The 144179-nt window shown below is 47.6% G+C and overlaps 1 protein-coding gene and 1 long non-coding RNA gene across 2 annotated transcripts in view; one reads left to right on the forward strand and one right to left on the reverse strand.

Annotated features, from left to right (window-relative positions):
* Positions 1-1740: 1740 nt before the first annotated feature.
* Positions 1741-107413, reverse strand: LOC310697671 (NALCN channel auxiliary factor 2-like). Its single transcript, XM_083484358.1, has 3 exons — positions 106320-107413; positions 10251-10422; positions 1741-7551 (listed from the first exon to the last, which is right to left on the reverse strand). The coding sequence occupies exons 1-3, from the start codon at positions 106980-106982 to the stop codon at positions 6944-6946; spliced, it is 1443 nt and encodes a 480-aa protein (XP_083340484.1). The 5' UTR covers positions 106983-107413; the 3' UTR covers positions 1741-6943.
* A 21529-nt stretch (positions 107414-128942) lies between these two features.
* LOC310697745 overlaps positions 128943-144179 on the forward strand; it is a 22026-nt gene continuing 6789 nt past the window's right edge. Inside the window, exons 1-3 of the long non-coding RNA XR_014521187.1 lie at positions 128943-128984; positions 133029-137595; positions 142687-143201. This is a non-coding gene — a long non-coding RNA (uncharacterized lncRNA). The remainder of the gene's footprint in view (positions 128985-133028; positions 137596-142686; positions 143202-144179) is intronic.

The raw sequence follows: 144179 nt of genomic DNA on the forward strand, positions 1-144179 counted from the left end.
CGGAGAAACCCAGGGGCGCCATCTCTTGTTAGGTAACTGTTCCCCTTCGCGCACCCAAGTCTCCGTCACACAAGCCAGGTTGACCCCCTGCGAGGTACAGAAGTCTTGCAGGGTGGCGGTTTTGTTGCCTACAGACCTGGCATTGCACAGCACCAGTGACAGAGGTGAGTAATCCTTGCTCATCCTACCCTCGTCCCTCGGGATGGGGCGCAGATTGGAAGGGGTACGAGCATATCCGTATCTTGATCCCCTTCGCCTATGACATCTGCCCCCACCGCCATACCTCCCTCACCCCTCCACGGTAGCAATCCCAAGCCTCATACTAGCCTCCATTGATGGCAATTTATGTTATTCTTTCCCAGTCTAGTTGTTCTGCTTATAGTACCAGCAACTCGATAACTCTAATTAGTTGAGTAGAACAGACCAACTAAACATCAGCTACAGAACATCAGATGACAGAAATGATAAAGATCAGGTGAGGGTGGGCGCATGTCTGTATACAAAGTCAGCCAAGACCCCACCATGAGGCATGCTGGGGCCTTACTGTGCAAACTCAGCCCCACCTCTGCTCCAGTAGAGCAACTGATTGCCAAGTGCCCAGCTTTTGGAGAAATGCAGTGCGGTACACCTGGCTCAGCCCGCTGGGTTGAGGAGTGGCTTGGATGGTTTCCCTGCCTAGGTTGTCTTTAGAATCACAGAATTGTAGGGTTGGAAGGGACCTCGAGGGTCATTCACTATTGCGTCCCAACCCACCAGTTGAAGATCAGCCTTATAGGAAATTGGAAATTAATTGCCTTTGTCCTCTGATGGATCTATGGTAGCGGAAATGGAATCTGTGAAGCTGAAATATTGCACTGGAAGGAAAAGTTATAATCAATTCTTAACATTTTATTTATGTACTGTGTTAAACAAGGACCAGAGAAAATCCCTGATCCAAATACAATGGAACTGAAAGCATTACAGGTACAGAGACTATTGAAAACACAGAGTAATATAATAGTTTCAATACAACTGAATTATAGCATCGTTTTGTTTGGTTCCCCCCCCCTTCCCAATCTCTCCTTTCCTCACCTCCCCACCCCACCCTGCCAACTCCCAAACCATTTTTGGAAAATAAATGTAATAAGAACTAGTGCAAAAAAGTTCTAAAGGTGAAGCACAGTGTGTCAAGTGGCATAAGAAAACCAACGCCTGCTTCCAAAGACACAAGCTACTTTATTATGACAGTGAGCTCATCTGCAATCTCCTTCAACCCATATTTGGATTGTATCGTGTATCGATTGATTCTTCTTGGGTCTGACTTTTCTTGTTCTTCCATGGCTGCACCTTGTGGAAATCCGATCCAACATGCCATACTGGATCTTATCATCCATGCAGAAAACCTGGAGTGCAATTTTGCTTAAGGGCTCATCCACACTTTTCCTCAACCAGTATTTTTATTGTATTGCATCCTGATAAATTCCCTTGGGTCCAAGAACTTTTCTCATTGTTCTGTGGCTGTACTTTGTGAAAATCCAATTGGCACATGGTACGATCAAAACTGGCACACGATATAATCAAAACATGGGGTGAGCAAAAGTGTGAAGAAGCTCAGAGAGAGAAGGAACTGAAACAGAAATGAGGCAGTGGGAGCAGAAAGGTTTTTAAAAGTTGACTTCAGCAACAAGACTTTTAGCTTTTAAACCTCAACACCATGTATTGTAGTAGTAGTAGTAATAGTAATAATAATAATAATAATAATAATAATAATAATAATAATAATAATAATAGTTGTTATTATTATTATTGACTTTTTTCACAGCAGGTCTGGTCTTGGTGTCCACAAGCACTTGGGAAGGGTTCAGCAACCAGGCCTGGGTCTCCAAATCACAGCATCCCCACTGCCAGTGCTATTTTTCTAGAAAAAGAAATGCCAGAACTCACCATGAACGCCTCCCTTGTTCTCTTCTAATGGCAATGGTGCCCATCCGAGAGGTGCCGGAACTCAATTCCATTGAGTTCTGGCTGGAAAAAGCCCTGCCCACCTCCACAAGCTCCCTGACCTCACTGGATCTCACTTGGTGGAGCCACAAAAAGAGGCAGGCAGTTTTTCAATATGCTGGGGGCACCTGTCTACCACAAAGGTCCTCAAAGTGTGTTCAAATTAATCATTAAAAAAATAAAAAAAATAAAACCAGCATTGTAAAACAACATTTAACATGAATCCACTCAACATTTTAAAGACTAAATTAGAGTACTGCCAGCGCTGTTGGGGTGGTAGTGCGGTGTTTTTGGATTGAAGGGTACTGGAGTAAAGCCAGCCTGGACTTGGGGGCATGGCCTCATCCTTCTTGGAAGGCAAAATCATTCTGGCTTTGCGTTTCCAAGCATCAAATGAACAGGCACAACTTCTGGAGGCCAAAACAGATGGGGGTTTAAAGGTGTTTTGGTATTGAATAAGCAGGTTCAATAGAAAGTTGGGTTTCATAGAATTATAGGGTTGAAAGGGACTCCAAGGGCCATCGAGTCTAAACCTGTGGATTTTTTTAAAAAAAATATATACTGTCCTCCATCGGAAAATCACAGGGCAGTTTACAGTATAAAAACAGAAAAAGACATAAGTCATAACAAACAAAACAATAAATCACTCCAGTTAAAAGGCCATGGATTGTTTTAATTAGCCAAAGGCCTGGAAGGAATGTTTTCACTTGACACCTAAAGATATGTAATGAAGGCACCAGGAGAACCTCCCTGGGGAGAGCATTCCACAAATGCAATGCAGGAATCATAGTTAAAGCAGCCAAAAGATGGCCAATTGCACCCCTAACCTCACAGCTTGGTGTAAAAGACAAAAAATATCTCCAAAATATTTATGGGGAGAAATCTTTTTTGCACTGTGCCTGAGCCTTGGGATATGATATCCCTGCCATCTTCATGAGACTATGAGGCAGGCACAGGTGGGTGGAGGTGCTTGATATCCTCCCCAGGAGGACCTCAAACTCTGGGAGCTACCACAGAGGATTTCCTCTCATCTCACAGAACTTCAGTTCTTGGATCTTCTTTTGGGGAAGCCTGTGGCAAACTGGCCTAAAGTGTAGTGGGGCATCCTGTAGGCACCAGCAGTTCTTAAAGTCCACACTCTTCCTTCTATTGCTTACTGATGCCCCTTTAGGGGAGCGGTAATGAAAAACCTACTTTTGCATCCAGAGAGCCCCAGGGGTCTAACCTCAGCATCTCAGATCAGACATAGGACCAAGCTATCTGAAGGACTCTATCCTCCCATATGAGCCTGCCCGGGCTCTGAGATTAGGTTGCCATATTTCAGAAGGTGAAAATCTGGACACGTAAGTTGTGGAGCTGTTTTTTGGGATGTATGGCAACCCTAGTCTGAAATCCCTCCTGTCTACTTAAGGCTGCCACCATTCAGCCTGGAACCAAACCTCTGCCTCTTGGGCCTTCTCGGCTGCTAAGCATGAAGGGCCGGGCTGTTGACAGGACGCCCTGCGAGAGGTGAACCACTGGGGATGGCTGATTTCTGCCTGGAAAGTGCTTCTGACTGTGGTATTCCGGATATGTCCAGGAAATTCCGGACATATGACAACCCTATCTGAGATCTTCTGGGGAGGCTGTTCCCTCTACTCCAGCATCCTCAAAGGCTTGCTTGGTGGGGACGTGGGACAGGGTGGTGGCTGCTCCCAGACAACATTAGAACTCCCTTCCCAAAGAAACCAGATTGGCTCCCCTCTTTACTGTCCTTCTGTCAGCATGTAAAGACTGATATATTCCAACAGGCATTTGGGGACGGACTGGTTTTTTTGGGGTTTTTTAAGGAAAGGGCTTTCAATACTACTGTGCTGTTTTTATCTGTATTTTAATAGATTTGTGGTGTTTTAAATAGTGTTTTAATTTTATTCAAGTTGAACTACTTTTTAACAATTATCTTTTATATGTTTTTAGCTTAATTTTATCTGTGTGATTTTGATCTGTGTAAGACACCTTGAGTCCCAACCTGAGAAAAAGGTGAGGTATAGATAAATAAACCAACAAACAAATAATAATCAGGGCGGGGGAAAGCTTTATTTCTCTTGGGTCCCTGGAAACTTTCTGCCCATCAGCATGGTCAATTCTGGGCTGGATGGACAGAGAGGCTCATCGTGTCTCTACAAGACCACAATGATCACCTTCCTCCTCCTGGGGCTGAGGGATTATCTGTGAGTCAGACGAGTTCCTTAAAAGAAACATGAACTGTGTACATGTGGAAAGGATCCAGGTGTCTTAGTAGACTGCAAAGTTAACGTGAGGCAACAGTGTGATGCAGCAGCAAAAAAGCCTAATGCAATCCTAGGCTGCATCAACAGATGTCTAGTGTTCAGATCAATGGAAGTAATAGTCCTGCACTATTCTGTCTTGGTGAGACCACACCTAGAGTACTGTGTCCAGTTCTGGGTGTCATAATTTAAGGCTATTGACAAGCTGGAACGTGTGCCGAGGAGAGAGACCAAGATGATGAGGGGTCTGGAAACCAAGCCTTATGAGGAACAGTTGAGGGAGTTTGGGATGTTTAGAATGGAGAAGAGGAGGCTGAGAGGTGATATGGTAGCCATCTTCAAATATCTGAAGGGGTGTCCTATGGAAGTTGGAGCAAGCTTGTCTTCTGCTGCTCCAGAGGAGAGGACCCGACTCAATGGATTCAAATTGCAAGAAAGGAGATATTAGGAAAAGGTTTCTCATAGTAAGAGCTGTTCAGCAGTGGAATGGACTCCCTTGGAAGGTGTTGGACTCTCATTTATTGCAGGTTTTTAAACAGAGACCAGTTGTCTGTCAATGATTATTGAGCTGTGATTCCTGCATTGCAGGGGGTCAGACCTTGGGAGTCACTTCCAACTCTACAGTTCTATGATTTCTAAGATTCATCTGTGTCTCCCAGCAACACTCAGGTGATATACATAAAAGAGGGCCTTTGGAATATCCCCAGTGGGCTAGGGAGAAAATTTGGACGGCTATGCAATCTTATAAACTGACATGGGCAAGGAAAGGAAACTGTTTAGGGCAGTGGTTTTCAACCAGTGTGCCATGGCACTATGGGGTGCCTTGAATGATGGTCAGGGGTGCTGTGGGCAACACTGGCCTCCATCTCTCTTTCCTTCCTTCCCTTCTCTGATGCCCTCTCGCATCTCTGCCTCCCAAAGTCTTTCGCAGCTATTTGCTGCAACAGCTCTGGCTACAAGCTCCGCAGGCAAATGGTGCCTTTGGGGCTGGCCAGGGGGTGCTGGGTGCCAGGAGCTGAGGTGGCCTCAGAGTAAGCAAGCAAGCAGGTGAGGAAGCCCAGCCAGCCAGTTTGCCAGCACTTGTTGTTGGGAATGAACAGACAAGTGGGAGGCCAGGCAGGCAGGTGCTGCACTGGCCTTCCTTGTGCTTGATGTGTGCAAGATCTGCCTGGGAGCTTAGTGTCCAGTGCTGAAGGGGAGCCTTTTCACCATGCAGGCCTGGCAGTGCCCACTGCTGTCACTGCTGCCTCTCAAGGTAAGGTGCTTGTCTCACATTCACTTTTGCCAGTCTCCACTAGGCCACTAAGACTGGGGGCATCCTCTTCCCAGGCCCCTGTGGGGCAGTGCGAGTAGGAATCTCTCTTTGGGGCAGAGGGGGCAGCTCAGAGACCAGGGCAGTGGCAGCAGCAGCCTGGAGGACTCCCAAGGAGACGGGGGAGGAGAGGAGGCTGAGGGAACATCCCACAGGTGAGGGTGTTTCAAAAAGGGTGAGAGGCTGCCAGTTCTGCAGGCAAGGGGTGACATAGATGGGCTCCTGAGCCCCACAGGGGTGCCACAGAAAGTATGCAGTTGGTCAAGGGAGTCGTGAACTCAGAGAGGTTGAAAACCTCTGGTTTAGGGGACCAGTGCTAATAAAAATATATTTTAAAAATGGGGAAATTCAAATAACAAGGAGAAACTCCAGGTTCAGAAAGGTAAGTGCGTCTCTTTCTGGACTGAACAAGACCAGACACTAAAGGTCCCGTCCCCCCCAGCTGCAGCTCTGCCAATGAAACTCTTCATTTGAAGCTGAATTATGAGGAAATTCCCAATTATGGCCAAAGCAATTCAAAATACTGGAGTGTTAACCAGGGACAGGACCTCAGGGTGGGGCAGGGAAGAGGGAGGAGCAGGAGTGGACCTGCTGTTCGTGGCATGTCCCAGAGGACAAGGATGATGAAGGTGTGTCCTCAGCTTAAGCCCTTCAAGGAGCAAGAGAATACAACTTGCAAAATCATAAATTGTAGAGTTGGAAAGGACCCAAAGGGTCATGTAGCCCAACACTCTGCAATGCTGAAGGACCAACCAACGACAGATGTTCAACCAAGAGCACACAAAGGCTGCTCAGGAGTTAGTGACTGATGGAGGAGCCTTGAACTTGGGTGGGTGGGCGGCGGAAGGAGGTCATCACACCATCATGATTATAGTTTTGGGCTGGGCTGAGAAGATGATAGGGGGGGCGGGGAATCCGTAACAGATCTCTGTCAAGCCATTTCTGTTGCCTCTAGTGCAAGTAACTTGGTATGGGGAAGAGACCCCTGTGGCCCTATAAACGAGGCACATGGGGGGGGGGGAGAAGAAGCAGCCCTCAATGGAGCTGGGGTGTTTGTGTTTGTCTTTCCTCAGAAGACAGTTCTCTTAGAGCTACTCCTGTGGGCTTTCCCTCTGCCTCTGAGCTGTTTTGAGGCCAAAGGCCATCAGGCCGAGGCCTGCTGCTAACCGAACCATTTTCTCAAGAGGCCCGGCTTGAGGTCTGCTGCCAACTGAAGCCTTCACCAGAGCCTTAGAGCCTAAGGCCTGCTGGTGACTGAACCATTTTTAACTGAAGCCTGATGCTGATTTAAACTTTTTCTTCAGAGACCCAGCCTGAAGCATGCTGTTGAATGATTCCTTCCCCAGAAGCTGTTCCCACAGCCTCACATGCTTCAGAGACTCTCTCATCGCAAAGCAGTCCCTGTGATGAGGTGCTCTGGGGGGTGGGAGGGGGGTCTGCATGGGGGTGGGTCTGTGTGCATCACCCCCAATCCTGTGTCACCTCCTGCCACTGGAGGAAGAGCATTTATGCACCCAGCCCCTTTCCCCCCACTTGTGAAAAAGAGCTGGCAGTTGCCTTTTCCCTGCATTGCAAATGAGGGTCCCCCGTCCCTTGTGAGGGTCTCGTCCATGGCAGGGAGGGCCCCCAGGCTCAGCCCCGTGCTGCTTGGCACGCTTGAGAAGGACACCATGGTGTGGAGGAGCATTATAACCAGGACGCAGAACCGGATCTTGCCGCTGCTGAGGTGGGAGCCCGCAGACACAGGCAGCAGGGATGGATGGTGCTGGTGCTGGTACTGGGTGTGGTGGTAGTAAAGGTTGTAGTGCTGCTGCCGCTGCTGGTGAACGTGGTGGTGGTGATGGGGGATGTTACGGAGTTGGTCATGGAATGACTCTGACTCGATGGATTTGGCTGATGTATTGTAGCTGTCGTCTGGGTGGTGGTTGCATGAGTCCCACAGCATGTCGCAGCACTTGGCTTCCTGTTCAGGCAGATTGCTCTCCAGCAACCCTGGCAAAAGGACAACAAGAAAGGAGGAGGGGGGGGAGAGAAGTGGTGTCAGATCTGCTAAGTGCTACCTTCAGGAGAGTTCACTGATGTACATGAAACCAGGGTAGAATTAGTGGAATCCGCTAATGGGCAGGAAAAAGGAAGAAGGAAGCAACCAGAGGGAATGATTGGTGGCTTCTGTTGTTTCTATACTAATGCACAGAGCATGGGAAATCAACAAGATGAACTTGCACTCTTAATCAAAATTGTAGAGTTGGAAGGTCCTCTGGATCATTTAGTCAAACCCCCTACAATGAACAAATCACAGCTAAGAAATCCCTGAAAGGTGGTCATTCAACTTTTGTTGAAAAACCTCCAAGGAACGAGAGTCCACCTCTGTGATCAAATCCCAGAGAGCAGATGACTTATTTTGGACCAACCTGGCACTAGCTACCAGCAGCAGCAGCAGCAGCAGCGCCCAGGGTTGGCTGACGTGGTTTCCTCACATTCTGAAAATCAAGAGACAGACCAGAAAAGGGTTGGCATGTACCAGAACACTAGGAGGTGCTGGATACACACAAATAGCTTCCCCATCCCTTCTAAGGGCATGCTGTTATGGGGCAGAGGACCTTCAACTAGGCAGGCCTAGTTGAACCTACTGAACTGAATCATGGACACCGAGGCAAATAACTGGTCTCCATTATTTATACAGTTTTTGGAGTTTGCCACTGGTCTATTTGTGGGCCTTAAATGTTATTGGGAGAAGGAGATAAATGTTCAAATAGAGAAATCTGAAAGGAAATCACTGTGGTCATATAAGCCATATAAATTGATTCCATCATATGTGAGAGAACATTCCCTCAAAGATCTGCATAGATGGCATAACACACCTATGAAGATGTCCCATATTACATCAGTCAGCACATGACTGCTGGTGGGACTGTGGGTTTCAAGGGACATTCCTCCATCTTTGGTGGAAATGTCCTCGCATTTCATTAATTCTGATCCCAAATATATCAAGGAATACCTAAAATAAGTAAATAACCTGTTCAGGCTTCCCCACAACTATAATTATTGAATATGTGGATGAACAACACGAAAACCTGTCACTCCAGAGCTTTTGACACTGTTGTTAGCTGCAGCTAGAATAATAGAAACAGAGAACTGTAAAGTTCTAAGGGACTCCAAGGGTCATCTAGTCCGACTCCTTACACTGCTAGGATTTCAAGAGCCCAGCAATGGAAACCTTTAAAAATCTGCATTTGGCTGTATCATAGAATCATAGAGTTGGAAGGGATCCAAGGGTCTTCTAGTCCAACCCCCAGGAAACTCAGCTAAAGTATTCATGACAGATGGCCATCCAACCTCTGCTTAAAAACCTCCAAGGAAGGAGAGTCCACAACCTCTCGAGGGAGACTGTTCCACTGTCAAACAGCCGGGTCTTAGAAATCAGAGCTTCCTTTCCTAAGTGCTCACAGACCAACTGCTGAAGTATTTGTTCTATGAACTTTCCCGGATGTCTTGATTTATATTGCTGTGTCTCACCATTTCTTCCTCTTACAATTTACAGTATTTATTGTTTGATTCCTCTGGATATGAGACAATTTAATTCCCTGCTATAGCACTTTTGGGTTGTTAATTATGTTAATAAAACATTTTGGGTTGTCTCTTGGGCAGGGACGTAGGAGGGGGGGCGCACCAGGTGCCATCATGGAGGGGGGTGACAAATGATCAAGGAACAATTACTGCCCTACTAGGGCAGTTCATAAAATAACTTTTTTTGGAAAATGCCTGCTCCGAAGGTCTTATCTTACTACACTAGGGATTATATAGCTAATTTATAAAATGTCATGCATATCAGTTAATATCTTGACCCTCCTCCACGAAAATAGCTGTTTACTTGGCCGTTTTCCTATGTCGTGAAGCCTGAAATTTCAATTCAGTGGAGCAGGGTCAAGATATTATCTGATATGCATGAAATTTCAGATATAGCTATATAATCCCTAGTTTAGTAAAATAAGACCTTTGGAGCAGAATTTTTTTTTTAAAGTTTTTTATGAACCACCCTACTGCCCTACCCTCCGCTGGGCTTCCCGGGTCATGGAAAGTCAGCCTATGTGAAGAAAATGAGACTAGGCCCAGTAGATTAGGCCTTGCCTTACCTTTGCCTCACTCCCTGCATGCAGCCAATTTTTCTTGATTTTACTGCTGTGGTGTTTTTTTGTTTTTTGTTTTGGTAAACCACTTTGCAGGTTTTTAAAAATAGATTTTATTAAATAAATAAACAATAAATATAAATAAAACAACACAAGCCAAAACACAATCCATCCTGTAGATTTAAGTATCTGCCCATAGTTGCCTACTTGTTATCTGAGGCCCAGAATCCACATTCCTTTGTAAGAAAATATGAAATAATGTAAAACCATTTTTGCAGGCAAAAAAAAAATAAATCAATGGGGGGGGGGTGACAAGAAATTTTCCGCACCGGGTACCACCTGACCTTCCTACGCCTCTGCTTTTGGGGTACATCCCCTATCTTTGTAAGTGGTAAGAGCTGTTCGACAATAAAACATACCACCTCAGAAGGTGGTAGACTCTCCATCATTGGAGGTTTTTAAACAGACTTTGGATGGATGCTTTAGTTGAGATTCCTGCATTGCAGTGGGTTGGACTAGATGACCCTTGGGTGTCTCTTCCAACTCTACAATTCTAAGCCTTACCTGTGCAGATGAAGCCAGGCAGTCCTCCATAGATCAGTTCGTCGTTGTCAGGCAAGACGAAGGGACACCTTGTTTGTACCTCCAGGCAGTATTGCTTGCATGGGATCCGGTGCTGGCACTGCAGCTGGGTCACATTGAAGTACTCAGAGCACAGCCAAGCCTTGTAGACAGCCTGCAAGAAGGGAGGAGGAAGGAGAGGGTGTCAGGTAACAGGGATCCATGTGAACTCAACAGGGAACAGACTTGCATGCTGTCAAGGTAGGAATAGAGAGAAATGCTGTACAACAGTGATTTTCAACTGGTGAGCAGTGGCTCCTTGGAGAGTCTTGAAGGATTGTCAGGAGAGCCGCGGGCAGCCCTGGCCTCCCCTCCTCTCTCCTGCTTGCCCAGCGAGCAGCTCAGAAGAGTAAGCAAGCTGGCAGGCAGGTGGTGTGAGTGGTGCTACTTCCCTGGGCCAAGTACTGCCTGTTTCTCAACAATAAGTGTGCCGCTGCCTGCTCCCTCTCCTTTCCCTTCACTTCCTTCTCCTCCCTCCCTTCTACCAGCAGACAGTAGAAGCCACAGCAGCCATGAACCCGCCACTAACCCACATGACTCCCCCCTGAAGAGCCATTATGCAACATCAAGCTTTTTGTCTTTTTCAATGGCGCCCTGGAAGCACCAGTCCTGTTGCATCTGCCTATTGAACCAATGCCCCCTTTCCTCTGCCACATTGCAGACACCCTCCTCCACCGCCCCTGCTATTTCTTTTTTGCACTTGTTTCCTCACTTAGCTCTCCCTGGCCATCCACACTAACAGGGGCCCTTCCCTGTTTTCCTCAGGGTCTCTCTGGCACTAGGGTGCCTGGGAACCAGTGGTCAACTCTGGGGCTGCTTTTCCTTGCCTGTTGAACCACCTGGGCTCCCCTCCTTAGTTCCCTACAGCTTTGCAAAGACTAAATTGGGGGGTGCAGCTATAATTTTGTTTTTTCAGCATTCCTGAGACTGTATTCCCACTGTTGTTTTTTGTTGTAAGCACTTTAGGCTTTACATCCACACCCACGCCTACCCACCTCCACTTTTCTTTTTCCACATCTCAGGATCCATTTCATTTCCCATCCTCATAGTACGGTGGTTTTCAACCAATGTGCTACAGCACCCTGGGGCACTTTGAATGATTTTGGGGGAAGCCATGGGCAGCACTGGCCTCTGACCCTCCTTCGCCTCTCCCTCCTCCTAATAGATTAGACTGTGTAGATTAGATTAATAGAAGAGGCCACATGTGATGGAAGAGAGGGCTGCATCACCTCCAAAGCATGCCTGACAGGAAATGTAGTTCCTGAGTCCAGCCTCTGCCTCAGAGGGAACAGCACTGCCCACAAACAGGCTGAAGGCAAGCCACAGAAAGAATGCCGTTGGTCAAGGGAGTCGTGGACTCAGAAAGGTTAAAAACCTCTGTTGTATGGAATAAATAAAAAGCCAACACCCCTGGAATTTGATTTGGCATAAACCTAAGAAGAGCCTGCTGAATCAGGCTGATTGCCCATCTAGTCCAGCATCCTGTTCTCACAGTGGTCAACCAGATACCTATTAGGAGAAGCTCACAAGCAGGACCTGATCACAAGAGCACTCTCCCTTTCTGCTGTTTCCAGCAACTGGTATTCAGAAGCATTTCTGCCTGCAACCATGGAGGCAGAGCACAGCCACCATGGCTAGCAGCCTCAACAAACAATTCCTCAACAAACAGGGTCCCAATAAAAAAAAATTCTCTAAGTTTCTGTTCTGTTGGTACCTTGGATTGGTCTAGATGACCTTTGGGGTCCCTTCCAACTCTACAATTCTATGATTTTAACACTGTTAACATCTTCGCTGGAGATACAGAACAGCCAGTGGTGCTGGGATGTGGCATATATTCTGGATGTGTCCCCAAATTAGAAAATTCTGGGAAGGTATAGCAATGGAAATTGAAGGAATAACTGACTATAGTTTATCCAAGGATCCTCTAATTTTACTATTAGAATATGTTAAAGAAACTGTACTAATAGAGGACAGCGAATTAATGCAACACCTCTTAACTGCTACCAAAGTTATTATTTGTCAAAATCAGACTGGGGTGGAATGAGAACACCATCCAGGAATGGATAACTAAAATTTGGAATGCCCATGGGATTACTGTGCTTGATTGGCCAGCAAACTCACCTGACCTGAACCCCATAGAGAATCTGTGGGGCATTGCCAAGAGAAAGATGAGAGACATGAGACTGAGCAATGCAGAAGAGCTGAAGGCTGCTATTGAAGCATCCTGGTCTTCCATAACACCTCAGCAGTGCCACAGGCTGATAGCATCCACGCCACGCCACATTGAGGCAGTAATTGATGCAAAAGGGGCCCAAACCAAGCACTGAGTACATATGCATGCGCCTACTTCTCAGAGGTCCAATATGGCTCTATTTGCAGTCCTTGTTTTGCTGATTTCATTTAATATTCTAATTTTCTGAGATTGTTAATTTGGGGTTTTCATCACAATTATAACAATTATAACAAATATAACAATTATAACAAATAAAGGCTTGACATATCTCGCTTTGCATGTCATGAGTCTATCTCATATATTAGTTTCACCTTTTAAGTTGAATTACTGGAATAAATGAACTTTTCCACGATATTCTAATTTATCGAGTTTCACCTGTACTGTACTGCACATGATTAAGCTTGCATATATGGTGAGAACCAGAGAGGACAGACAGCAAGGTAATAATAATAATAATAATAATAATAATAATAATAATTTCTTATTTATACCCCGCCCATCTGGCTGGGTTTCCCCAGCCACTCTGGGCGGCTTCCAAAAGAATATTAAAATACTGTGATACATCAAACATTAAAAGCTTCCCTAAACAGGGCTGCCTTCAGATGTCTTCTAAAAGCCTGGTAGTTGTTGTTCTCTTTGACATCTGGTGGGAGAGCGTTCCACAGGGAGGGCGCCACTACCGACAAGGCCCTCTGCCTGGTTCCCTGTAACTTGGCTTCTCGCAGTGAGGGAACCGCCAGAAGGCCCTCGGTGTTGGACCTCAGTGTCCGGATAGAACAATGGGGGTGGAGACGCTCCTTCAGGTATACTGGACCGAGGCCGTTTAGGGCTTTAAAGGTCAGCACCAACACCAATTACTGAAGCGGGTAATGCCTTCATCAATAATTTGACTCTTGTTATAACGTACTGGAGTAATAAGGCACAGCACTGATTACTGCATTGCAAGGGATTGGACTAGATGACCCTTCGTGTCCCTTCCAATTCTAAATCTTATTATTCTATTTCATATACGGTAAATCAACAAACAAATGTACTAAAGATTAATCCTAACGCCAGAGTGGATTTGATTTAAGGCATTTTTTTACAGAAAGACTCATTTTTGCCAGTACCATCTTAATATTTACAGCAAGATGAAGATATCATTTTTGGAATAATAAATTTCCAGAGTCATTTTTACAGTTAAATAAAAAAGGACTGATTTGGTTCTACTCTTAAAAATACATAGACAGATAATTATGAAATTATAGTAAGGTTTAATAAGTTAACTGTTTCTATTTGGACAACTTTTCTGCTGTACAGTGGACGCTCAGGTTGCAAACGTGATCTGTGCAGGATGCACGTTCGCAACCCGCAGCGGCGCATCTGCGCACATGCGGGTTGCGATTTGGCCCTTCTGCAGATGCGTGACTGCTGAAACCCAGAAGTAACCCTTTCCGGTACTTCCGGGTTTCGGCGGGTCCGTAACCCGAAAAAACGCAACCTGAAGCGTCTGTAACCCGAGGTATGACTGTACTTGATTGGAAGGAGAAAAAGAATAATTTCCTTAATCACAATTTAAACCATTTATTTCACTAAAACAATACCATATTGTCAGGGAACTGCCATCGGAAGGAAGGGAGGTGGAAGGGCTCACACAGGTTGGGAGAGACTCAGCAGCTGAAGAGGGAACCAGCAGGGGGAGAGGAGGTGAGCCGAGGGGAAGTGAGCAGGAGGGATGGCTCAGAGACACTTCCAGCGAAAACAGTGGGGAGGTTTCAGGACCTCCTGTAGGGACACCCACTCCTCGCCGGAAACTGTCACGCAGAGAGTCCAGAAGACGTGTTTCCGTTAAGGAGCTTTTATGTTGGAAGAGATTCCGAAAGCAACCACTGTCGGAATCTGCCAGCGACTGACGGAGCCATGCTTAAGGGGCTCCGTTACAGACAGAGGTTTGCGAACTTGACCAAACTCTGAGGGACTTGGATTTTACGCACAAGCAGCTCATCATCCCATCACAGCATTCCAACAGTCCCTGTAAGCAGCTTGTGCAGGAGAAGGCATCATGAGCAACCCAGCCGGAACCGGAGAAGCAGGAGCTGGAGCGGGTCCAAGCCTGGAAGAAAGGTACCGGGCGTTGGAGGTCCAGCTAGCGCTGCAGACGGCGAGGCTCGAGGAGAGGAGGGCTCAAGATGCAGAGAAGGGGAAAACCACCCCGCTCGCCAGAAAGGTGCCAGGATTGGTGCAGAAGTTTGGGGGGGAGCCCAAGGACTATCATGCCTTTAGGACGGAGATGCAATATGCCCTTAATCTGCAGTTTGATGACTTTCCTGATGAGGAATCGCGGGTGGCATTTGTGATTGGGCATCTCGAAAAGGGGGCGAAAGACTGGGTGAGGCCCCTGATGGCAACGAATAATGACATCCTGAAGGACACGAGGAAGTTTTTTCGTGCCATGGACCTGATGTTTTCCAGCGATATTGAGCAGGGAGTGGTACGCAGACAGTTAATGGCGTGTAAACAGGGGAGCCGATCTGTTCGTGAGTACTGGACTGAGTTTACCATGTTGATCCATAAATTGGGGTGGGACCTATCGGCGGAACCCATTCAAATGCTCTTTGAAGAAGGGCTTTCTTCGGCGGTAAAGGATGAACTCTCCCGGGCGCCCAGGGCGGAGTCTATGGACCAGCTGACCAAATCAGCGCTGACCATAGGAGCGCGCCAAGAGGCGAGAGCCTTGGAGAGGCGGGAAGGGAAGGGGGAACGTTGGAGGGAGCTTCGCATTCCAGAGATTCCAGAGCCACAGTTCCCGCCGGGAGAGCCGATGGAAATTGGAACAGCGCGCGCGCGCGCAGTTTCAAAGCCCAGTGAAGAGCGGAAGAAGGAGGGGAAGGGCGCCAAGAAATGTTATCTCTGCCAACAGCCAGGTCACTTTGCCAGAGTCTGCCCCCAAAGAAAGGAATGGCAAGGAATGGCGGGAGCTGTTGGGGAGAGGGAGGAAAAGGTCCAGGAGCAAGTAAAAGCCAACGCCTGGCTGCCACCGTCGGGGCACAGCAGCCAGGCCAAAGAGCAGTGAAAGTGCCCACGCCGGAACCTCCTAAACCCGCCCTAGCGATAGAGGTGTTACTAGAGCTGCCAAATGGACACCCACTAAAGATAAAGGCACTATTGGACTCAGGCAGCTCCTGCAATTTCATGAGTAAGGAGTTTGCTCCTGAACACCAGATACAGACTATCCCTTTAAGTAACCCTTTGCAGGTGACCACGATCGATGGAAGGGAGCTGCTGGGAGGAGAAGTCAGCCAGCAGACCGTCCCAATGATAATGAGGGTAGCAAGACACACTGAGCTAATAGCGTTTAATGTGGCTACCTTGGGAGGAGCTCCCATTATTTTGGGGATGAGCTGGCTAGCGTTACATGATCCGCTAGTGGGCTGGCATCAGAGAGTGGTCTCCTTTGGGTCAGCACATTGTCTGGAACACTGCAAAGAGGGGGAGGCTCAAGGAGGGGCCAGAGCCACTCTAGCAGGGACGGAAGTAACGGAGAAGGGGAAGGTGCCCCGACAATACGCCGACCTGAGCAACGTCTTCAGCGAGAGGGAAGCAGACAAACTACCCCCGCATAGACCCTTTGACTGTCGAATCAATTTGCTCCCTGGGGCACAGCTCCCTGTAGGCAAGCTGTACGCCATGTCAGACAGAGAGATGCAGGAGCTAAGGGAGTTCATTGACAAGAACCTGAAGAGAGGGTTCATCAGAGAGTCCAGGGCGGTGGGTGGCAGCCCAGTGTTTTTTGTGGATAAAAAAAACACGGACAAACCTAGGCTTGTAGTGGACTTCCGGGCCTTAAATGCAGTGTCAGAACCAGTGACTTTCCCTATGCCCAGAATTGATGACATTTTGACAAGGGTCAGGAAGGGAAAGATTTTTACCAAACTGGACCTGAGGGGGGCGTACAACCTGATACGAATAAGGAAGGGGGATGAATGGAAAACCACCATGTTCACCCCTTTAGGGGCATTTGAATATTTAGTTATGCCCTTCGGCCTACAAGCAGGCTCCGCGTGCTTTCAATCGTTTATGAACCACGTCCTGGGGCCTTTGCTTTACAAGAATTGTGTGGCCTTCTTAGATGACGTGTTGGTATATTCAGAGAATGAGGAGCAGCATGTGAAAGACGTCAGGGAAGTGTTGGGCAGACTGCAAGCCAATCAGCTGTGGGTGAAGCTAGAGAAGTGTCAGTTTCATACCAAGGAGTTGGAATTCCTGGGGTACCGCTTGTCGGACAAGGGATTGGCTATGGATCCTGGCAAGGTCCAAGCGGTACTGGAATGGAAAACACCGAAAACAAAGAAGGATGTGCAAAGATTTCTTGGATTTGGAAACTTCTATCGGAAGTTCATCAGAAATTTTGCCCACTTGACGGCTCCCATTACGGACTGTCTCAGCAGTAAGAGGAAATTCGTTTGGACGGCGGAGGCGGAGCGAGCTTTTGAGGAACTGAAAAGGGCGTTTGCTTCGGAAGAACAGCTCCTGCATGTGGATTTACAAAAACCGATGCGAGTGGAGACGGACGCATCAGACCGGGCGGTGGGGGCGGTGCTTCTGCAGCCTGGGAAGGAGAAGTCGGACTGGAGACCGTGTGTCTTTTTCTCGCGAAAGCTGAACAAATCTGAGAGGAACTACACGGTGTATGACCGAGAACTACTAGCCACTCATGAAGCGTTCAGGAGATGGAGGCATTTATTAATTGGGGCACAACATAAGGTGCAAGTGTGCACTGACCACAAGAACCTAGAGTATTGGAGAACGGCACGAGTGCTCAACCAACGGCAAGTGAGATGGGCCCAGGAGTTCTCCAAATTCCACTTTGAAATTTGTTATGTGCCAGGTCCAGAAAACGTTAGGGCGGACGCTCTCTCACGCAAACCTGAATATTTGGAAGGGGAGGGGGCACCCGAAGAGAGACATGTCATCCCAGAGGACTGCTGGGTGTGTGGGGCGGCATTGGTGGGGCAAAGAGAACTGGTAGAGGAAACAGAGAATGATGAATACGCCCAGAATAAGCTCAGAGGTCTTAGGAGTGAGGGGGAGGAACCAGGGGGTTTCGAGGCAAGAAACGGAGCATTGTATTACAAAGGGGCACTGTATATACCCGAAGGAGAGTTAAGGGGGAGGGTACTCAAGCAGTTGCACGACAGCCCCACGGCGGGGCATTTTGGACAACACAAAACCATGTGGTTGGTCACCAGGGAATTTTGGTGGCCTAAGGTGAGGGAAGATGTACGGGAGTATGTAAGAGGGTGTGAGCAATGCCAGCGAGCCAAAGGGGAGAGGCGGGCGCTGGCGGGGCTATTAGAACCCTTACCAACACCAGAGCGACCTTGGGAGGCAGTGTCGATAGATTTTATGACTGATCTGCCGAAGTCCAAGGGGAAAACAGCCATCATGGTCGTGGTAGACCTACTAACAAAGATGTGCCACTTTGTAGCCTGCTCGCATGCAGTCAGGGCGGAAGAGACAGCGAAATTATTTGTGGAACACATTTTTAGGTTGCATGGGGTCCCATTGAGGGTGGTCTCAGACAGAGGAAAACAATTTACTTCCAGGTTCTGGAGGAAGCTCATGAGCTTACTGCACGTAGAAGTCAAATTTTCGACTGCCCGGCACCCTGAAACCAACGGGCAGGCGGAAAGAGCAAACGGTATCCTCCAGCAATACCTGAGGTGTTATGTCAATGACAGAGAGAATGACTGGGTAGAGAAGTTGGCGCTGGCGGAATTTGCCTACAACAATGCAGAGAATGTGTCCACAGGGATGAGCCCCTTCTTGGCTAACTATGGGTGTCATCCCAGGGCATTCCCAGGGGGAGGAGGGGAGAGATGGAGCGTCCCGGCAGCCGAGCATTTTGTAGAAGAAATGGAAGCAATACATCGTCAGCTCCAACTCAACTTAGAAAGGGCCAAGGAAGAATACAAGAGGCAGGCCGACAAGAACCGAAGGGAAGGTGAAACCATAAGGGTGGGAGATCAGGTGTGGCTGTCAACCCAAGGGTTGCCGTTCAAAGGGGGTTGTAAGAAATTAAGACCCAGGAGATTGGGTCCCTTTGAGGTCATTCAACAAGTCAACCCAGTGGCTTTCAGGCTCCGGTTACCCAACCACATGAAACTGCACCCAGTATTTCACAGGTTGTTACTGTCACCGTATGAGGGGGGACGAGAAGGGATGTCCACACGGGGACCGGTCATAGAAGAAAGGGAATGCAGCAGCCATGTGGCAGAAATCCTTGACGCCAGGTGGAAGGGGGATCAGGTGGAGTATTTGGTAGCGTGGGAAGGAGAACCGGAGTCAGAAAACACTTGGGTAATGGCAGAAGATATCAATGACGAGGTATTGGTAGAAACGTTCCATCAAAGGTTCCCAAGGAAACCTCAGCCTGTGGAGAGGTTCCGGAGGGAATACTTTGGGACCACCGATGAGGAGGAGGAGTTGGAAGGATTCCCGGACTCGGAAGGGGAAGGGGAAATGGACTCTGAGGAGGAGGAGTACTTCGAGACCAGGAACCGCAACAGGTGGAGAGAAATGTTCGAGACGTCGGAAGATGAAGGAAGTTCTTTCCGGGGTTTTGCCTCCTCACCGCCCATAGAGGAGGGGGCGGGAGGGGGTGAAGGGGGCCCTGGAGGGGAGGTGGATGTCAGGGAACTGCCATCGGAAGGAAGGGAGGTGGAAGGGCTCACACAGGTTGGGAGAGACTCAGCAGCTGAAGAGGGAACCAGTAGGGGGAGAGGAGGTGAGCCGAGGGGAAGTGAGCAGGAGGGATGGCTCAGAGACACTTCCAGCGAAAACAGTGGGGAGGTTTCAGGACCTCCTGTAGGGACACCCACTCCTCGCCGGAAACTGTCACGCAGAGAGTCCAGAAGACGTGTTTCCGTTAAGGAGCTTTTATGTTGGAAGAGATTCCGAAAGCAACCACTGTCGGAATCTGCCAGCGACTGACGGAGCCATGCTTAAGGGGCTCCGTTACAGACAGAGGTTTGCGAACTTGACCAAACTCTGAGGGACTTGGATTTTACGCACAAGCAGCTCATCATCCCATCACACATATGTATCCATGTTTGTTAACTGATGTGTTTAAACATTTTTTTTAATTAAAAAAAACAGACTAAGTTTTAGCACACATGAAAAACTTAAAACAAATCCTTATTTCCTGATGAATAGCCTTTGGACTATGGGAGTTAGAGTTCTGGCAGCTAGACATGAGGCAAGTTGGAGTCCGACCAGCTGGGCATGATAGGAGTTGTAGTCCTTTCAGTTAGGCATGATGGGGTTTGTGATCGTATCAGCTAGGTATGAGAGGTGGTATAGTCTGGCTGCCTAGGCATGATGGAAGTTGGAGTCCTTCCGGATAGACATGCTTGGATTTGAGATCCTATCAGCACAGAATGATGGGAAGTGTAGTGCGGGCAGAGAGTCCTGATGGGAGTTGCAGTCCTTCCTACCAGAATGATGGGAGTTGGAGCCCTGCTGGCTATGCAGGATGGGAGTTCTGCTTCCGGCCAGGCACGCTGGGAGTTGTAGCATGGCGTCTGATTCAACGGCCCACTTTCCATTGCAGAGCCAGGTGCTCATCTCTGCCAAGCTAATCGCCAACATGCTCTTGGTGGCTGGCGCCAACCACATCATCACTATGGACCTGCACGCCTCTCAGATCCAGGTGAGACCCCCAGGGCTCATTTAGTCCAGCCCGCATGGCCACGTGTGGACTTTCTAAATATTTGACTATTCAACACTTATGTTAATGGTGTACTTTTCCATTTTAATAATAATAATTGGTGTTGTTAAATATTTGAGCATTACGTGACACAAATGGTGGTAGTAATAGCAACAACAACAATGCCGTATCGGCCTGAATATAAGCCTCACTTTTCCCCCAAATTCTGACCATGAAAAGTTAAAGAGCGACTTAAATTTGCGACCTTACAAAAACTGGCTTTTACGATATCTCTGTTGAAACAGGCATACAGTAAAACGGAACGGGTGTGAGTGCCTACAGAATTTTAAGTGAGCGGCTTATATTCGGGTATTATTTTTTTTATTTTTCCCCCTTGAATTTTAAAGGTGTGGCTTATATTCAGGTGCAACTTATATTTGGGCCAAGTGGACTATGTTATTACGGGGCTGTCTGTTGCTGTGCTTTTTATGATGTTTTCAACTGCTTTCATCAGATACCTAATAATACTATAAAAAAATTCCTTCCAGTAGCACCTTAGAGACCAACTAAGTTTGTTATTGGTATGAGCCTTCGTGTGCATGCACACTTCTTCAGATATACTACCGTATTGGCCTGAAAATAAGCTGCACTTTAACTTTTCACGGTCGGAATTTGGGAAAAAAGTGAGGCTTGTATTTGGGCCAATATGGTATTATTACGTTGACTATGTTATTATGGGGCTGTCTGTTGGTCTGCTTTTTTTGACGTTTTTCAACTGCTTTTATCAGATGCCTAATAATAATAATAATAGGGAACTGCCCAGAGTGGCTGGGGAAACCCAGCCAGATGGATGGGGTATAAATAAATTATTATTATGATTATTATTATTATTCCTGGCCCAGGGCTTCTTTGACATCCCCGTCGACAACTGCTGCTGCTGCGACTGCTTTGAATGTTTAGGAAGACGTCTCCCTCCTGCAAGCCAATTCCATCGGGCCTAGGGGGCAGGGCACACACGTACTCTGAGCAGCTCTCTGCAGCAAGTGGCGAAAATGTTTTTAAGTGTTTTAAAAGCGTTAATTTGTTGCACCTCAAATGGTGGCTTTTTATTATTTATTTTATTTTATTATTTTATTTCTGTTTGGGGTGGGACAAATGTTTAGTTGGGGTGGGGATTAGTTTAATTTTAGCATAATTGTTTCTTGCTTTGTTTTTACTTTTACTTGCTTTGTTAGGTTATTGTATAGTTTGTATTTTGCTTTTTAAGGGGAAAGGGTCAGGGCTGCCTGGGAGGGGGCCTCAGCCAACAGAATGGCTGGGGCAGGTTCCACAGGGGCAGAAGCACCAGGACACCCAATCTCACTGATCACGGGCAGGAGGAGGAGTTATGCTAAGACCAGACCATGTCATTACCGAGGCGGCAGGCTTAGTCATTGTTTGAGGACTATCCCTGCCTCCAGGTCCGGTCCTGACCGGAAGGATACTAGAATCAGCAAGGGATATCCACATAGCCTGAAGGTGCTGCTGTGCAATGCCAGGTCAATGATTCATAAGACCACTGCCATCCATGACTTGATCATGGATGGAGGATTGGACCTGGCTTGTGTAACAGAGACTTGGTTGGGTGAATCAGCAAGGGAAACCCACATGACCTGAAAGTGTTGCTGTGCAATGCCAGGTCAATGATGAATAAGACCACTGCCATCCACGACCTGACTGTGAATGGAGGACTTGACTTGGCATGTGTGACAGAGACCTGGTTGGATGAAGCAGATGGGCCTGTCCTTGCCGCTGCATGTCCACCAGGTTTCTCTTACGTACAGCAACCCAGGTCATGTGGGCGGGGAGGGGGGCTGCAGTGATTTCTAGGAAGTCATTAGTTTGCACCAGGTGTCCCGTTGGGAAGACCCAGTTTTCTGAGTGAATGTTCTGGAAGTTGGGCAATAAGGGCAGCACAGGATTCCTTTTGGTGTACCAATGTCATGAATGAGCCAGCCTAGCCACCTTTCAGAGAGGGAAGTAGGAAGGAAGAGAAAGGTGAGTAAGAGAAGATTGACAGCCTGTCTTCTCAGGAAGAAATTGGAGGGGATCCAATGAGCCCACAGAGTCACCGCTGGGGGAGTGTGAATGATAGGATGTGGAAGCAGAAACGTAAGGGTCAGAAGTTCCATTTAAATTGGGGGAAAGGGAGGGACTCGGCAGAAGAGTCATCATAATTCATGAGGGCAGCAGCTGTGTTAATGCCGTCCTGCGTTATCTGTGTACTTGGTCAATAAATCAACCTTTCTACTGAACTACGCTCCCTGTGTGGTTGAGCTGGAGGCTGGATTCCTGACAACCGACCTCCCCACTGCACCAAGGATTCCCTGCCTGAGCTGCTTCAGGTTGTGGCGGATATGCTCCTGGAGACACCTAGTTTGGTTGTCCTGGGGGATTTTAACATCCATGCCGACACGACCTTACAAGGGGCTGCTCGGGACTTCATGGAAAGCATGGCCTCCATGGGGCTGTCCCTGAATAAGTTTGGCCCAACTCATAATCATGGACATGCCTTAGACCTGGTGTTCACCGCTATGGATGCTGGTGATCTGACACTAAGTAAAAGTGAAACAAAAGAAGTGCCATGGTCAGATGGTGCAACTGGATTTCTCTGCGACCCTTCCCCTCTGCAGGGAGGTGGGACCAATTCGGATGGTCCGACCCTGCCACTTAATGGATCCAACTGGTTTCCAGAGAGTAGTAGGGGATGTTTTATCCCATGTTGGTGGCCTTTCAGCTGATTCTCTGGTGTTGTGTTGGAATGTGGAGTTAACCAGGGCTATTGACTGTCTGGCTCCGAAGTGCCCTCTCTGATTGCATGGAGCCCGGACATCCCCGTGGTTTTTCCTGGAGCTGTTGGCAATGAAACAATTGTTGAGATGGCTAGAGCACCGGTGGTGGAAAACTCATTCTGAATCGAACTGGACATGGGTAGGGGCTCAACGTCGAGCCTACCAAGTGGCGATGGCGAAGAGGACCTTTTTCACCGCCTCTATTGAATCTGCAGAAAACAGCACCATAACACTCTTTCAGGTGGTTCGCAATCTACTGGAACCACCTTCGTCACCGGGGCATGGTAGGGACCCCAAGTTCTCCTGCAATGGTTTTGCAAAGTTTTTTGCAGATAAAGTCGCTCAGATTCAGAAGGAGGGAGACTCCACCATGGGAGCAGAGCTGGGGCGGGAGAGTGTGGGAGTCCTGTCTAATCATGTTATATGGGATTAATTCCAATCTGTTACCTCCAAGAATGTGGACAGGCTGCTTGGACGAGTGAAACCAATCACCTGTCTCCTTGACATTATCCTGGCTAATAAAAGCAAGCCGGAAAGGGCTGGGCGATGGGCTCTGCGGGGTGGTGAATGCGTCCCTCTGGTCGATGATCTCCAGCGGGCTACGGACAAAGGTGAGACCTGTTTCCTAGTTCTGCTGGATCTCTCAGCGGCCTTTGATACCACTGACCATAAGATCCTTCTGGACCACCTAGAGAGGCTGGGAGCTGGGGGCACTGTTATACAGTGCTTCCACTCCTTTCTCCTGGGCCGTGTCCAGAAAGTGGTGTTAGGGGATGAGGATTTAGACCCCTGGGCTCTCACTTGTGGGGTACCTCAAGGTTCCGTCCTCTCCCCATGCTTCTACATGAAGCCACTGGGAGATATCATCAGAGGGTTTGGGCTGGGTGTTCATCAATATGTGGATGATACTCAGATCTACCTTGTTCTTTAATCGGAACCAGTGAGGGCAGTGAAGGTCCTGTGTGAGTGTCTGGAGGTGGTTGGAGGATGGATGGCGGGTAACGGATTGAGGTTGAATCCTGACAAGACAGAAGTACTGTTCTTGCGGGACAGGGGGTGGGCTGTTGTGGAGGACTCCCTGGTCCTGAATGGGGTAACTGTGCCCCTGAAGGACCAGGTGTGCAGGATGGGAGTGATTTTGGACTCACAGCTGTCCATGGAGGTGCAAGTCAATTCTGTGTCCAGGGCAGCTGTCTACCAGCTCCATCTGGTATGCAGGCTGAGACCCTACCTGCCTGCTGACTGTCTCGCCAGAGTGGTGCATGCTCTAGTTATCTCCCGTTTGGACTACTGCAATGTGCTCTACATGGGGCTACCTTTGAAGGTGACTTGGAAACTGCAATTAATCCAGAATGCAGCAGCTAGTCTGGGGACTGGGAGTGGCCACCGGCACCATTTAACACAGGTCCTGAGAGACCTGCATTGGCTCCCAGTACATTTCCAACCAAGCACAATTCAAAGTGTTGGTGCTGACCTTTAAAGTCGTAAATGGCCTTGGCCCAGTATACCTGAAGGAGCGTCTCCACCCCCACTGTTCAGCCCGAACACTGAGATCCAGCGCCAAGGGCCTTCTGGCGGTTTCCTCACTGCGAGAAGCAAAGCTACAGGGAACCAGACAGAGGGCCTTCTCGGTAGTGGCACCTGCCCTGTGGAATGCCTTCCCATCAGATGTCTAGGAAATAAGCAACTATCGGACCAAGCAGGCTTTCTCCCAGGAAGACATCTATCTGATAATGTGAGAAACATAATTAATATTTTAGAAAAATTACAAGTGAATATAAACACTAAGGCAGTTTTAATCTTTGTGGACGCGGAGAAAGCCTTTGACAACATTTCTTGGATTTTTATGGAAAAAAAACTTACAGGGTATGGGGGTAGGCCAAGGCTTTGAAAATGGTATAAGTGCAATATATTCTGAACAAAAGGCTAAATTGATTGTAAATAATGTGGTGACGGAGGAAGTTAAGATAGAAAAAGGGACACGACAAGGTTGCCCAATCTCCCCATTGCTTTTTATATCGGTCCTGGAGGTTTTGCTGAATATGATAAGAAGGGACCAGTTGGTTAAAGGTATACAGGTCGGAGCCAAACAGTACAAATTGAGAGCATTTGCAGATGACTTAGTATTGACGTTACAGGAGCCAGAATCTAGTACTAAAAGAGTTTTAGAACTGATTCAAGAATTTGGTCAGGTTGCAGGGTTTAAACTGAATAAGTCAAAAACCAAGGTTTTAGAGAAAAATTTAACACCAATTGAGAGAGAGAGAGGTTTCAGAATGAGACAGGTTTAACAGTGGTTAAGAAAGTCAAATACTTGGGTGTCAGGGGTACAGGGACAGAGGCACAGGGAAGGCAGGAAATGGAGAGCGATGGAGAGGAATCCCAGGACAGCGAGGAAGAGGATAGCAATGACGCAAGGGATTCCATGAGTCTCTCCAGCGAATCAGAGGATTTCCAGAAGGGGGCGCCTGTGGTAAGGGCAAGGGGAGCCCCAGGGGGAAAGTGTCAGGAGCGGGGGGCCAGCAGGGGACCCCAAAGCGGCAGCTGGGAATCAGGGCCAGCCTCCCCACCAGAGCGCAGCGAAGGAGGGGGAGGTTCCAGTGTGTCAGAGGGAGCAGCTCCGGCGACAGAGAAAGGGGAGGGATCAGAGCAAGCCGTTCATCCGGAAGGGGAGGAGGGCAGTGAGGGCAGTAGCATAACTGTCACCCAAGCCAGTGGTGCAGCTCACTGCAACTCTCCAGCTACCTAATGGACGCACCCTGGAAGTCCCCATTACAATTGACAGTGGGAGCAACGCAGACTTCGTGGGGGTGCAGTTCATCAAGCAGCATCGCATAGAGCTTCTACCAGCCACGTTGCCCTTAAACGTCGTCACAGTGGATGGCAGGAAGCTGCTGGGTGGGCAGGTGGTACAACAAACGCCACCCATGGTGATGCAGATTGGGGATCACCGAGAAGTCATCAGTTTCAACGTCACCCGCCTGTCAGACACGCCTATAGTGTTAGGCATGAGTTGGCTGGATAGGCACAGCCCGGCCATGGCGTGGTACCAGCGGCAGCTCACCTTTTGCTCGTCCTACTGCGCGCAGCATTGCATCCAGATCGGTCAGGAGGAGGAGGGCCAAGAGGAGGGGCAGCAGCTACGTCTCAGCATGGCGCAAGCAGTACCCCTCAAGTACAAGGGGTTTTTGGAGGTCTTCTGCGAAAAGGAGGCTGACCAGTTGCCACCCCACCGGCCCTACGATTGCGCAATTGACCTCTTGCCAGGGACAACGCTACCGACTGCGAAGCTGTATTCCATGTCCGAGGATGAGATGCAGGAGCTCAGGGAGTTCATAGATCACAACCTGCAGCGGGGATTCATCCGGGAATCAAAGGCTGTAGGGGGCAGTCCTGTGTTTTTCGTGAAGAAGGACACACCCCAAAAAAGGCTGATCGTAGACTATAGGTTCATAAATTCGAAGAAAAAGCCCACGGCCTTTCCCATGCCCAAGATTGACGACCTGCTCGCGACGGTGAGGAAGGGGAGGATCTTCCGGTGAGGAAGTTGGATCTCCGCGGAGCATACAATCTCATACGCATGCGAGAGGGTGATGAGTGGAAGACGGCCATGTTCACGCCGTTGGGCACCTATGAATACAGAGTTATGCCGTTTGGTCTCCAAAATGGCTCCCACATTTTCCAAGCTTTTATGCACCACGTGCTAGCGGGACTCCTCTACAAGAAGTGCGTATGCTTCCTCGACGACATTCTGATCTTCTCGGAATCGCAGCAGGCTCACGAGAGTGACGTTAAGGAAGTCCTGCAGAGGCTACGGGAGCACAGGCTCTACGCCAAGCTGGAGAAGTGCCAATTCGACGTGACGGAGGTGGATTTTCTGGGCTATAGGCTGTCCGACAAGGGACTAGCCATGGACAGCGCCAAGGTCCGCGCGGTGTTGGACTGGAAGAGCCCGCGAAATCGGAAGGAGGTCCAGAGGTTCGTCGGCTTCGCCAACTTTTACCGCAAGTTCATCAGGGGTTTCGCCAAGGAGACGGCAGCTATCAAGGACACTCTCAGTTCCAAAAAGAAGAAGTTCACCTGGACAGACCAGGCGGAGCAGTCCTTCAGGAGGCTTAAGAGTCTCTTCGCGTCCGAAGAACAGCTGCTACACGTGAATCCCGGCAGGCCCATGAGGGTTGAGACTGACGCATCTGACAGAGCGGTGGGGGCCGTCCTCTTACAGGAAGACCCGCAGGGGAACTGGAGGCCCTGCGCTTTCTACTCCCGGAAGCTCAGCAAGTCGGAACAGAACTACACCATCTGGGACAGGGAGTTGCTGGCCATCCACGCAGCTTTCAAGGCGTGGAGGCACTTCCTCATCGGAGCCAAGCACACCGTGCAGGTCCGCACGGACCACAAGAACCTAGAGTACTGGCGCACGGCGAAGCTACAGAGCCAGAGGCACATACGCTGGGCAGAGTTCTTTGCGGATTTCGATTTCAGTATAGAGTACATCCCAGGCGACAACAATGTCATAGCAGATGCGCTCTCCAGGAAACCGCAGTATCTCGAGGAAGCGGCACCTGTGGCAGCCAAGCACATTTTCGCACCGCAGGCGTGGGCGTGCGCTTCAGCCGCCGTGGACCTGGAGGCGGTGTGTCGCGCGCTGCAGACGGATCCGTTCGCACAGTCCAAGATGGAAGAGGTGCAGAGAGGCACAGCGAAGGCCGACGAGTTCCAGATACGCGACGGCCTGCTAACCCGTAAAGGTGCTCTCTACGTTCCGGGAGACGATCTCCGCGCGAAGGTTCTGCAGCAGTTGCACGACGCACCCAGCGCTGGCCACTTCGGCAAGGAAAAGACGGCGGAATTAGTAGCCAGAGACTTTTGGTGGCCCCAGATGCGAGGGGAGGTCGCGGATTACGTCGCCAGGTGTGACACTTGCCAAAGGTCCCAGCCAGTGCACCAGAAGCCAGCGGGACTGCTGGAACCGTTGGAGACGCCACTACAACCGTGGGAGAGGGTGGCGCTGGACTTTGTTACTGATCTGCCCAGTTCGCGAGGCAAGACGGCGGTGCTTGTGGTTGTAGACCTGTTCACCAAGATGGCGCATTTCATTCCTTGCGCGAAGGTGGCGACAGCGGAGCAGACCGCCAAACTGTTCATAGACCACGTGTTCAGGGTGCACGGCTTGCCGCGGTCCATCCTGTCCGACCGCGGTCGCCAGTTCGTTTCCAGTTTCTGGCAGAAGCTCCTGGGTATCCTGAACGTCAAGATCAACTTAGCGTCGGCGAGACACCCGCAGACCAACGGCCAAGCGGAGAGGGTCAACGCTATCATGCAGCAGTACCTGCGATGTTACGCCAATCAACAGCCTGCGACTTGGGTGGACTACTTGCCGATGGCCGAGTTTGCCTACAACAACGCGAAGCACGCGTCCACGGGGGTGACGCCGTTCTTCGCCAACAATGGGCGGCATCCCAGAACCTTTCCGGGAGTGGAGACGACGGCGCAGGGAGAGACGCAGGGAGCTGAGCATTTGGCGGCAGAATTGCAGGAGGTCCACGAGGAGCTCCGACGGCACTTAGAGCTAGCTAAACACGCCTACAAGGTGCAGGCAGACAGGCACAGGAGGGCAGGAGAAGACATACAGGTGGGGGACTGGGTATGGTTAGCAGCCCAGGCGATGCCTGCTAAGTCATTAGCTAAGAAGAAGCTAGGCCACAAACAGCTGGGGCCATACCAAGTTGAGGCCAGGATCAACCCCGTAGCTTATCGGTTGACCCTCCCAGAAGGTTCCCGAATGCACCCGGTCTTTCATAGGTCGGTGCTTACGCCCTACAAAGCCCCACACAGGTTTCAGGAGCCAGGGACGGCACCGGACCCACGCAGGGAGTCCCCGGGGGGGGGGGGAGTCACAGAAGGCCGAGACACTCAACGAGGTCACGGAAATTCTGGACTCGAGATGGGGGGAGGAGGGAGTAGAATACCTCCTCGCCAGAGAGGGTACCCCGGTCAGTGCCAATAGTTGGGTGCCGGACTATGCTCTGGAGGAACCCCTTCTTAAGGACGAGTTCCATGCACTCTTCCCACACAGGCCCATGCCAGCGGAATTTTTCGACGACTGGCTTTTTACGCCCACACTTTCAGGCAGCACCTTCCGGGGGTTCTCCTCAGCAGAGGAGACCACGCCAGAATCGAGTCCTCCAAGGGGATCGTGCTCGGGGGTGGACACGGATCGCTCTTACTGGTGGGACGACCAACTAGAGGAGGAGTGGCGCAGGAGATTGCTGAGAGGGCCCTGGCAAACAGCATCGTCCGAAGAAACAGGGGGAGGACAGGACATGGACGTGTTGGGAGAGGACCTTGGTTTCGAGCACACATACAATGAACTGGAAGCAGAGGAGATTGACGTCGACGAACTGTATCCAAGATCTACCCCGGCAACTGAGGAGCTTCCGGAACCTGCACCCGAGCAGCGGGAGGGGGGAAGGGGGGGCTTCGAGGGGGGGATGGATGTCAGGGAGGAGGGCAGTGAGGGCAGTAGCATAACTGTCAAAAGGAAGGTCAGAGGTTGGGTGCGCGCGCCAAGTTCAAATGAGGAGGCGCGCGGAAGAACAGGGAGCCCGGAAGAGGAGCCAGGTCCCAAAGCCCGCAGGAGGGGGGAGGAGCAGTCTGGAGATTCCGCTTCAGGAGAATCCAGGAGGGGAGGAACCCCGGCGGGCAGAAAGACCCTGCGGAAAAGGAAAGAGAGAAAAAGGTGGAGCAGCGTTAGCTTATTAAACTGGTGTAGGGGAGGGACCGATTCAGAGGGGACTTCTAACGCCTAAGGCTAAGAGACGCGGGGCTGCACGCCTCGGTTGTGGAACCAATAATGAACTGCAATAAACATCCTTGTATATAAGAAGAGCTTGGCGTTGGTCTTTTGTGAGCTGAGACCTGAGGCAGCCCTGACATTGGGGATTAACATGACAGCAAAAAATGGAAATTTATTTAAAGACAACTATGAAAAATGCTGGGTTGAAGTGAAAAAAGATTTAGAAATTTGGTCAAATTTGAAGCTTTCACTGCTAGGCCGTATTGCTGCGATAAAAATGAATGTATTGCCTAGAATGTTGTTTTTGTTTCAAACACTGCAAATTGTGGACAAAATGTGGACAAAATGGACTGTTTCAAGAAGTGGCAGAGAGATATTTCTAGATTTGTCTGGCAGGGCAAGAAGCCTAGAATAAAATTTAAAATACTAACAGATGCAAAGGAAAGAGGTGGATTTGCCCTGCCAGACTTGAAACTTTACCATGAATCAGCAGCTTTTTGCTGGTTGAAAGAATGGCTGCTTCTTGAAAACGCAGACATTTTGGATTTAGAAGGTTTTAACAACGTATTTGGATGGCATGCATATTTGTGGTGTGATAAGGTCAAAGCGCATAAAGCATTTAAAAATCATATTGTCAGGAAAGCATTGTTTAATGTTTGGATAAGATACAAGGACTTATTGGAAAATAAAACCCCAAAGTGGCTGTCACCGATCGAAGCGAAAGCTCTGAAAAAGCTCAATATGGAGGTCAAGTGGTCAAAATATTGGGAAATTTTGGAACAAGATGGAGATAGATTGAAATTGCAGAGTTTTGAAAAACTAAAAAACAAAGTGTGTGATTGGCTTCATTATTATCAGATAATGGAGGCATACAATTTGGATAAGAAAATCGGCTTCCAGGTGGAAAAATCAAAATTAGAAACAGAATTGTTAGAACCCCAAACTAAGACTTTGTCAAAGATGTATAACTTGCTGTTGAAATGGAATACTCAGGATGAAACGGTGAAATCTGCGATGATTAAATGGGCACAAGACGTTGGACATAACATAATGATGGCTGACTGGGAACAGTTATGGACCACAGGTATGAAGTTTACGGCATGCAATGCCTTAAGAGAGAATATTATGAAAATGATATACAGGTGGTACATAACCCCAGTCAAGCTTGCAAAAATCTACCATTTGCCCGATAACAAATGTTGGAAATGTAAAGAAACTGAAGGTACATTCTTTCACCTTTGGTGGACGTGCCCAAGGATTAAGGCTTTCTGGGAGATGATATATAATGAATTGAAAAAGGTATTTAAATATACCTTCTTGAAGAAACCAGAGGCCTTTCTCCTGGGCATAGTCGGCCAATCGGCCAATCGGTTAAAGAAGGACAGAACTTTCTTTATGTATGCTACAACAGCAGCAAGAATACTTATTGCAAAGTATTGGAAGACCCAAGACTTACCCACTCTGGAAGAATGGCAGATGAAAATGATGGACTACATGGAATTGGTGGAAATGACTGGCAGAATCCGAGACCAGGGAGAAGAGTTGGTGGAAGAAGTTTGGAAGAAATTTAAAGACTATTTACAGAAATATTGCAAAATTAATGAATGTTAGAATGATGTTTGATTGAAGTTAAGTGGTTTCTAGCTGTAATGGTATAAAATATGGAAAAATTGGATTTTTAATAGGTAAAAATTTAATGCTACAATATATTAAGATTAAAGATCAGGATAATAAGGAGGGAAAGGAATTGCTGAACTAATAAATTGAACTGGAATACAAAAAAGGGAGGTATGAGGAGGTCCGGGAAACAAGTAAATGAAAGATAAGTGACGAAAAGATGGAATTATTTTTAACTGTTTTTTATTTTTTATTTTTTATTTTTCATTATGTAATACTGTGAAAACTTTAATAAATATTTGTCAGGGAACTGCCATCGGAGGAACAGGTGGTGGAAGGGCTCACAGAGGCTGGGAGGGAGTCAGCAGCGAAAGCAGGGACCAGCAGGGGGAGAGATGGGTCTCTGGAGGAAGGTCTCAGGAATGCGGAGAGAGACGCAGCAGCTAAAGCAGGAACTAGCAGGGAAGAGGGAGGGCTCAGAGAGACGTCCAGCGAGAACAGCGGGGAGGTGTCAGAAGCTCCCATAGGGAGACCCATTCCTCGCAGGAAGCTGTCACGTCGTGAATCCAGGAGACGTGTTTCCGTTAAGGAGCTTCTATGCTGGAAGCGCTTCCGAAAACAACCACTGTCGGAATCTGGAAGTGACTAGGGCAGACATGTTTGAGGAGCTCTGTCACACACAGAGGTTTGTGGAGTTGCACAAACTCTGAGGGACCACGATTTTACGCACAAGCAGCTAATCATCCCATCACAGCATTCCGACAGTCTCTGTAAGCTGCCTGTGCAAGAGAAGGCATCATGAGCGACCCAGCCGGAACCGGAGAGGCAGGAGTTGGAGCGGGTCCAAGCTTGGAAGAAAGGTACCGAGCGTTGGAAATCCAACTGGCGCTGCAGACGGCGAGGCTGGAGGAGAGAAGGGCTCAGGATGCAGACAAGAAGGGGAGAGCCACCCAGTTCAACAGAAAGGTACCAGGATTGGTGCAGAAATTTGGGGGGGACCCCAAGGACTACCATGCCTTTAGGACAGAGATGCAATATGCCCTCAATGTGCAGTTTGATGAATTCCCTGATGAGGAATCGCGAGTTGCTTTCGTGATTGGGCATCTTGAGAGGGGGGCGAGGGACTGGGTTCGACCCCTGATGGCAACGCACAATGACGTCCTAAAGGACACCATGAAGTTCTTTCGTGCCATGGATCTCATGTTTTCCAGCGATATTGAGGAGGGAGTGGTGCGCAGACAGCTAATGGCTTGCAAGCAGGGAAGCCGATCTGTCCGTGAGTACTGGACTGAGTTCACCATGCTGGTTCACAGATTGGGGTGGGACTTATCGGCGGCACCCATTCAAATGCTATTTGAAGAAGGTCTTTCTACGGCTGTGAAAGACGAACTCTCCAGGGGTCCCAGGGCGGATTCTATGGATCAGCTGACCAAATCTGCGCTGACCATAGGAGCGCGCCAGGAGGCGAGAGCTTTGGAGAGGCGGGAAGGGAAGGGGGAACGTTGGAAGGAGTTCCGCATTCCTGACATTCCAGAGACAACTTTCCCGCCGGCAGAGCCGATGGAAATCGGAACAGCGCGCGCGTGCGCAGTTTCAAAGCCCAGTAAGGAGGGAAAAGGCGCCCGGAAATGCTATCTCTGCCAACAGCCAGGTCACTTTGCCAGAGTCTGCCCCCAGAGGAAGGAATGGCAAGGGATGGTGGGAGCTGTTGAGGGAGGAGAGGAGGGAAAACCGGAGCAGGTAAAAGCCAACGCCTGGTTGCCACAGTCGGGGCACAGCAGCCAGGCCAAAGAGCAGTGAAAGTGCCCGTGCCAGAAGCCCCTAAACCTGCCCTAGTGATAGAAGTGTCGCTAGAGCTGCAAAATGGACACCCCCTAAAGATAAAGGCGCTGTTGGACTCAGGCAGCTCCTGCAATTTCATGAGCAAAGAGTTTGCAGCTGAACACCAGATACAGACCATCCCTTTAAGCAACCCCCTGCAGGTGACCACGATCGATGGCAGGGAGTTGTTGGGAGGAGAAGTCAGCTTGCAGACCGTCCCAATGATAATGAAGGTGGCAAGGCACACAGAACTGATAGCGTTTAATGTGGCCACCTTGGGAGGAGCTCCTATTATTTTGGGGATGAGCTGGCTAGCGTTACATGATCCGCTGGTGGGCTGGCATCAGAGAGTGGTTTCCTTTGGTTCAGCACATTGCTTAGAACACTGCAAAGGGGAAAAGGGTTCAGCAGGGGCCCAAGCCACCCTAGCAGGGACGGAAGTAATGGAGAAAGTGAAGGTACCACCACAATACGCAGATCTCAGCGACGTGTTCAGCGAGAAGGAAGCTGACCAACTACCCCCGCATAGGCCCTTTGACTGTCAAATCAATTTACTCCCTGGGGCACAGCTTCCTGTAGGCAAGTTGTATGCCATGTCAGACAGAGAAATGCAGGAGCTAAGAGAGTTTATTGACAAGAACCTGAAGAGAGGCTTCATCCGAGAGTCCAGAGCGGTGGGAGGTAGCCCAGTGTTTTTTGTGGATAAAAAAAACACGGACAAGCCGAGACTTGTATGTGACTTCAGGGCCTTAAACGCAGTGTCAGAACCCTTGGCTTTCCCTATGCCCAGGATTGACGACATTTTGACCAGGGTGCGGAAGGGAAAGATTTTTACAAAGCTGGACCTAAGGGGGGCGTACAACCTGATACGTATAAGGAAAGGGGATGAATGGAAAACCACCATGTTCACCCCTTTGGGGGCATTTGAATATCTCGTTATGCCATTTGGCTTACAAGCAGGCTCGGCCTGTTTCCAATCGTTTATGAACCACATACTGGGGCCTTTGCTTTACAAGAATTGTGTGGCCTTCCTAGATGACGTGTTGGTGTATTCTGAGAATGAGGAGCAGCATGTGAGAGACGTCAGAGAAGTGTTGAGCAGGCTGCAAGCCAACAGGCTGTGGGTGAAACTGGAGAAGTGTCAGTTTCATACCAAGGAGGTGGAATTCCTGGGGTACCGCCTGTCAGACAAGGGATTGGCCATGGATCCCGGCAAGGTCCAGGCAGTGCTGGAATGGAAAACACCCAAAACCAAGAAGGATGTGCAGAGGTTCCTAGGGTTTGGGAACTTCTATCGTAAGTTCATCCGAAACTTTGCACACCTGACGGCGCCCATTACGGACTGTCTCAGCAGTAAGAAGAAATTTGTTTGGACTGCGGAGGCGGAGCGAGCGTTTGAGGAACTGAAAAGGGCCTTCGCCTCTGAAGGACAACTTCTGCATGTGGATTTACAAAAAAAGCTGAGAGTCGAAACAGACGCATCAGACAGAGCCATAGGGGCGGTGCTTCTTCTGCAGCCAGGGAAGGAGGAGTCAGAGTGAAGACCGTGTGTGTTTTTTTCGCGAAAGCTGAACAAATCCGAGAGGAACTACATGGTGTACGACAGAGAACTTCTTGCTATTCATGAGGCTTTCCGGAGATGGAGGCACCTGCTAATTGGTGCACAACATAAGGTGCAAGTGTGCACTGACCATAAGAACCTAGAGTATTGGAGAACTGCGCGAGTGCTCAACCAACGGCAGTTGAGATGGGCCCAGGAGTTCTCCAAATTTAACTTTGAGATTTGTTACGTGCCAGGCCCAGAGAACGTTAGGGCGGACGCTCTCTCACGCAAACCTGAATATTTGGAGGGGGAGGGAGCACCCGAAGAAACACATGTCATTCCAGAGGACCGCTGGGTGTGTGGGGCGGCGTTGGTGGGGCAAAGGGAACTGGTAGAGGGAACGGTGCATGATGAATACGCCCAGGACAAACTCAGGGGTCTCAGGAGGGAGGGAGACAAACCCGGGGGTTTTGAGGAGAGAAACGGGGCGTTGTATTACAAGGGAGCGTTATATATACCTGAAGGTGAATTGAGGGAGAAGGTACTCAAGCAACTGCACGATAGCCCCACAGCAGGGCATTTTGGGCAACACAAAACCATGTGGCTGGTTACCAGGGAATTTTGGTGGCCCAAGGTCAGGGAAGATGTGCGGGAGTATGTGAGAGGGTGTGACCAATGCCAGCGAGCCAAGGGGGAGAGGCGGGCACCGGCAGGGTTATTAGAACCACTACCCACACCGGAAAGACCATGGGAAGCAGTGGCCATAGATTTCATGACTGATCTGCCAAGGTCCAGAGGGAAAACAGCCATCATGGTTGTGGTAGACCTGTTAACCAAAATGGCCCACTTTATAGCCTGCTCACATGAGGTCACGGCAGAAGAAACCGCTAAATTGTTTGTAGAAAATGTGTTTAGGTTGCATGGCGCCCCCTTGAGGGTGGTTTCTGACCGAGGGAAACAATTTACTTCCAGGTTCTGGAGGAAGCTCATGAGCTTACTGCATGTAGAGGTCAATTTTTCAACTGCCCGGCACCCTGAAACCAACAGGCAGGCGGAAAGAGCCAATGGCATCCTCCAGCAATATTTGAGGTGTTATGTGAATGACAGAGAGAATGATTGGGTGGAGAAGCTGGCGTTGGCAGAATTTGCCTACAACAATGCGGAGAACGTGTCCACGGGGATAAGCCCCTTTTTGGCTAATTACGGGTGCCATCCCCGAGCTTTCCCAGGGGGGGGAAGGGGAGAACTGGAGCGTTCCAGCTGCCGAACAGTTCGTAGAAGAAATGGAAGCAATCCATCGCCAGCTCCAACTTAACTTAGACAGGGCCAAGGAGGAATATAAGAGGCAGGCAGACAAAAACAGAAGAGAAGGTGAAACCATTAGGGTGGGGGACCAGGTGTGGCTGTCAACCCAAGGGTTACCATTCAAAGGGGGTTGTAAGAAGTTAAGACCCAAAAGACTGGGGCCATTTGAAGTCACGCAACAGGTCAACCCAGTGGCTTTCAGACTCCGGTTACCGAACCACATGAAGCTGCACCCAGTTTTCCACAGGTCGTTGCTGTCACCGTATAAAGGGGACAGAGCAGGGAGGGTCACTGGGGGACCAGCAATGGAGGAGAGGGAACACAGCTACCATGTAGCGGAGATTCTCGATTCCAGGTGGAAGGGAGATCAAGTAGAGTATTTGGTAACGTGGGAAGGGGAACCGGAGTCGGAAAACACCTGGGTCATGGCAGAGGATGTCAATGACGAGGTTTTAATAGAAACTTTTCATCAGAGGTTCCCACGTAAACCTCAGCCAGTGGCGAGGTTCCGGAGGGAATACTTTGCCACCACCGACGAAGAAGAAGAGTTGGAGGGGTTCACTGATTCCGAGGAGGAGGAGGATTCTGCGAGCCGGAACGGAGACCGATGGAGGGAAATGTTCGAGACGTCTGAAGATGAAGAGGATTCTTTTCGGGGTTTTACCTCCTCACCGCCCAGAGGAGAGGGAATGGGTGGGGGTGAAGGGGGCCCTGGAGGGGAGGTGGATGTCAGGGAACTGCCATCGGAGGAACAGGTGGTGGAAGGGCTCACAGAGGCTGGGAGGGAGTCAGCAGCGAAAGCAGGGACCAGCAGGGGGAGAGATGGGTCTCTGGAGGAAGGTCTCAGGAATGCGGAGAGAGACGCAGCAGCTAAAGCAGGAACTAGCAGGGAAGAGGGAGGGCTCAGAGAGACGTCCAGCGAGAACAGCGGGGAGGTGTCAGAAGCTCCCATAGGGAGACCCATTCCTCACAGGAAGCTGTCACGTCGTGAATCCAGGAGACGTGTTTCCGTTAAGGAGCTTCTATGCTGGAAGCGCTTCCGAAAACAACCACTGTCGGAATCTGGAAGTGACTAGGGCAGACATGTTTGAGGAGCTCTGTCACACACAGAGGTTTGTGGAGTTGCACAAACTCTGAGGGACCACGATTTTACGCACAAGCAGCTAATCATCCCATCACAATATTTATATAAAAAAAGGAAATAAGCAACTATCCTACTTTTAAAAGACATCTGAAGGCAGCCCTGTATAGGGAAGTTTTTAATGTTCAATGCTGTATTGTGGTTTTAATATTTGATTGGGTGCTGCCCAGAGTGGCTGGGGAAACCCAGCCAGATGGGTGGGATATAAATAATAAATTATTATTATTATTATAACCTGTATGCTGAGCCAGCTGTTCTGAAGTGGATCAAGGAGAACTGCACTATCGTCTCGCCTGTGGCTGGGGGAGCCAAAAGGTGACCGCTGTCAGGAGGTCCTGACAGTATCTGTGTATCTGAAGAAGTGTGCATGCACACGAAAGCTCATACCAAGAACTAACTTAGTTGGTCTTTAAGGTGCTACTGGAAGGATTTTTTTTATTTTGATGCTGTCAGGAGGTCCTACACATGAGTAGGGGTCCGACAGAGACACAAGGCCCTTTTTTGGAAGGTATTAAAGCAATATACTCAGACCAAAGGGCTAAGCTGATAATTAACAATAACCTCTCCAGTTTTTTTACAATCGCGAAAGGTACAAGACAGGGATGTCCGCTGTCTCCCCTTTTACTTATTATGGTTTTGGAAATAATCGCAAATAAAATAAGGAAAACACCAAATATAAGAGGTATAAGAATTGGAGAAAAAGAATATAAATTAAAGGCTTATGCCGATGACTTGGTATTGGCATTAGAAGACCCAATAGGAAGTGCTAGTAACGCCCTAGAGTTGTTAGAGGAATTCAGTAAATTGTCCGGGTTTAAGTTAAATAAATAAAAAACGAAAATCTTAACAAAGAATCTGGCTGAAGATGGTAAGAATCAGCTAGAGTTAAAAACAGGTATTAAAGTAGTGAAAAGGGTAAAATACCTGGGAATATGGATCTCCCCGAAAAACATAAACTTAGTAGAGGATAACTATACTAAGGTCTGGAAAGAAATTAAGAAAGACCTAGATATCTGGAATAGGTTGAAATTATCCTGGACAGGAAGGATGGCCGCGATCAAGATGAGTATTCTCCCAAGATTACTGTTTTTGTTCCAGAACATCCCGGTAATTAGAGGCACGGTGTGCTTTAAGAAGTGACAAAAAATATTAGCTAAATTTATATGGCAAGGGAAAAGAGCTAGAATTAAATTTAAACTCCTCACGGATCTAAGAGAAAGAGGGGGCTTTGCAGTTCCGAACTTAAGGCTATATTACGAGGCCGCTTGCCTCTGTTGGATAAAGGATTGGGCAATCTTGAAAAATACAGATTTGTTAGATTTGGAGGGGTTTAACATTAGATTTGGCTGGCATGCCTATTTGTGGCATGACAAGGGAAAAGTTCATAAAGAGTTCTCTAACCATATTATTAGAGGTCCGTTAATTGAAGTTTGGAACAGGAACAAAAAGCTCATTGAAAAAGATACCCCCTGGTGGCTTTCACCAATTGATATTTTAACAACTAAAAAATTAAATCTAGAGGGTGAAAGATGGACATATGAAGATCTTTTAGTTAAGTCAGAAAGGGGGTGGAAAATTAGACCGTATGAAGAGTTAAAGGACAAATTAGTTGGTTGGTTACAATTTCACCAAATTAGTGCGCTGTGGTATGACCATAAAAAAACAGGGATGAGTGAAAAAAAGTCCAGATACCAGGTGGAAATCCTAGAAAGCAATACTAAACTTCTTTCCAAAATGTATAATCAATTGCTGGACTGGGAAACTAAAGATGAAAAGGTGAAGGGTGTCATGGTCAAATGGTCTAGAGACTTGGGGGATAACCTGGAACATGACAGATGGGTGAAACTTTGGAGGAGTGGTATGAAGTTCACGGCCTGTGCTACTCTCCGAGAAAACTTAGAAAAAATGATGTATCGTTGGTACATCACCCCGGCAAAACTGGGGAAGATGTACAAGACCCGGGATAGCACATGCTGGAAATGTAAAACTATAGAAGGTAATTTTTCCCACATGTGGTGGACTTGTGATGAGGTGAAAAGATTTTGGGGACAAATTTATGATGAATTAAAGAAAATATTGAAATACACTTTCCCCCCAAAACCTGAAGCGTTCCTCTTAGGTATGATCGGAGAGGAGATCAAAAGCGAAGATCAAACATTCTTCCAATACGCAACAGTGTAGGATCCTGTTAGCGCAAAACTGGAAAACCCCTAACATCCCCACGGTTAGAGAATGGCGGACGAAATTATTTGAGTATATAGAGTTAGCGAGATTGACACAGAGGATCAGGCATCAAAAAAATGTAAAATTAAAGAATGATTGGAATAAATTTTTAAGCTATATTGAAGGTAATTTGGGAATTAAAAAAATAACAGTGGACGGAATTTAAAACCTGTGATGTATAGAGTTATTATAATATAACTGCAGAATGGTTATAAGTTTATCTAACCTAAATCGAGATGGAAGGAAGCCAATGTGTAACGTCTGTAAGTTTGTTTCTTTTATGTTAATATGTGTTAATCTGATATCTATTTTCTATTCTTTTTCTTTTCTATCTTTTTCTATTTCTTTATTTTTACCTTTTAAATGTCTGTATGTTTTGGCTGATGTAGTTTGCAAGAATTTAATAAAATTTACTATTAAAAAAAATAGTAAAAAAAAAAAAGACACATGCCCAACTGGCATGTTCTCTCCCTCCTGGTCAGCTGTTCGGGAGATTCAAAAGTGTTAGCAGTTAGTGTGACAGACTCAGCAGTGCAGCTTTTGGCTATACTACGTTTATTTACATATACACACTTGACTCAGCTCCTGTCTCTTCAGCATCAGACAGCAAAGAGAAAGAACAAAAGGACAAAAATCCTACATCACGGAAACACAGTAATAAAAACATCCTGTCTCCATCACTTCCCACAATGTGGAATGAAAACATACACTGTCATGTGATAAAAACAATCCCATGACTGCAAGACGGGGAATGAATCCTAACATCCTCCCCCGATTTGTGTACGGTACCGTGTTGTAGTCATCAGTGTAACTGCAACAAACATACAGATGTCATACACATAGTATACCCCTGTATCACCCGTTCCACCCTTGGAACTACCTGCAACTGGACTAGCCTTGGGCCTTAACATCTATTCTAGCACATTTGGTTACCCTCCTTCCATGGGACTAGAGCTCTAGCTCTGTTCCTCTCTGAGGAAATAGCGTCTACCCTTACAGCCTCTGGACATGGTTTCCCGTCCTTTGAGGACAAACCTTGTACCCCTTTCAAGACTTCGGGTTCCAAGACCTGCGTCGAGCTACTAGCTACAGCCAAATCTGTACCAGCTGTGTCAGTGGAACTCACCTTGGTATCTGACATTTGTACAAGCCTTTTCCATACCCCAGGAAGAATCTATGCTTCCTGTCTTGTGACGTCTCCACCCACATGTCAGACCCATCCGTTGGTTCCTTGGCACTGTCCCTATCAGAACCTTCATCTGATAATGAATCTGTTTCAGATTCATCATCACCAATAGGGTGCTTCTGTAAGATACCCATATTGCCTTCCCCTTTTGCTTTGTCCTGAACATCTTTGGTACACCTGATCATCTTCATGTCAGACATCAGCAATCTGGAAGATCCATGCATACACCCTGCATGAAAAAATGGTTATCAGACATAGCATCACATGTCTCTCCAACCTTTCCACCATTCCCTATGTTAACATCACAACACAGCAAACCATTTATACCATCTATACAATTTATACAAGGGATAGCCACCTGAAGCCTCCGGAGCGCAGTGGGAGGTCCTGCTGTGCTCTGGAGGCTTCGGGTTCCTTTTGCTGAAGCCGGGAGAGCAAGACTCTCCTGGCTTCAGCAGAGAGGGAGAGCTGCGCAGCGCCCCTTCAGCGAAGTGGGAGGAGAAATGGAAGGGGCTCCGTTTCTCCTGCCGCTTCGCTGAAGGGGCGCTGAGCAGAGAGGGGGAATTTTTTTTTCTTGTTCTCCCCCTCTAAAACAAGGTGCGTCCTATGGCCGGGTGCGTCCTATAGAGCGAAAAATAAAGGCTTTCTTCTGTTACGGAAATGAAGGTGGGGGCCACTACACGGAAACATTTTCCCCCTTCCTCCTCAAAACCAGGGATGATAAGCCCAACTACCTTCGCTCACAGTCGCATAAGCACTACACTACACCATAGCAATAAAATTTGAATGTTTACAAGAATCAACCGTTGAAATACAAACTCCATGTGTATAAATGAAGAGACAATATTACTGTTTTATGAATGAACTCTGTATCTGTGAATCACCTAAATATCAACCAATAGGGAGCTTTAAAATTTGACAGCTAGCCAATCGGGTATTATCAAACAGTGACCTCAATTGTGCAAAGTAGGTAACCAACAGGGAATTGCTGCAAAACCCTCCACTCAGTCTTTGCAGGGTTGACTAACACCCTCCTGCTGTGCAGATAATGGGGCAAGTCTATCAAATGTATCCATCCTAGTTTCAATTGCCTTAAAGTGTTACATTGTAACAAGAAGTGTCAAAAATGTATCCTTTTGGACTTGACAGCGCTGACTGGAAGAGTGCTAACCTTTGGAAAACTATATAAAATCAATGCCATAACCGATTCTCCCCATTCCAACAGCATTTTACTCCTATGAGAATGGCGGACTTGGACATCACTTTCCTCTATAATCCTCCAAGCGCGAGGTCACGAACACAACCTGGATGCCCCCTCCCACCATAATCCCCGAGGCACATATACAACACCCTCCCCAGGGAGGTGGAAAGAGAGTAACAATGGACATCCACTGTCCATTGTAACAATGAACAGTAACAAAGAGAGTAACAATGGACAACCAGGTGTTCACAAGGCCCATCCTCGAGAAGCCCCAAAGGGCAAGGATATGTATAGATAGCTTTATTGTTCTATGGGTGATGGGTACTTAAGAGGTGTCTGGAACTGAATCTGATAACAGGCAAGTTGAGGAACTCATGCAACCTCACAATTGTGGGAATGTTTAGGGATGCAGGAGAGGATATATTGTTTGATTATATCCTTTCCAACTTGTGTTAACAAGTTCTACAATTTAGCAGAGTAACATTCCCTTTTTTAAAAACTTGCACAGCGGATGCATTTGCTCAGGCTCACTAAAGCCTCTAAAATAAGTTTTGTTGGTAATTTCTCCTTTAGTCCCTCATAAAAAGATAGACACAACACAATCTTCTATAAAAGTATAAAAAGAGTTTACTCATACTGTCAGGGAAGAATTAGAGGTTTTCAGTTTATCAGAGGGAGAAAGCATTCCCCAAGGGGGGGAGGAGAGCAGTGAATCTAATAGAAGGGAGCAAGAGGAACAACAGGGAGGGACCGGTTGTTCACAGGAAAGGCAAGGGTTAAGTTCTAGCTCAGATTCGGAGGAGGGGAGATACAGGCCAGCTCTAGCCAGGAGGTTAGAAAAAAGAGCGGGAAAGCGAAGGGAAAGGCGCCTTCGCCATTTTGAGAGTGGCTGGTCATGGAGAAGCAGAGCTCAGAAGGTATCTGAAAGAAGTGACTCTGAGGAATAATAGTTAAGAACTGTTTATAAGAATGTTTTGTTAATACGCAATAAAAAGTTTTATAAAAGAACAAGAAGCGTTTGTGTGGTGATCTGAAGAGGACAACGACCAGTCCTGACAGAATACCTTCTGCTCTGCGCCTCTTCACTATAAGTAAAGAAGGAGAAACCAAAATGGATGGAGCTGTGGCGCCAGTTGGGCAAGGAGAAACCCCCGCGCTCCAGCTAACATTACAGGACTTATGGCAACAGAACTTACAGTTGAAAAGTCAAGTCGACGTACTATCGGCAGCACTGGGAGAACATAGAACCATGCTGCAATCGACGTGTGGAGATAGAGTGAGTAAAACATTTACTGTACGTCCACGTAGCTTCAAGGGAGAAAGCTCTGAATACATGGCTTTCAAGACAGAAATTTCTTACATAATTGAGATAAAGGATAAAGAATTTCAATCTGAGCAAGAGAAGGTTGCTTATGTGATTAATTTCTTGGAAGGGAGGGCTAAGGACTGTGTTATACCCCTCATATCTCGGAGGGATGTCGCCCTAGGAAATCTACAAATTTTTCTGCAGTATCTAGACACAATTTTCTTAGACCCTGCGCATGAAACAACCACAGCTAGGCAGCTGTTGAGAATGAGACAAGGAAAAGACACTGTGGGAGTTTATTGGTCCAACTTTAGTTTGCTGGTGCAGAAATTAAAATGGGATCTGAATTCCCCAACAGTTGCAGCCCTTTTTAGGGAAGGACTGAATAATGAGATTTTAGACCAATTGGCCCAAATGCCAGAACCTAGTTCCTTGGACTCTCTGGTCCGAACGTGCCTGCAATTGAGCCTACGCGTGGAACGGAGGGCTAGTGAAAAGAAGGAACAATGGAGACCACGGTGGCGGGAAAATAATATCGAAAGTACAGAGAGCAGAGCGGGCAACGTGACAGGACGAGAGCGGCCAGAGCCCATGGAATTAGGAGCAGCCAGACCCCTCCCAGTTACTACCTCTTCCATGGTAAGAGGAAATGCAGGGAAAGGAAGAGATGCAAGGCGTTGCTTTGTCTGTGGAAAACCAGGGCATCTAGCACGACAATGTCACAATCGTAAAGGATGGGAGTCTCTATCTGGAGCAGACATGAGACACGACAATTGCCCAGAGGAACTGCATCAGGGAAACGAATGTCCCCGGCTGGAAATGGGAGCTTGCAGCCGGGTGGAGAAGCAATAGAAGGCTCTCACGCGGAACCACCTATCCCAGGGCTAACGGTGAAGGTGCAACTACAACTACCCAATGGACACAGCGTCCAGGTAGAGGCGTTGTTAGACTCAGGAGCGTCAGCAGATTTCATAGACCAGAAATTGGTACAGGAACACAAAATCGCTTTGTTACCTTTGAGTTCCCCACTGCGAGTGAAAACAATCGACGGCAGACCGCTACTTTCAGGAGAAGTGACTTATGAGACTCCACCAATGAGAATGGATATGGGTCATCACTCAGAGACCAGGGCATTTCATGTGACCAAACTAGCTGGGCACCCAATGGTGCTGGGCATGAGTTGGCTCAATCGTCATAATCCGGTAATTGCCTGGCATCAAAGATCTTTGGTTTTTGGCTCGATATATTGTATGACACATTGTTTGGGGCAAAAGGGAAAAATCTCGGTGGAAGTAATGGGAACAGAGGTAGAAGGGAAGTTGATGGGGAATGAAAGTGAGATTCCATCACAATATATGGCTTATCAGGATGTTTTTTGTGAAAAAGAAGCAGATAAACCTCCACCACATAGGCCCTATGATTGCAAGATAGATCTAGTCCCTGGGGCACAGTTGCCACCAAGCAAGATATATGCCATGTCGGAAGTAGAATCTGCAGCATTGAGGGAGTTCCTGCAAAAGAATTTGCAGAGAGGTTTTATTAGAGAGTCTACGGCCTCTGGGGGTGCTCCTGTCTTTTTTGTCAAAAAGAAAGGTGAGGAAGGGGCACCAAGATTAGTATGTGACTTCAGAATCCTTAACAGTCAAATGAAGCCTCGTGTGTGCCCACTGCCACGTATAGATGACCTCTTAGAGAGAGTAAGGTCAGCCAAAGTCTTTACCAAGCTTGATCTACGAGGAGCATATAATCTGATAAGGGTCAGAGAAGGGGATGAGTGGAAAACCAGTTTTTGTACTAAGTATGGTGCATTTGAATTCTTGGTAATGCCTTTTGGCTTGCAAAATGGCTCAGGGGTATTTCAAACCTTCATCAATCACGTCTTAGCAGGTATACTGGATCAGTTCTGTGTCTCTTATTTAGATGACCTCTTAATATATAGTGAAAGTATGGAGGAACACGTAAAACATGTCACACAGGTGTTAGAGAGATTGAGGACCAACAGGTTATATGTGAAGTTAGAGAAGTGTAAATTCCACACACAAAAGGTGGAGTTCCTGGGATATTGCATTTCCCACAAAGGGGTGCACATGGACCCCAGTAAAGTTCAGGCAGTGGTGGAATGGGAGGCACCTAAAACTAAGAAAGATCTACAGAGGTTTTTAGGATTTGCTAATTTCTATCGTAAATTCATAGGTAATTACTCCAAAATCACAGCGCCACTAACTGATTGTCTAAGAGGCAAGGGGCCATTCAGATGGACTGAGGAAGCACAGAAGGCCTTTGATAAATTAAAGGTGGTGTTTGCTTCAGAAAAATATCTTATGCACCTAGATCCAAGTAAGCGTATAAAGGTAGAAACTGATGCCTCTGACAGGGCTATTGGGGCCATTCTGCTGCAACAGGACAAGGAAGGGGACTGGAGACCCTGTGCATTCTACTCTAGAAAATTAAATCAATCAGAACAAAACTACGCCATATTTGATAAGGAACTTTTAGCTGTGCACGCTGCCTTTAAAGCGTGGAGACATTTTTTGGAAGGGGCATCACATCAGGTGGTGGTACAAACAGATCATAAGAATTTAGAGTATTGGAGAACTGCTAGACAGCTAAACCAAAGGCAAATTAGGTGGGCAGAGTTTTTTGCTGGGTTTAATTTTAGGATTGAGTACATACGTGGGCATCAAAACATTCGTGCAGACGCGCTATCGCGCAAACCTGAGTATATGGAAGGGGAAGCACCTCCCAAGTTGCGAGAAATGCTGAGATCGGATCAGTGGGGGTGTGCAGCCGTAGTAGTGGACGGCAGGGAATTCCAGCAATTGACAGTAACAGATGAGTTTGCACAAAAGAAAATGGAGGAACTGAGAAAAGGTAAAGGGGAAGAGGAAGGTTTCAAAGAAAAAGATGGATTGTTGTACAGGAGAGGGGTGCTGTATGTACCTGCAGGTGAATTAAGAGGTAAAGTGTTGAGGCAACATCATGATAACCCGACTGCAGGACATTTTGGTAGAGAAAAGACCCTGTATCAGATCACACGGCAGTTCTGGTGGCCAAAGTTGAGGGAGGAAGTAACACAATATGTAAAAGGTTGTGAAGTATGTCAACGAGCCAAGGCACCCAGAGCAGCTCCCGCAGGGTTGTTGCAACCTATGCCCACGCCGGGAAGGCCTTGGGATGTGGTGTCTATGGATTTTATAACGGATCTACCGTCATCGCACAGGCAAACAGTGATCTTTGTAGTGGTTGACATGCTAACCAAGATGGCACATTTCATACCATGTACCAAAATTCCAACCGCACAGGAAACTGCAAAGATGTTTTTAGATAATATTTTTAGGTTGCATGGTATGCCATCACAAATCATTTCAGATAGAGGGGCCCAATTTACATCACAATTTTGGAAGAGGTTAATGCAGTTACTAGATGTGGAGCTAAGCCTCACGTCAGCGAGACACCCGCAAACCAATGGGGAAGCTGAAAGAACGAATGCAACACTACAACAATATCTGAGGTGTTATGCTGGTTATCAGCAGAGCGGGTGGTTAGAGAAGTTGAGTCTAGCAGAGTTTGCATATAATAATGCAATGCATGTGTCTACGGGCAGAGCCCCATTTGTGGCAAACTATGGCTTGCACCCAAGGGCATTCCCAGGTCAAGAGGAGCAGTTAGCAGTACCAGCAGCAGAACAAATGATAGAGGAGTTGAGGTGCATGCATGAGATATTGAAAGAGGATTTGGAAGAAGCTAAAGAGGCTTACAAAAAAGCTGCAGATAGGCACCGGCGAGTTGGGGAAGAAATCCAAGTAGGGAGCTGGGTATGGCTGTCTACCAAGGGACTACCAATACGAGGGAAGTGTAAAAAGCTAGAACCAAGGAGATTGGGACCTTTCCAAGTAAAGGCTCAAATTAACCCAGTCGCTTTCAAGCTTCATTTGCCTGAAAATATGAGAATACACCCTGTATTTCATAGATCTTTATTGTCAGTGTTTGTACCAGCACATAAGTATCAAATCTCAAGGGAACCACCTCCTTTCCCCACCATGATGGGGGAAGAAGAGACCGAAGTGGAAGAGATATTAGACTCGAGAATAAGTAGGAGGAAATTACAGTATTTGGTTGCATGGAAAGGGTTAGATGAGTCTGAGAACTCATGGGAACCAGCAGAAAAAATTAACGTTCCGGAATTGCAGCGAGAATTTCATAGAAAATATCCCCACAAGCCAAAACCCCAGAACTGGCATCTTCAATAAATTTTTGAAGAGACAGATAGCGAGGAAGAGGAGTTCATAGGGTTCGGTCCTCCAGAAACAGAGGAGAGCGAGGAGGAGGAAGGGGGGCTTAGGGGAGGGGGTGATGTCAGGGAAGAATTAGAGGTTTTCAGTTTATCAGAGGGAGAAAGCATTCCCCAAGGGGGGGAGGAGAGCAGTGAATCTAATAGAAGGGAGCAAGAGGAACAACAGGGAGGGACCGGTTGTTCACAGGAAAGGCAAGGGTTAAGTTCTAGCTCAGATTCGGAGGAGGGGAGATACAGGCCAGCTCTAGCCAGGAGGTTAGAAAAAAGAGCGGGAAAGCGAAGGGAAAGGCGCTGTCAGGGCTGCCGCCCAGTCCCAGCTCACATAGGACCAAGTCAGCCAGCGTTCAGTTTCAAAGAGTCTTTATTGGATTACAGGTTCCATTTCCAAACTGCAACGTGCAGCCCTACTTCTTCTAGGTCAGAACGACGAAGACCCGTCTGAGTCTCCGCCTCTAGCGCACCAGCTTAATACCCTAGCCTTGCTCCACCTCCTGCGCCTTTCCTTCCGTCTCTGGGTCCTCCTGCCCCCCTGGGTCTCTCCTTTCCTACTCTCTTCTGACGCGGACCCCCCTGACCCTTCCGCCTCCTTGCGGCGGGCTTTGGGACTCGGTTCACTCTCTGGGCTGCTGGCTGCGCCAGCTTCCGTTACATTTGAACTTGGCGCGCGCGCCCAACTCTCCACTTTCCTCTTGATCGTTTCCTCGCTCCCCGAGGTGGGCGTGACTACTCCTGACTCATGCCCTCCCTCCTTCTGAAAGTCTCCGGAGCCCGATATCTGGTCCCCTTTCTCCCCGCTGCTCCCGGCTGGGAACGTGGGTCCCGATCTCCAACTGCTGCTTTCTGATCCCTCTCTGGACCCTTCTTCCTGGGGTGTCCCCCTGCTCTCCCCCCTTGCTCTGGCTGCTGGCGCTCCCTTCTGGGAATCCTCGGACTCGCTAGACAGGCTCGGTGATCTCGGGTCGTCATCCCCACTCATCCTTCCTTCGTATTCCTCCCCCTCGCTCTCTGTCTCCTCCCTTCTCTGCGTCTCTGCTCCTGAACCCCTGACAGGCGCCTTCGCCATTTTGAGAGTGGCTGGTCATGGAGAAGCAGAGCTCAGAAGGTATCTGAAAGAAGTGACTCTGAGGAATAATAGTTAAGAACTGTTTATAAGAATGTTTTGTTAATACGCAATAAAAAGTTTTATAAAAGAACAAGAAGCGTTTGTGTGGTGATCTGAAGAGGACAACGACCAGTCCTGACACATACATTCTGCTCACAAATGGATCCCAGAAGGCAGACTTAAGTTACAAAAGTAATATACACCTGGAAACAATCCCATAAGGAGACAGCTTCTTTGTCCTCTCTTGGCTACAAGCCAAGAGAGCATCTTAGGCTAAGCAGATGTTGCTTCTTCGACAAATGTGGTCAGAGAGAGAGAGATGGCTGACCAGTCCTGCTCTTTTGTTACCTGGGCAGGTGAGGTCATGCCCACCTCTAGTCACATGCAGAGGAAGTTTGTCCCAGCCTAGGAGAAACAGGAAGTTCTGGCTGGCTGGTCCAGACACCCCCTTTTATGTCCACTCTAGGATGTTGTACTTGACTGCTCTTGTGTTTCACATCCCACAACAATATCCCCTCCCTCCCTGTGACATGTTGGTGATGTATCAATGATGTATTGATGATGCTTCTGGAAAGGTATTATGGGAAGGGAAGGAAGGTTCTTACCCTGTGTGTGTGGGAACCTGCACAACAATAAAGATTGAGGTCTACTGACTGCTGATTTGCTCCATTACTTGGCTGGTACTTCCTTCTTTGCTGACCACATAGACCCACGGGGGCTTGCACCCTGATGAGCTGGGCTGCAGAGCATCCTCGCACCCAGAATTTTCCTTAACACTTCACTCAATAGGTTGTCAGTCTTCGATCCACTATGTGCTGCATCCCTAATAAGCAAAGTCTTTCCCCTTGCCTAGTGGTTGCTACTAGCCAAGGCAACTACTTGCTAGGAGGACAACCACTATTTTTCAAAAGCCAAGCCACCCCTACTTTCAAAAATTTTGATAACTCTATGGTAGTTAGCTGTACAAAACAATTTTTTGAAGAAAATGTGGGGTAGCCCCTAAATGTTGAATGGTCACTTTAAAATGTGAAGGTTCATTATTGGTTCACAAGTTGTGTATGTCTTTAAGGGCCAGGGCCAGGGCAAATAACGAGACCCAGTCTTACAGCTGTGAAACATAGCAGGTGCTGCTGAGTTGTGTTAATCAAGTTGTGTCAGCAATTGGGTATAGTATATAAGGAGCAGCACCTAGCTCTCCCATTACCCTGGGGGATGGGTTGGTGGTTGGGTCTGGTTTGTTGTTGGTGTATTTAGTGTACAAGGAGTTTTTGTTTTTGTTATTAAAACCTTGTTTAAGTTACTTTTGAGTCCCTTCTTAATGCATGGTCTCCCCAGCAAGCTCTCTGCAGCGCTACTAAACTGCAAATAGCCAACACTAATAAGCAAAGGATTTTATGTATACGTACTAAAAAAAGCAGACCATAAATTTTGTGATAGTAACATGCAAAAATAAAGATTTAGTTGCAGTGGACACAAATTAAATTAAATTAATGTATACTGCAAGTGAGCAAATTATGACATGTCTAGCAGCCACTAAACCTCATTAGTAATACTACTAACAACAACAGCAGCAGCAACATGTATATATACATACACACCCCACCTGTCTGGCTGGGTTTTCCCAACCACTCTGGGCAAGATGTTGATATAACAAGATGTTGAAAACATTTGTTCACAAATATATGTGGAAAACAAAGGAACTACATGTTTCAAAGCTTTTTCACCTAACTTATAATCAGCAAAAACCTTCAACCAGAATTGGTACAGTCTACATTCTTTGAAAAATGATTTCAATGAACCATCACAAGTCATGTCAACAAGCGCATCTTGCTCTTCCGCAGATAGTTGTTAGTTGTACATCACCACATTCAAAGGGATTCCTTATACATGAGTTTTCAGGATTTGTTGCAGGGATGTAATCTCTGAAGCTAGTCACTAAATCACACAGGTGCTCAGTGATGTAATGTTTTACTTCTGGTATCAAAGCTTTGTCAATGGCCTCCAGAAATGTCTCCAGTGTTGAGATGTTAGTGAGGCTACCACCTTCTACTCAGCTTGCCAGAAGCATAATTTTTAAATCACTGCCTGAGTCTTATCTTCAATGTAAAATCACTACCTTGAAGGCTTGTGTTGAGAGTGTTCAAGTACATGAAAATGTCTGCTAAGTAGGCTACCATAGGCTTGGGAGGCAACTGGGGAAGGGCTAAGGCTGAGGGTGCTATGCACACTGGCTGGCAGGCTCTGTCACATGTGGCTGTTGTAAACAGGCCCATATGGTCCTCAGCAGCTCCCCTCCTTCAGGCTCTGACCCACCCCACCCAGGTAGGCTGTCTGACTGTATTCTTCCAAATGATTTGTGGTTCAAAAGATGAAATTTCCCTTCCCCAGGCACTTTAGTCCCTCTGTAATAATAATAATAATAATAATAATAATAATAATAATAATAATAATAATAATAATTAAATAATAATAAATTATTTATACTCTGCTCTCCCCGGCCAGAGCCGAGCTCAGGGCAGCTAACACCAATAAAATCACAGTAAAAACATAATTGGGGGGGGGACCAATTTAAAATACAGGTTAAAATGCAATTTTAAATGCAGCCTCATTTTAAAAGTAGCCGATAGATCAAGACCATAAGGGGAGGGAAACATAAGGGTCAGACTGAGTCCAAACCAAAGGCCAGGCGGAACAGCTCTGTCTTGCAGGCCCTGCGGAAAGATGTCAAGTCCCACAGGGCCCTAGTCTCTTGTGACAGAGCGTTCCACCATTATTTTTTTATTCATTACATTTATATATCCTGTGTGAGTGTCTGAGGGCCCTGCTCCTTCCTGCCACTCACCATCTGGCCCAGGGCAGGGCCTGACAGGCCTCACAGGGACGGTTGCTGTCACTGCTGCTGCAGCCCAGGGGGATCCGGAGGGGCGCAGAGTTCTTTTTAAAATGTTTTAAAATGTTCCTTTTCCTTTTCCTTTTATTTTCTGTATATGCGGGGACGGGGATGGGGGTGGGATGGATGTTTAGTTGGGAATTTGTTTGATTTTAATGGATTTGTAATTTTTATAGTTTTTCATTTGTATTGTGTTTTTTTCTGGGGGTTTTTTATTGTTTTAAGGTCTTATTTTGTTCTTAAGGGGAAGGGTCAGGGCTGCCGGGAAGTGGGTCCCAGCCAACAAAATGGCTGGGGTATGTTCCACAGAGGGGGATGTGCTGGCACAACCGATCTCAGTGATCACGGGTAGGAGGAGGAGTTACGCTAAGACCAGACCATGTCATTACAGAGGAGGCAGGTTTAGTTGTTGTCTGAGGACTATCCCTGCCTCCGGGTCTGGTCCTGTCCGGACGGATACTAGAATCAGCAAGGGATATCCACATAGCCTGAAGGTGCTGCTGTGCAATGCCAGGTCAATGATTCATAAGACCACTGCCATCCATGACTTGATCATGGATGGAGGATTGGACCTGGCTTGTGTAACAGAGACTTGGTTGGGTGAAGCAGATGGGCCTGTTCTTGCCGCTGCTTGTCCACCAGGTTTCTCTTACGCACAGCAACCCAGGCCTTGTGGGCGGGGAGGGGGGGTTGCAGTGATTTTTAGGAAGTCATTAGTTTGCACCAGGTGTCCTATTGGGAAGACCCAGTTCTCTGAGTGCATGTTCTGGAAGTTGGGCAATAGGGGCAGTACAGGATTCCTTTTGGTGTACCGACCTCCCCGCTGCACCAAGGATTCCCTGCCCGAGCTGCTTCAGGTCGTGGCGGATGTTCTCCTGGAGACACCTAGTTTGGTTGTCCTAGGGGATTTTAATATCCATGCCGACACGACCTTACAAGGGGCCGCTCGGGACTTCGTGGAAAGCATGGCCTCCATGGGGCTGTCCCTGAATAAGTTTGGCCCAACCCATAGCCGCGGACATGCCTTGGACCTGGTGTTTACCTCCATGGATGTTGGTGTTCTGACACTAAGTAAAAGCGAAACAAAAGAAGTGCCATGGTCAGACCACTTCCTGGTGCAACTTGACTTCTCCGCGACCCTTCCCCTCTGCAAGGAGGTGGGACCGATTCGGATGGTCCGCCCCCGCCACTTAATGGATCCAAATGGTTTCCAGAGAGCGGTAGGGGATGCTTTATCCCATGTTGATGGCCTTTCAGCTGATTCCCTGGTGGCCCGCTGGAATGTGGAGTTAACCAGGGCTATTGACAGTTTGGCTCTGAAGCGCCCTCTCCGATTGCATGGAGCCCGGGCAGCCCCGTGGTTTTCCACGGATCTGAGGGCAATGAAACAATCGTTGAGATGGCTAGAGCGCCGGTGGCGGATGACCCATTCTGAAGCTGCCCGTACACAGGTTAGAGCTCAGTGTCAAGCCTACCAAGTGGCGGTAGCGACGGCGAAGAAGGCTTTCTTCGCCACCTCTATTGCATCTGCAGAAAACAGCAGCAGGAGACTTTTTCAGGTGGTCCGCAATTTAGCGGAACCACCTGCTACATCGGGGCCCAGTACGGGCCACATGATCTCCTGCAATGATTTTGCAAAGTTTTTTGCAGATAAAGTCGCTCAGATTCGGGAAGAGGTAGACGCCACCGTGGGAGCAGGGCCGGGGCGGGAGAGTGCTAGAGTCCTGTCTAGTCAAATTGTGTGGGATCAATTCCAATCTGTTACCTCCGAGGATGTGGACAGGCTGCTTGGGCGAGTGAAACCAACCACCTGTCTCCTTGATCCTTGCCCATCCTGGCTTGTAAAGGCTAGCCGGGAAGGGCTGGGCGATGGGCTTCGTGGGGTGGTGAATGCTTCCCTCCGTGAGGGAGCCTTCCCAGACCCGCTGAAAGAGGCGGTTATTAAACCGCTTCTTAAAAAACCATCTTTAGATGCGGCCACGATGGCCAACTATCACCCAGTCTCAAATCTTCCATTCTTGGGCAAGGCGACTGAGCGAGTGGTTGCTGAACAACTCCAGGCACGCCTGGAAGAAGCGGACCATTTGGATCCCTTCCAATCGGGATTCAGGCCTCATCACAGGACGGAAACTGCCTTGGTCGCACTGGTTGATGATCTCCGGCGGGCTAGGGACAAAGGTGAGAGCTGTTTCCTAGTTCTGCTGGATCTCTCAGCGGCGTTTGATACCATCGACCATAACATCCTTCTGGACCGTCTTGGGGGGCTGGGAGCTGGGGGCACTGTCATACAGTGGTTCCGCTCCTTCCTCCTGGGCCGTGTTCAGAAAGTGGTGGTGGGGGATGAGTGTTCAGACCCCTGGGCTCTCACTTGTGGGGTGCCTCAGGGTTCTGTCCTCTCCCCCATGCTTTTCAACATCTACATGCAGCCGCTGGGAGAGATCATCAGGGGGTTTGGGCTGGGTGTTCATCAGTATGCAGATGATACCCAGCTCTACCTTTCTTTCAAATCAGAACCAGTGAAGGCGGTGACAGTCCTGTGTGAGTGTCTGGAGGCGGTTGGAGGATGGATGGCGGCAAACAGATTGAGATTGAATCCTGACAAGACAGAAGTACTGTTTCTGGGGGACAGGAGGCGGGCAGGTGTGGGGGATTCCCTGGTCCTGAATGGGGTAACTGTGCCCCTGAAGGACCAGGTGCGCAGCCTGGGAGTCATTTTGGACTCACAGCTGTCCATGGAGGCACAGGTTAAATCCGTGTCCAGGGCAGCTGTGTACCAGCTCCATCTGCTACGTAGGCTGAGACCCTATCTGCCCGCGGACTGCCTCACCAGAGTGGTGCATGCTCTGGTTATCTCCCACTTGGACTACTGCAATGCGCTCTACGTGGGGCTACCTTTGAAGGTGACCCGGAAACTACAACTAATCCAGAATGCAGCAGCCAGACTGGTGACTGGGAATGGCCGCCGAGACCACATAACACCGGTCTTGAAAGACCTACATTGGCTCCCAGTACGTTTCCGAGCACAATTCAAAGTGTTGGTGCTGACCTTTAAAGCCCTAAACGGCCTCGGTCCAGTATACCTGAAGGAGCGTCTCCACCCCCATCATTCTACCCGGACACTGAGGTCCAGCACCGAGGGCCTTCTGGCGGTTCCCTCACTGTGAGAAGCCAAGTTACAGGGAACCAGGCAGAGGGCCTTCTCGGTAGTGGCGCCCTCCCTGTGGAACGCCCTCCCACCAGATGTCAAAGAGAACAACAACTACCAGACTTTTAGAAGACATCTGAAGGCAGCCCTGTTTAGGGAAGCTTTTAATGTTTGATGTATCATAGTATTTTAATATTCTTTTGGAAGCCGCCCAGAGTGGCTGGGGAAACCCAGCCAGATGGGCGGGGTATAAATAATAAATTATTATTATTATTATTATTATTATATCACTTTTATATTCCAGGGATCTCAAGGTTGTATACATAGAATCATAGCATTGGAGAGGACCCCCAAGGGTCATCTACTCCAACCCTCTGCAATGCAGGAATCTCAACTAAAGCATCCATGGCAGCTAGCCATCCAACATATGCTTAAAGGTTCTCCTCCTCAATGGGAATAGCAATGATTTACCATATTTTTCCCTTCCTAGGACGCACCTGACCAAAAGACGCACCAAGTTATTAGAGCAGGAAAACAAGGGGAGGGGATTCTGACTCAAATGTTGTACTAAACTATTTAAAACATCAAAGTGGGTGGCTCCTGTCCACTTTGCTGCTTTAAAGCGAGCCACGGTATATAATGATGAGAATGGAAAAAGCACACATTCCATTATAATGTAGCTGTTTTCATTATCACTGGGAAGTCAGTATTGGCAGCAGTCACAAAAACTAAAATTCGAGCATTTTACTGTTATTAATCAAGAATATTAATAGTCAGGGAGAGAAACCAGGGCTGTGCAAATGAGAAGTGCTTGGAGTATGGAGGAACAGCAAAGAGATCAAATGATTGTGCTCCAGTTCCTAAATCTGTGAAGTTTTCTCAAAACAGGCATGGTTGTTTTGAAAGGAAGATTCAAAATGGGGTGACTCAGCAAAGAACTGAGGAGGAAAAGAGGGCAGATAAATAGCTTCCATTCAATAACAAGAGAACACAATGTTTTTGGTTTGGTATAGGTGGACTGTGCTTGTAAGAATTTGTATAATGAATTATAGATTTGGATTGGAATATCAGTGCCTCTTTTCAGCAATAAAGATTAGCTGCTAGGAACATGGTCCACACACAAACACACAGGATGTCCGGTTATAGTTGTGCAGTTTAAACTGTTCTTGAGCCAGATGACTGCTCCATTTTAGCTGAGCTCACTGTTACTGGTTTGTGGAGATGCTTTGCATGTATTTATGACTATTTCCGCAAAACTGCTACTTGAAGAAATCCCCAAACTTAATATTTTTAAACTTCAAATGGAGATCAGAATCCAGTTAGGCAATCAAGCCTTTGCAGTTGAATTAGGAGGCACTGAGAGGCAGCAATTTGCTGCTCCCCACCCCCACCCAGCGCGGGGCAAAGGTGCACAGCCTTCCCGCTGCTTGCAAACCTTGTCGGGGCTTCAGGGGAAAGCGGAGGCAGCCGGCAGAGCACCGTGACTCCTCCCCCCACCCCCAAAGAGCACCCCAGCAGCGCAGGGCAACAGCGATTTGGCTCCAGGGACCACACATTCGCTCCATAAGATGCACAGACATTTTCCCTTACTTTTTAGGAGGGAAAAGGTGCGTCCTATGGAGCGAAAAATACGGTATGTTGTGGGGGGGAGGGCAAAACCTCAGTTAGTTAAGTATTTTTATTGATTTTGGGGCAGCTGCTCCCCGGCTCCCCCCCTCCCCGGCTACACCCATGTCCTCCTCCCCATTTCATCCTCACAACAACCCTGTGAGGTAGGTTAGGCTAAGAGATGGTGACTGGCCCCAAGGTCACCCAGTGAGCTTCATGTCTGAGTGGGGATTTGAACCCTGCTTTCCCAGGTCCTAGTCCAACACACTATCTAACCATTACACAACCACCATGATAGCTATCTGTAATAAACAAACACAGGTGGAGAAACTGCTGTATGTTTTCACATGATCAAAACAATTCCCTGCAATGTTTTCTCATCAATGATATGTACAATACATTTCAAAAGAAACATGACTATCTTCTATTATTCAATAGAGTGAGAAGACTACACATCTTAATATCTTTCATCCCTCTGATGTCTTGGTTGGGTGGCTCTGCATACCTCCTTTTAAGATTTTTGCTTTAAAAAAAGAGCACCCCTCTTTTCACATTGTAACATCCCCTACAATGGCCAGTCTTTTAGAGACCCAGAAAATGTAGAATCATAGAACTGTACAGCTGGAAGGGGCTCTAGCGGTCATCTAGTTCAGCCCCCTGAAATGCACAAAGAACTGCAGTTCTGCAGCAATCAGGGAAACCAGAAACCAAATTCTCACTCAACCATAGAGCTTCCAAAGAGATCTTGGGCCACTCACTCACACACTCTCATGACGAACCTACTTCACAGGGTTGTTGGAAGGATAACAGGACAGGGGGAAACTACAGAGGCCACCCTGAGCTCTTTGGAGTTCAAGCAAGATATAGAACATCAATTTTGTGAATGAGATGGTGGTTCCAGTATAGATGTTTAATGGATGTGAACACAGGAGCATAGGAAGTTGCAATGCTCCAGTGTTTGTCACAAACTTTAAAATAGCACAAAAAGGAGACCAATATGGTGCCATGAATCAAACCTACCTGGGACCTTCTGCATGCAAGGCAGAACTCTCCCATTAAGCTCTCCTCTCTCTTCAAATACATGGAGCATGTGCAGTTTTCCATTTTGGTAGGAAGAAACCCTAAGGGTCATCTAGTCCAACCCCCTGCTATGCAGGCCTCAATGTATTTAATATGTGTTTCTTAAATATGTATGTTTTAACAGCTGATTATTAATATTTTGATACTTTTAGTTCTATTTGATTTTACCTTCTGGCTTCTTAATGATAATTTAAATGTATATTTTCTATTTTATGCAAATAGGGGTTGTTATTTACAATAGAAATACAGTACAACTAAATAAATAAAAAATAAATGTAAATAGTATTGCAGTTCTGCCAAACTCATTAGCTTTAAAAAAATTGTAATCTACAGTTAATAAATAAAGCGCTGATCTGTACAAAGAAATATAACCACCTACTGTGCTACCCCAAGTCTAACATATGATGCAATAGGGTAACTCACTCTCTCTCTCTTTCATGGGTTAGCATGCCTAGATAAGGAAAGAGATACATATGGGTTGTTGCACAATCCCCAGAACCACCTTAAGCCATCCAAGCCTTGCTCTGGGCCCCTTCTGTGCAAACACCTTTGCCACCTTCCCAAAGCCTGCCTGGTTTTGAGGAAGCTCCTGGATGCTAAGGAAGCCCTGGCACTGCTTTCCGAAGGAGGGGTGGCTTTGGGAGCCTGTCTGGTTTTGAGAAGGCAAAGGCGGGAAGGCCCATTCCTAGGGAAATGGTATTAGAATGGTCACCTCAGTCTTGCTATTTTACTGCCACTGAATTAATCCTAAAACAGTAAACTTCATCAGCATTTCTCCTTTTTTTTTACCTCACCTAGCCAGGTTTGGCTTTTTTGCAGAAATGCAGATACTAAGGACCAGTATAGGGTTAGGGTAAAGTGAGGTGAAATTTTTAAAGGGGGGACCTTTCCTTAAAGGGGGAGAGAGTAAACTAACCAATTTGCTCCTTTTCTCTGACTGTAAAGATATGACCCAAGGGCAGGAAGTGGCAGCTGCTTGATTGCTCCAGCCACAAACAGGACAGGACAAACTGGAAAAAAAAAGAAAAGGAGAGGGGAAAGGAGAGGAGGAGCTGCAGCTGCAGCAGCTGCAATTGTATTTGTGAAGAGCTGGAGGGAGAACAAGACTCCAGAATAATAGCTTCTGCTGCCTGCCCTGCCGACCTAGAAGCAGAAAGGGGCTCCAGTGCCGCAGTACGTGGGGCAACGAACTGGCTTTGCATGTGTGCTTTGTGTGAGGTGTGTGGTTTGCAGCAGGTGGAGTTGCCACCACCACGGACAGCCATTTTGTGGTACGGGGGGGGGGATAGGCTGAAGCAGTTCATCTACTGTAGGTACCTGGCTCTCACTCTGGCATGGAATGCGGGAGGCTGGGAGGCACTGAATGCAAAAGCACTTTGCCTGCTGATAACCCTCCTACACCACCATTAAGAAACAGAGGTTCTCCTGTTAATTAGAGTTTAATTTGGACTAATTTACAGGCATGCGCTAGAAGAGATGAGATCATAAACTGTGGAACTTAATCAACTGCAAGGCTGTTAAGGTTTGAACTTGAAAGACTTCATTCGGTGTTAAATATGGGGGGGGAGCCTACAGCTTCTTGATATATATATATATTTCTCTAGAGTTATAATTTGGTAACTCTCCTTGAAATGTTAGTTTAAATTATGTATGTATGTATAGGTGAAGCTGGATAGTAGCTATGGAAAATAACACCAAATGGAACTGTGTGTGTAAAAATTGTGGGGGGAGGAAAGAGGGAGGAAAGCTCTATTTTGCAAGAAGGATACTTAGAGCTGACTCTTCTCTATTCTCTATCATTAGTGGACTGAATTGAATAATGCTAAAATGACTTGGAATTTAACTTAATTGGAAATATATCGGCTGAACGGGGGGATGAAAGGACTCTGCATGCTTGCCAAGGAAGGTTTATTACTGAGCTATTTGAAGTGTGTTTAATCACTCTCCTTCCCAAGCTGAGAAAAAACAATGGTGAAAACAGGATATCTATTGGAACAGTGTGATTTTTGCAACTGCTGTTGAAGTTGTAAAACAATGAATGGGACGGAGCAATGAAGAACTTCTGAAACAATAATGGGATATTAGCTCCACCCAAGTCATGATGGAGAGCAGCAACAGCTGGGAATAGACAGACATAACATTTTACAAGGACAGGAAGGAACACCACAGACAGAATAATTGTCACACACAGGAAGAATAAGGAATGCTTCACCTTTGGGTTTATAAATCATATAATGTGTCAAGATAAATGGTTGTCATTAATATTGCAGTTGTATAAGGGATAACTATTTTGACTGGAATGTACTTGAGATGAATAAAATTTTGAAACGCAGAAACAAAGTAACGCATCAAAGCATCAATTCTAGCATACAGGAGGCCGCCTAAATTATATAATTTGGCATTTGAATGATTGGGATTAGTAATTTTATTATAATTTGACATTGTTAATGAGGCTACCATTGGATTATTGTAATTGAAAACTAATAAAAATTATTGTCAAAAAAAGAAAGGAAATAAAAGAGTTGGTAAATGATTGGTTACATTAACATCAAATAAATGAAGTATTTAAATGAGATAAAAAGAAAAATGGATTTGAATTTATAAGATCCAGGTTTGAAATAAATCTATTAAGCAACAAGGTTAAAATATTGTCAAAAATGTATAAGTTACTTTTGGAATGGCATACAAAAATTGAAGAAGTAAAATCTATAATGATACATTGGGCAAAGGAAATTGGTTATAATATACAGTTAGAAGATTGGGTAATGTCAGGGAACTGACATCAGAGGCACGGGAGAAGGAGAGGGTCTCTGATTCTGCAGAAGGTCCTAGCGCTAGGGGGAGACTCAGCTGGGAAAGAGGGGAAGAGAATGAGTGTAACACCAGACATCCAGGAGAGCAACGGGACAGGGAGGTGCAGGGGCTCCAGGACTCTTCGTTGGAAGTTAGTGAGGAGAGCCCAAGCACCCTGCTGCCCACGCCCACCCTGCGCAGGAGACTCCCGCGCAGTGAGAGGAGGAGACGCTTAGGCGTCAAACAACTCTTATGTTGGCAGCTGTCAGAGCTGCTCTCAGATCCTAGCTCACAGAGGATCACGCTAGCCAGCGTTCACTTTATAAAAGTCTTTATTGAGTTACAGTTTCCATTTCCAAGCTGCTGCGTGCAACTCTACGTCTTATAAGCTAGACCGGCGAAGCTCCGTCTGAGTCTCCGCCCCTTGTACACCAACTTAATACCCTAGCCTTACTCCACCTTTTCCGCCTGACCGTTCTCCTCTGGGTCCCTCTGCCCAGGCTGTTGATTCGCATAACATCTCAGGTACTGCTGCATGATGGCATTGACCCGCTCCGCTTGCCCGTTGGTCTGCGGGTGTCTAGCCGAAGCCAGGTTGATCTTGACGTTCAGGAAGCCCATCAGCTTCTGCCAGAAGTTCGAGATGAACTGCCGCCCCCGGTCAGACAGTATAGACCGCGGCAGACCGTGAACCTTGAACACGTGGTCTATGAACAGTTTGGCGGTTTGTTCCGCCGTGGCCACCTTCGCACACGGAATGAAATGCGCCATCTTGGAGAACAAGTCCACCACCACTAGCACTGCCGTCTTGCCCCTCGAGCTGGGCAGATCCATGACAAAGTCCAGGGCCACTCTCTCCCAAGGTTCGAACGGGGTTTGCAGCGGTTCCAGCAGTCCCGCCGGCGGCCTGTGTACTGGTTTGGCCCTCTGGCAGGTGTCGCACCTCGCCACGTAGTCCGCGACTTCCCCTCTCATCCTGGGCCACCAGAAGTCTCTGGCAACTAATTCTATCGTCTTCTCTGTGCCAAAGTGCCCGGCAGTGGGCGCGTCGTGCAACTGCTGCAGTACCTTGGCGCGAAGATCATCCCCCGGCACGTAGATGGCCCCTTTACGGAGGAGTAATCCATCGCGAACCTGGAACTCGCCGGTCGCCGCCGTGCCTCTGTGCGCCTCTGCCATCTTGGCTCGCGCGAAGGAGTCGTCCTGCAACGCACGTCGTACCGCCTCCAAGTCAACAGTCGCCGAAGCGCACGCCCACGCTGTCGGTGCGAAGATGTGCATGGCCGCCGCTGGCGTCGCCTCCTCGAGGTATTGCGGTTTACGGGAGAGGGCGTCCGCCATGATGTTGGTGTCTCCCGGGACATACTCTATACGGAAGTCGAAGTCCGCAAAGAACTCTGCCCAACGTATCTGCCTCTGGTTCAGGAACTGCGCCGTGCGCCAGTGCTCCAGATTCTTGTGGTCCGTGCGGACCTGCACTGTGTGCTTGGCTCCGATGAGGAAGTGCCTCCACGCCTTGAAGGCTGCATGAATGGCCAACAACTCCCTGTCCCAGATGGTGTAGTTCTGTTCTGACTTGGTGAGCTTCCTGGAGTAGAACGCTCCCGGTCTCCAAGCCCCCTGCGGGTCTTGCTGCAACAAAACTGCTCCCACGGCTCTGTCCGAAGCGTCCGTCTCCACCCTCATCGGTCTGCTGGGGTTGACGTGTAGTAACTGCTCCTCCGACGCGAAGAGACGCTTGAGTGCCTGAAAGGACTGCTACGCCTGCTCCGTCCAGATGAACTTCTTTTTCTTGGAGCTGAGCGTGTCTGTGATGGCCGCCGTCTGCATCGCAAACCCCTTGATAAACTTGCGATAGAAGTTCGCAAAGCCGACAAACCGCTGGACCTCCTTCCGGCTACGCGGACTTTTCCAATCCAAAACCGCGCGAACCTTGGCGCTGTCCATGGCGAGCCCCTTGTCGGACAACCTGTAGCCCAGGAAGTCCACCTCCGACACGTCGAACTGGCATTTTTCCAGCTTGGCGTAGAGCCTATGCTGCCGCAGTCTGCTCAGCACTTCCTTGACGTCTCTGTCGTGATCCTGCTGCGATTCAGAAAAGATGAGTATGTCATCCAGGAAACAGACACACTTCTTGTAGAGGAGCCTCGCCAACACGTGATGCATGAAAGCTTGAAAACAGTGGGAGCCATTTTGCAATCCAAAAGGCATAACTCTGTATTCGTAGGTGCCCAGGGGCGTGAACATGGCTGTCTTCCACTCATCGCCTTCCCGCATGCGAATGAGGTTGTATGCCCCTCGCAGGTCCAACTTGGTGAAGACGCGTCCTTTGCGCACCGTCGCGAGGAGGTCATCGATCCTGGGCATGGGGAAGTCCGATGGCTTGGTCACAGCGTTCAAGGTCCGATAGTCCACTACGAGCCTTTTTGGGGGCGTGTCTTTCTTCTTGACAAAGAATACAGGACTGCCCCCCACTGCCTTGGACTCTCGGATGAAACCGCGCTCCAAATTGTGATCTATGAACTCTTTGAGTTCCTGTAGTTCGTCCTCAGACATGGAATACAGCTTCCCTTTTGGCAACGCCGCCCCTGGCAGGAGGTCAATCTTGCAGTCGTAAGGTCTGTGGGGGGGTAGCTTGTCCGCCTCCTTCTCGCAGAAAACCTCCAAAAATTCTGCGTACTTGTGGGGAACTGCTTGCAGCGTCCCTAGCTGCAGCTGTGACTCCTCTTCCTCCCCTTCCTGCCGGGGCAGGATGCAGTGTTCAGCACAATAGGAAGAGCCGAAGGTCAGCTGCCTCTGGTACCAAGCCAGCGTTGGGCTGTGCTTGTCCAGTCAACTCATGCCCAATACAATAGGCGTGTCCGAAAGTTGAGTGACATTGAAGCTAATAACTTCCCTGTGATTCCCAAGTCGCATCACCATTGGTGGCGTTTGCTTCACCACTTGCCCCCCTAGCAGCTCCCTGCCATCCACCGTGACGACCTGCAGGGGCAGTGTGGCAGGCAGCAGCTGTATAGCGTGCCGGTCGACAAAGTCTTGCCCTATAAAGTCCGCATTGCTTCCTGAGTCAATGGTGATTGGCACGTCCATGGTGAGTCCATTGGGTAGCTGGAGCGATGCGGTGAGCCGCACTACTGGCTTGGGCGGGAGGGGGTCTGTGGGCTGCAAAATCTCTGGGGACTGCTTCACTGACACATCTGGCTGGGCCCCAGTGCCTCTCTCTCCAGCCAGACTCCGTCGTTTCCCTGCTGTGGTTCCCCTTGTTGAGTTGCTGCAGTTACCATTGCTGAGGCTGCAGTGTGCTTGTGGAGCCTCTGGGGACACTCTTTCGCCATGTGCTGGGGATCTTCGCAGATGTAACACTTCCGGTTCCCTCTAGGAGGCTTCGCTTTCGCTGCTCCCGGTGCTGGGGCTCTGTTTGTTGACTGAGCCCTTGCACCTCCAATCTCCATAGGTTCCGCTCCTCCTCCTGGCGGAGGTGTGGATTGCGCACGCGCTGCTTCTCTGGGAACGAAGGAGTAGCCTCTGGCAGGTTCGCGCCCTCCACGCCCTTCGTCCCTGCTCCATGGACGTTCTTCCAGACGCACCCCAACCGCCAGCGCCCTCTGAACGATCTCCTGCGTGCTCCGGGGTCTCTCCCCCCTCGCAATTTCGTCTTTAACCGCTCCGTTCAATCCTTCCCAAAACAGGTCTCTGACTGGAGCCGAATCTCTGTCCCATTCCAGGGCACTGACCAATGCAAAAAAGCGGGCATGATACTGTCTTACACTGGCCCTCCCTTGCTTCAGTCCATGTACCTCCTTCCGGGCAAGATCCACGTCTATGCTTGATAAAAAGCACCCATCCATCGCTTTAATAAAGGCATCCGCATTTTGGAGCGCCGGATCCTTATCTCTCCACAAATTGCGCAGCCATGCTTTAGCATCTCCATGCAAATGGGACATGATAAACCCCACCTTCTCTTGCTCATCTCTAAAGTCCTTGTCCAGCAGTTGCAGTGCACACTTTATATCTGCTCTAAAGTTGGGGTACTGTTGTAAATTCCCATCGAAGTGAGAGACTAGACCGCCTGTTCGTCTCCCCAACCCAATCCCCTCCGGTCTGGGTGTCAGTTGCCCTTGCTTCGCAAGCATTTCCAACCTGACCTGGAGATCTCTGTAGGCGGCAGCTGTTTCCTCCTCTCTCTTCCTGGATGCAAGTATCTCGGCATTCAGTTGTGTCACTGCTTCTCTGAGATCCGCTATCTGCTGTTCAGCCGTCATCTTGTCTGCCGTTCGTGAGCTCGCTAGTAGGCACCAGCCTTCTCTCCTCTCCGCGAGGCTTTAGATGCCCACAACGTGGAGACGGAGCTTACTGTCAGAGCTGCTCTCAGATCCTAGCTCACAGAGGATCACGCTAGCCAGCGTTCACTTTATAAAAGTCTTTATTGAGTTACAGTTTCCATTTCCAAGCTGCTGCGTGCAACTCTACGTCTTATAAGCTAGACCGGCGAAGCTCCCTCTGAGTCTCCGCCCCTTGTACACCAACTTAATACCCTAGCCTTACTCCACCTTTTCCGCCTGACCGTTCTCCTCTGGGTCCCTCTGCCCCCCGTGGTCTCTTCCTTCCTGGACTCTTCTGACGCTGACCCCCCGGACCCTCCTGTCTCCTTGCGTCGGGCTTTAGGACCTGGCTCCCTTTCCGGGCTGCTCACTGCGCCGCCTTCCAGTGCATTTGAACTTGGCGCGCGCGCCCAACCTTCCACTTTCCGCTTGACCGTTTCTTCGCTCTCCGATGGAGGTGTGGCCACTCCTGACTCATGCCCTCCCCCCTGCTGTGAGCTGCCAGAGCTCGATACCTGGCGCCTTTCCTCCCCACTGTGCTCTGTTGGTGACGCTGGCCCCGATTTCCAACTGCTGCCCTCTGAACCCTCTCTGGACCCTTCTTCCTGGGGTGTCCCCCTAAGCTCCCCCCTTGCTCTGGCCACTGGCGCTCCTTTCTGTGAATCTTCTGATTCACTGGACAGGCTCGGAGATCTCGGGTTGTCGTCGTCACTCATCTTTTCTTCGGACTCCTCCCCCTCGCTCTCTGTTTCCTCCCTTGCCCTCGCCTCTGCTCCTGAACCCCTGACAGCAGCGCTTTAAGAAACGCCCACAGACAGACTCTACGAGTGACTAAGGGCAGCCACGCTGAGATGGGCTGTGCAGTCCGGAGGGCTTAACCAGGCAATCCGATGCTCAAACGGGGCAGGATTACGCACGAGTAACTCCCAACCACTACAGCAGTCTGTCTGTCTCTGAAAGTTGCTCGTGCGCAACAAGCAGAAGGGAGCATCATGAGTAAGACCGGAGAAGTCAGAGCCACGAGAGGGGCGGCTGGAGGCCAATCGCTGGAGGAGAGAAACCGCGATTTGGAAGAGCACATAGCCATCCTGATGGCTAGGCTGGACGAACGACGGTCGCTGGATGCTCAGGGGAAACCCACCCCCATAGCGAGGAAGGTACCGGGACTGGTGCACAAGTTTTGGGGAAAGCCCCAAGAGTATGGGGCGTTTAGAACAGAAATAGAATAGCCTTGAAGCTGCAGCAGAACGATTTTGAAAATGACGCAGCCAAAGTTGCTTATATTGTGGGGCACTTGCAGGACGGGGCGAGAGAGTGGATTCGACCGCTTATGGCGACGCAGAATGACGCCATGGAGAATCTACCGAAATTCTTTGAGGCGATGGACGCTATGTTCAGTAGCGATGTGCAACAGAGTGTGACCAAACGGGAACTGCTGAGCTGTAAGCAGGGAGAAGGGTCAGTTAGAGACTATTGGTCACGTTTTGCCATGATCGTGCATCGCCTGGGGTGGCAGCTGGACTCGGAACCCATACAAATGCTATTTGAGGAGGGGTTGTCACCAACGGTCAAAGACGAGCTTTCGCGCGCACCCCGCCCACAGTCTATGGATCAGCTGACCAAGGCAGCCCGTGCGATTGGCGTAAGACAGGAAGCGTGGGCTCAAGAGAGGCGGGAAGGGAGAGAGCAGTGTTGCCATGACGACCACATTCCTAGAAAACCTAGGCAGCCTTCCCCGCCGGCGGAACCAATGGAAATAGGCAGTGCGCGCGCCCAGGAAGTTTCAAACTCCAGCGAGAGTTGCAAAAAGGAGGGAAAGGATGTAAAAACGACCAAGAAATGTTTCCTTTGCCAATGGCCAGGACATTTTGCCAGAGTCTGCCCACAAAGAAAGGCCTGGCAAGGGATGGTGGGGGCCGTGGGGGGCAAGGAGGAGGAACCCCAGACTCCGGAGCAGGGAAACGGAAACGCTTGGCTGCCAATCAGCGGGCACAGCAGCCGAGCCAACAACCAATGAATGTGCCCAAACCAGATTCTCCAAGAGCAGCAATTGCCATTGAGGTGGTGCTTGAACTCCCAAATGGGCACCCAGTGAAGGTTCAGGGTATGCTGGACTCAGGAAGCTCATGCAACTTTTTTAGCAGGGACTTTGCCTTAGAGCATCAGCTTCACCTGCTACCTTTGGATGCACCTCTGCAAGTAACCACCATTGATGGGAGGGAACTGATTGGGGGGGAAGTTACCCACCAGACCCCACCGATGAGAATGAGAGTGTCTAGGCACTCAGAGACAATCGCCTTCCACGTTGCCTCATTAGCGGGTCCCCCAATAATATTAGGGATGAGCTGGCTAGCGCAACATGATCCGGTGGTGGCGTGGCATCAGAGGACCGTCAGCTTTGGGTCTGACTACTGCCTGCAGCACTGCCTAGGGGGGGAAACGCCAAGGATGAGCGTAGCCAGAGTGGCAAGCACTGCAGTGGAGGGTAAAGGTGCCACCACAATATGCTGATCTGCAGGAGGTTTTTAGTGAAAAGGAGGCAGATAGACTGCCACCCCACAGGCCGTTCGATTGCCAGATCAATTTGCTCCCTGGGGCGCAGCTGCTGGTGGGTAAGCTGTATGCCATGTCAGACAGGGAGATGAAGGAGTTACGGGACTTTATCGACAAGAACCTAAAGCGAGGGTTTATAAGAGAGTCAAAGGCAGTGGGAGGCAGTCCAGTATTTTTTGTGGACAAAAAGGACACTGATAAACCGAGGCTGGTCGTGGACTTCAGGGGGGTAAATTTGGTGTCAGAACCTGTGACTTTCCCTATGCCCAGAATTGACGACATTCTGACGAGTGAGGAAGGGAAAGATTTTCACCAAGCTCGACCTTAGGGGGGCTTACAACTTAATCCGAATGAGAGAGGGAGATGAGTGGAAGACCACCATGTTCACACCCCTGGGGGCATTTGAATATCTCGTTATGCCTTTCGGATTACAGTCAGGCTCCGCCTGTTTTCAAGCGTTCATGCACCACGTGTTGGGGTCTCTGCTTTACAAGAACTGTGTAGCATTCCTGGACGACGTCTTGATATATTGAGAAAATGAGGAGCAACGTGTGAGAGATGTCAGGGAAGTGCTACAATGCTTGCAGAAACACCAGTTGTGTGTCAAGCTAGAGAAATGTCAGTTTCATGCCCGAGAGGTGGAGTTCCTGGGGTACAAGTTATCTGACAAAGGCTTAGCGATGGACCCAAGCAAGGTGCAAGCAGTATTGGAGTGGAAAACCCCAAAGACACAAAAGGATGTGCAGAGGTTCCTAGGTTTTGGCAATTTTTACAGGAAATTCATCAAAAACTTTGCACACTTGACGGCGCCAATCACGGACTGTCTCAGTAGTAAAAGAAAGTTTGTGTGGACGGAGGAAGTCCAGCAATCCTTTGAAAGACTGAAGAAGGCGTTCGCGTCGGAAGAACAATTACTACATGTGGATTTGGAGAAACCACTGAGGTTGGAGACGGACGCGTCAGACAGAGCTATCGGGGCGGTTCTTTTGCAGCCAGGACTGAACAAGCAAGAATGGAAACTGTGCGCCTTTTTCTCGCGGAAGCTGAGCAAGTCGGAACAAAACTACACCATGTACGACCGAGAACTGCGAGCAATTTATGCCGCCTTTCGTCGGTGGCGCCATTTGCTGATAGGGGCGCAGCACAAGATCCAGGTCTGCACAAATCACAAGAACTTGGAATATTGGCGGACAGCACGGGTGCTCAACCAGAGACAGATTCGCTGGGCGCAGGAGTTTTCCAAGTTTTCCTTCGAAATCCAGTATGTGCCAGGCGAGGAAAACGTGAGAGCAGACGCGCTCTCGTGGAAACCAGAGTACTTCGAAGGAGAGGGGCCGCCGGAGACCCGACACGTCATACCTGAGGACCGATGGGTGTGTGGGGGTACTCTAGTGGGCACGAGAGAATTGGCAGGACTCACTAGGGACGATGAATTCGCACGAACAAAAATCTGGGAACTCCAAGAGGGGAGGGGAGCACCAGAGGGGTTCGAAGAGAAGGAATGGGTGTTGTACTACAGGGGGGCGATGTACGTACCGGGGGAGGCTCTAAGAAGAAGGGTACTCAAGCAACTACATGACACCCCCACAGCGGGGCACTTTGGGCAACACAAAACCATGATGCTGGTTACTCGACAATTTTGGTGGCCACGGGTGAGGGAAGATGTACGCTGTCAGGGGTTCAGGAGCAGAGGCACAGGAAAGGGAGGAAACAGAGAGCGAGGGGGAGGAATCCGAAGGTAATATGAGCGACGACAGCGGACCGAGATCTCCGAGTCTTTCCAGTGAGTCGGAAGATTCTCAGAAAGGGGCGCCAGTGGTCAGAGCAAGGGGGCGCCTAGGGGAACACCCCAGGAAGGAGGGACCAGAGGGGACTCAGAGAGCAGCAGTTGGAAATCAGGACCAGCGTCCCCACCAGAGCGCAGTAGGGGGGAGGAGTCCCAGGTATCGGGATCTGGCGGCTCTCCGCAAGAGGGAGGACAGGAGTTAGGATTGGCCACACCTCCATCGGGGAGCGAGGAAACGGTCGAGAGGAAGGTTGAAGGCTGCGCGCGCCAAGTTCAAATGCACAGGAAGGCGGCACAGTAAGCAGCCCGGATAGAGAGCCAGGTCCTAAAGCCCGCCGCAAAGAGGGAGAAGAGTCGGGGGGTCAGCGTCAGAAGAGTCCAGGAAGGAAGAGACCACGGGGGGTAGAGGGACCCAGAGGAGAAAGGAAAGAAGGAAGAGGTGGAGCAAGGCGAGAGTATTAAGTTGGTGTACAGGAGGCGGAGACTCAGACGGAGCTTCGCCGGTCTAGCTTCTAAGACGTAGAGCTGCGCGCTGCGGCTTTGAAATGGAAACTGTAACTCAATAAAGACTTTTGTACAGTACTGCCGGCTAGCGTGGTCCTCTGTGAGCTGGGACCTGGAAGCGGCTCTGACAGTAAGCTCCGTCTCCGCTTTTGCACCAAGAGCCTCGCAGCATAAGTGGACGCAGCGAGGGGTGAAGATTGGTGCTTCGAGAGCTCACGAAAATCGGACGAAATGACTACTGAACAGCAGATAGCAGCCCTGCAAAATGCAGTGTCACATCTAAACACCGAAATACTCGCATCCAGGAAGAGGGAGGAGGAAGCGGCTGCCGCCTACAAGGATCTCCAAGTCAGGTTGGAAGTGCTTACGAAGCAGGGGCAACCGGGACCCAAATCGGAGGGAATTGGGCTGGGGAGACGAGGTGGCAGCCTTGTATCTCATTTTGATGGTAATTTGCAGCAGTACCCCAACTTCAGGGCAGATGTGCAGTTTGCGCTGCAACTGCTGGATAAAGACTTTAGAGATGAGCAGGAGAAGGTGGGGTTTATTTTATCCCATCTGCATGGAGACGCCAAAGTGTGGCTGCGCAATCTATGGAGGGATAAGGATCCGGCACTCAGAAGTGCGGATGCCTTCATTAAAGCGATGGACTCGTGTTTTCTATCAAATATAGACGTTGATATCGCCCGGAAGGAGATACATGGGCTGAAGCAAGGGAGAGCCAGTGTGAGGCAGTATCATTCACGCTTTTTTGCACTGGTCAGTGCCCTGGAATGGGACAAAGATTCAGCCCCGGTCAGAGACCTGTTCTGGGAAGGATTGAACAGTGCTGTAAAAGACGAAATTGCGAGGGGGGAGAGGCCCCGGAGCACTCAGGAGATCGTTCAGAGGGCGCTGACGATTGGAGTGCGGCTGGAAGAACGTCCATGGAGCAGGGACGAAGGGCGTGGAGGGCACGAGTTGGCGAGAACGCCTTCCTTCTTTCCCAGGGATGCAGCGCGTGCGCAATCCACGCCTCCGCCAGGAGGAGGAGGGGAACCTATGGAGGTTGGAGGTGCCAGGGCTCAGTCAGCAACCAGAGCCATAGCACCGGGAGCAGTCAAGACGAAGCCTCCTAGAGGGAATAGGAAGTGCTACCTCTGCGACAGTCCTCTACACATGGCGAAAGAGTGTCCCCAGAGGCTCCACAAGCACACTGCAGCCTCAGCGACGGTAACTGAAGCAACTCAGCAGAGAGAACCGCTGCAGGGAAACGACGGAGTCTGGCTGGAAACAGAGGCACTGGGGCCCAGCCAGACGAGTCAGTGAAGCAGTCCCCAGAGATTTTGCAGCCCACAGACCCCCTCCCGCCCAAACCAGTTGTGCAGCTCACCGCATCGCTCCAGCTACCCAATGGACTTACAATAGAAGTGCCAATTACTGTTGACTCTGGCAGCAACGCGGACTTCATAGGGCAGGATTTCGTCCAGCAGCACAAGTTAACGCTGCTGCCAGCCACGCTGCCCCTGAAGGTTGTCACGGTGGATGGCAGAGAGTTGCTAGGGGGGCAAGTGGTGAAGCAAACGCCGCCGATGGTGATGCAGATCGGAAATCACAGGGAAGTCATCAGCTTTAATGTCACCAAACTGTCGGACACGCCTGTTGCATTGGGCATGAGTTGGCTGGACAGGCACCGTCCAACGTTGGCTTGGTACCAGCGACAACTAACTTTCGGCTCCTCTTACTGTGCAGAACACTGCATCCTGCCTAGACTGGAGGGGGAAGACGAGGACGCACAGCTGCAATTGGGCACGCTGCAAGCAGTGCCCAAGTACGCAGAATTTTTGGAGGTTTTCTGCGAGAAGGAGGCGGACAAGCTACCTCCACACAGGCCCTATGACTGCAAGATTGACCTTCTGCCAGGGGCGACGCTACCGACAGGGCACTTGTATTCCATGTCGGAGGATGAACTACAGGAACTCAGGGAGTTCATAGATCATAATTTGAAGCGCGGGTTCATCCGGGAATCCCAGGCGGTGGGGGGCAGTCCCGTATTTTTTGTGAAGAAGCGGGACACGCCCCAAAAGAGGCTGGTGGTGGACTATCGCGTTTTGAACGCTAAAACCAAGCCCACGGCTTTCCCCATGCCCAGGATCGACGACCTCCTCGCGACGGTGCGCAAAGGACGCGTCTTCAGCAAGTTGGACGTGCGAGGGGCGTACAATCTGATCCGCATACGGGAGGGCGACGAGTGGAAGACGGCCATGTTCACGCCCCTGGGCACCTACGAATACAGAGTTATGCCTTTTGGATTACAAAATGGTTCCCACTGTTTTCAAGCTTTCATGCATCACGTGCTGGCGGGGCTCCTCTACAAGAAGTGTGTCTGCTTCCTGGACGACATCCTGATATTTTCGGAATCGCAGGAGGTTCACGACAGAGACGTCAAGGAAGTTCTGCGAAGGCTACAGGAGCATAGACTGTATGCCAAGCTGGAGAAGTGCCAGTTCGATGTGACGGAGGTGGATTTCCTGGGCTACAAATTGTCGGACAAGGGGCTCGCCATGGACAGCGCCAAGGTTCGCGCAATGTTGGACTGGAAGAGCCCGCGCAACCGGAAGGAGGTCCAGCGGTTTATCGGCTTTGCTAACTTCTATCGGAAGTTCATCAAGGGGTTCGCGATGCAGACGGCGGCCATTACCGACACGCTCAGCTCCAAGAAGAAAAAGTTCATCTGGACGGAGGAGGCGGAGCAGTCCTTTCAGAAACTCAAACGTCTCTTCTCGTCCGAAGAGCAGCTACTGCATGTGAATCCTGGCAAACCGATGAGGGTTGAGACAGACGCCTCAGACAGGGCCGTGGGAGCCGTCCTGTTGCAACAAGACCCGCATGGGGATTGGAGACTGTGCGCCTTCTACTCCAGGAAGCTCAGCAAGTCGGAGCAGAACTACACCATCTGGGACAGGGAGTTGCTGGCCATTCATGCAGCATTCAAGGCGTGGCGGCACTTCCTGATCGGAGCCAAACAGACAGTGCAGGTCCGCACGGACCATAAGAATCTAGAGTACTGGCGCACGGCGAGGTTCCTGAACCAGAGGCATTTACGTTGGGCGGAGTTCTTCGCGGACTTCAACTTCCGGATAGAGTACGTCCCAGGTGACACCAACATCATGGCAGATGCACTGTCCAGGAAGCCGCAATACCTCGAGGAGGCAACGCCAGTGGCGGCCAAGCACATTTTCGCACCAGAAGCGTGGGCGTGCGCTTCGGCAACCGTCGACCTGGATGCTGTACGTCGCGCGCTGCAGGACGACTCTTTCGCACGAGCGAAGATGGAGGAGGTGCACAGGGGCCAAGCGAAGGGCGACGAGTTTCAGATACGCGAAGGATTGCTCATGCGCAAAGGGGCCCTCTACGTGCCGGGAGACGAACTCCGCGCGAAGGTACTGCAGCAGTTGCACGACGCACCCACCGCTGGGCACTTTGGCAAAGACAAGACAATAGAATTAGTCACCAGGGACTTCTGGTGGCCCAAGATGCGGGGGGAAGTCGCGGATTACGTAGCGAGGTGCGACACCTGCCAGAGGGCTAAACCAGTGCACAAACCGCCGGCGGGCCTGCTGGAACCGCTGCAAACGCCGCTCAAACCGTGGGAGAGAGTAGCCCTGGACTTTGTCACGGATCTGCCCAGCTCGAGGGGCAAAACAGCAGTGCTAGTGGTGGTGGACTTGTTAACCAAAATGGCACATTTCATTCCGTGTGCGAAGGTGGCCACGGCTGAACAGACCGCCAAACTGTTCATAGATCACGTGTTCAAAGTTCACGGTCTGCCACGGTTTATACTGTCCGACAGGGGGCGACAGTTCATCTCAAACTTCTGGCAGAAGCTGATGGGCATCCTGAACGTCAAGATCAACCTAGCGTCGGCGAGACACCCGCAGACCAACGGGCAAGCAGAGCGGGTCAATGCCATCATGCAGCAGTACCTGAGATGTTACGCAAATCAGCAGCCTGCTACGTGGGTGGACTACCTGCCTCTCGCCGAGTTCGCCTACAACAACACGAAGCACGTGTCAACGGGGGTGACGCCGTTCTTCGCCAACAATGGGAGGCATCCCAGAACCTTCCCGGGATTAGAGAGAGTGGGGGAAGGGGAGCCACAGGCACCGGACGCATTTGCGTCGGAGTTGCAGGAGGTCCACGAACAGCTTCGAAGGCAGTTAGAGCTAGCTAAGCACGCATACAAACTGCAGGCAGACAGACACAGGAGGGTTGGGGAAGACATACAGGTGGGAGACTGGGTTTGGTTGGCAGCCCAGGCAGTGCCGGCCAGGTCGTTAGCGAAAAAGAAGATCGGCCATAAGCAGCTAGGGCCCTACCAAGTCGAGGCACAGGTCAACCCAGTGGCTTTCAGGCTGACACTTCCGGAGGGGTCCAGGATGCATCCGGTTTTCCATAGGTCAGTGCTCACTCCCTACAAGGCACCGCACAGATTTCAGGAGCCCGGGACGGCACCAAGCCCGATCAGGGACAGGACAGAGCAGAGGGGGTCACCAGAGGGGGAGCCCCTCAACGAGGTCACAGAGATTTTAGACTCAAGGTGGGGGGAAGACGGAGTAGAATACCTTCTCGCCAGAGAAGGCACCCCAGTCAGTGCCAACAGCTGGGTGCCGGGTTACGCCTTGGACGAACCGCTGCTAAAAGACGAGTTTCATGCCCTCTTTCCACACAGGCCCATGCCAGCCGAGTTTTTCGACGACTGGCTTTTCACGCCCACACTTTCAGACAGCACGTTCCAGGGGTTCGACTCGGACGAGGACCCGACACTGAACGCACGTTCCCAGGAGGGGTCACCCTCGGGATCTGCCTCAGAACCCTCGTATTGGTGGGATGATCGACCAGAGGAGCAGTGGCGCAGGAAGTGGCTGGAGGGTCCAGGACGAGCAACGTCCCCAGAAGGAACCGAGGGAGAGACGGACATGGACGTGTTAGGGGAGGACCTTGGGTTCGAGCACGGCGGCACAGAGATGGAAGCAGAGGAGATCGACGTCGACGAGTGCAAGGAGGAAGATCCGGATTTCTCCAATTGGATGTACGCCGCGGGGGATGAACTGTATCCGGCACTCACCCACATATCACCGGAGCACCCAGCACCCACGCCTGAAAGAGGGGAGGGGGGAAGGGGGGGCTTCGAGGGGGGGATGGATGTCAGGGGTTCAGGAGCAGAGGCACAGGAAAGGGAGGAAACAGAGAGCGAGGGGGAGGAATCCGAAGGTAATATGAGCGACGACAGCGGACCGAGATCTCCGAGTCTTTCCAGTGAGTCGGAAGATTCTCAGAAAGGGGCGCCAGTGGTCAGAGCAAGGGGGGCGCCTAGGGGAACACCCCAGGAAGAAGGGACCAGAGGGGACTCAGAGAGCAGCAGTTGGAAATCAGGACCAGCGTCCCCACCAGAGCGCAGTAGGGGGGAGGAGTCACAGGTATCGGGATCTGGCAGCTCTCCGCAAGAGGGAGGACAGGAGTTAGGATTGGCCACACCTCCATCGGGGAGCGAGGAAACGGTCGAGAGGAAGGTTGAAGGCTGCGCGCGCGCGCGCCAAGTTCAAATGCACAGGAAGGCGTCACAGTAAGCAGCCCGGATAGAGAGCCAGGTCCTAAAGCCCGCCGCAAAGAGGGAGAAGAGTCGGGGGGGTCAGCGTCAGAAGAGTCCAGGAAGGAAGAGACCACGGGGGGTAGAGGGACCCAGAGGAGAAAGGAAAGAAGGAAGAGGTGGAGCAAGGCGAGAGTATTACGTTGGTGTACAGGAGGCGGAGACTCAGACGGAGCTTCGCCGGTCTAGCTTCTAAGACGTAGAGCTGCGCGCTGCGGCTTTGAAATGGAAACTGTAACTCAATAAAGACTTTTGTACAGTACTGCCGGCTAGCGTGGTCCTCTGTGAGCTGGGACCTGGAAGTGGCTCTGACATACGCGAATATGTAAGAGGGTGTGACCGCTGCCAGAGGGCCAAAGGGGAACGCACTGTACCAGCAGGTTTGCTGGAACCCTTACCCACACCAAACAAACCCTGGGAGGTGGTGTCAATTGATTTCATGACGGATTTGCCCAAATCGAGGGGGAAAATAGCAGTGATGGTAGTAGTCGACTTGCTAACCAAAATGTGCCATTTCATCGCCTGCTCACATGCGGTGACGGCGGAAGAAACGGCACGGTTGTTTGTAGAACACATTTTCAGGCTGCATGGCGCCCCCTTGAGGGTTCTGTCAGACCGCGGAAAACAATTTACTTCCCAGTTCTGGAGGAAGCTCATGAGCCTACTGCAAGTCGAGGTCAGCTTCTCGACCGCGAGACACCCAGAAACCAATGGGCAAGCGGAGAGTGGAAACAGCGTACTCCAGCAATACTTACGCTGCTACGTGAGCGAGAGGCAGAATGATTGGGTAGAGAAACTAGCGTTAGCAGAATTTGCGTACAATAACGCTGAACATGTATCCACAAGAATGAGTCCATTTTTGGCCAATTATGGGTGTCATCCCAGGGCATTCCCGGGTAATGAGGAACAGAGCTGGAGTGTGCCAGCAGCTGAGCAGTTTGTGGAAGAAATGGAAGCGTTACATCAACAGCTCAAGATGAACCTAGAAAGGGCCAAAGCCAATTACAAGAAGCAAGCAGATAAACACCGAAGGGAAGGGGAAACCATATGGGTGGGGGATCGTGTGTGGTTGTCCACTCAAGGGTTCCCCTTTAAGGGAGGGTGAAAGGAGTTGCAACCCAGACGACTGGGGCCATTTGAAGTCATACAACAGATAAACCCCGTGGCGTTCAAGCTCAGGTTGCCCGACAACATGAAAATACATCCCGTGTTCCACAGGTCCTTACTCTCACCACACAGAGAGGGGCGGGAATTCGAGGGGCGGGAGGTAGAAGTCACGCCACCACCAGCAGTAGAAGAAAGGGAACACCAAGGTTCGGCCGCAGAGGTAGTTGATTCAAGGTGGCGAGGTTGGCAAGTGGAGTACTTGGTGGCATGGGAAGGAGAGCCCTGGTCGGAAAACACGTGGGTATCCGCAGAGGCAGTTGGCGACGAGCATATGGTGGAAGTGTTCCACCGACGGTTCCCAGATAAGCCCCAGCCCTTAGAGAGATTCTGGGAGGAACAATTCGGTACCACAGAGGAGGAAGAGTGTTTCGAAGGGTTTTCAGAATCCGAAGAAGAATTGGATTGGGAGGGTCATTCCTTGGGTAGGAACCATAGCAGGTGGGAAGAGGTTTTCGTACCCACAGATGAGGAGGACAGCTCATTCCGGGGTTTTCTTGGCTCACCCACCAGAGCAGAGGCTACAATAGAGCCCACAGGTAGGAGGGGGAGTGAAGGGGGCCCTGGGAGGGAGGTGGATGTCAGGGAACTGACATCAGAGGCACGGGAGAAGGAGAGGGTCTCTGATTCTGCAGGAGAAGGTCCTAGCGCTAGGGGGAGACTCAGCTGGGAAAGAGGGGAAGAGAATGAGTGTAACACCAGAGATCCAGGAGAGCAACGGGACAGGGAGGTGCAGGGGCTCCAGGACTCTTCGTTGGAAGTTAGTGAGGAGAGCTCAAGCACCCCGCTGCCCACGCCTACCCTGCGCAGGAGACTCCCGCGCAGTGAGAGGAGGAGACGCTTAGGCGTCAAACTGTTGGTTTCTGCTCTCTTCACTGTGCAGCGAAGTGCATGTCGCAAGACAATGTTTACATTCCACAGTCAGAGTACTGTTGAGTTTTCCCATGGGAATGGGAGACTGGATGTGACGTACACTGGTTTCCTGTTTTTCACCAGTTCTCTCGGAGTTCTTTGTTCCGAGGAGAAGGACGGTTGCTTCTCTGCTCCCGCAGAGGCAAGATGCATGTTTGTAATCTCTCAACATTGAAGTGAAAATAAAGCAAAGTTAAGCATGTGGCACGTACTGCTCATCATTCCGCTGTGCACAGGACTCTGCAAATACATCATTTTTGGTTCCGGGCCCAGAAAGACGCAGTCAAACTGAAGGATGGAATGCCGGCAGAGGAACAGAGAAACGGATCAGCGTTATCTGCTCTGCGCGTCGAGTTTGATTGATGAGAGGTATGTGCTCATGCTCCGGGCAGCCTGCCAGCTTCTAGTTAATGGTTTTATGGCTGGACTTTGAACTTTTAAAGCCGTTTTGCCGGGGTACAGGCAAAGGCTCTAAGGCACAAGCTCACAGGCTTGGGAGGCTTGAAAACCGAAAGTACTTTTACAAGTGCTTTTGGAAGCAGCTGTACACAGACCCAGCTTGTTTAAAGCAGCAATGATGGCTAATGCAAAGCTGGCTGATGCTTTTGGGATTCCTAAGCTCAATAAGAAAAACTACGTGGACTGGGTACTCTATGCAGAGGCTGTTCTGCGGAAAGAAGGTCTGTTTAATGTTATTACAGACAACCCCCCAGCTCCAATTACAGACGACTGGAAAGCTAAGGATTCCAAAGCGAGGGGAACTCTTACATTGATAGTATCCCCAGAAGAGCTCTGTCTGTTGCGTGGTAAGACCACAGCCAGAGAAATTTGGGACACTTTAAGAGAGGCTCAGTTGAGGACAGAAGCTGGTTCCTCAATGTACTACTATGCCAAACTGCATGGTATGGCTCTTACTGAAGGTGGAGATGTGCGTAAACATCTGATGGAGATGCAGAATCTGAGACATGAGCTGTAACAGAGAGGACTCACCTTTCCAGAGGCTGTGTATTCCTTCATGATACTACATTCTTTGGGTCCAAGTTGGGAGTCCGTTGCCACTCAGATTGCTGTTCAGCCAACTGCTCAGCTCACAATAGCCTATGTTACTGCCGTGATTCAGAACGAAGCAGATCGCCGGGGTGCTAGCTGCATGGGAAAGGGGGAGTCTTCACAGACGACATCCCAGAGTGCAGTGGAACCACCAGAGGGCGCCAAAGCTTTGAAGGCAGTGAAATGCTACTCGCGTGGACATCTAGGCCATATGAAGTGGGAATGCAGATATCCCAGGGCCAAGACAGAGCAGCACAGCGGAAGCTCATCGCGTGGAAAAGGCCAAAGCGAAGGCAAAGGTCCGGTCTCCAGGACAATGCAGCACAAGGCAATGGTCTCACGCTTCACTCCAAACGTCGCAAAGGTTGAGAAGACGTCTAGATCTTTCTTCGTTGTTGATTCAGCAGCTACCCACTACATGTGCAACGATAAGCGACTGTTCGTGTCTTTTACACCGCAGGAAGGTGCGATTCACCAGGCGGATGACCACACGATCCCCAGTCAAGGCTACGGAACTGTTGTTCTTCACAGTTTGGACTTATCGATACAAGATGTGCTTTACGTACCAGATGCCACACACAATCTACTCAGTGTTATGCAGCTGAATGAACGGAACATTGACGTTTCCTTCAAGAACAAGAAATGCACCATCACAAAGAAAGACGATTATGTATTGCATGCTGAAAATGTTGATCGTTTGTTTGTTTTGTATTATGATGATGTTGTGCAGAATGAGACTTGTTGCATTGCAGGTTCTAACAAAAGTTTGCATGCAGAATGTATTCATGATTTTCACAGAAAATTTGGTCATTTGCATTTTGAGGCAGTATCTAAAATGCCTGCCTTGGTTGAAGGTATGAGTATTAAACCCTGCAGGTACCACATGAAGTGCAAGGCATGCGCTGCAAACCAGGTGAAAATGGCTGCGAAAGGTAAGGTGTCTAGTAGGCAAGCTACAGAACCATAGCAGGTTGTTCATGCTGATTTAGTTGGTCCACTAGCACCCTCTTTGGGTGGAAATAGGTACTTCATGGTTCTCATTGATGCATTTTCCAGGTATATTTATGTGTACAATCTCAAGCAGAAATCAGAGGCTTTTCCAAGGTTTAAGGAATTCTGTGCTTGGTTGGAAAATGTGCATGGTAAGAAGATAAAAACTCTTTTCACTGATCGCGGGGGAGAATTCACTTCTCAGCAGTTTGAAGCTTTTCTGACTGAGAAAGGAATTCAACACAATTTGTCCAGTCCTCGCTCGCCATGGCAGAATGGACTTTGCGAAAGGGCAAATCAGACATTGCTTCAAGGGTTAAAAACCTTGCTGCATGATGACAATCTTCCAGAGAGTTATTGGGCCGAATCTCTCTCGTGTTTTGTTTACAGTTACAATCGCAGGTTATCTTCAGCGATTGGTTGTACCCCCTATGAGAAGATGTTTGGCAAGAAACCATACATAAAACACATGAAAATTTTTGGTTCTGACATGTGGGTTCACACACCACAAAGCTCCAAGTTAGGCAAGCGTGGATTGCATGGTATCTTTCTAGGTTATCAGAAAGGTTCTTACAGAATAATGATGACTGACTCTAAGACAATTAAGCTCACAAGAAGTGTTGAGTACAATGCCAAGTGGGGGGAGAACGTGGGAATTTTCCAATGTTATCCTGATGACAGTGATGAGACTGAGGATAAGCAACAGCAAAAGCAGCCGCAACAACCCACACCCACTGATGAAGGTTCTGATTCTGAGTCTGAAACTGAATCAGATAATTCAGAGGATTTCAAGAGTGCGAAACCCTCTATGCGACCCTCTGAAAGCTCTGATCAAGAATTGGAAGAACCATTGTTCACAATAGGCCACTTTTCTCCTAAGAAGGAAGAGGAAAGTGTTGAGGACTTAAGGATAATTCGCAGGTCACAAAGGGCCACAAAAGGCAGACCTCCAAAGAGATTTGCTGATGAATTTGCTAAGACAGCAGTAGCAGCTGTTAAAAGCTCCAAGAAGGTATTTGAACCTTCAAGTTTCCAAGAAATCCAGGATTTGGATTCAAAGGAAGCTGAGCCATGGTTAAATGCCATGAAGGCTGAGCTTGATTCCTTAGAAAGGAACAAAACATGGGAGCTAGTTCCAGTAGTTCCAGGAATGAAACTGCTTGGAAGCAAATGGGTCTTCAAAGCGAAGACAGATCAAAATGGCAAGATAGTCAGACACAAAGCCAGATTGGTAGCCAGAGGTTTTGCACAGGTACCAGGTGAAGACTATCACGAGACCTACTCACCCACCGTGAGATATGAGAGCATTAGGCTTATGCTCAAGCTAGCTGCAGAGGAGAATCTACACGTTAGTCACCACGATGTGAATACAGCATTTTTGTACGGATCTCTAGGTTAATCACTTTATATGCTTCCAACTGATGGCGTACAGGTAAAAGAGGGATTTGTTTGTGCTCTGAAGAAGTCCCTTTATGGTCTCAAACAAAGTGCACGGTGTTGGCACACAAAACTCACTGAGACATTGTTTTCTCTAGGTTTTCAGCAAGGGAAAGCTGATCCATGTGTATTTGTCAAAGAGGAGGGGCAAAAGAAACTGTACTGTTTGTTTTATGTTGATGATATTTTATTCTTTTGGAAAGATGTCACAGTGTACAATAACGCCCTAGCTCAACTGAAAGAGCACTTTGACATGAAAGATCTTGGTGAGGTAAACAACTACCTATCTCTGGAAATAGAGAGAGATCAAAGTGGTAACATTCTAGTACACCAGTCACAGAAAATTGATGATGTGTTAAGCAAACTGAACCTGATGGATGCTAACCCTGTAGACACACCGATGACAACAGGTTATCAGGTAGAAGACACTGAAGAAGCATTTTCTGACACTACACTGTACAGAAGTGTGCTAGGCAAGCTAAACTTCATTGCCAGATGTTCAAGACCTGACATTGCTGTTAGCTGTAATTTGCTAAGCAGACAAGTTAACAATCCTACTGTTAAGGATTGGAAAGCTCTGAAACACATAGCTCGCTATTTGAAAGGCACTATGCCGGGGGTCGGCAACCTGCGGCTCCAGAGCCGCATGCGGCTCTTTAAAGCCTTTGCTGCGGCTCCGGGGCGGTGGCGAGGGGAGGAGGCGAGGGGCGGAGGCGAGAGGAGGAGGCGAGGGGCGGAGGTGAGCAGCCTGCCGCCCGGTGGGCGGGGCGCCCTAAAGCAGAGCGCCCCCCTCGCCAGGCAGACATCCGCAGCGTGGGGAACCTTGCCGGACTTCCCGGCAAGGCTCCCGACGCTGTGGATAGCAGCCTGCTGCCCGGCCGGCAGGGCGCCCTAAAGCAGAGCGCCCCCCTCGCCAGGCAGACATCCGCAGCGTGGGGAGCCTTGCCGGACTTTCCGGCAAGGCTCCCCACGCTGCGGATAGCAGCCTGCCGCCCCGCAGGGGGGGCGCCCTGATGCAGAGCGCCCCTCACGCGGGGCAGACATCGGCCAGCCCCACAAGCTCAGGGGACAGCAGGGAGGCGCAGCGCCGCCATCCCGCTGTTCCTCGACCTGGTTCAGTTTCCCCGACCTGCTTTTGGGGGGGAAATAAAGGGAATTTTTTTCCCCTTTATTTCCCCCCCAAAAAACTAGGTGCGTCCTATGGGACGGAGCGTCCTATGGGGTGAAAAATACGGTATTTTTATAATGACGAATGCCTCATTATTAATTATTATTTACATCAGGCACTGATTATGATTTATGGTACACTGGGGCCCTCATTAATTTTCTATGGCATTTTGGGGCATTGATTATTGGGCATAGCAAGTCGCGGTCGCGTGGAATTTGTGCTTTGTGACCGTTTGAAGTGGGGGTTTTTTCTTGGGAGGCTGGGCGGCACGAAGAGAGGGATTTTTTTATAATGACGAGGATGACATTGGGCCCTCATTATTAATTATTATTTACATCAGGCACTGATTATGATTTATGGTTCACTGGGGCCCTGGTTAATTTTCTTTGGCATTTTGTGGCATTGATTATGCAGTCGCGGTCGCGTGGAATTCCACGTGGAGTTAGTTGCCTGAAGCCCCTTTTTAGTTGCTTGAAGCCCCTTTTTAAACTTAAGCAGGTGAAAGTTTGGTGAATTGCTGCCAAGGAGTGTGGTGGAGTCTCCTTCTTTGGAGGTCTTTAAGCAGAGGCTTGACAACCATATGTCAGGAGTGCTCTGATGGTGTTTCCTGCTTGGCAGGGGGTTGGACTCGATGGCCCTTGTGGTCTCTTCCACATATGTATGTGAGCAGGTCTTCTCCAACATGAACTATATTAAAAACAAACACCGATCACGCCTCACAGATGACAGCTTGCAAGCCTGTGTGAAAATGAAGGTGACGTCTTACAGCCCTGATGTGCAGACACTGAGCACTGAGGTTCAGGAGCAAAAGTCCCATTAACCTGGTTACCTGGTTGTAAATGAAATATTTTAATTAGCTATTAATTTGTCCTTTTTTCTTGAGATTGACAGCTGACTGCACCATCCTGTATATATAGCATTAAAGCCAGAAACAATATATGCAGTGTTATATTTGTTTTAAATGTTGCAATGTTTTTGCGGCTCCCAGTTGTTGTTGTTTTTTCGGAAACGGGTCCAAGTGGCTCTTTTTGTCTTAAAGGTTGCAGACCCCTGCACTATGCATTACAGACTGAGATTTAACAATCAGAAGTCTGGTGGTCTTGAGATTTTTGCAGATGCAAGTTTTGGAAGTGACACTACAGACAGGAAAAGTACGTCTGGAGTTTGCTACATGTACAATCAGGATCTATTTGATTGGTCATGCAAGAAGCAAACAATAATTAGCTTAAGTACTTGTGAAGCTAAACTGAATGCACTGTCTTATTCACTTAAGGATTGTGAATGGTTGTTACAATTGTGCAAAGACATGAAAATTCCTGTCAAATGTCCAATCCAGGTTTACCAGGACAACAAAGCATGTTTGGCTTTGCTGAATTCGGAAGGTTGTAAGCAAAGCACGAAGCACTTGCAATTGAAGGTGCAACATGCTAGGGAATATATTCAGAATGGACTCGTAACGGTGTCCTATATGCCAGATAATGAAATTCCTGCTGATGTATTGTCCAAGATTGTATCAAGGGATCAACACTGTACCTATGTACAGAAATTGGGTTTGTACCGATATTGTACGAACACGCTGCCCAGTGATGTTCACAGAAAGGGGGAGGATGTTGGTTTCTGCTCTCTTCACTGTGCAGCGAAGTGCATGTCACAAGACAATGTTTACATTCCACAGTCAGAGTACTGTTGGGTTTTCCCACGGGAATGGGAGACAGGATGTCACGTACACTGGTTTCCTGTTTTTCACCAGTTCTCTCGGAGTTCTTTGTTCCGAGGAGAAGGACGGTTGCTTCTCTGCTCCCGCAGAGGCAAGATGCATGTTTGTAATCTCTCAACATTGAAGTGAAAATAAAGCAAAGTTAAGCATGTGGCACGTACTGCTCATCATTCCGCTGTGCACAGGACTCTGCAAATACAACACAAACAACTCTTATGTTGGCAGCGCTTTAAGAAATGCCCACAGACAGACTCTACGAGTGACTAAGGGCAGCCACGCTGAGATGGGCTGTGCAGTCCGGAGGGTTTAACCAGGCAATCCGATGCTCAAACGGGGCAGGATTACGCACGAGTAACTCCCAACCACTACAGGTAAGATTGTGGAAAGATGGAATAAACTTTACCACATGCAGTTCGCTTAAAGAAAATATAGTGGTACCTCAGGTTACATACGCTTCAGGTTACATACACTTCAGGTAACAGACTCCGCTAACCCAGAAATAGTGCTTCAGGTTAAGAACTTTGCTTCAGGATGAGAACAGAAATCGTACTCCGCCGGAGCAGCAGCAGCAGGAGGCCCCATTAGCAAAAGTGGTGCTTCAGGTTAAGAACAATTTCAGGTTAAGTACGGACCTCCGGAACGAATTAAGTACTTAACCTGAGGTATCACTGTATAATGAAAATGATTTATAGATGGTATTTAACACCAGTGAAATTAGCAAAAATGTATTGAACAAATAATAGATTTTGGAAATGTAAAGAAAAAGAAGGTACCACTTACCATACAGTATGTGGTGAGTTTGTAAGGAAGTGAAGGTCTTCAGGGAAATGATATATAATGAACTTTTTAAAATGTTGAAATATACGTTTACAAAAAAACAGAAGCCTTCCTGCTAGGTATAGTAGGTAGAGAAATACATAAACAGGATAAAACTTTGTTTCTATATCCAACAACTGCAGAGAGAATGTTACTAGTCCAAAGATAGAAACAAGAAGATTTACCAACGAAAGAAGAGTGGCAGATGAAATTATTGGACTATGCCGAATTGGGAAAACTGACGGGAAAAATCCAGAACCAGCAGGATCAGACTTTTCTGAAAGACTGGAACAATTTTTTGTTATACTTGAAAGACAATTGTAAACAATTAACATCGCTAGTAGGGTTACAAGAAGTTTTGTAAGGTTAAAACTATCAGTTACCATTCATTATAGTTAATTTAGTATTTACACAAGATTATGATTTAATAGTAATAAGAAATATAGGAAAATGCAGTATCCAGAGAATAGGTTTGAAAGCTATCAATGGGAAGGGGGGGAGTCACAGGCTTGGGGAGCCAAATGTTTTATTTACTTTCGTATACTATGATATGTATGGAAATATATGTAAAAACAATTTAAAAATATTATATAGGACTTCCGGAGGCGGCGCCAACGGCAATGGCGGTCTCCTTCTAAGTCGGAGGGAGAAGCTCCGCGGAAACTGGGTCTTACCACTACAGCGCAGCGGGGACCCGTTCAAAAACTGCAGGCGAGGGAAGCCTGCGGCCGTGGGACTTGGCGGGTGCCAAAAGTGCCCCCCCAATTAGCAAGGGGCTCCAGAGCGGAACGGGGGTGGCACGGTGCTGAGAGTCAATCGCTACTTCCGTGGAGTGAAGCCACGCAGCTGTTGCCGGAGAGCGCTGACCTTTTTCCTTTGAAATTTCGGCTTTCAAATTACAACCCGTGAGTAAGACTTTCTAAGAATCGGGAGATCAAAGGTTTGGTTTGCCTTTGATCGACGCAGCGAACTTGAATTTGGCACTGAAGCGGGAAGGCGTAAAAAGGAAGTCCGTCTTTTGTAAACAGGATTAAAGCAAAGACTTTTGAAGCTAGAGCTGGAGAAGCAGAATTAAGAGTAGTTTAAATTTTAATGCCAGATACAAGAACTCCCTCTTGGAGTGAGGGGGAGAAGGAAGTTTTGGACTTGAGAATAAGAAAGTGAGGAAAAAGACCACTGCCTAATCCCTGATATTGGTCTGCCAGAGACAGTAAGAAAGTGTTGCACCATTTATAAATATTTGTAACTGTTTGTGAATACTCTGCATGTGAACTGGAAAGGACTCTTTGCAACTGTTGCCTATTATTGAACTGTTGCCTTTTATTGAAAAAGTGAAAGTTAAAAAGGGCAGGACTGCTTTTGGAAAAGTTGCACTGAAAGTAACATTGTTGCCAAGGTGCTCCCCTAGAGGAGGCCTGGGATATAGCTGGGGATTTTCCATTACAGCTGGCCTGGAAACTTTCTCACCAGAAAGGAAATTTGAACTGCGTGAGTGACCTTGAACTTTAAAGATAAAGTAATGGATCAGGAAAAACCCCAGCCTACAAGGATAAAAACTAGATTGCAGCAACGAAGACAATCAATAGTAGCACCTCCTGTCCTAGAAAAAGAAGACACTGGGCAGCCTGGAGCAAAAAGTACAGGCTCTGAAGAGACATTAAATGCATCTTTAGACAAAATATTTGGAGCTTTGGAAAAATTGTCAGCTAAAATTGACTTAAACACAACAACTATCAGCTCCAATACTCAGGCTATTGACCGATTGTTGCAGGAATCTAAATTGACAAGGAAAATTGCCGACAAAGCTAAAGAAAAGGTGCTGGCGGTAGAAGGAAAATTACAGCCAATTAATAAACAATTAGAAGACCATAAGGCACAACTGTCCTTAATTGAATTGAAAGATAAACAGGCTAATTTAAGGATCAGGGTGGTACCGGAATTGGAAGAAGGCAAACTGAGTGACTTTCTTACACAGGAATTTGAAGAATTCTGGGGCCTTGACCCAGAGAAAGATTTCAAGATAGTGACAGCCTTCAGACTTGGCAAAGGGAACAAAGGGGGAAGGAAGAACAAGGTAAGAGACTGTTTGATTACACTCAGATCTAAAGAAGAGAGAGACAAAATACTGGGCCTACATTATCAGAAATCATTGGAAATAGAGGATTCAAGGATAGAAATTTTTAAAGACATCCCAAAATATCTATTGGACCTCAGAGCCAACTACGGAGACCTGGTGAACTTGTTAAGAAGAAACAGTGTCATCTTCAGGTGGGAATTTCCCCAGGGGCTGTCTTTCACTCACAGAGGGAAAAAGGTGAAGATAAGATCAGAGGAGGACAAAGTGAGATTCCTGAAGGATCACGAGGAAGATCTACAAAAAGAGGCAGAGAGAAGAGAACCAAAATTAAGACCAGGAGTTTTGGACCTAGCAAAGCTACCATTGGAACTGGACAAACCAGAAGTGATACCACCCACAGACCAAGAACAAGCACTGGGAGCAGTTGGAGGGGAAGCAGAATAACCGCACAATGTCTCTGCAGGTATTAAGCTGGAATATTCGAGGTTTGAATTCCCCTGATAAGAGGAAAAGAATCTTTCATCTATTGAAAAAGGAAAAATTGGACTTGATATGTTTGCAAGAAACTCATGTGACTAGAACACACAGGAAAGTATTACCGTATTTTTCTCTCTATAACACGCAGATTTTTTTCTCCTAAAAAGGAAGGGGAAATGTCTGTGCGTGTTATTGAGCGAATGTGTGGTCCCTGGAGCCGACTAAGGCAAGCGCAGGAACAAAAATCAGTCAAAAGTCAAATCGCGTGTCGGAGAAGGGAAACCTGAAAAGAGGAAGTTGCTGCTTTCCTGCATTCTGCCTCAGGGTCTTACTGCCCACCCGCTTCTGTTTTGTTGCTGTGTTTGCTCAAACGGAACAAAGAGCAGGCAAATCCCCTCCCCTCCAGGCAAGGAGAGGGGAAAGCAGAGCATCCTTCCTTCTAATTCCTCTCCCTGCTCCTCACAGGCAGCCAGAAAACATGCAGGTGGGAGAGAGGGAGAGAGAGAAGAAGAGAGAGGGCTGGCTTGGGTGGGGTGGGGTGGGGGGACTTTTGCCTTTCTTTCTTTCCTCCCTCCCGTTAAATTCCTCTCCTGCATTCTTATGTTCCTTGTCCCTTCTGTGTTTTTCTTCCCTCCCCACTTAAAATGCAGTTACAAAGCATGGATTCACATGGATCCTCAGGATCTTTGCATTGGGTCACCCCAAATTCACCATCAGATCACATAGCATGTCCATGGCTACAGCCTGCCCCCCAAAAAATCACGCACCCACTGTTGCTTGGGGCTGCAATGGTGCAAAAACGTGGTTACAAAGCATGGATCCACATGGATCCTCAGGATCTTTGCATTGGGTCAACCCAAATTCACCATAAGATCACATAGCATGTCCATGGCTACAGCCTGCCCCCCCCCAAAAAAATCACGCACCCACTGTTGCTTGGGGCTGCAATGGTGAAAAAACATGGTTGCAAAGCATGAATCCACAGGGATTCTCAGGATTTTTGCATTGGGTCACCCCAAATTCACCATCAGATAACATGTCTGTGGCCACAGCATGAAGCACAAAAATGATACATCCACTGTTTCATTCAGAATTTCCCCCCCCCCTTGTTTTCCTCCTCTAAAAACGATGTGCGTGTTATGGTCAGGTGCGTGTTATAGAGCGAAAAATACGGTAATCAACAAAAGATTAGGACAAGAATTCATTTCATCAGACAAAGTTAAAAAGAGAGGAGTGGTGATTTACGCAAAATAAAGCTTATCACCTAAATTTGTCTTTAAAGATGACCAAGGAAGATTTGTGGCTATTGAAATACAATTTCAAGGTGAGAAATTCTTGATAGTAGGGATATATGCACCAAATGAGGGGGAAATCAGAATTTTATAAGAAACTGCATGAGACATTGCTGGATTTTATGGATTTTAACATCATTATGTTTGGAGATATGAATGGAGTGGTATCGACAAATATGGACAAGTCAGAAAGACAAGTGGTGACAAAAGACGGAAGACTACCGAAAACTTTTTTTGAAATGACAGACAATATGGACTTAATTGATATCTGGAGAACTAAGAACCCCCTAGGTAGAGAGGGGACATTCTTTTCTGAAGCCCAAAAGACTTGGACAAGGATTGACCAAATCTGGATAACCAGAGGAATGGCTCCTAAGATCCGAAAAGTGGAAATATGCCCAAAAACTTGCTCCGACCATAATCCTATGGAAATGAAACCAACATTGACTGGTTCCTTCAGATGGAGGATGAACAACGCCTTATTTAGAGATCCAGAAATCACCAAGAAGGCCCAAAAAATGATAAAAGACTATTTTGAGATAAATTTGAAGGCCACAGTGGAAAAAAGAACAATCTGGGACGCAAGCAAAGCCGTAATGAGAGGGTTTTTGATTCAGCAAAATGCAATAAAAAGGAGAACCCAAAATTAGAAAAAAGAGAAGATTTTGGAGAAAATAAGAGAAGGAGAGAAAAAACTTAGAGCTAAACCAAAATCACAAGAGATTTTCAGAGAAATTAAGTTATATCAAGTACAATATATGCAAATGATAAATCAGGACATTGAATGGAAAGTTAAACAGATGAGACAAAAGACCTTCGAATCAGCTAATAAATGTGGAAAGCTGTTAGCATGGCAGTTGAAGAAGAGACAAAAACTAAAAACGGTTACTAATCTTGAAGTGGAGGGAAAGAACATTCAGAATCCACAGGAGATTAGAAGCTGCTTCCAGAGATACTTTAAGCAACTTTATACACAAGGACCACAGACTGAGTCGAAAATTGATCAATTTCTGAAAACTAATGGATTACAAAAAAATTCTCAAGAAAACAAAGTATTATTGAATTACAAAATAACTGAACAAGAGGTGGAAGGCGCGATTCAGAATATGCAACTGGGCAAATCTCCAGGGCCTGATGGATTAACCTCCAAGTATTACAGAACTTTGAAGGACTACTTAATTCAACCATTAAAGGAGGTTTGCGATGAAATTATGGAGGGGGGAAAGGCGCCGGAGACGTGGAAAGAAGCTTATATCACACTTATCCCGAAAACTGAGTCTGAAAAGACACAACTTAAGAACTATCGCCCCATATCCCTACTTAATGTGGATTACAAAATCTTTGCAGATATCTTGGCTAAAAGACTGAAAAAAGTCTTGGCAGAGGCGATACATAAAGATCAGGCCGGCTTTCTCCCTGGAAGACACCTATCGGACAATATGAGGAATATAATTAACATTTTAGAAAAGCTGCAGGTGAACATTAACACAAAAGCAGTCTTGATTTTCGTAGATGCAGAGAAAGCCTTTGACAACATTTCCTGGAGTTTTATGAAGAAAAATCTTCAGGGGATGGGGGTTGGACAAAACTTTGAAAATGGTATAGGTGCGATATATTCTGAACAAAAAGCTAAATTGATAATAAACAATATGGTTACAGAAGAGTTTAAAATAGAGAAAGGGACACGACAAGGTTGCCCAATTTCCCCATTGCTTTTCATTTCGGTCCTGGAGGTTTTGCTAAATATGATTAGAAGGGACCATTTGATTCAAGGTATTCATGTCGGAGTTAAACAATACAAACTTAAAGCTTTTGCAGATGATCTCGTTATGACATTACAGGAGCCGATATCCAGCACTAAGAGGGCCCTAGAAGTAATCCAGGATTTTGGTCAAGTGGCAGGCTTTAAATTGAACAAATTGAAAACTAAGGTTTTGGAGAAAAATTTGGCGCAGATAGAGAAAGAGAGGTTTCAAAAAGAGACAGATTTAACATTAGTAAAGAAGGTAAAATACCTGGGGGTGAATATGACATCCAAGCATGTGAACCTATTTAAAGACAACTATGAGAAATGTTGGTCAGAGGTGAAAAAAGATCTAGAAATTTGGACGAATCTGAAGCTTTCCTTGCTGGGTCGAATTGCTGTTATTAGATGAATGTTTTGCTGAGAATGTTATTCTTATTTCAATCATTGCAAATTATTGATAAGATGGACTGTTTCAAGAAGTGGCAAAGAGATATATCTAGATTTGTCTGGCAGGGCAAAAAGCCCAGAATAAAATTTAAGATCCTTACTGATGCTAAAGACAGAGGGGGGTTTGCCCTGCCAGACTTAAAACTTTATTATGAGTCAGCAGCTTTTTGCTGGCTGAAGGAATGGCTACTTCTTGAGAATACAGATGTTTTGGATCTTGAAGGGTATAACATATTTGGATGGCATGCATACTTATGGTATGGCAAGGTAAAAGCACATAAGGCATTTAAAAACCATATTGTCAGGAAAGCTGTTTAATGTCTGGACAAGGTACAAAGATTTTCTGGAGAGTAAAACCCCAAGGTGGCTTTCACCTATGGAAGCGAAAGCTTTGAAAAAACTCAATATGGAGGCTAAATGGCCAAAATATTGGGAAATTTTAGAACAGGAAGGTGATAAATTGAAATTGCAGAGTTATGACAAACTTAAAGAGAAGGTGCGAGACTGGTTACATTACTTTCAAATAAGAGAGGTTTATAACTTGGATAAAAAAATTGGTTTCCAGGTGGAAAAATCAAAGTTAGAAACAGAATTGTTAGAACCCAATGCTAAGATACTATCAAGAATGTATAATCTGCTGTTGAAATGGAATACTGAGGAAGAAGCGGTAAAATCTGCAATGATAAAATGGGCACAAGATATAGGATATAACATTATGTTTGCTGACTGGGAGAAGTTGTGGACCACCGGGGTTAAATTTACGGCATGTAATGCCTTAAGAGAGAATATTATGAAAATGATGTACAGGTGGTACATGACTCCAGTCAAGCTTGCAAAAATATATCACTTGCCCGATAACAAATGTTGGAAATGTAAAGAAATTGAAGGTACATTCTTTCACCTTTGGTGGACGTGCCCAAGGATCAAGGCTTTCTGGGAAATGATATATAATGAACTGAAAAAGGTGTTTAAATATACTTTCCCAAAGAAACCAGAGGCCTTTCTCCTGGGCATAGTTGGCCAATTGGTGTTAAAGAAGGATAGAACTTTTTTTATGTATGCTACAGCAGCAGCAAGAATTCTCATCGCAAAGCATTGGAAGACACAAGACCTACCCACCTTGGAAGAATGGCAGATGCAACTAATAGACTATATGGAGATGGCAGAAATGACTGGCTGAATCCGAGACCAGGGAGAAGAGTTGGTGGAAGAAGATTGGAGGAAGTTTAAAACTTTTTTGCAGAAATATTGTAAAATTTTTGAATGCTGATGACATTGAAATGAATTGAAAGGGTTCTAGCAACAAGGTAAAATGTAAGACGGGATCAATAATAGATAAATTAATAGGACATGAATTTGCTGAACCAATTTCTAAAAGGGATACAAAAATGGGAGACGCGGGGAAGTCAGGAAAATAAGTTAACTAAAGATGAGAAACTAAGAAAGAGGGAATTTTTGTTTTTCTTTTATATGTGTTTTTTCTTTTTATATTTTTGTGTTTAATGTATGTGTCAGGGAACTGCCATCAGAGGCAAGAGGAGAGGTAAGACGCTCCAATGATGCAGGGGAGGGAACTAGCAAGGAGAGAGAGAGAGCTTCCGCTGGGGAAGGAAATCCAAGGGACACCAGGGAGAAAGAGCAGGCTGAGAGTACTGTGGAGCGGAGGCTCCGAGACTCTTCCAGTGAAATCAGCGGAGAGAGCACAGGACCTCCGCTTGGCACGCCCACGCTGCGCAGAAGGCTTCCGAGCAGAGAATCTAGGAGGAGACTTGGAGTCAAGGAATTTTCATGTTGGAAGAAATTTAGGTCCCGCCCACTGACGGATTCTGCCAGTGACTAAGACAGTCGCGTTGTAAGGGCTGTCAAACCAGGGAAAGGTTTACCTATACAACCAGCTTGGAGCAGTTTGCAGTTTACGCACAAGCAACCCCAATTCCCATTACAGCAATCCGTCAGTCCCTCAGTTGCTTGTGCGCAGAGCAGCAGAGGCAGCATCATGAGTCAAACCGGAGGAGCAGGCGCCGGAGAGGGAGCCAGGGGAGAACCAACTCTGGAGGAGAGAAACAGAGATTTGGAGCAGCAACTGGCTATACTAGCAGCGCGGCTGGATGAAAGGCGGACTCAGGATGCCCAGGGGAAGCCCACCCCCATCGCAAGGAAGGTACCGGGACTAGTGCAGAAGTTTGGAGGCAATCCCAGAGATTATAATGCATTTAAGACAGAAGTGCAATACGCGCTGGATCTGCAGTATGAGGACTTTGTAGACGATGGGGGGAGGGTAGCTTTCGTGATAGGGCATTTGGAAGGAGGGGCCAGAGAATGGATTAGGCCCTTAATGGCATCGGAGAATGCTGCCTTAAAGGACTTGAGAAAAATTTTTAGCGCCATGGACCATATGTTCTTGAGTGATGTGGAGCAAAGCGTGACGCGCAAAGAACTGATGGGGTGCAAACAAGGGAACCAATCAGTGAGAGAGTACTGGTCACTATTTGCGATGCTTATCCACAAACTCGGGTGGGAACTGGGTTCGGAACCAGTGCAAATGTTATTTGAGGAAGGCTTATCCCCTTGGGTAAAAGATGAACTTTCCCGCTCGCCCTGCCCGCAATCGATGGACCAGCTGACTAAAATGGAGCTTGCGGTGGGAGTACGCCAAGAGGCGCGTGCTCTGGAAAGGCGGGAAGGGAGAGCAGAGCGTTGGCATGACAATCGCATTCCAGACGTGCCGGAGCAACCTGCGCCGCCCATGGAACCAATGGAAATTGGAGGAGTGCGCGCGCGGGGGGTTTCAAACTCCGGCGAGGTTCGCAAGAAGGAGGGGAAAACGACCAAGAAGTGTTTCCTCTGCCAGCAGCCGGGACATTTTGCCAGAGTCTGTCCTCAGAGAAAGGCGTGGCAAGGAATGGTGGGGGCAGCTGGTGGTGAGCAGGAGCAGGGAAACGGCAATGCTTGGCTGCAGGAGAGCGGGCACAGCAGCCAGGCGAGCAACCAGTAAATGTGCCCAAACCAGACCCCCCCGGGCAGCCATAGCCATAGAGGTGGTGCTAGAACTCCCTAACGGACACCCCATTAAGGTGAAGGCATTGCTGGATTCTGGCAGCTCTTGCAACTTCTTTAGCAGGGATTTTGCACTAGAACACCAGCTCCACGTGGTGCCTCTAGAACACCCCTTGCAAGTAACGACCATTGATGGAAGAGAACTCTGGGGGGGGGGAGTGACCCACCAGACCCCTCCCATGAAAATGAGGGTCTCCAGACACACTGTGACAATTGCCTTTCACGTTGCCACATTAGCCGGGCCACCAATCATACTGGGAATGAGCTGGCTGGCACTGCACGATCCAGTAGTGGGGTGGCACCAGCGGACAGTCACCTTTGGGTCAGCTCACTGCGTAGAGCACTGCCACGAAGGGGAAACCCCGAGGATGGCAGTAGCCAGGGTGGCAGGGATGGCGGTGGGAGAAAAGGGGAGAGTACCACCTCAGTATGCAGACCTGGAAGAAGTCTTCAGTGAGAAAGACGCGGATAGACTACCCCCTCACAGGCCCTTTGACTGTCAGATCAACCTACTCCCAGGGGCTCAGTTACCAGTGGGTAAGCTGTACGCCATGTCGGACAGGGAGATGCAGGAGTTGCGGAAGTTCATTGACAAGAACCTGAAGAGGGGTTTCATACGAGAATCAAGGGTGGTGGGGGGCAGTCCAGTGTTCTTTGTGGACAAAAGAGACTCTAAAGAGCCCAGATTGGTCGTAGATTACAGGGCGGTCAACCGGGTATCGGAACCAGTGACCTTCCCAATGCCCAGAATTGATGACATTTTGGCCAGGGTAAGGAAAGGGAAGGTCTTTACCAAGCTGGACCTTCGGGGGGCGTACAATTTGATAAGGATGAGAGAGGGGGACGAATGGAAAACCACAATGTTCACCCCTCTGGGGGCCTTTGAGTATTTAGTTATGCCCTTCGGATTACAATCAGGTTCGTCCTGCTTTCAAGCTTTCATGCACCACGTGTTGGGGTCCCTGCTGTACAAGAATTGCGTGGCTTTCCTAGACGACGTGCTAATCTACTCGGAGAACGAGGAGCAGCATTTTAAGGATGTCAGGGAAGTACTGAAAAGGCTGCAGGAGCACCAGCTGTGGGTCAAACTGGAGAAATGCCAATTCCACGCCCGAGAGGTTGAGTTCCTGGGCTACAGGTTGTCGGACAAAGGCTTAGCCATGGACCCAGGCAAGGTGCAGGCGGTACTAGAATGGAAGACTCCCAAGACCCGGAAGGACGTGCAGAGGTTCCTGGGGTTTGGAAACTTCTATAGGAAGTTTATCAAGAACTTCGCCCACTTAACGGCACCCATAACCGATTGTCTCAGCAGCAAGAAGAAGTTTGAATGGACAGAAGCGGCTCAGCAGTCTTTTGAAAAGCTAAAGAGGGCGTTCGCTTCGGAAGAGCAACTCTTACACATGGATCTGCAGAAGCCTATGAGATTGGAAACAGACGCGTCAGACAGAGCAGTGGGAGCCGTACTGCTCCAGCCGGGAAATCGATCAGAGTGGAAGCCGTGCGCCTTTTTTTCAAGGAAGTTGAACAAGTCAGAACAGAACTACACGGTGTATGATCGGGAACTGCTTGCAATTCATGAAGCCTTTCGACGTTGGAGATATTTTCTAATAGGCGCGCAGCATAAGATCCAGGTGTGCACGGATCATAAGAACCTGGAATATTGGAGGACTGCACAAGTTCTCAACCAAAGACAGGTGCGATGGGCACAGGAGTTTTCCAAGTTCTTCTTTGAAATTCAGTACGTGCCGGGGAAGGAAAACGTCAGGGCAGACGCCCTCTCCCGTAAACCAGAGTACGTGGAAGGAGAGGGAGCGCCGGAAGTACGACATGTTATAACCGAGGACTGATGGGTGTGTGGGGGAGTGTTGGTAGGGAGACAAGAACTAGCCGGGTTGACGAGGAATGACGATTACGCACAAACTAAAATCAGGGAGATACGAGACGCAGAAGAAAATCAGGGGGGTTTTGAGGAAAAGGGAGGGTTCTGTACTATAAGGGAGCATTGTACATACCAGAAGGGGACTTGAGGAGAAGAGTACTCAAACAGCTACATGATAACCCCACGGCGGGACATTTTGGTCAACACAAAACTATGTTGCTTGTCACCAGGCAGTTCTGGTGGCCAAGAGTGAAGGAAGATGTGCGGGAATACGTACGGGGGTGCGAGCGCTGCCAGAGGGCTAAAGGGGAGAAGGCAGCACCCGCGGGGTTACTGGAGCCCTTACCCACCCCGGAAAGGCCATGGGAGGTGGTATCCATTGATTTTATGACCAATTTACCCAAGTCCAGGGGGAAAACAGCAGTCATGGTGGTAGTTGACTTGATGACCAAAATGTGCCATTTTATTGCTTGCTCGCATGCAGTGACAGCAGAGGAAACAGCTAGGCTGTTTATAGATCACGTTTTCAGGTTGCATGGCGCCCCCTTGAGGGTTTTGTCCGACAGAGGCAGGCAATTTACTTCCAGATTCTGGAAGAAGCTCATGAGCCTGCTGGATGTCGAAGTGAGCTTCTCAACGGCCAGACACCCGGAGACCAACGGACAAGCAGAAAGAGCTAATAGCATACTTCAAGAGTACCTACGAAAGGGAGAACGATTGAGTGGAAAAACTAGCGCTGGCCGAATTTGCATACAATAACGCTGAACATGTGTCCACGGGGATGAGTCCGTTCATGGCCAATTATGGGTGTCACCCCAGGGCCTTCCCAGGGGAGGGAGAGGGGAGGTGGAGTGTGCCGGCGGCCGAACAATTTGTGGAAGAAATGGAAGCTTTACACCAACAACTTAAAGTTAACCTGGAGAGGGCTAAGGAAGTGTACAAGAGGCAGGCAGACAAGCACTGCAGAGAAGGGGAGACAATAAGGGTTGGGGACCAGGTGTGGTTGTCAACCCAAGGGTTACCGTTCAAAGGGGGGTGTAAGAAATTACAGCCAAGGCGACTGGGACCCTTTGAGGTAACACAACAGGTGAATCCTGTGACCTTTAGACTCAAATTGCCCACCAACATGAAACTGCACCCGGTGTTCCATAGGTCCTTACTCTCACCGTACCGGGAAGGGAGGGAATTTCAGGGGCGAGAAAGAGAAATCCCCATGTATCCACGGGTGGAGGAAAGGGAACTTAGTGGTCACGCAGCGGAAATTCTCGATTCAAGGTGGAGAGGGAGAAGGGTGGAATATCTGGTGGCTTCGGAAGGGGAACCAGAGTCGGAAAACACTTGGGTTCCAGCAGAAGAGATCAGGGATGAGTATCTGCAGGAGGAATTTCATCGCAGGTTCCCAAGGAAGCCCAAACCACTAGGAAGGTTCTGGGAGGAGCAATTTGGCACCACGGATGATGAAGAAGAGTTTGGGGGATGGCCCGCCTCCGAAAAGGAGGAAGGGGGAGTATCCGAGGGAGAGGAATCCGACTGGGGAGATTGGGCAGCGGAAAGAGACAGCAGCAGGTGGAGAGCGGTGTTTGAATCTTCTGAGGAAGGGGATAGCTCCATCCCGGGGTTTCCCGCATCGCCGTCCAAGGAACGGACGGGGGAGGGGGAGGGCCCTGGGAGGGAGGTGGATGTCAGGGAACTGCCATCAGAGGCAAGAGGAGAGGTAAGACGCTCCAATGATGCAGGGGAGGGAACTAGCAAGGAGAGAGAGAGAGCTTCCGCTGGGGAAGGAAATCCAGGGGACACCAGGGAGAAAGAGGAGGCTGAGAGTACTGCGGAGGGGAGGCTCCGAGACTCTTCCAGTGAAATCAGCGGAGAGAGCACAGGACCTCCGCTTGGCACGCCCACGCTGCGCAGAAGGTTTCCGCGCAGAGAATCTAGGAGGAGACTTGGAGTCAAGGAATTTTTATGTTTTATGTTGGAATTTTTATGTTGCCCACTGACGGATTCTGCCAGTGACTGAGACAGTCGTGTTGTAAGGGCTGTCAAACCAGGGAAAGGTTTAGCTATACAACCAGCTTGGAGCAGTTTGTCGTTTACGCACAAGCAACCCCAATTCCCATTACAGTATGTACTTTTGTATTTTGTAATTTTGTATCTATTTCGTTTTTTGTATTTTTCTAAACTTTTCTATTGATAAAACCTAATAAAACATTATTAAAAAAAAATTAAAAATATTATATAAAAAAGAGAAAATCCTTACAACAGCCGGGAAAGGAAGGGGGAGGACATGGTGCTTTGTGCTTTCATATGGTTTTCAAATGGTCTCCTTTCTTCTGGTCCTCCCCTGTAAAATGTAAGAGACGTGTGTGGCCGCTGCTATGTTATTCTGTTTGTTACTTCAGAAGAGGGAGGAGGGTTTTGATTTATGCTCAACAAGGAATTTAACAAAGTTTTACTATGCCCTCCCTCCTTGACCGAGGCTGAATGGACTTTATTTAAAATTATTCCTGGACTAGACTAGGAGTGCTGTTGGTGCAATGAAAAAAGAATTAACTGCTGCCAAACAGATCTGGCAAAGAGGCTGAATTTGAGAAAATATATTGTTTTTAACTGTGCGCTAAGGAAGAACTCAGAAGCAGAATTTTAATGGTGGAGTTTGGATATGCATTCTGTGAGTTGTTTATGGCCGCAGCTCGTACGCTAGTTGGTAAACAGTGGGAGGAATGGAATGTGACCTTGTACCATCCAAATAAACACTTCAAAAAACTGAACAATGGAAGATAGTAATGAACTCTCCCAGCACACCAGGTCCAGAACAGCAATGTATATGAAGGACTACAAACGTGAAATGGATTACTTATTTATAAGACATAACAGAGGTGCTGTTTGTAAGATGGAAAAAGAGGCCAGCTGGAAGAATGGTTTAACAGCAAGTGAAGGATGTCAACTGGACTCTAAATAAGAAATGATGTGGCAGTATGAAGAAATGATGATGATCATATGTTCGGAAGAGTAGTGAGATTTTACAGCATGGTCATTTCAAGAAGGGCTTGTTCCCCACAGCAGTGCAGCCCTAGAGTCAAAAGCATCTCTCCAAGTCAGCTCTGTAGTCAGCCTGTCCAAAGATGGATCCCAGACCTTCCTCCTCCCAGCAACCCTTGCTCAAACCTCTGTTTTCCAAATAGATTCCAATCTATTTGGAATTAAAAGGTAAAGATCAATCCTCTTTTAGATGCAGGATGAATGATACATTGTTTGAGAACTCAAAAATAGTAGAGAAAGCGAAAGAGACAGTAAAGGAATATTTTGACTGGAACTTACATAAAGAAACTAGTTTGGATACTGTGTGGGACGCGAGTAAAGTGGTCATGAGAGGCTTCCTAATTCAGCAAAACAGCCATAAAAAAAGAAAGAGAAAGGCAAACCTCTGTTTTCCTGTCACCTCACACCCAGTTACCCGGCAACCTTCCAAACCCATTCTCTGTTCACACCTCAGGGCAAGGAGGAAGGATAGTTCTTTTACATTGCTAATGTCCCTCAATGACCCTTTACTGTTCATTCATGGCCCTAGCTTAGTCAGGTCTTTTTGCATAAGCTAGCCCAGGAATTCCTCTGCAGCTTATATTTCTCCCTTCACATCCCAAATAATCAAAATTCTAGCATTTATTAATTTCTAAGGTTTAGGGGGTCCCCCTAGTCTATAACAATGCTTATGATGGCCGCTATTGCTAAGGCTGAGCCCCATTTATGTTTTTGGTGTCCAATTAACAATTACTATTTAAAATGTCAAAATAAAAAAATTCCTTCCAGTAGCACCTTAAAGACCAACTAAGTTAGTTCTTGGTATGAGCTTTCAACAGGCTCATCTCAGCTACCTGCCAATCTCCCATTCCCACCACCCTTCTGAGTAATACCCCTCCCCACCTTCTCACTATATAGAAGGATCTGGCAACTTCTGTTTCAGTGTATCTGAAGAAGTGTGCATGCACACGAAAGCTCATACCAAGAACTAACTTAGTTGGTCTTTAAGGTGCTACTGGAAGGAATTTTTTTATTTTGACTATGGCAGACCAACACGGCTACCTATCTGTATTTAAAATGTGATATTAAAAATGTGTCACTGATGTGAATTGTGTATTAGTTCATTTTTTAAAAAAGGTTACTGTAATTGGTAAAATGTGTGACTGAATTGTAAATTGTGACAATATACACTTCTTTTGGCTTTGTAATCTTGCAAACCCCTTCATGGATCACTGCCTTGCCGTGGCGAAGGGGCTTGAATAACTCAGAGAAGCTATGAGCTATGCCGTGCAGGGCCACCCAAGATGGACAGGTCATAGTGGAGAGTTTTGACCAAACGTGGTCCACCTTGAGCAGGAACCGGCAAGCCATTCCAGTATCCCTCCCAAGAAAACGCCACAAAGACAACAGGCATATAAAACTTATGATGTTGGAAGATGAGCCCCTCAGGTCGGAAGGTGTCCAACACGCTACTGAGGAAGAGCGGAGGACAAGTACAAGTAGATTCAGAGCTGATGAAGCGGCTGGGCCAAAGCTGAAAGGTCGCTCAGTTGTGGATATGCCTGGAAGCAAAAGGAAAGTCCAATGCTGTAAAGAAAAATATTGCATAGGAACCTGGAATGTAAGAACCATGAATCTTGGTAAGTTGGATGTGGTCAAAAATGAGATGGCAAGATTAAATATTGACATCCTGGGCATCAGTGAACTAAAATGGATGGGAATGGGCGAATTCAGTTCAGATGACCATCATATCTACTACTGTGGGCCAGAATCCCGTAAAAGAAATGGAGTGGCCCTCATAGTCAACAAAAGAGTGGCGAAAGGTGTACTGGGATGCAATCTCAAAAATGATAGAATGATCTTGATACGAATCCAAGGCAGACCTTTTAACATCACAGTAATCCACGTTTATGCACCAACTACTGGTGCTGAAGAAACTGAAATTGACCAATTCTATGAAGACTTACAACACCTTCTAGAAATGACACCAAAGAAGGATGTTCTTCTCATTATAGGGGATTGGAATGCTAAAGTAGGGAATCAAGAGATAAAAGCAACAACTGGCAAGTTTGGCCTTGGTGTTCAAAATGAAGCAGGGCAAAGGCTAATAGAGTTCTGCCAAGAGAACAAGCTGGTCATCACAAACACGCTTTTCCAACAACACAAAAGATGACTCTACACATGGACATCACCAGATGGGCAGCTTCGAAATCAGATTGATTATATTCTCTGCAGCCAAAGATAGAGAAGCTCTATACAGTCAGCAAAAAGAAGACCCGGAGCTGACTGTGGCTCAGATTATCAGCTTCTTATAGCAAAATTCAAGCTTAAACTGAAGAAAGTAGGAAAAACTACTGGGCCGGTAAGATACAATCTAAATCAAATCGCTTATGAATACACAGTGGAAGAGAGGAACAGGTTTAAGGATTTAGATTTGGTGGACAGAGTGCCTGAAGAACTACGGATGGAGGCTCGTAACATTATACAGAAGGCAGCAACAAAAACCATCCCAATGAAAAGGAAATGCAAGAAAGCAAGGTGGCTGTCCAACGAGGCCTTACAATAGCGGGGGAGAGAAGGCAAGCAAAATGCGAGGGAGATAGTGAAAGATACAGGAAACTGAATGCAGATTTCCAAAAAATAGCAAGGAGAGACAAGAAGGCCTTCTTGAACGAGCAATGCAAAGAAATAGAGGAAAACAATAGAATTGGGAAAACCAGAGATCTGTTCAAGAAAATTGGAGATATGAAAGGAACATTTCGTACAAAGATTACCATAATAAAGAACAAAAGTGGTAAGGACCTAACAGAAGCAGAAGACATCAAGAAGAGGTGGCAAGAATACACAGACGAATTATACCAGAAACATACAGATGTCTCATACACCCCAGGTAGTGTGGTTGCTGACCTTGAGCCAAACATCCTGGAGAGTGAAGTCAAATGGGCCTTAGAAAGCACTGCAAATAACAAGGCCAGTGGAAGTGATGATATTCCAGCTGAACTATTTAAAATTTTAAAAGATGGTGCTGTTAAGGTGCTACACTCAATATGCCAGCAAGTTTGGAAAACTCAGCAGTGGCCAGAGGATTGGAGAAGATCAGTCTACATCCCAATCCCAAAGAAGGGCAGTGCCAAAGAATGCTCCAACTACCGCACAATTGCACCCATTTCACATGCTAGCAAGGTTATGCTTAAAATTCTACAAGGAAGGCTTAAGCAGTATGTGGACTGAGAACTCCCAGAAGTGCAAGCTGGATTTCAAAGGGGCAGAGGAACCAGAGACCAAATTGCAAACATGCGCTGGATTATGGAGAAAGCTAGAGAGTTCCAGAAAGACATCTACTTCTGCTTCATTGACTATGCAAAAGCCTTTGACTGTTGACCACAGCAAACTATGGCAAGTTCTTAAAGAAATGGGAGTGCCTGATCACCTCATCTGTCTCCTGAGAAATCTCTATTTGGGACAAGAAGCTACAGTTAGACATGGAATTGGCAGAAATGACTGGCAGAATCCGAGACCAGGGAGAAGAGTCGGTGAAAGAAGACTGGAAGAAATTCAAAGACTACTTACAGAAATATTGTAAAATTAATGAATGTTAGAAGGATGTTGGATAGAAACTAAGCGGTTTCCAGGTGTAATGCTTTAAGAGATACGAAAAAAAGAGGTTTCACAAATGGGTAAAAGTTTAATGGAAAGGATTTGCTGAACAAACAAATCGAACTGGAATACAAAGAAGGGAGGTATGAGGAGGTCCAAGGAAATAAGTGTATGGAAGTTATGTTATTGAAAATTAATGTGTGTTTTTAACTGTTTTTTATTTTGTATGTTTATTTTTCTTTTTTCTTGTTATATCTTAAAAACTTTTAATAAATATCTTTTTTAAAAAACAAGAAGCTACAGTTAAAACTGGATATGGAACAACGGATTGGTTCAAAATTGCGAAAGGAGTACAACAAGGCTGTATATTGTCTCCCTGCTTATTTAACTTATATGCAGAATTCATCACGCGAAAGGCTGGGCTGGATGAATCCCAAGCCGGAATTAAGATCGCCGGAAGAAATATCAACAACCTCAGATATGCAGATGACACAACCCTGATGGCAGAAAGTGAGGAGCAATTAAAGAAACTTTTAATGAGGGTGAAAGAGGAGAGCGCAAAATATGGTCTGAAGCTCAACATCAAAAAAACGAAGATCATGGCCACTGGGCCCATCACCACCTGGCAAATAGAAGGGGAAGAAATGGAGACAGTGAGAGATTTTACTTTCTTGGGCTCCGTGATCACGGCAGATGGTGACAGCAGTCACAAATTAAAAGACGCCTGCTTCTTGGGGGAAAAGCAATGACAAACCTAGACAGCATCTTAAAAAGCAGAGACATCACCTTGCCAACAAAGGTCCGTATATTTAAAGCTATGGTTTTCCCAGTAGTGATGTATGGAAGTGAGAGCTGGACCATAAAGAAGGCTGATCGCTGAAGAATTGATGCTTTTGAATTATGGTGCTGGAGGAGAGTCCCATGGACTGCAAGAAGATCAAACCTATCTATTCTGAAGGAAATCAGCCCTGAGTGCTCACTGGAAGGACAGATCCTGAAGCTGAGGCTCCAATACTTTGGCCACCTCATGAGAAGAGAAGACTCCCTGGAAAAGACCCTGATGTTGGGAAAGATGGAGGGCACAAGGAGAAGGGGACGACAGAGGACGAGATGGTTGGACAGTGTTCTTGAAGCTACAAACATGAGTTTGACCAAACTGCGGGAGGCAGTGGAAGACAGGAGTGCCTGACGTGCTCTGGTCCATGGGGTCACGAAGAGTCGGACACGACTCAACAACTAAACAACAACAAATCTTGCAAAAAATAAAATAAAAACAGAGACTAGACATTCCGTTGTTGTACCAATAACTCAGGATTAAGGAGTCATTTGGCGAGTAGCTTAAATGTCTGAGTTTCTGAGAAGAGAACCAGGCAAGGGTGCCCACTCTCCCCACTGCTTTTTATTTCTGCCCTAGAGGTGCTGCTGAATATGATAAGGAAAGATGAGGAAGTTAAAGGTATAGTAGTTGGAACTAAACAATCTAAGTTAAAAGCCTTTGCTGGTGATTTGGTATTGACTTTACAGGACCCCGAGATCAGTGCAATTAAAGCACTGAAGATGATTCAAGAGTTCGGACAAGTTGCAGGTTTCAAATTGAATAAGAATAAAACCAAAGTTTTAGGAAAAAAATTAAGAATACATTAAAAACTTAATTTAGAGGAAACCACAGGGCTGAAGTTTGTGAAAACGGTGAAATATCTGGGTGTAAGTATGACTGCAAAAAAACCTGAATTTGTACAAAGACAACTACGAAAAGTTATGGAAATTTATCAAAAGAGATTTGGATATATGGACAAGGTTGAAATTATCTTTGTTGGGCCGAATTTCTGCGATAAAGATGAATGTATTGCCTAAGTTGTTATTTTTGTTCTAAGTACTTCCTATCATTTATAAGTTGAATTGTTTTAAGGAATGGCAAAAGGTATTATCTAAATTTATCTGGCAGAGGGAAAAACCCAGAATCAAGTTTAAATTATTAACAGATGTGAAAGAGAGAGGGGGTTTCTCCCTGTGAGATTTAAGGATTTATTTTGAAGCTGCAGCCTTTTGCTGGCTGAAAGAATGGTTTTTACTGGAAGATACAGACGTTTTGGACTTGGCAGGTTTTGATAATGTATTTGGTTGGCATGCATATTTATGGTATGAGAAGATAAAAACTCATAAAGGATTTAAAAATCATATAATTAGAAAATCTTTGTACAATGTTTGGATAAAATATAGGGATTTGCTAAAAAGGAAAACACCCAGGTGGATATCACCATTGAAAGCTAAGACCCATAAAAGGTTGAATATGAAAGATATGTGGTTGAAGTATAATGATATTCTGATGGAAGTAGGGGACCAATTTAGATTAAAATCCTATGAAAGATTGAAAAGATAAATTAGATGATTGGTTCCAGTACATCCAGATAAGTGAAGTCTTTAAAATGGATAAGTAAATTGGTTTTCAAGCAGAGAAATCCAAACTGGAAATGGAATTATTAGATATAAAAACAAAAAACCTATCTAAGATGTACAATTTGTTGCTGGAATGGCATACGAAAGATGAACAAGTGAAATCTGTAATGATTGAATGGGCCAGGGATGTGGGGCACAATATCATGATGGTGGATTGGGAGAAATTGTGGAAAAGAGGAATTAAATTTACAGCTTGTAATGTATTAAGAGAAAATTTGATGAAAATGATGTATAGATGGTATTTAACACCAGTGAAGTTAGCCAAAATGTATCATACTCATCATAATAAATGCTGGAAATGTAAAGAAAAAGAAGGAACCTTTTACCACATGTGGTGGACGTGCCCCAAGGTAAAAGACTTCTGGGAAAGGATTTATAATGAACTGAAGAAAGTGTTGAAAAACACATTTATTAAAAAACCAGAAGACTTTTTACTTGGTATAGTGGGGGGTGAAATCCCAAAAAAGGATGTTACTTTTTTTTGTATTCCACAACAGCTGTGAGAATATTGCTAGCGAAGAATTGGAAGAAACAAGACTTACCAACTATCGAAGAATGGCAGATGAAGATGATGGACTATATGGAACTTGTCAAACTGACTGGGAGACTCCAAGACCAGAGAGAGGAGACAGTGGAAGAAGATTGGAAGAAGTTTAAGGAATATTTGAAAAAACATGTTAATATTTAAATCTTAGAATAGCTTTGGAAGTGGATTTAGGCTGTAGGGTTAGAAGTAGAAGATAGTGTATTTTAAAATAGTATTATTTGCAAGTGATAAAATGTGAAGATTTTTATGGTTAAAGCAAGTGTGATAAAAAAATGGTTAGAAATTATGATGTTTAGAAAAAATAAGGATAATACAAGAATCTGTATTGTTTGTATTGTTTGTTTTCCTGTTTGTTTTGTTCATTTGTGTTATAAAATGAATTTTTAAAAATTGGAAATAAATAAATAAATATCTGAGTTCCTAACACTGTTTGAATCTTCCAACAAAGACAAAGGGGAGCACTTTCCAACTTGCTGTACTTATCTCAGTTTTTATCAGGTTGGTTTGAAATTTAGCAGGTTCCTAGACCTCATGAAGTAGACAAATTCCCACCAAGCTACATGATACGAGCGCAACAGGCATCATTTTTGTAAGTAACAGAATTTTGAAACCTATAATAGGAAATTTAAAAGAGGAGTGATCCAGCAGGGCTCTTCTGATTATGAGTCACACACCTCATCCAAAAGGTTGCAGAATCAGGCCAATGGTCCACAGCCCTCTCTTCCATGAATTTGTCTAATCCGCTTTTAAAGCCATCCAAGTTGGTGGCCATCATTGCCTCCTGTGGGAGTAAGTTCCATAGTGTAACAATGTGCTCCAGAGGACAAGTGAACTTTGAGAGCTAGTTTCCAGCAACTAGTATGCAGAAGCATCACTTCATCCAACTGTGGAGGCAGAGCATAGCCATCGTGGCTAGTAGCCTTTCTCCATCATAGGCTCCATGGCAACTCCCTACCCACCCTGCCCAACAATTCATTGACTGTTCAGGGTGGGGAGATATGAGGCTGTCCTCTGCTTTCCCTCCTTTCCCTCCTTTTATAAAACCAATTTTCCTACTGTCCTTCCACCTGCATTGCAGAGGACTGGACACTTGCAACTTTACAGTTCTATGATTCTATACCTAGATTTCAGCTATGTTACAGAGCAGTTTACTCCAAATGAGTACCACGTGGTACTCTAAATGAGCAAGGTGTGCAGGTGTGAGCAAGCAAACACGAGGGAAAACAAGTCACTTGTGTAGTGTAATGGTTAAGAGTGGCAGACTAAGGAGACCTGGATTTGAATCCCCACTTGGCCATGAAGCTCACTGCTTGTAACCTTGGATGGTCAGTTATACACCCTCTCAGCCTAGCCTACCTAAGAGGACTAAGAATTAAATGAGAAGTATGTACACCACATTGAATTAAAGGACTAAGAATTAAATGAGAAGTATGTACACCACATTGAATTAAAGGACTAAGAATTAAATGAGAAGTATGTACACCACATTGAGCTCCTTGGAAGAAAGGTGGGATATAATGGCAATTAATAGTAGTAATAGTGATAGTGATAATGATAATAACCATACCTTACAGTCCCTTAGGCAGGAGCACACAGAGTAGTCCTTAGCCTGCAGGTACTTCTCCAGCAGCTCTTCGAACTCATAGTATTTTTCCTGAGCGTGTTGGTCCAGCCTCTGGTAGGCCTCGAGGCAGCCGCTGCAGGCCTCCCCGCGCCGCGCTCCGCCCGCCGCCACGTCAGCCAGCAGGCTGCGAAGACTGCAGTCCAGGCTCTCCGGGTCGTCCATGCCCAGCAGCAGGTCCCAGACGGTGTAGGCCTCGCAGAACTGGAGCCGCAGGACCCGGAAGTGCCGCTCCAGAAAGGCCAGCTGCGACGGTGAGGCCTCCACACGCGCTGCCGGGAAGGCGACCCCGGGCGGTCCTTGCAGGAGGTGCCGTGGGCTGCAGGCCGAACTCAAGTCCAGACAGGGCCGAGCCGTCGGGGCCTGATCATCGTCGCTGCCCATCACCGCGACGTCTGGCCAGGAGACGCTCCTATATTGGGCTCCGAGCTGGGCCCCAGCGGCGACGGCGCAGAGCCAGAGGCTGTCAGAAAGAAGGACGGTGAAGAAAAGGAACAAGGCCAGCAACAGGCGCCATTTCTGGGCCCGCTCAGAGTCGGCGCAAGGCTTGTCGGGCGGGCTGGAGGAGGCACGGGGGCGACGGCTCTGGAAGGCGGTGCCGCCGGTCATATTTTTGGAAGGGGGGGCGAGGGAGGGGCTCCTTCTCCTCCTCCTGACTCCTCTTCGCGCCCCCTCCCGGCAATGTCACCGGCCTCCTCCTCCTCCTCCGCAGCATGGTGGCTCGGCGACGACGGGCGGCGGCGGCGGCAGAAGCATCTTTGGACACAAGGAGACGCGCGGCAGCGGCGCCCCCTGTCCACCGCCGGTCCCCGCCCCGATAGTGCCCCCAGCCTCTCCCTGCTGCTGCTGCCGCTTGGCTGCTGCTGCTATGGGCTCCCACCGAGCAGTGCATGATGCTGTGTTGCCACCGCCGGGAAACCCTTCACCATGGCCGGCACCGGGGCGTCGGCATCCCCTAGCCAGCCACCTGGCAGCAGTCCTCTTCTTCATCTTCGTCTGTCACCGCTCGGCTCTCCTCCTCCACCACCTCCCCATCTCCGCTAAGCCTATGCGGGGACTGGCCGGCCAACTCGCTCCCAATCGACCACTCCGCCTTCGCTGGCTTCTTTCCCGGCCGGCCGCGCAGCGGCGCGGGAGCCTGGCGCAGGGTGGGGCGCAGCTTGCTCATTGCTCGTTCTCTCACTCTCCCCACACTCCGCCAGAGGCGGATTTAGGGGAACGCGACCAGTTTGGTGCACCGGTTAATTGTACAAATATTATGTAGAATTGGAGGTGGGGATAGCTGCCGAATTTGCGCCGCTAAAATTTGAGGTCACAAGGTCTGCCACTGTCCCCGTTGCTCACCTTCTTCTGAGAATACCTTGCGGAATTGAGCCGGGGCGGCGACTGGTGCATGAGCTCTGCTTACGGAGGTACCCGCAGTGGTGCTGAAAGGACAGCTCCGGGCAGCTCTCGGCCAAGGAGGTGGCGCGCTGCTACTGCTGCCTTGCCTGGACGGTCGCCGTCTTTCGAGTGGAACGTTCTCCCTCGGAAGGTGGTGAACTCTCCTTCCTTGGAGGTTTTTAAACAGACGTTGGACAGCCAACTGTTAGAGGTTCTTTAGCTGTGATTTTTTGCATTGCAGGGGGTTGGGCTTCATGCTCCCTTTCAACTCTACAATTCTACGATTCAAAGACACATAAGACATAACTATGAACTTAGTATTGGTGCTTCTTCTGCATGCACAGAAAAAAGAGAAAATCCGCTGATGAAGAAAATCTACAGAGCGCAGTATGGAAAGCTAACAATTCTATGAGTCTGTGTTTCAATTTATTTAAATGGCAAGAAAGGTGATTCAAACTAAACTTTCAGAAGAATTTTGTAGGGGTAAGAGCCAATTGACAGTGGAGCAGTCTCCCTCAGAAGGTGATGCACTTTCGCTGTGAACTCAGGGATTATTTTGCTGTGGTTCCTGCATTGCAGGAGATTGTACTAGATAATTCTCTGGGTTCCCATCACATCCTGTGTCTCCCCTCTCTTAAAGACTAAAGCAGCAGAGGTGCTCAGGCGCTCCTGTTTGTTTGAACTGGGCACTCTGCTCAGGGATAATTAAAATTATTATAATTATTTTACTTTTACAAGCAGGAGAATGGGACCTTTTCAGTGGTGGCTCCCTGTCTGCAGTAGGGCTGGGCGATATCTGCTTTTCAAGATCACAATATATCACCAGCTAAACATCACAATATCTTGATATATCACAATATATATCCGCGGCAGCTGAGTGCCCCATCACACTTCCTTGCAGCAGCAGAGTGTCTTGCCAGGCATCTCCATGGCAGAAGAGGGCCTCACGGAGCATCCCTGCGGTGGCAGAGGGCCTTGTGCACCAATCTGCGACAGTGGAGGGCATCACCAGGAATCTCTGTGGAGGAAGAAGGCCCCACCGTGCCTCCCCATGGTGACAGAAGGTCCCACCATGCCTTCCTGCAGTGGTGGAGGCCTCATCTCACCTATCCCTGGCAGTGGAGGGTCTTGCCAGGCATTCCCACGGTGGGGGAGGGCCTCGCCACAGTGGTGGAGGGTGCACTGTGCTTCCCAGGGGTGACGGCAGTCTTTGCTGCGCCTTCCCGTGGTGGTGGAGGGCTTTAAAATGTAAGGAAGTAGTAGATTTAATTAAAATATTAAATAAATTTCCATATAATATATTTAATATATTTTCAACTAATTTAAGAATAGATCAAGTGATTTACTAGTCAAGTTGCATCTGCTTCCCCACTCAGAGGTCTAAGTGGAATCTGTGCATGCATAAGCCCCACTGAGTTCAACTTAATGTACTTCGACTTTCCTGGGAGTAAGCCCCATTGAATTCAGTGTGGCTTGTTTGTGAGTAGACACACATTTGCCTGCACTGCTTACCGATAAACACCCTCCTCATCATTCTCACGCAGTACCCAACCTCCCATTTCAGCAGAAGGCAGCCAGTTAAATCTTCTCCCCTCTATTTCCCCCTGACACAGAAGCCCTCCCCCCCCAAAAAAAACCCATCCCAGCAGACTCTCCCTTTTTATCAAAGGGAGGGAGGGAGAGCAAGCAAGCAAAGAAATAGTCTCATTTAAATAAATAAAAAGCCTTCCTTTTTAATATGGAGGAAAGCTATTTAGTGGGAACCAACGATGTAAACACCACCAGAAAATAAAAATACATCCTCCCTTTTTTTTCACCAGTGGGGGTGGGTGCAAGGGGAAAAAGATAGAAGTGTTTTCCAGTTCTTTGTTTAGTTCTTTGTTTGCTTTGTGCTGGATCTTTGATTGCCTAGCCATGGGGGGTTGCTCCTGGATTGTTAGCAGGTTCTGCATAATTAGCTGAGCTCTGAGTTTTTGGAGAGAGAACAGGAAGTTAGGCCTGTGTTGGTTTGTGTGCTTGCAAGGGATTATTGGTTACAGCCTAGGACTTATATCCTTATTTTTCAGCAAGGGGAGGGACAACAAAGGGTGCCTGCCTTCTTGCCAAGGAAAGTAGCAAGAAACATATCAGTTAAGCTGAAAGAGTTTGCTGGTTTGTGTGAGGGGTTATCATCATCATTATCAGGATGTGAGGGAGGGAGGAGTGAGAGAGCAAACAAAGCAGGAGAGATTATAGTATCTGCAAAGTATCAGTTTAGCTGAACTGCCCCCCCCCCAAGCTGTCAGTCTCCTCCTTTTGTTCACCAGTATATTTTCTAGTTCAGACATGTCCAACTGGTGGACCGAGATCGACAGGTGGTCAAGTGGGTGGCCATTTGACATCAGATTTTGCTCTTCGTGTGTTTGTTAGTGGCGGTTTTATTGGTGAGTGATTTTTTTTCTGGCATTTCCCCTTAAAAAAAAGCTCAACAGCTTGGTTCTCCACCCAAAAAGTGGCAAGATCACTGACAGTTTGTTTATACTGGGAGTAGATCGCAGTCTCTTGGGAGCTGGACATTCCTGGCCTAGTTGAAAGACTTACCACAATGTCATTTCAACGGTATGGCAATTTATCTCACAGCCCTAGTCTGCAGAGTGCTCTCCACAGGGAGGATTGCTTGATGCAATCCTTACGGTGACCAGTGACAAGTAGGGTGCCACAGGTTTTTGTCCTGGGTCCATTGTCGTTCAACATCTTTATAAACAACTTGGATGAAGGTATTGAGGGGATCCACCTTCCCATTTCGACTCTCTGGCACCCTATCTGCATAACCTAGCAATTCTAAAATATAGACGCGCTTTTACTCTTGCAAGATTGAATGTATTGCCCTTGGTTGTACTCGAGGGACGATTCCAACAGATTCCACATGAAAAAAGCTTATGTCCCTGTGGAGATGGCAATACCGAATCAGTGGCGCATGCCCTTCTGGCTTGCACTCTTTATAAAGACTTGAAGAATAAGGTTATTGCCCCTCTTTTATTGTCCATTCTGGGTCGCCCAGCCACAGTCACACTGTCCTTTCTCTTGGCAAATCAAGATGAGCAGGTGACAGCAAAGGTTGCAAGGTTTTTAGCTGGGGCAATCAGAATAAGATCCACTATTTGGCTATTGATTCAAAACCCTAAAATGTATTTTATATAATTGACTTTTTATTTGTATTCTTTGTATATCGTATTGTTGTTTTATTGCTATGGCCAATGGCTGACACAAATAAAGATTCATTCATTCATCTTTATAAACAACTTGGCTGAAGGTATTGAGGGGATGCTCATCCTATTTGCAGATGACACCAAAAACTCGGAGGGGTAGCTAATGCTGCAGAAGAAAGAATCAGAATTCAATATGACCTTAACATATTGGAGAACTGGGCCAAAATTAACCAAAAAAAAACTATAGGGACAAATGTAAAGTTCTGCGCTTAGGCAGGAATAACCAATTGCACCAATATAACATGAGGGACACCTGGCTTGCAAGTAGTACATGTGAGAACCATCTAGGGGGTTTTTTAGACCCCCAAGCTTAACATGAATCAACAGTGTGTTAAAACTTTGAAGCCTGTGAACCTTTGAAGTGCTTTCGCCTGATGCAAAGCTTAGCAGAGTATTGCGGGCACACACGCTAAACCCTGTCTGTGGTGCCTACCCCTTTCCCCAAATGATAACACAAGAGACCAGAGTATGGGTTCAAATTGGCCACAACTTTATTGAACTTCAGAAGTGGGAAACTTGGCATAGGCCTTGGCAGGTAACCCTCTCAGCCCGCCTGGCTGAGAATATGCAGGCAGTTGAGGCCCAGTGAGAGGGGACTGCAAAGTGCAAACTTACACAGCATGCCCTGCCACTGACCTCGTCCAGGGATTTTGACCTACATACTGCCACTCTAGGGCCAGGGACTCCCAGTTTTGCCCTTTAACGGGCCCTGCAAGCGCCGCCGCATGGGGAGGGAGCATGAATGCATCCCCCAACTTGATGTTAGACTAAAGGCTACCTTGCCAAGGCCTAGAACCACCACTCGAGGCCCTAAGGGGCCTTGCCGCCAAGTCCCACAACTGAGGACCAATCAAACCCCGCAATCTATCCAGTCCCCAAGGGCTCGTCGCAAGTCGTGGAGCCAGAAGTCATTGCCCAGTGGGGACAGGTGCACCCCGTCCCCCCGGAATAGGTCAACTCTATCTGATGGGATGATGGGATGTGGGATAGAGAACCCACCAATTTGGTGCATGGTGTTGTGCATGGCCCTGTTAATTTTACTCACCACATAATTGAGGCGAGAGGGATTGGAAGCCCCCCTCCAGTGAAGACGGGGTAGGAGATTGGACCAGCCGATGGTCATTGATGGGTACAGACCATCGGCTGTGGGGAGGACTGCAGGGCCTGCTCCCTTCCAGGGCCTTTTCCAACTGGCCCAGGGGGCGTGGCCCAAGCCCTTATTTGGAACAAACTTTTGGGGAAGTGTAGGAAGTGTTCTGCGATTTCTTCCCTGTTCCAAGTGGTTAATGTGTTTTAAAATGTCCTCAAGCAGTCGGTGGCAATTTAAATTTGTATTTCTTTTTTTCCTTTTTTCCTTTGTTGGGTCTGGGTGGGTGGGATGGATGGATATTTGATTGGGGATTAATTTTAGTATAATTGTACTGTTTTTGTTTTTTGTTGTTTTATTGGTTCTGTATAGTTTGTGTTTTGTTTTTAAGGGGCAGGATCAGGGCTGCCTGGGAGTGGGGCCCCAGCCAACACGATGGCTGGGACAAGTTCCACGGGGGGGGGGGAGGAGCACTGGGACATCCGATCTCAGTGATCATGGGCAGGAGGAGGAGTTACGCTAAGACCAGACCATGTCATTACCGAGGAGGCAGGTTTAGTCGTTGTTTGAGGACTATCCCTGCCTCCGGGTCTGGCCTTGACCGGATGGATACTGGAATCAACAGGGGAAACCCACATGACCTGAAGGTGTTGCTGTGTAATGCCAGGTCAATTATGAATAAAACCACTGCCATCCACCACCTGATTGTGGATGGAGGATTTGACCTGGCATGTGTGACAGAGACCTGGTTGGAGGAAGCAGATGGGCCTGTCCTTGCCGCTGCTTGCCCACCAGGTTTCTCTTACGCACAGCAACCCAGGTCATGTGGGCGGGGAGGGGGGGTTGCAGTGATTTTTAGGAAGTCATTAGCTTGCATCAGGCGTCCTACTGGGAAGACCCAGTTTTCTGAGTGCATGTTCTGGACGTTGGGCAATAGGGGCAGTACAGGATTCCTTTTGGTGTACCGACCTCCCCGCTGCACCAAGGATTCCCTGTCCGAGCTGCTTCAGGTCGTGGCGGATGTTCTCCTGGAGACACCTAGTTTGGTTGTCCTAGGGGATTTTAACATCCACGCCAACACGACCTTACAAGGGGCCGCTCGGGACTTCGTGGAAAGCATGGCCTCCATGGGGCTGTCCCTGAATAAGTTGGGCCCAACTCATAGTCATGGACATGCCTTAGACCTGGTATTCACCTCTAGTGACGTGGGTGATCTGACACTAAGTAAAAGTGAAGCAAAAGAAGTGCCATGGTCACATCACTTCCTGGACTTCTTGAGCAACTGGATTTCTCCGCGACCCTTCCCCTCTGCAGGGAGGTGGGACCGATTCGGATGGTCCGCCCCCGCCACTTAATGGATCCAAATGGTTTCCAGAGAGTGGTAGGGGATGTTTTATCCCATGTCGGTGGCCTTTCAGCTGATTCCCTGGTGGCCCGCTGGAATGCAGAGTTAACCAGGGCTATCGACTGTCTGGCTCCGAAGCGCCCTCTCCTAGTGCATGGAGCCCGGACAGCCCTGTGGATTTCTTCGGAGCTGAGGGCGATGAAACAATCTCTGAGACGGCTAGAGCATCGGTGGCAGAAAACTCACTCCGAATCTGACCGGACACAGGTTAGAGCTCAACGTCGAAGGGAGATAAACTGAAATTACAAAGTCATGAGAAATTGAAACCTAAAGTATCAGACTGGCTTCAATATTACCAAATAATGGAGATTTTTAAACAGGACAGGAAAATTGGCTTTCAGGTGGAAAAATCAAAATTAGAAACTGAATTGTTAGAACCCAATACTAAGAATTTGTCAAGAATGTATAATTTGCTGCTGAAATGGAATACACAAGATGAAACAGTTAAATCGGCTATGATTAAATGGGCACAGGACATCGGTCACAACATTATGTTTGCTGACTGGGAATGGTTGTGGAACACCGATATTAAATTTACGGCATGTAATGCCTTAAAGGAAAACATTATGAAAATGATTTACAGGTGGTACATGACCCCAGTCAAGCTAGCAAAAATCTACCATTTGCCTGATAATAAGTGTTGGAAATGTAAAGAAATTGAAGGTACTTTCTATCACCTTTGGTGGACATGCCCGAAGATTAAGGCTTTCTGGGAAATGATATATAATGAAATGAAAAAGATACTTAAATGTACTTTTCCTAAAAAACCAGAGGCCTTCCTCTTGGGCATTGTCGGCCAATTGGTGTCAAAGAGGGACAGAACTTTCTTTATGTATGCTACAACAGCAGCAAGAATACTCATCGCAAAGTATTGGAAGACACAAGATTTACCCACCCTGGAAGAATGGCAGATGAAAGTGATGGACTATATGACATTAGCTGAGATGACTGGCAGAATCCGCGATCAGGGAAAGGAGACGGCGGAAGAAGAATGGAAGAAATTTAAAATCTACCTTAAGGACTATTATAAACTTGCTGAATGTTAGAATGTCGAGGTTTGAGTAAGAAAGGGTTACAGCGATATAAGACTAGATTGAAGGAAAGATTAAGAGGACAGAGGACTGACAGACATATTTAGAGTTGCTAAAAACTTTTGGATATTGGGATGCAGAAAGGGGAGGTATGGGGAAGTCCGAGAAACACGGTTTATGAAAAAAAGGTTATGAAATTATATGTGTTTGTATGTCTTTATATATGTTTGTATTGTCTTAAAAAATTTTGTAAAACCAATAAAAAATTTATATATATAAAAAAAAGCATGGAACTGCTGCCGAGCACATCGCTCTTCGGTGAACACAGCCAATTAACTTCTCCTTTTGTGTGAGAAAAGACCACCCCAGCTCCCCCCCCCCTCTTTATTATTACAGTAGGGTTAGCCAAAGTACATATTAGCTGCTATAAATAAAAATGCTTTGAAAATGTGTAAAAAAAAAAAAAAAATAGAGCTCAACGTCGAGCCTACCAAGTGGCGATAGCGATGGCAAAGAAGACTTTCTTCACCGCCTCTATTGCATCTGCAGAAAATAATAGCAGGAGACTCTTTCAGGTGGTCCGCAATTTAACGGAACCACCTTTACCACCGGGGCCTTGTAAAGACCCCAAGATCTCCTGCAACGATTTTGCAAAGTTTTTTGCAGATAAAAATCACTCATATTTGGAAGGAGCTAGACACCACCGTGGGAGCAGGGCTGGGGCGGGTGAGTGCTAGAGCCCTGTCAGGTCAGTTTCAATCAGTTACCCCCGAGGATGTGGACAGGCTGCTTGGACGCGTGAAACCAACCACCTGTCTCCTTGATCCTTGCCCATCCTGGCTAATAAAAGCAAGCTGGGAAGGGCTGGGCGATGGGCTCTGCGGGGTGGTGAATGCTTCCCTCTGTGAGGGAACATTCCCAGATCCGATGAAAGAGGCGGTCATTAAACCGATTCTTAAAAAACCATCTATAGACCCGGCCAGTATGGCCAACTATCGCCCAGTCTCAAATCTTCCATTCTTGGGCAAGGTGATTGAGCACGTGGTTGCTGAACAACTCCAGGCACGCTTGGAGGATGCGGACCATTTGGATCCCTTTCAATCGGGGTTCAGGCCTCATCATGGGACTGAAACTGCCTTGGTCGCACTGGTTGATGATCTCCGGCGAGCTAGGGACAAAGGTGAGAGTTGTTTCCTAGTTCTGCTGGATCTCTCAGCGGCCTTTGATACAATCGACCATAACATCCTTCTGGACCGTCTAGAGGGGTTGGGAGCTGGGGGGACTGTTATACAGTGGTTTCGCTCCTTCCTCCTGGGCCGTGTTCAGAAAGTGGTGGTGGGGGATGAGTGTTCAGACCCTTGGGCCCTCACTTGTGGGGTGCCTCAGGGTTCCGTCCTCTCCCCATGCTTTTTTTTATTTTTATAATTTTTTTTTATTGCTTCTTTCCAGGCTCAAATACATAAACAATAACACAACAAAAGCAACTTTACAGAAAGAAAAAAGAAAGCATAGAAAAGAAGATATTCATCTTTCCAAAGCAGTTTTTCATGATCTACCGGACTTCCCCACATCTTCCACGCCCTGCATTCTTTTCAATAAAAATAACAGCAAATTGTTACCTTGTTTCATGTGTTTTTTGTACTTTCATCTAATTATATTTTAAGTTTAGGGTACTTGTTGTTAAATCACCTTTTTTCCATAATCAATCCTAAAAAAGTTACTCTACACTTTGGTCTTTTCATAATTATAACCTAATTTCCACCATTTTCAAATTTTATTGCTGAAGCTAATTTTTCCAAAACTTAGCAAATTCTCAACATTCATATAACTTATAATGTTTTTGTAGATAGTCCTTAAATTTTCTCCAATCCTCTTCCATTGTTTCTTCTCCCAGATCTCGGATTCTGCCAGTCATTTCAGCCAACTCCATGTAGTCCATCAATTGCGTATGCCACTCTTCCAGCGTGGGTAACTCTTGTGTCTTCCAATATTTGGCAATAAGTATTCTTGCTGCTGTAGTTGCATATAAAAAGAAAGTTCTATCCTTCTTTAACACTTTCTGGCCGACAATGCCCAGGAGGAAGGCCTCTGGTTTCTTGTAAAAGGTATACTTAAATACCTTTTTTAACTCATTATAAATCATTTCCCAGAAGGCCCTCACCCTCGGGCATGTCCACCAGAGGTGAAAGAATGTCCCTTCAGCCTCCTTACATTTCCAACATTTATTATCAGACAAATGATATATCTTTGCAAGCTTGACTGGGGTCATGTACCACCTATATATCATTTTCATAATATTTTCTTTCAAGGCATTACATGCCGTGAATTTCATACGTGAAGGTCCATAACCTTTCCCAGTCTTCAAACATAATGTTGTACCCAATGTCCTGAGCCCATTTTATCATGGCTGATTTAACTATCTCATCTTGAGTGTTCCATTTAAGCAACAAGTTATACATTCTTGAAAGCACTTTCGTCTTTGGTTCAAGTAATTCTGTCTCTAATTTCGATTTTTCCACCTGGAAACCAATTTTTTTATCCTTTTTAAAAGTCTCTTGAATTTGGGCATAATGTAACCAGTCTCGCACCTTGTTTTTTAATTTGTCCAAGCTCTGCAACCTCTAGTTGTCTCCAATTTTTTCTATTATCTCGCAGTATTTTGCCCAACCAGCCTCCATATTAAGTCTTTTTGGGGCCTTTGCCTCCATTGGTGAAAGCCACCTCGGAGTTTTATTTTCAAGTAAGTCCTTATATTTAGTCCAGACAATGAATAAAGCTTTCCTGACAATATGGTTTTTAAACAATTTATGAACCTTTACCTTGTCGTACCACAAATATGCATGCCATCCAAAAGCATTGTTAAACCCTTCCAGATCCAGGACATCAGTGTTTTCTAATAAGAACCAATCTTTCATCCAGCAGAAGGATGCAGCTTCATAGTATAACCTTAAGTCCGGCAGGGCAAATCCCCCTCTTTCTTTTGCGTCTGTTAGTATTTTAAATTTTATCCTGGGCTTTTTGCCCTGCCAGACAAACTTCGAAATATCTTTCTGCCACTTTCCAAAACATTCCACTCTGTCCACGATCTGTAGGGTTTGAAACAAAAACAACATCTTTGGCAATACATTCATCTTTACGGCTGCGATTCTTCCCAACAAGGAAAGTTTTAGTCTTGACCAAATTTCTAAATCCTTTTTGATTTCTGACCAACATTTTTCGTAGTTGTCTTTAAATAAATTCAAATTTTTACCAGACAAATTAACCCCCAGGTATTTCACTTTTTTAACCACATTTAACTCCGTTTCCTTCTGGAACCCATCTATTTCTGAAGGTGTCAATTTTTTTGCCAAAGCCTTAGTTTTTTGTTTATTCAACTTAAATCCCGCCACCCGACCAAACTCATGAATTAATTCTAAAACTCTTTTTGTACTAGGTTCTGGCTCCTGTAATGTCAAAACCAAGTCATCTGCAAAAGCTTTCAGTTTATATTGTATTCCTTCCACCAGCTGGTCCTTCCTAATCAAATTCAACAGCACCTCCAGGACTGAGATAAATAACAGAGGGGATAAAGGGCACCCCTGTCGTGTCCCTTTTTCAATTTTGAACTCTTCTGTCACCACATTGTTCACTATCAATTTAGCCTTCTGCTCTGAATAGATTGCTTCTATACCATTTTGGAACCCCCTTCCCACTCCCATCCCTTCCAAGAAATGTTGTCGAAGGCCTTCTCTGCATCTATAAAAATTAACACTGCTTTCGTATTCATATTTGTCTGCAATAATTCCAAAACATCAATAATATTCCTAGTGTTGTCAGACAAATGTCTACCAGGGAGAAAGCCTGCTTGGTCTTTATAGATTACTTCATTTAAGACTTTTTTAAATCTGCTTGCCAAAATATCAGCGAAAATTTTGTAATCCACGTTTAGGAGTGAGATGGGACGGTAGTTCTTAAGTTGAGTCTTTTCAGATTCCAATTTTGGTATCAAAGTGATGAAAGCTTCTTTCCACGATTCTGGTGCCCCCTTCCCTTCCATAATCTGATTGCATACCTCCATTAGTGGTTGAATCAAATAGTCCTTTAATGTCTTATAGTACTTGGAGGTAAGTCCATCTGGGCCTGGGGATTTGCCTAGTTGCATATTCTGAATGGCACTCTCAATTTCCTGTTGTGTTATTCTATAATTCAGGGTAGTTTGTTTCTCTTGAGATAGTTTTTGCAATCCATTAATTTTTATAAATTGGTCTATCTCTATCTCTGCCTGGGGCCCTTGCGTAAATAATTTTTTAAAATATCTCTGGAAACACTTTCTGATTTCTTCTGGTTTCTGAATATTTTCCCCTTCGACCTCCAGATTGGTGACAAAGTTCAATTTTTGTCTCTTTTTCAACTGCCAAGCTAGCAGTTTTCCACATTTATTTGCTGATTCAAATGATCTTTGTCTCATTTGTTTGATTTTCCATTCGACTTCTTGGTTTATCAATTTCGCATATTGTGTTTGGTAAAATTTAATTTCTCTTAACACTTCTTTTGACTTTGGATTAAGTCTGAGCCTCTTTTCACCATCTCTTATCTTCTCTAGTATCTTATCTTTTTTCCCATTCCAGAGTTTTTTCTTAATAGCATTCTGTTGAATCAGAAACCCTCTCATGACCGCTTTGCTCGCGTCCCAGATTGTTCTCTTTTCCACCGAAGTGTTCAAATTTATTTCAAAATAATCCTTCAAGGTTTTTTGGGCCTTCTTCACAATCTCCTGATCTCTAAACAAAGTGTCGTTCATTCTCCATCTGAAGGAACCAGCTGGCGTAAGTCTCAGTTCCATTTTCAAAGCGTTGTGGTCGGAGCAAGTTTTGGGGCAGATTTCTATTTTTTTAGTCTTAGGTGCCAGTCCTCTAGTTATCCAGATTTGGTCGATTCTTGTCCATGATAGGTGGGCCTCAGAAAAGAATGTCCCTTCTTTACCTAATGGGTTCCTTGTCCTCCATATGTCGATCAAGTCCATATTGTCAGTTAGTTCAAAAAAAGTTTTAGGTAGTCTGCCATCTTTAGTTAAATTTTGATTTTGTGACTTATCCATGTAGGTGGAGACCACCCCATTCATATCTCCCATCACAATGATGTTAGTATAGTCAATATGATCCAACATTGTCTCATGCAGCTTTTTGTAAAATTCCGATTTCCCCTCATTAGGTGCATAAATTCCTACTATCAGAAATTTTTCTCCTTGTGTTTGTATTTCAATCGCCAAAATTCTTCCTTGCTCATCTTTAAACACAAACTTTGGTGATAGGTTCTCCTTTGCATAGATCACTACCCCTCTTTTCTTGACCTTGTCTGATGAAATGAATTCTTGGCCTAGTCTTTTATTAATTAGAACTCTCCTATGGAGCCTAGTCACATGTGTTTCTTGCAGGCAAATAATGTCCAATTGTTCTTTCCTCAATATATGAAAAATCCTTTTTCTTTTCTCGGGGGAATTTGCGCCATGAATGTTCCAACTAAGTAGCTGCAGAGACATCTTGAATCAGTTTGTCAACCCAGTAGGGATGGATCTCCCTTATCGTCTAAATCTGGAGGTGGGGCGGGTGTTGAGCCAGGCGGAGGTGGTGGCCAAACTCCTGCTACTCCTTTCCGAAGGTCCTCTCCGTGGTCGTTCAGGAACTTTTCTTGGTCCTCTACTGTTCTAATTTTTACTTTTTTCCCTTTGAAATTAAAAGATAGTCCTTGAGGGAATTCCCACCTACAGGGAATTGTGTTGTTTCTCAATAGTCCTGCAAGGTCTTTATATGTAGTTCTTAAGTCCAAAAGTTGTTTCGGTATGTCTCTGAAGATTTCTGCTGTCCTTCCCTGGATCACCAATGAATTTTTAAAATGTAGGCCGAGTATGTTATCTTTTTCTTGCCTAGATCTCAAAATGATCAGGCAGTCTCTCGGTTTATCCTTCCTCGCCACTCTTCCCAGTCTGAAAGCAGTGACAATTTTGAAGTCCTTGTCTTCTGCTAAACCCCAGAACTTTGATATTTCTGCTGTCAGGAAGCCAGTCAAATCTTCTTTCTCAAGTTCTGGTATATTTCTCAGCCTAAGATTGCTTTCCCGATTTTTCAATTCCACCATGGACAGATAGGCTTGCTGTTCATTGATCTGTCTGCTCAGTGGCCTCACTTCCCCTCTTACTTCCTCAATCTTCTTTTTATTTTGTTCTGCTTTTAAATTTGCTTCTTCAGCCAATTTGCGATTTTCTGCCGTTGTTATTTGAATATTCCCTATTGCCTGTGTGTTTTGAGCAACTTGGTCAGTCAATTTATTAATTGTAGCTGTCACTTGGTCAAATTTAGTCGCCTGTTCATCAGCTTTCTTATTTAAAGCTGCCAGCTGGTCCAATATTTCTCTAGAGACTGGGTCCAGCCCTCCTGAAGCCATATCCCCCGGAGCTGGCTGTTTAGCTTCTCCTTCTTGCAGGCCTGTAACAATTGGGACAGCTGATCTACGTGGCTGCACAGGCAAAGTTGATTGCAACAGTTCAGTTTGTTTTGCTTTTTTTGCAGCCCTTGTTTTTGCAGTGCCACTCATTCCACAGCTGTCCATGTGTCAAGGTCAAATTGTAAATCCCATGGGAAAAGCAGTCCAAGACATAAACATCCAGGCAGAAGAATTGCAAAACAACCAGCAGTTCTCAAAGACTAGATAATCCACAGTCCTGTAGGGGGAGCTCCCCAGAAGTTAGAAAGCAAAGTGAAAAACTTCCGCCATTAAGTTCCCAAAAAGGAAAAACAAAAAAAAGGGTAAAAGGAGAAAAAAGGGAAAAAAGAGGAAGAATCTTTCAAAAGCCACTTTAAACTTGCAGAGCTTTACCCCAGTCAAAATGAAAGTTCTTAACAATGGTGCATGCAACAGTTCCTTATTTGTATCTCACAACGTAGCCCCGATGTAACATTTAGTTTTAGATACAGTTACCGCAATTTGATGGTTCTTTTGTATCCAGGCAGCCCGGGAGCTGGATTCTCAAAGTTTATAATCCACCAACAGGAGGAGAAATCCCGATCAGTTATTCAGTCCGTTTGCACAAATACAGTTTTTACTTCTAAACAGCCAGATCCGAATTTGCAGAGTGAAAACCAACTTCTTTAAAAACCCCTCTCAGCGCTTCCGCTTTTAAAAGTCTTCGCTTTAAACTTTAAACAGAGCCGGAAGACGGACTTCCTTTTGACGTCTCCCGCTTTCAGCCAAATTCCACAATTTAGTTTTCCAAAATCTTGAGGTTCTTACTCACGGGTATGTTGTTTAGAATCGAATGTTCAAAGAAGAAAGGTCAGCGCTCATCAGCAGCAGCCGCGCGGCTTCACTTCCGCGGAAAGAGCGATGAACTCACAGCACCGCTACCCCTTTCACGTTCCGGAGCCCCTTACGGGGTCCCTTCTTCGTTTTCGAGGTCGCTCTTGGTGCCCGCCGAGTCCCACGACCACAGGCTCACTCTACCTGTGGAATTTCTTAACGGGTCTCCGCTCTGCCGTAGCGGACGACCCTTTTCCGCGGAGCCCCTCTTCACAGCGTAAAGAGGACCGCCATTGCCGTTTCGCGCCGCCTCCGGAAGCCCCCTCTCCCCCATGCTTTTTAACATCTATATGAAGCCGCTGGGAGAGATCATCAGGGGGGTTGGACTGGGTGTCCATCAATATGCAGATGATACCCAGCTCTACCTCTCTTTCAAATCAGAACCAGTGAAGGCGGTGAAGGTCCTGTATGTGTGCCTGGAGGCGGTTGGAGGATGGATGGCGGCTAATGGATTGAAGTTGAATCCTGACAAGAAAGAAGTACTGTTTTTGGGGGACAGGGGGCGGGCTGGTGTGGAGGACTCCCTGGTCCTGAATAGGGTAACTGTGCCCCTGAAGGACCAGGTGCGCAGCCTGGGAGTCATTTTGGACTCACAGCTGTCCATGGAGGCGCAGGTCAATTCTGTATCCAGGGCAGCTGTCAGGGAACTGACATCAGAGGCACGGGAGAAGGAGAGGGTCTCTGATTCTGCAGGAGAAGGTCCCAGCGCTAGGGGGAGACTCAGCTGGGAAGAAGGGGAAGGGAATAAGTGTAACACCAGGGATCCAGGAGAGCAACGGGACAGGGAGGTGCAGGGGCTCCAGGACTCTTCGTTGGAAGTTAGTGAGGAGAGCCCAAGCACCCCGCTGCCCACGCCCACCCTGCGCAGGAGACTCCCGCGCAGTGAGAGGCGGAGACGCTTGGGCGTCAAACAGCTCTTATGTTGGCAGCGCTTTAAGAAACGCCCACAGACAGATTCTACGAGTGACTAAGGGCAGCCACGCTAAGATGGGCTGTGCAGTCCGGCGGGTTTAACCAGGCAATCTAATGCTCAAACAGGGCAGGATTATGCACGAGTAACTCCCAACCACTACAGCAATCTGTCTGTCACTGAAAGTTGCTCGTGCGCAACAAGCAGAAGGGGGCATCATGAGTAAGACCAGAGAAGTCGGAGCCAATCGCTGGAGGAGAGAAACCGCGACTTGGAAGAGCACATAGCCATCCTGACGGCGAGGCTGGACGAACGACGGTCTCTGGATGCTCAGGGGAAACCCACCCCCATAGCGAGGAAGGTACCGGGACTGGTGCATAAGTTTGGGGGAAAGCCTCAAGAGTATGGGGCGTTTAGAACAGAAATAGAATACGCCTTGAAGCTGCAGCAAAACGATTTTGAAAACGATGCAGCCAAAGTTGCTTATATTGTGGGGCACTTGCAGGACGGGGCTAGAGAGTGGATTCGACCGCTTATGGCGACGCAGAATGACGCCATGGAGGATCTACAGAAATTCTTCCAGGCAATGGACGCAATGTTCAGTAGCGATGTGCAACAGAGTGTAACCAAACGGGAACTGCTGAGCTGTAAGCAGGGAGAAGGGTCAGTTAGAGACTATTGGTCACGTTTTGCAATGATCGTTCACCGCCTGGGGTGGCAGCTGGACTCGGAACCCATACAAATGCTATTTGAGGAGGGGTTGTCACCAAAGGTCAAAGATGAGCTTTCGCACGCACCCCGCCCACAGTCTATGGATCAGCTGACCAAAGCAGTCCTTGCGATTGGCGTAAGACAGGAAGCGCGGGCTCAAGAGAGGCGGGAAGGGAGAGAGCAGCGTTGTCATGACTACCGCATTCCTAGAATACCTAGGCAGCCTTCACCGCCAATGGAAATAGGCGGTGCGCGCGCCCAGGAGGTTTCAAACTCCAGCGAGAGTCGCAAAAAGGAGGAAAAGGATGTAAAAACGACCAAGAAATGTTTCCTTTGCCAACGGCCAGGACATTTTGCCAGAGTCTGCCCACAAAGAAAGGCCTGGCAAGGGATGGTGGGGGCCGTGGGGGGCGAGGAGGAGGAACCCCAGACCCCGGAGCAGGGAAACGGAAACGCTTGGCTGCCAATCAGCGGGCACAGCAGCCGAGCCAACAACCAATGAATGTGCCCAAACCAGATTCTCCAAGAGCCGCAATTGCCATTGAGGTGGTGCTTGAACTCCCAAATGGGCACCCAGTGAAGGTTCAGGGTATGCTGGACTCAGGAAGCTCATGCAACTTTTTTAGCAGGGACTTTGCCTTAGAGCATCAGCTTCACCTGCTACCTTTGGATGCACCTCTGCAAGTCACCACCATTGATGGGAGGGAACTGATTGGGGGGGAGTTACCCACCAGACCCCACCGATGAGAATGAGAGTGTCTAGGCACTCAGAGACAATCGCCTTCCACGTTGCCTCATTAGCGGGTCCACCAATAATATTAGGGATGAGCTGGCTAGCGCAACATGATCCGGTGGTGGCGCGGCATCAGAGGACCGTCAGCTTTGGGTCTGACTACTGCCTGCTGCACTGCCTAGGCGGGGAAACGCCAAGGATGAGCGTAGCCAGAGTGGCAAGCACTGCAGTGGAGGGTAAAGGGAAGGTGCCACCACAATATGCTGATCTGAAGGAGGTTTTTAGTGAAAAGGAGGCAGATAGACTGCTGCCCCACAGGCCGTTCGATTGCCAGATCAATTTGCTCCCTGGGGCGCAGCTGCCGGTGGGTAAGCTGTATGCCATGTCAGACAGGGAGATGAAGGAGTTACAGGACTTTATCGACAAGAACCTAAAGAGAGGGTTTATAAGAGAGTCCAAGGCAGTGGGGGGTAGTCCAGTATTTTTTGTGGACAAAAAGGACACTGATAAACCGAGGCTTGTAGTGGACTTCAGGGGGGTAAATTTGGTGTCAGAACCTGTGACTTTCCCTATGCCCAGAATTGACGACATTCTGACGAGAGTGAGGAAGGGAAAGATTTTCACCAAGCTAGACCTTAGGGGGGCTTACAACTTAATCCGGATGAGAGAGGGAGATGAATGGAAGACCACCATGTTCACACCCCTGGGGGCCTTTGAATATCTCGTTATGCCTTTCGGATTACAGTCAGGCTCCGCCTGTTTTCAAGCGTTCATGCACCACGTGTTGGGGTCTCTGCTGTACAAGAACTGTGTAGCATTCCTGGACGACGTCTTGATATATTCAGAAAATAAGGAGCAACATGTGAGAGATGTCAGGGAAGTGCTACAACGATTGCAGAAACATCAGTTGTGGGTCAAGCTAGAGAAATGTCAGTTTCATGCCCGAGAGGTGGAGTTCCTGGGGTACAAGTTATCTGACAAAGGCTTAGCGATGGACCCAAGCAAGGTGCAAGCAGTATTGGAGTGGAAAACCCCAAAGACACAAAAGGATGTGCATAGGTTCCTAGGTTTTGGCAATTTCTACAGGAAGTTCATCAAGAACTTTGCACACTTGACAGCCCCAATCACGGACTGTCTCAGTAGTAAAAGAAAGTTTGTGTGGACGGAGGAAGCCCAGCGATCCTTTGAAAGATTGAAGAAGGCGTTCGCGTCGGAAGAACAATTACTACATGTGGATTTGGAGAAACCACTGAGGTTGGAGACTGACGCGTCAGACAGAGCCATAGGGGCGGTTCTGTTGCAGCCAGGACTGAACAAGCAAGAATGGAAACCGTGTGCCTTTTTCTCGAGGAAGCTGAGCAAGTCGGAACAAAACTACACCGTGTACGACCGAGAACTGCTAGCAATTTACGCCACCTTTCGTCGGTGGCGCCATTTGCTTATAGGGGCGCAGCGCAAGATCTAGGTCTGTACAGATCACAAGAACTTGGAATATTGGCGGACAGCACGAGTGCTCAACCAGAGACAGATTCGCTGGGCGCAGGAGTTTTCCAAGTTTTCCTTCGAAATCCAGTATGTGCCAGGAGAGCAAAACGTGAGAGCAGACGCTCTCTCGTGGAAACCAGAGTACTTCGGAGAGGGGCCGCCGGAGACCCGACATGTCATACCTGAGGACCGATGGGTGTGTGGGGGAACTCTAGTGGGCACGAGAGAACTGGCAGGACTCACAAGGGACGATGAATTCGCCCGAACAAAAATCAGGGAACTCCAAGAGGGGAGGGGAGCACCAGAGAGTTTTGAAGAGAAGGAAGGGGTGTTGTACTACAGGGGGGCGATGTACGTACCGGGGGAGGCTCTAAGAAGAAGGGTACTCAAACAGCTACATGACACCCCCACAGCGGGGCACTTTGGGCAACACAAAACCATGATGCTGGTGACCCGACAATTTTGGTAGCCACGGGTGAGGGAAGATGTACGCGAATATGTAAGAGGGTGTGACCGCTGCCAGAGGGCCAAATGGGAACGCACGGTACCAGTGGGTTTGCTGGAACCCTTACCCACACCAAACAAACCCTGGGAGGTGGTGTCAATTGATTTCATGACGGATTTGCCCAAATCGAGGGGAAAAACAGCAGTGATGGTAGTAGTCGACTTGCTGACCAAAATGTGCCATTTCATCGCCTGTTCACATGCGGTGACGGCGGAAGAAACGGCACGGTTGTTTGTAGAACACATTTTCAGGCTGCATGGCGCCCCCTTGAGGGTTCTCTCAGACCGCGGAAAACAATTCACTTCCCGGTTCTGGAGGAAGCTCATGAGCCTACTGCAAGTCGAGGTCAGCTTCTCGACAGCGAGACACCCAGAAACCAATGGGCAAGCGGAAAGGGCAAACAGCGTACTCCAGCAATACTTACGCTGCTACGTAAGTGAGAGGCAGAATGATTGGGTAGAGAAACTAGCGTTAGCAAAATTTGCGTACAATAACGCTGAACATGTGTCCACAGGAATGAGTCCATTTTTGGCCAATTATGGGTGTCATCCCAGGGCATTCCCGGGTAATGAGGAACAGAGCTGGAGTGTGCCCGCAGCTGAACAGTTTGTGGAAGAGATGGAAGCGTTACATCAACAGCTCAAGATGAACCTAGAAAGGGCCAAGGCCAATTACAAGAAGCAAGCAGATAAACACCGAAGGGAAGGGGAAACCATAAGGGTGGGGGATCGCGTGTGGCTGTCCACTCAAGGGTTACCCTTTAAGGGAGGGTGCAAGAAGTTGCAGCCCAGACGACTGGGGCCATTTGAAGTTATACAACAGATAAACCCCGTGGCGTTCAAGCTCAGGTTGCCCGACAACATGAAAATACATCCCGTGTTCCACAGGTCCTTACTCTCACCACACAGAGAGGGGCGGGAATTCGAGGGGCGGGAGGTAGAAGTCATGACACAACCACAGGTAGAAGAAAGGGAACACCAAAGTTCGGCCGCAGAGATAGTTGATTCAAGGTGGCGAGGTCGGCAAGTGGAGTACTTGGTGGCGTGGGAAGGAGAGCCCTGGTCGGAAAACACGTGGGTGCCAGCAGAGGCAGTTGACGACGAGCATATGGTGGAAGTGTTCCACCTACGGTTCCCAGATAAGCCCCAGCCCTTAGAGAGATTCTGGGAGGAACAATTCGGTACCACAGAGGAGGAAGAGAGTTTCGAAGGGTTTTCAGAATCCGAAGAAGAATCGGATTGGGAGGGTCATTCCATGGGTGGGAACCTTAGCAGGTGGGAAGAGGTTTTCGCACCCACAGATGAGGAGGACAGCTCATTCCGGGGTTTCCTTGGCTCACCGACCAGAGAAGAGGCTACAATAGAGCCCACAGGTCGGAGGGGGAGTGAAGGGGGCCCTGGGAGGGAGGTGGATGTCAGGGAACTGACATCAGAGGCACGGGAGAAGGAGAGGGTCTCTGATTCTGCAGGAGAAGGTCCCAGCGCTAGGGGGAGACTCAGCTGGGAAGAAGGGGAAGGGAATAAGTGTAACACCAGGGATCCAGGAGAGCAACGGGGCAGGGAGGTGCAGGGGCTCCAGGACTCTTCGTTGGAAGTTAGTGAGGAGAGCCCAAGCACCCCGCTGCCCACGCCCACCCTGCGCAGGAGACTCCCGCGCAGTGAGAGGCGGAGACGCTTGGGCGTCAAACAGCTCTTATGTTGGCAGCGCTTTAAGAAACACCCACAGACAGATTCTACGAGTGACTAAGGGCAGCCACGCTAAGATGGGCTGTGCAGTCCAGAGGGTTTAACCAGGCAATCTAATGCTCAAACAGGGCAGGATTACGCACGAGTAACTCCCAACCACTACAGCAGCTGTCTACCAACTCCACCTGGTACGAAGGCTGAGACCCTACCTGCCCGCAGACTGTCTCGCCAGAGTGGTGCATGCACTAGTTATCTCCCACTTGGAGTACTGCAATGCGCTCTACGTGGGGCTACCTTTGAAGGTGACTCAGAAACTACAACTAATCCAGAATGCGGCAGCTAGACTGGTGACTGGGGGCGGCCGCCGAGACCACATAACACCGGTCTTGAAAGACCTACATTGGCTCCCAGTATGTTTCTGAGCACAATTCAAAGTGTTGGTGTTGACCTTTAAAGCCCTAAACGGCCTCGGCCCAGTATACCTGAAGGAGCGTCTCCACCCCCATCGTTCTGCCCGGACGCTGAGGTCCAGCGCTGAGGGCCTTCTGGCGGTTCCCTCATTGCGAGAAGCAAAGCTACAGGGAACCAGGCAGAGGGCCTTCTCGGTAGTGGCACCCGCCCTGTGGAACGCCCTCCCATCAGATGTCAAAACGATAAACAACTACCTGACATTCAGAAGACATCTTAAGGCAGCCCTGTTCAGGGAAGTTTTTAATGTATGGTATTTTAGTGTTTTTTGGTTTCTGTGGAAGCCGCCCAGAGTGGCTGGGGAAACCCAGCCAGATGGGTGGGGTACAGATAATAAATTATTATTATTATTATTATTATTATTATTATTATTATTATTATTATTACAAGGCATGCAGGCTTTTTAAATCTTCCCTTGCAGCAAGGGCAAGGGCAATGCCTTTTTGCTCCACTAGATCGTTCTCCCCTGCATGTATAATCAAGACCCTTGGAGGGCCATGGGTCGCTGTGGCACTACGCAGCATGGGCATCAAGCTCCGCCAACGCATGCCCCGCTGAGCCATCCAATAAAAGCGATAAAAGCATACCTTGAGGTGGATGTTAAGGTTATGGCCACAATTTTGAGACCGTGAACGAGAAAGTTAAAAGGAATAAAATTGAGAAAGTCTTGAAAAATAAGAGGTATGATGTAATCTGCTTTCAGGAAACTCATATTGCTAAAAAACACAAACATATCCTGGTGAATAAAAAACTAGGGGTAGATTTTATTAATTCCGATGTTGGAAAAAAAAGAGGAGTAGTAATATATGTTAAAGAAAAGTGGGAACCGACTCTGATCTGCAAGGATGAGGAAGGAAGAATTTTAGGAATTCAATTAAATTTCCGGGGGGGAAAAATTAATGTTGTAACGATATACGCTCCGAATACAAACAGAGGGGAGTTTTTTGAGAAACTTGAAAGCATGTTATTAGAATTGGACAACCGCAAATTAATCTTGCTTGGGGATATGAATGGCGTCCCAGCGCCGGATTTGGATAGGAGTACAGAGAAGGGAAAACTGAATAGGGGAAAACTGCCGAAATCATTTAGGGATATGGAAGAAAACCTAGACCTAATTGACATTTGGAGACACCAAAACCCCACCTCTAAACAGTTTACTCATTACTCCGAACCCCATCAGAGCTGGGGTAGAATAGATCAGATCTGGTTGACAAGAGCACTCTCCATGAGAGTTAAGAAATGTGAGATTCACCCTAGGACATTATCAGATCATTGTGCTCTAGATATGGAAATAAAAAATGAAGTGAAGGGACAATACAGATGGAGGATGTGCGAGAACTTATTTGACAGTGAAGAGGTGAGGGAAAGAATTAAAGGCACCCTAAAAGAATACTTAAACTTAAACCTGAACAAAGAAACCCCTATAGATGTAGTCTGGGACGCCAGTAAGGCGGTCCTGAGGGGTCTCTTAATACAACAAAATAATTACAGGAGAAAGGTAAGGGAGCGTAAGAAAGAGGAGATCCTCTCACAATTGAGAAATTACGAGAAAAAATTAATTAAAAACCCAACAGATGAAGCTGCTAACCGAGCCTCTAAGGTGTTACAATCTCAATACTCAGCAATACTAAATCAAGAGATAGAGTGGAAAATTAAATTTACAAAGCAAAGGTATTTTGAGTCGGCAAATAAAATGGGGAAGTTACTCGCCTGGCAGTTAAGAAAAAGAAAGAAACAAAACATGATAAATAAAATAATACTGGAGGATAATATCATAGAAGACCCAGAGGAAATAGAAAATAGGTTTACCCAATTCTTTGAAAAGCTATACGAAAAAGGAGGGGAAAACAGTGTAGAGATTAAGAATTATTTGGAACAAAACGAAAAGAAATACATACTAGAAGAGGATAGAATACAACTGAATAAGGAGATCACAGTAAATGAGATCAAGGAGGCCATTAGCAGAATGAAGACCGGGAAAGCCCCCGGGCCGGACGGTCTGTCCGCAAAATATTATAAAACACTAGAAGAACATCTAGCCCCGGTCCTAAAAGACGTGATCAATAACATCTTTCAGGGGGGGAAGATCCCGGCCTCGTGGAAGGAGGCTTATATAACTTTGATCCCAAAAACAGAAAAAGGAAAAAAAGGTATAAAAAACTACAGGCCAATCTCTTTGCTTAACAACGATTATAAGATCTTTGCGGACATTATGGCCAGTAGACTCAAGAAGCTCTTAACGAAGTATATACACAAAGACCAAGTGGGTTTTCTCCCAAACAGACACCAGAAAGAAAATGTCCGCCACATATTAAACATCATTGAATACCTAGATATGAGAATAGATGTCCCGGCTGCACTAATCTTTATAGATGCCGAAAAGGCCTTCGATAATGTCTCATGGGAATTCTTATTACAATGCTTGGGAAAGGCAGGCATTGAAGGTCCTTATTTGAAAGGTATCAGGGCAATATACTCAGAACAACAGGCCAGGCTGATTATAAATGATAATCTGACGAAACCATTTAAGATTAAGAAGGGTACAAGGCAGGGCTGCCCTCTGTCCCCCCTGTTATTTATAATGGTTTTAGAAGTTATTGTAAATAGAATAAGGGAGGCAGTGAATGTGAGGGGGATAAAAATTGGGAACAAAGAATTTAAGCTTAAAGCCTATGCTGATGACCTGGTCCTGTCTGTGGAGAACCCAGTGGATAGTGCAAGCAGAGTGGTTGAACTTTTGGGGGACTTTGGTAGGCTGTCCGGTTTCAGATTAAATAGGAAGAAAACAAAAGTCCTAACAAAGAACATGACTGAACAGGAGAAAATTCAATTGGAAGAAAAGATTGGCATTAAAGCCGTGAATAAAGTAAAATATCTGGGAATTTGGCTCTCACCTAAAAATATAAATTTGGTTGAGGACAATTACAGTAAGGTGTGGCAGGACATTAAAAAGGACTTAGATACCTGGCACAGATTAAAACTCTCATGGACAGGGAGGATGGCAGCCATTAAGATGTGCATCCTCCCGAAATTATTATTCCTCTTTCAAAATATTCCGATAATTAAAGGCACCTCCCTCCTTAAGAACTGGCAAAGAACCCTGACCAAGTTTATTTGGCAGGGGAAGAGGGCCAGAGTAAAGTTGAAATATCTAACAGACTCGAGAGAAAGGTGCGGATTTGCGGTCCCAAATATTAGGTTATACTATGAAGCAGCCTGTATCTGCTGGATTAAGGAGTGGGCCACCCTCAGAAACTCAGACCTCTTAGATTTGGAGGGCTTTAATATAAGATTCGGGTGGCATGCCTACCTATGGCAAGATAAAGGGGAGGTCCACAGAGGATTTTCTAACCATATTATCAGAGGCCCATTATTGGAAGTGTGGAAGAGGTATAAAAAACTGATTGAGAAAGGTATCCCATGGTGGCTCTCCCCAACCAATATTATTAAAATAAAAAAAATAAATATGGCAGATGAAAAATGCACGTATGAGGATATTCTAGAAAAGACAGAAACAGGATGGAGGGTGAAGCCTTATGAGGTACTGAAAGATAAAATAAAAGACTGGTTCCACTTTCACCAGATTTACGCCTTATGGGGTGAGCATAAGAGATTGGGCATGAATGAAAAAAAATCGTGGTTTCAGGTTGAAATCCTGGAAAGTAATAATAAACTCCTCTCAAAAATGTATAAACAATTATTGGAATGGGACACTAAGGAAGATCGGGTGAAAGGGGTTATGGTAAAATGGGAGAAAGACATTGGTCATAACATAGATTATAACAAATGGCAAATACTCTGGACGAAAGGTGTAAAATTTACAGCTTACGTAGCTTTGCGGGAAAATCTAGAGAAAATGGTTTACCGCTGGTACTTGACCCCAGCAAAGTTAGGAAAAATGTATAAAACTGTTGACAACACCTGCTGGAGATGTAGAGATAAGGTTGGGACCTTCTTCCACATTTGGTGGACATGTGATGTAATAAAAGAATTTTGGACGCAAATTCATGACGAAATGAAAAAAATTTTGAAGTATAACATCCCAAAAACCCCCGAGCTGTTTCTTTTAGGGCTGATTGGTAAAGAAATAAAGAAAATAGACCAAACTTTTTTTCAATATGCCATGGCTGCGGCGAGGATCCAAATAGCACAAAAATGGAAAACCTCTGACTTACCTGCTATAGGAGAGTGGCAATTGAGGCTATACCAATATATTGAACTAGCAAGATTAACACAAAAAATAAGACAATACAACTCAAGTAAACTTAAAGACGAATGGAATAAATTTTTAATTTATTTTGAAAATACCCAGGGAATAAATAACTTATCAGTAGACGATAGCTGAAATCATCGATGTATATTTGCTTTATTAAAACTGCAGAAATAATATAAGAATTGGTAACTCCAAGACCGAGTTGGACGGAAGCTCTGTTAACTGTATCTGCGTCTTTGGTCCTTTCGTTTTTCTTTTTCTTCTTTTATTTTTTTTACCTTTATCTTTTTTTTCTTCTTTTTTCATCTCTTGTCTTCTTAACGGAACGCTTTTTTATCTTGACGGAACTCTTTTTTTGATGGAACTCTTTTTTTTTGTATGTTTATACTTGTAATACTTGTAATATAATGTAAATTGTGTATTTTTTCTTAATAAAAATTCAATAAAAAAAAAAAAGAGACCGTGCATAATCCGCTGCCCAATGGACAATGTTGTGGCCTATCACCCAGATCTTCATGGTGGGCAAACCTGTAAGACAATTAAATTGCAAGTGATAAGGAGGAGGAGCCGGGACGAATGTAACTTTTGTAGGCTGTTGAGTGCCAGCGCCCCAGTGTCTTTATGTGTGCAGGGTCCCAACCCTGTATCACCGCTGAAGTAGCAGCCCCGATATGGAATGAGTGCCCGGAATATTCCTGGGGACTAACACCGCAAAGAGATAAGGCTTTGCGTAAAACCGCTGTGAATTGTGATCACGTCAACGGGCACGTGTTTGAGTGAATGAAGAAAGGACCCTTGCACTGGGGCCGGACCCTGAAGAAGCGGCGTGTGTCGCGTTATGGGCAGGGGCCCGCCTGTTCCGTTGGGGGCAGTGCGAGCATGACCCCTTTCCACAGCTGGTCAGTTTTTGAGGACCGAATCTTAACATTCAACGTATGCCCAGAGAACCTGATGCCGTTGTCTGCCAACCCTGATTGCAGGGGCCCAGCCAAACACTCCCCAATGCACATGGCACCGAAAAAGGCTAGGGAGAATGCTGCCCGAAAGAGACGCGTTTCGAAATTTGACCAGCAGATCTCTAGTAGTTTTTTCCAAATTAGATAAAGTATGTCTATGGTGATAGACTTCCTGCCATCCTGACGTGGGGGAATGGCACGCCGCCACCCAGCCAGTAACTTCTTGACATGGAAGCTGTCACAGGGGTCCGGCCAGTGACGGAATTTACAAAAGAAAGAAATAGCTGCCCTGTAAAGCATTAAAGTTTTTATGGCAAAGCCCTTGCGCTTTAAGAACACCAAGAACTGAAGCACCTCCTCCTCGGATGTGCGCTGTGTTGCAGAGCCACGAAAGCACCCAAAGGCACCCCAGGCCCTGGAATAAGAACGTCTAGTGGAGGGTGCTATTGCTGCCAATACTCCTTGGTTTACTTCTTGCTTCCAATCTCCCACAGATCGTCTGGGAAGGCATCTGGGGACTGGGCTGCTCCTGGTGCCAGCTCACAGAAACGCTCCATCTGGAAACGAGACAGTGCGTCAGCAATGTTATTGTTAAGGCCAGGTATGAAGCGGGCAGTGAAAGAAATATTGTGCCGCAGGCACTCCAGCACAAACAGGCGCAGGACCCTTATGACCCTCTGGGACTTTGCTGACTGCCTAGATATAACTCTTACCACCGCTTGATTGTCGGACCAGAAACAGACCCTGGAATTCGAAAAGAGGGTTCCCCAGATGCGAATGGCGACTAGAATAGGAAAGAACTCAAGAAAGGTTAAATCCCGAGTGATGCCTGCTGTGTGCCAAGAAGATGGCCACGGCTGGGCACACCAATGTCCCCTGAAGAACACGCCAAAGCCAAAGCGGCCAGAAGCATCAGAATGAACCTGGAACTCCACCCCAGGGTTAAGGCACTTCTGCCAAAAAGAAACCCCATTATAATCCTGCAGGAATGCAAGCCAAACCCTCGGATCGTCCTTTATCTGCTTTGTCACCCTAATGTGATGGTGGGGGGCTACCCCCCCCGGCCGTGAGCCATGCCAGACGGGCACAAAAGGCACAGCCTGGCGCCACTACTCTACATGCAAAATTAAGATGACCCAATAGGGATTGCACCTGGCGAAGGGAGGTCTTTTTAACCCCAAGCATTGCCTCCAGCAAGACTTTCAAGGATTCCAACTTGGTTTGCGGTAGGCGTGACGACTGCCGAATTGTGTCCAATTCAATACCCAAGTAGGAAAGGATAGTCGAAGGGCCCTCGGTCTTGTCAGCAGCCAGAGGTATGCCAAAGTCAGCTGCAAGGCACATGAATGTAGCTAGGGATAGGGCACAGTCGGGGGAGCCTGGGGCCCCAATGATAAGAAAGTCATCTAAGTAATGGATCACAAAAGGGGAACCAGATGTGGTTTTGAAGGCCCAGTCAATGAATGTGCTGAAGGTTTCAAATGCTGCGCAGGCCACAGAGCAACCCATGGGCATAGCCTTGTCAAAATACCAGCTATCCCTGAATTTGAATCCAAGAAGCCAAAAATCTTCAGGATGAACCGGGAGCAGCCGAAAGGCTGACTCGATGTCGCATTTTGCCAATAAGGCTCCAGTGCCCAATTCCCTAATCATTTTGATGGCCACTTCCAAGGATGCATATTTAACTGAACAAAGCTTCCGTGGTATGGTGTCGTTTACAGACCCGCCCCTAGGATAAGAAAGGTTGTGTATCATGCGGAACTCACCAGGAAGTTTTTTGGGCACTATGCCAAGAGGGGAAACTATAAACTTTTTGAAAAGGGGAGCCGGGAAAGGGCCAGCCACCCTGCCTAAACTGCCGCTCTTTTCCAATTTTGTTAAAAGCAACAAGGGGCATTTCCATTACCGACTTTTGATAAGGAGGGGTTCTGGATACCAGTGTATTGGAGACACGGATGCGGAAGCCAAAACGAAACCCTGCCTCCAAGTAGTTGGCTGCAGTCCTGTTGGGATAAGCCTGTAACAAAGGTAACATCGCGGAGAGGCGGAGAGGGGTTGGGACTAGGGTGGGAAAAACCTCATTTTCGGGAGGCAGCCTTGGCTTGCTGGGCTCCAGAGGTAGAGGCTCCTGAGTCTCCCTTGGTGTCCTTGGCTCCACTCCCCGATCCTGTTTTTTCGAAAACTGCGAAAAGGGGGCTTAACCCGAAAACACTTAGTCCGTGAGTGAGGACCACCACAACACTCACAAGCATGGTCAAAGCGGCACCGGTCCCTGCTGCACAACCCATTATTAAACTCCCAACATGTTGATATAGCCACCCTTTGCACTTTGGAGGGGGGTTTACCTGACTTCTCCCCAAAAACCCTTTTTTGGAAGTTTGGGGCCACTGCTTCAGACCAAAGATCATTGTCCTTGATGTCCCAATGGGCCGTGGGTTCTTCAGCAGCCCTCTCACGGAACAGCTCACCGTAAGCCAAAGCTGCTGAGTCCCCTGCCATTTTTTTTGGCTTTTAAGATAATGCCCAGATAGTTAGCCAAGTGCCAAGCCCTATCAGGGTAAGCAGCGGCCACCAATCCCATGTAAGAGGAGAAAGCAGTTAGCCAATTGTCAAAAGTTCTATCAATATCCACTGCCTTGTCCTTCTTGCAACATGATTCAGGCTTAAACTTGGAACTACAAGAATAAGTCGGGGAGAGCAGGGCAAACAAGTCCACGATTTCCCCATTTAGAATGTGATTGCATATATTCTTTTTAAGCTGGATACCGGGAGGCTGATCCGTGGTCTTGAAGTTTGACTCCTGCACCTTCCCTTTCGCATCAAGCCCATCCTCCCCAAATGGCTCCTTGGCCCCAAAGGCACAGCGATGGCGCCAGGTGCGATGTTCCCAAATCCAACTAGGCAGGCCAGGGGCCTTGTGGGCAGTAACTTTGCACCGTTTGCACCCTTTGCACCGTTCTTCCGACTCGCCACAGGAGGAATCACACGTACCTGAAAGATCCGAAGAATCTGAAGAGTCCCTCTTGCACTTACGCCCATGCTTCCTCGATCTGCAAGACCTCTTCTTCCTGCGATGTGTTCTGCGCAAATCAGGGCTGGAGGAGCTGTCTGATGAACTCGAAACAGGTGACCTATGCCTACGCCTACCCTCACGAGAGCGTCGACGAGGGGACTTCGACTTATCTAAGCGCTCCTTAGCCCTAGCCAGGCGATGCTGCAGGCTGCGGTTCTGACGCAGTAATTCCTGCACATCATCCTCACTGGACTGGGAAGAATCGCTCTCAGCAGTGAGCTCCTCTGTGTATGCTCGCTTTTTCTTCTTAGGGAGGGCCCTGGTGGGCCTGGCATCAGAGGTGGAGGGGCCATCATCCCTCACTTTTTTTTTGGAGATTATGAACTTCATAGGTGGGACCTTCCGGCTGGAAGACAAGGCCCTTTTTAAAATCCTGTTGGCTGCCTTTACGGCATTGCTAGGGGTACCCCTCGATGCGCCTCTTGGGGTGCCCACCACTACGGCACCAAGAGAGTGCGAGGGGGAGCCTTCTCTGATCAGCAGCCACGGCTAGAGACATAATGCACCTTGAAGCAAGTCAACCACTACTAAGACCTACAAATACCTAAGTATGATGGCAGTTTGTTGTATTTATTTGTATGTTTTTGTTTGTTTGTTTGTTTTATTAATTATAATTATTAGATTTATTTATATTTGCAATCGGAATGTTTTGGTGAAAGACAGAACCAGCCAACCTAACTGCACACAAACGCTAAGACTGCAAAAGATAGAAACAGTTAGCACACATCCTGAATACCAACTTGGGGGAACAGGGGGGGTGCGAGCATGACCGCCATGCGGTCTGACTTAGCTCCCCCCCAATAAGGAAAAACTGAAGTGGGTTGCCCTGCAGTCTGGCGGGGCACCCCCTCCCCAGCATGATTCAGTTCAAAAAGGTCGCCATGTGGCCCCCTGCGGATGGCAAAACAAGCAGGCCGGCCTAGTGGCCCAGCTGAGGCCACCGTCACCCATTTGGGCCAGCAACACCCGTGGCTGGCAGCAATGCCACCCCCCAGCTGTTGGGAATACTGCCAGGGAGATATAGTCCATCATGGCCCCAAGCCGGCTGCCGGACGTCCATCGATCTCCCGTAGTCACGCAGATCCAGCAATTAGCGACACGAAGCCTCAGAGATAGACTGCCATCTCAGGCTCGCGCACACCCTTTATCAGCAGAAAACACAGCCAGAAAGCTGCACCGCAGAAGAGCATATTTAGAGCATATTTACAGACTTTATTTAGCGTTGAACAGAACAAAGGAAAACATGACCGTTCTGAGTCAGCGTCTCTGACCGACTGCAAAATCGAAAGGAACAGCAAACATAAACATCCTGTGAATAGGACATGCGCAGACTCTGTGACTCACAAAGCCTGCTCCCTTTTAAGGTGGAACGGAAATATCCTTACATCCTCCCCCTTTCCGTGTAACCTGTAGTACCTGTGGTTCAACCCAATTGCAACCTTTGTACATAAACCTTAAGTTGTTCTCTGTTAACAACCTTAGACAACAGATCAGCAGGAATTTCATTTCCTGCCATGTAGGACACCCAAATCAGTCCTTTCTGAATACACTCTCTTGCACGATGTAGCTTAATCTGCAAGTACTTGGTTCTCTGCTTGCAACTCTCTGAGTTCAGCAAAGCCAAACACGATCTATTGTCTTGATACACTTGTACAGGACATTTCACAGACACTCTGATGTCCTTAAACAGTTGCATCAACCATTCACAATCCATGAGTGAAAATGACAGAGCATTGAGTTCTGCTTCACAGGAACTTAGGCTCACTGTTGTCTGCTTCTTGCACAACCAGTCAAACAGGCAGTGGTTGTACAAGTAGCATACTCCAGAAGTGCTTGTACCATCCGTGGTGTCACTTCCGAAACTTGCATCAGCAAAGATTTCAAGACCTCCAGTCTTCTGACTGGTGAACCTCAGCCTGTAGTGCATAGTCCCTTTCAAATAGCGGGCTATGCGCTTCAGAGCTTTCCAATCCTGAACCGTAGGATTGTTGGCATGTCTGCTAAGCAGATTACAGCTTACAGCTATGTCAGGTCTTGAACATCTGGCAATGAAATTCAGCTTGCCTAGAACGCATCTGTATAGCGTTGTGTCAGAGAACGCTTCAGCAGTACTGTCTACCTGGTAACCTGTCACCATCGGTGTGTCTGCTGGGTTTGCATCAACCAAATTCAACCTGGTTAATACATCAGCAATTTTCTGTGTTTGGTGTACCAGAAAATTACCTGCTTGGTCTCTCTCCACCTGCAGAGAAAGATAGTTGGATACCTCACCAAGATCCTTCATGTCTTTTTTTTTTATAATAGTTTTTTTATTTGCTTTTTTTCCAGGGTAAAAATACAACATCGATGACATTACAAAAGCAGTTTTTTAAAAAAACAAAACAAGATCCTTCATGTCAAAGTGCTCCTTCAGCTGAGCTAGGGTGCTTTGATAGAAAGCCTGATTCTTCCAAAACATCAGAAGATCATCAACAAAACATAAACAATACAGTTTGTTTTGTCCCTCCTCCTTGACAAACACACATGGATCAGCTTTGCCCTGGTGAAAACCTAGAGAAAGCAATGTCTCAGTGAGTTTTGTGTTCCAACACCTGGCACTCTGCTTGAGACCATATAAGGATTTCCGCAGTTTACAGACCATTCCCTTCTGTATCTGCATCCCATCAGGTGGAAGCATAAACAGCTCCCGTACAAAAAAGCTGTATTAATGTCATGGTGGGAAACATGCAGTTTCTCCTCCGCAGCGACCTTGAGCATCAGCCGAATGCTCTCATATTTGACTGTGGGTGAGTAGGTCTCATGGTAATCCTGTCCTGGTACCTGTGAAAAACCTCTGGCAACCAATCTGGCTTTGTGTCTGACTACCTTGCCATTCTGGTCTGTCTTGGCCTTGAAGACCCATTTGCTGCCAACCAGTCTCATTCCTGGGACTACTGGTACCAGTTCCCAAGTTTGGTTCCTGTTCAAGGAATCAACTTCAGCCTTCATGGCATTAAGCCAAGGCTCAGCATCTTTAGAGGCTAAAGCCTGAACCTCTTTGAAGCTTGAAGGTTCCCATACCTTCTCTGAGCTACTAAGAACAGCAGCTGCTGTCTTAGCAAACTCATCAGCAAATCTCTTTGGAAGTCTGCCTTTGGTCGCCCTTTCAGACCTACGTACTAGACGCAAGTCTTCTGGACTCAACTCCTCTTTCTTAGGAGAAAAATGACCAATGGTGAACAGTGGTTCTTCCAGTTCATTGTCAGACGCATCAGATGGTCTGACTGAGGCCTTTGCGCTCTTGTAGTCTGCTGTGTCATCACTGTCACTGACACCAGCAGCAGCGCCGCCCACTGAACTGGAATCCGAACTCTGATCATCATCATCATCATCATCATCATCATCATCCTCAGCAGCTTCCTCAGCTTTAGCTGCTTGCTTGACATCACCTTCATCCTCCTCTGGGTAACTCTGGAAAATTCCCACATTTTCCCCCCACTTAGGATTGTACTCAACACTCCTTGTGAACTTAATGGACTTAGAGTTAGTCATCCATACCCTGTATGCACCTTTTTCGTACCCCATGAACAAACCATGTGCCCCACGCTTCCCAAGCTTGTTGGTTTGTGGGGAGTGTACCCACATGTCAAAACCAAAGATTTTCATGTGTTTGATGTTGGGTTTCTTGCCAAACATCTTCTCATAGGGGGTACAGCCAATGGGTGATGACAATCTGCGATTAAAGGTGTAAACAAAATTCCCCAAAGCCTCCCCCCAAAACTTATCAGGGAGATTGGCATCATGCAACAAGGTTTTCATTCCTTGCAGCAATGTCTGATTTGCTCGCTCCGCAAGCCCATTCATCCATGACGATCTGGGCGTTGACATGTCATGCTGGATTCCCTTCTCAGTCAGGAAAGCTTCAAACTGCTGAGAAGTGAACTCCCCGCCCCGATCAGTAAACAAAGAGCCAATACGTTTACCGTGCACATTCTCCAACCAAGCACAGAATTCCTTAAACTTCGGAAACGCTTGCGATTTCTGTTCGAGCAAAAACACATGAATGTACCTGGAAAAAGAATCAATTAGAACCATGAAGTACCTTGCTCCCCCTAAAGAGGGCACAAGTGGACCAACCAGGTCCGCATGCACTAGCTGGTAGGGTTTGGAAGCCTGCCTGCTAGACTCCTTGCCTTTTGGAGCAACCTTCACCTTGTTCTCTGCACAAGACACACATTTCATGTGAAATTTACAGGGTTTGATGTTCAAACCTTCAACCACCTCTGGCATCTTGGCCAGTGCCTTCCAAGAGAGGTGACAAAACCTTCGATGTGCATCGTGAATGCAACCTGCATGAAGAACTTTGTTAGTTTGTGCAACACAACAAGAATCAGCATTAGACACAGCAGCAGTGTCGTCATAAGTTATATGGAACAAACCATCCATAAACTTTGCATGCAAATAGTCCTCTTTGCCTTTACTGATGACACAGACGCTCCTCTTGAAGGAAATCTGAAAACCACGCCCAGTAAGCTGTGGGACACTGAGCAAATTGCTCGCAGCTCCTGGAACAAAAAGTACATTACTGATGGTAGTGTGCAGACTTGCAAGTTTCACAGTCCCTTCTCCTGCAATTTGCAACGTCCTTCCATCAGCCAGGTGGATCTCACCTTCTTGAGGTGTGAAGGAGATAAACAGGTGGCGATCCTTCGTGACGTGGCGGCTCACACCTGAATCGACAATAAACCTGCCTTTGGCTTTCGGAGCAGTCTTTACAGCAAGCAAACCCTTGTTTTCCACCGGCGTGGGCTTTTGCAGCTTGCCCCCCCTGCTCCTGGCCAGCAGATGTGCCTTTAGCCTTTGGTGAAGCTGTGCCAGGAAACATAGCCTTGTTTTTCCCTGGTGCGGGCTCTTCACCCTCCCTCTGCTTCTGGCCATCTGCAGGCGTCTACCTCTGTTTACCTTTGCCTTTCCGGCCTCTGCAAAGGCGATGACCTTGGTTCCCACGAGAAACAGAGCTCTCAGCTGCCGACTCCTTGGCTCCCCCTGGAGGCTGGAATGCTGCCTGGGATGACGTGACGGTCAGCTCCCCCTGCAGCCTGCAACCGGTGCCCTCAGCATCCCTGCATTCACTCACATTCTGGGAAACAGCTAGGACCTCCAATGCAGTCAAACTCTGGGCTGGGATGACTGGCTGGTGGGCTTTCTTCAAAGCATTCCACATCTTACGTGCAGTGGTGTTGCCAGCAAGCATCTTAATTTCCTCAAGAGAGACGGATAAGACTATTACGTCAATGGCCTTCGAATTTTGGCCTTTCCATTTCTCTGTCAGAGGAACCGGGGGGGCCTCAGACACGGTATGCCACACCCCAAAGTGACGCAGCAAACTTTCACACCATTTTGCCCAGGTTTCGTAATTCTGCCCATGTAACTATGGACACTCATTTGCCTCAGAAGCTTGGAAAAACTCCATTTCAGATTTTCCTTTGAGCCGGGAGTCTTATTAACTTCAGAGACTCCTTATCTTGGCTGCTCATTAATCACGAAGCCTCTCTGGCGCAGCTCCCAGAGCCATTAATCTGCGGGAGTTCCAAAGGCTCCTTGCCGAGGTAAACAGAAAAGCCTCCCTTTCGCTTTTCCCACGTACCTCTCAAATGCAGTCTGTTGCAGTTTTACTCTCCTGCAGGTGCTGTGAATCTGGGCCCGAAACCTTGTTGTTGGGAATACTGCCAGGGAGATATAGTCCATCATGGCCCCAAGCCGGCTGCCGGACGTCCATCGATCTCCCGTAGTCACGCAGATCCAGCAATTAGCGACACGAAGCCTCAGAGATAGACTGCCATCTCAGGCTCGTGCACACCCTTTATCAGCAGAAAACACAGCCAGAAAGCTGCACCGCAGAAGAGCATATTTAGAACATATTTACAGACTTTATTTAGCGTTGAACAGAACAAAGGAAAACATGACCATTCTGAGTCAGCGTCTCTGACCGACTGCAAAATCGAAAGGAACAGCAAACATAAACATCCTGTGAATAGGACATGCGCAGACTCTGTGACTCACAAAGCCTGCTCCCTTTTAAGGTGGAACGGAAATATCCTAACACCAGCTGCAAAAGTAAGCAGTCAGTGCCTGCTGCCTAGATCCCGCTCGGGTCGGCAGCAGCAGCTTCAACAAACCTCAACAATAAGCCTCAACAGACAAGCAGGCCGCGCCTGTGGCCTAGCCAGGCCCACCCCCACTGCTGAAACAAACAAGGCGACCAGGCCGCGTTTGCGGCCTAGTCGGGGCCATGCCGCCCTCCTGGGCCAGCAGGCGTCTCATGCGGGGGCAATGCCGCCCCCCGCCACTGAACAAAGGGACTAGGCCGTGTTTTTGCGGCCTAGTCTGGCCCGCGCCACCCTCCTGAGCTGGCAGGCAGCGGTGGGGGGCAATTCCGCCCCCCGCCACTGAACAAAGGGACTAGGCCGCGTTTTGCGGCCTAAGCGGGCCCGTGCCACCCTCCCGGTGCCCCCGCCATAAAAGCAAGCAGGCCGCGGCTGCGGCCTTGCTGGAGCCCCGCACCGCCCCCCAGGGTAGGAAGGGGTAGGAAGGGGTGATGCCCCCCCTGCCACCCAAATGCAAGCAGCCCGCAGCTGCGGCCCAGCTGGGGCCCACACCACTGCTGGCCATCACAAAAGGCTGGTAGGCCAACCTAGCGGCTTACTCAGGGGCCATGCTGCCCACTCGGGCTGGCAGCGCCCTGGGCAAGCAGCTGCCGGTGGAGGAGCCTGTCGCGAATTCCTCGCGGCGCTTTTAGCAGAACGCTCAGAGTCCCAGGTTCTTTAGAGCAGTCTTGTTTAATGTGAGCTAAACATATATACAGATATTTACAAAAGCAGTTCATACAGAGTACCTGCACCTTGAGGCAAACGAAAGCTGAAAACTCTACACCACTCCAAACGGAGGACATAGATGATGCCTTCCTGGAACAGATGGCCAAGCATGCAAAAGGAAGGGAGATAGTAGTAATGGGGGACTTCAATTACCCAGATATTTGTTGGATGTCAAACTCAGCCAAGACCATAAGGTCAAACAGATTCCTCACTGGCCTTGCAGACAACTTCATTGTCCAGAAAGTGGGAGAAGCAACAAGAGGAACAGCCATTTTAGATCTGGTCCTAACCAATGTTGATGACCTGGTTAGTGGGGTAGAAGTGGAAGGATCATTAGGCGCGAGTGATCATGCTCTTCTGAAGTTTACTATACAGCGGAAAGGAGCTGCCAAGCATACTAGGACTCAATTTCTTGACTTTAAGAAAGCCAACTTCATAAAACTTAGGGAAGTGCTGGGTGAGATCCCATGGACAGTAATACTAAAAGGAAAGGGAGTTCATGATGGCTGGGAGTTTGTTAAGAGGGAGATAGTAAAAGCACAGCGTCAGGCAATACCAATGAGACGGAAACATGGAAGGTGCCTAAAGAAGCCAGGGTGGCTATCTAAAGAACTTTTAACTGAGTTAAGATTAAAAAAGGATGTGTACAAAAAATGGAAAAGGGGGGAAACCACCAAAGAGGAATTCAAACAAATAGCCAGCACGTGTAGACACAAAGTCAGAAAAG

This window comes from Podarcis liolepis (genome assembly GCF_965112155.1).
Source record: "Podarcis liolepis genome assembly, chromosome: W".
NCBI classification, from domain to species: Eukaryota; Metazoa; Chordata; class Lepidosauria; order Squamata; family Lacertidae; genus Podarcis; species Podarcis liolepis.

Bases quoted from the DNA above. Each gene is read 5' to 3' on its own strand.
- LOC310697671 (XM_083484358.1), bottom strand. From the start codon at position 106,982: ATGACCGGCGGCACCGCCTTCCAGAGCCGTCGCCCCCGTGCCTCCTCC. The intron at 10,423-106,319 runs GTATGGTTATTA...CCCTTCTTGCAG, and splicing joins CCTGCCTAAGGGACTGTAAG to GCTGTCTACAAGGCTTGGCT. The intron at 7,552-10,250 runs GTAAGGCTTAGA...TCCTTTTGCCAG, and splicing joins GCCTGGCTTCATCTGCACAG to GGTTGCTGGAGAGCAATCTG.